At 35.7% G+C, this 121,896-nt stretch overlaps 14 protein-coding genes and 1 long non-coding RNA gene across 27 annotated transcripts; 9 read left to right on the plus strand and 6 right to left on the minus strand.

Moving 5' to 3' along the window:
- The first annotated feature begins 23,764 nt into the window (after positions 1-23,764).
- LOC113508310 (delta-sarcoglycan-like) lies at positions 23,765-31,602 on the plus strand. Of its 4 annotated transcripts, XM_026891265.1 has the most exons (7): positions 25,153-25,880; positions 26,017-26,766; positions 28,942-29,208; positions 29,437-29,626; positions 29,884-30,076; positions 30,345-30,468; positions 30,549-31,602. In XM_026891265.1, exons 3-7 carry the CDS (start codon positions 28,981-28,983, stop codon positions 30,741-30,743), a joined length of 930 nt encoding a protein of 309 aa, XP_026747066.1. In that variant the 5' UTR covers positions 25,153-25,880; positions 26,017-26,766; positions 28,942-28,980; the 3' UTR covers positions 30,744-31,602. The 4 variants fall into 4 exon arrangements, with proteins under 4 accessions (XP_026747064.1, XP_026747066.1, XP_026747065.1 ...); XM_026891263.1 differs by lacking the exons at positions 25,153-25,880; positions 26,017-26,766 and adding an exon at positions 23,765-25,108; XM_026891264.1 differs by having other exon boundaries at positions 25,153-26,766.
- A 17,403-nt stretch (positions 31,603-49,005) lies between these two features.
- Positions 49,006-50,378, plus strand: LOC113508312 (ER membrane protein complex subunit 10). Its single transcript, XM_026891268.1, has 5 exons — positions 49,006-49,191; positions 49,291-49,461; positions 49,526-49,797; positions 50,047-50,143; positions 50,216-50,378. The coding sequence occupies exons 1-5, from the start codon at positions 49,138-49,140 to the stop codon at positions 50,300-50,302; spliced, it is 681 nt and encodes a 226-aa protein (XP_026747069.1). The 5' UTR covers positions 49,006-49,137; the 3' UTR covers positions 50,303-50,378.
- Positions 50,379-51,388: 1,010 nt separating this feature from the next.
- On the minus strand, positions 51,389-53,361 carry LOC113508311 (DEAD-box helicase Dbp80). Its single transcript, XM_026891267.1, has 2 exons — positions 53,239-53,361; positions 51,389-52,920 (listed from the first exon to the last, which is right to left on the minus strand). The coding sequence occupies exon 2, from the start codon at positions 52,910-52,912 to the stop codon at positions 51,512-51,514; it is 1,401 nt and encodes a 466-aa protein (XP_026747068.1). The 5' UTR covers positions 52,913-52,920; positions 53,239-53,361; the 3' UTR covers positions 51,389-51,511.
- A 1,953-nt stretch (positions 53,362-55,314) lies between these two features.
- LOC113508313 (myo-inositol 2-dehydrogenase-like) lies at positions 55,315-60,304 on the minus strand. Its single transcript, XM_026891269.1, has 7 exons — positions 60,203-60,304; positions 58,109-58,200; positions 57,589-57,840; positions 56,778-57,085; positions 56,062-56,301; positions 55,794-55,949; positions 55,315-55,543 (listed from the first exon to the last, which is right to left on the minus strand). The coding sequence occupies exons 2-7, from the start codon at positions 58,186-58,188 to the stop codon at positions 55,404-55,406; spliced, it is 1,176 nt and encodes a 391-aa protein (XP_026747070.1). The 5' UTR covers positions 58,189-58,200; positions 60,203-60,304; the 3' UTR covers positions 55,315-55,403.
- A 3,552-nt stretch (positions 60,305-63,856) lies between these two features.
- Positions 63,857-65,777, plus strand: LOC113508315. Its single transcript, XM_026891273.1, has 2 exons — positions 63,857-65,165; positions 65,359-65,777. Exons 1-2 carry the CDS (start codon positions 64,110-64,112, stop codon positions 65,629-65,631), a joined length of 1,329 nt encoding a protein of 442 aa, XP_026747074.1. The 5' UTR covers positions 63,857-64,109; the 3' UTR covers positions 65,632-65,777.
- Positions 65,663-68,543, minus strand: LOC113508314 (coiled-coil domain-containing protein 22 homolog). 2 transcript variants are annotated; one of them, XM_026891271.1, is made up of 8 exons: positions 68,301-68,543; positions 68,037-68,208; positions 67,666-67,924; positions 67,260-67,534; positions 66,943-67,170; positions 66,654-66,793; positions 66,396-66,561; positions 65,663-66,005 (listed from the first exon to the last, which is right to left on the minus strand). In XM_026891271.1, exons 1-8 carry the CDS (start codon positions 68,348-68,350, stop codon positions 65,787-65,789), a joined length of 1,509 nt encoding a protein of 502 aa, XP_026747072.1. In that variant the 5' UTR covers positions 68,351-68,543; the 3' UTR covers positions 65,663-65,786. The 2 variants fall into 2 exon arrangements, with proteins under 2 accessions (XP_026747072.1, XP_026747073.1); XM_026891272.1 differs by lacking the exon at positions 68,301-68,543 and having other exon boundaries at positions 65,787-66,005; positions 68,042-68,129.
- A 401-nt stretch (positions 68,544-68,944) lies between these two features.
- Positions 68,945-69,964, plus strand: LOC113508319 (cytochrome b-c1 complex subunit 8). Its single transcript, XM_026891282.1, has 2 exons — positions 68,945-69,211; positions 69,795-69,964. Exons 1-2 carry the CDS (start codon positions 69,058-69,060, stop codon positions 69,887-69,889), a joined length of 249 nt encoding a protein of 82 aa, XP_026747083.1. The 5' UTR covers positions 68,945-69,057; the 3' UTR covers positions 69,890-69,964.
- A 6,278-nt stretch (positions 69,965-76,242) lies between these two features.
- On the plus strand, positions 76,243-80,571 carry LOC113508316 (UDP-N-acetylglucosamine transporter). Of its 6 annotated transcripts, XM_026891275.1 has the most exons (8): positions 76,243-76,632; positions 76,733-76,811; positions 77,079-77,268; positions 77,426-77,536; positions 77,661-77,875; positions 78,130-78,405; positions 78,602-78,958; positions 80,376-80,571. In XM_026891275.1, the coding sequence occupies exons 3-8, from the start codon at positions 77,085-77,087 to the stop codon at positions 80,415-80,417; spliced, it is 1,185 nt and encodes a 394-aa protein (XP_026747076.1). In that variant the 5' UTR covers positions 76,243-76,632; positions 76,733-76,811; positions 77,079-77,084; the 3' UTR covers positions 80,418-80,571. The 6 variants fall into 6 exon arrangements, with proteins under 6 accessions (XP_026747076.1, XP_026747078.1, XP_026747077.1 ...); XM_026891277.1 differs by lacking the exon at positions 76,733-76,811 and having other exon boundaries at positions 76,243-76,569; XM_026891276.1 differs by lacking the exon at positions 76,733-76,811 and having other exon boundaries at positions 76,243-76,564.
- LOC113508317 (39S ribosomal protein L22, mitochondrial) lies at positions 79,580-80,930 on the minus strand. The gene is made up of 3 exons (XM_026891280.1): positions 80,617-80,930; positions 80,015-80,228; positions 79,580-79,854 (listed from the first exon to the last, which is right to left on the minus strand). Exons 1-3 carry the CDS (start codon positions 80,797-80,799, stop codon positions 79,634-79,636), a joined length of 618 nt encoding a protein of 205 aa, XP_026747081.1. The 5' UTR covers positions 80,800-80,930; the 3' UTR covers positions 79,580-79,633.
- A 750-nt stretch (positions 80,931-81,680) lies between these two features.
- LOC113508318 (RNA polymerase II subunit A C-terminal domain phosphatase SSU72) lies at positions 81,681-82,978 on the plus strand. The gene has a single exon (XM_026891281.1). It carries the CDS (start codon positions 81,934-81,936, stop codon positions 82,510-82,512), a length of 579 nt encoding a protein of 192 aa, XP_026747082.1. The 5' UTR covers positions 81,681-81,933; the 3' UTR covers positions 82,513-82,978.
- Positions 82,979-83,193: 215 nt separating this feature from the next.
- On the minus strand, positions 83,194-91,607 carry LOC113508323 (ethanolamine kinase 1). The gene is made up of 7 exons (XM_026891289.1): positions 91,182-91,607; positions 90,744-90,877; positions 89,950-90,133; positions 87,861-87,949; positions 84,991-85,217; positions 84,643-84,871; positions 83,194-83,437 (listed from the first exon to the last, which is right to left on the minus strand). The coding sequence occupies exons 1-7, from the start codon at positions 91,305-91,307 to the stop codon at positions 83,371-83,373; spliced, it is 1,056 nt and encodes a 351-aa protein (XP_026747090.1). The 5' UTR covers positions 91,308-91,607; the 3' UTR covers positions 83,194-83,370.
- Positions 91,608-91,785: 178 nt separating this feature from the next.
- LOC113508325 lies at positions 91,786-92,586 on the plus strand. The gene is made up of 2 exons (XR_003402016.1): positions 91,786-92,188; positions 92,274-92,586. It is a non-coding gene; the product is annotated as an uncharacterized LOC113508325 (long non-coding RNA).
- Positions 92,587-93,664: 1,078 nt separating this feature from the next.
- On the minus strand, positions 93,665-102,769 carry LOC113508321 (97 kDa heat shock protein). 3 transcript variants are annotated; one of them, XM_026891284.1, is made up of 15 exons: positions 102,474-102,769; positions 100,912-101,152; positions 100,602-100,743; positions 100,241-100,377; positions 100,003-100,157; positions 99,667-99,869; positions 99,475-99,593; positions 99,107-99,253; positions 98,682-98,799; positions 97,977-98,305; positions 97,285-97,395; positions 96,987-97,196; positions 96,640-96,782; positions 96,358-96,526; positions 93,665-95,582 (listed from the first exon to the last, which is right to left on the minus strand). In XM_026891284.1, the coding sequence occupies exons 1-15, from the start codon at positions 102,587-102,589 to the stop codon at positions 95,427-95,429; spliced, it is 2,496 nt and encodes an 831-aa protein (XP_026747085.1). In that variant the 5' UTR covers positions 102,590-102,769; the 3' UTR covers positions 93,665-95,426. The 3 variants fall into 3 exon arrangements, with proteins under 3 accessions (XP_026747085.1, XP_026747084.1, XP_026747086.1); XM_026891283.1 differs by having other exon boundaries at positions 97,285-97,416; XM_026891285.1 differs by having other exon boundaries at positions 97,285-97,416; positions 98,055-98,305; positions 102,474-102,768.
- A 1,478-nt stretch (positions 102,770-104,247) lies between these two features.
- LOC113508324 (probable transaldolase) lies at positions 104,248-108,671 on the plus strand. The gene is made up of 7 exons (XM_026891290.1): positions 104,248-104,449; positions 105,045-105,168; positions 106,435-106,542; positions 107,145-107,276; positions 107,366-107,491; positions 107,699-107,924; positions 108,215-108,671. Exons 1-7 carry the CDS (start codon positions 104,353-104,355, stop codon positions 108,398-108,400), a joined length of 999 nt encoding a protein of 332 aa, XP_026747091.1. The 5' UTR covers positions 104,248-104,352; the 3' UTR covers positions 108,401-108,671.
- An 89-nt stretch (positions 108,672-108,760) lies between these two features.
- On the plus strand, positions 108,761-119,165 carry LOC113508322 (sodium- and chloride-dependent glycine transporter 1-like). 2 transcript variants are annotated; one of them, XM_026891288.1, is made up of 13 exons: positions 108,761-111,330; positions 112,213-112,372; positions 112,569-112,856; positions 112,933-113,086; positions 113,227-113,359; positions 113,584-113,718; positions 113,796-113,899; positions 113,987-114,224; positions 114,308-114,436; positions 114,512-114,721; positions 114,798-114,971; positions 115,147-115,317; positions 115,467-115,552. In XM_026891288.1, exons 1-12 carry the CDS (start codon positions 111,250-111,252, stop codon positions 115,279-115,281), a joined length of 1,941 nt encoding a protein of 646 aa, XP_026747089.1. In that variant the 5' UTR covers positions 108,761-111,249; the 3' UTR covers positions 115,282-115,317; positions 115,467-115,552. The 2 variants fall into 2 exon arrangements, with proteins under 2 accessions (XP_026747089.1, XP_026747087.1); XM_026891286.1 differs by lacking the exons at positions 108,761-111,330; positions 112,213-112,372; positions 112,569-112,856; ... (6 more) ...; positions 114,512-114,721; positions 114,798-114,971 and having other exon boundaries at positions 115,226-115,317; positions 115,467-119,165.
- The last annotated feature ends 2,731 nt before the right edge of the window (positions 119,166-121,896 follow it).

Genomic DNA, 121,896 nt, shown 5'->3' on the forward strand with positions numbered 1-121,896 from the left:
AGTACAAATTGTCGACAGTTGCGATGCGTGGCACTGAATACGAACCCCGCATCTCCGGCCTTATTGACACGGGAGGAATATGTTTAGGCCCCTGATTACCTATTGGCTTAGGTTTAATCATTCCCTTTACAATCCCCGAAATCAAATACGATGTATCGTGTTGATTTGTGTCGGCTCATTGGACATTCATTGATTATACTATTGACTTGTGCTCGACGCTATTATATGGTGGCTGCACTTTGACGGATCTCGCTAATTGTGTTAGTTCAGGAAAACTACTGCAGATGGCGACAGAGGCGACCCGACTATAGTAGCTGCAAACTTCGTTTGTAATTTGTAGTGTAGTGCTAGTTAATTGGCGGGGTCAAGATCATTTTGTAACTTGCTTCTTTATTATAATAAATGGAGACTTCTAACCTTAAAAAATGCTAACCATTAATGTTTTACAAATAAAGCGTACGTTTTAATTTCGTTAAAATTCAATTCTAATAATTTAAAATTTATAACAAGTTTAAGCCTACCCGATTTCAATCCACTCAACGCGATTAACAGTTTAAAATATCACGTGCTATAAAATAAAACAAGCTACAGTTATATAGTCTTCGGAATTTATGACTACCTTCGAGACAATAAGAGTCGTCGACTCACTTACATCGTGATTAAATTATCATTGCAAAGTCAGACTTGCTTCTATTCAAGTTATTTCTCGCTCATCGCTTCAGCTGGATTAGTATGAACGTTTTATTATTGTATTATTCAAAGCCATCATTATATATTAAATTATGCAGTGGAAGTTTAAGTTCATACTTTATACGAAATGATGCCAGATGGATATGAAGTTTAAATTTACAGTTGATGGTAAATAAGATAATCATGGACACTGTAATGGACGATTTTAAAAAAAATGTTCGAATTAAGTTCGAAATTGAGTGCAGCTTATGCACTCAGCTATATTGTTTACATCACAATCTATTTAAGTGAGCTGAAATTTGTATCTTGTTGGTATAAACATTATTTTTAATAAGGACTAGTGTTAAATTGCTACAGCAAACTGCTAAATTGCTTCTGTAATAAGACCAAAATGAAATATTATGTCGTTCCAATTTGAAATGTAACGAAGCCTTACGTATCCTTAGTGGTGCTGAAAATAAATTATTTTAATATTTTAGCTGGAGCAAAATAATGTTGTTAGCTGTTTTCCGGCGAGATTACGAACTAATAACATTACAAAACAAGCTCTTTGCGGGTAAATTATGCATGCACTCTCGGATCATTACCGAGGCCCCGTTGGCCTGCGTTCAAAATCTTACGATTGCTTCGTGAACCAAATCTTTCACAGCTTTTTAATATGCACTGCTATTAAACAGCAACGCTTATCGATGCACGTAATGCCCCACAGTTAGGAAATTTCATTAACAAGCCGCTGGCTATGGCGCTGATATATCTTCTTTGCTTTAAGTTAATGCAAAATCAAATAAATTCAATTCATTGTACAAATAAGGTTAATTTTTTCTTCACATTACCCCAATCAATGTATGTCACAACAACACGAAAAGTAATTGTATTGGGCCAGAGATCCCAGTAACATATCAGAAGCGATGCTCCAGGGAGCGGCCGGATTAGCGAGATCTTTTCCGAATTGAGGGTAAACATCCGAGAGATCCGATCCCCAGAGTCGACGCTAAGGTGAGCGCCTGTTTGTTACTTGAAAATCGCATTACTTCTCACTCGCTAACTATGAACGCTCTAACCCGGTACGGCTTCCACTTTCATTTAATTATAAAAATACTATTCGTAGTAGAAACAACCACTGGTGTTTTTGTGCCAATAGGTAGCAAATCTTTCATCAACTTTTTGAAATAGTCATAGCTGTACGGTTATTCCATAAGGGGTATACCTTCAATTTTAGTGCCTCATATTACACAGCTAATAGTATAACTTTAGAGTACAGAGTAAATATAATTGCACCTTCCAGCAAGTTTAGATAATCCCAACCGTGTGGCAGCAGAGTTGTAAAGTTTTGTATAGAAAGCTACTACTTTTACTAAAACAACTGTCGAAAAACCCGGTGCCAATACGTCGAAGTTTAAAACAAATAATTTGCATTGAGATCGCTTACCATTTTACTGAGAACTGCTAAGATAAAAGCCAGAGAAATCCTCGTGAGCGCTCAAATTCTTGGAGCGCAGTGGCGAACCGTCTTTGCCCGACGGGCGGTAATAAAAACGGCTTAAATAGGATTTTAACCGCGAGTTCCTCGCCTTAATTAAATTGGATTTGCGAGTGAAAGAAATATACGTGAAAAATTCGTGTCGATTATGTCAGGAGAACGAGTTTTGAAATCCCTTTTAGTAAGCGGATTATGTACGTCTCCCAGTGATTATATTTGTATTACAGTTGTTTCAATATGAGCACGTTCGTAACAAAAAGTGACTTGAGTTGAAACGAGTCAGTGTTGTGAGCAGCTTTGCTCCGGCGACAAGGTGTGTGACAGGATGTAACAGCTGTAGCGCCGCATGCCTCGGCGCCCGCGACCCCACTCATCCAAGCCGCTGTTTTCTAAGGCACTGCCACTTGCACCTACTATACTGACATTCATACAGCCCGATCTACTTTCTTTAACACCGATACATTGAATACTACAGCACATTAAACGAAACTTGTAGAAAATCGTAACACCAGCTAATATTCAACATTATATGCACTTAATCGCTTTTTCATGGGATTGTACGTGGTAGTAGAAATATTAAAACTCTGAAATAACGCCTGTAACAGCTGCAGTAACGGGGTTTTAATTATCACTTACAACGCCTTTCAGCCGCGGAAAATTACTCCCATAAACCATTTAGAACAGAGAATAGCTAAACGATTTAGGATGCCAGTTATTAGAATATGGCGGGCAGTTTTCTGGTTGACGCCTCGCGTCCGCAACTAAATTGACAAGAGTCGTTAACAAAGTTAGATTGATGTTAAAGTGGGTTATATTTATTGACGTTTTTGCTTGACTTGCGGCTAATGAAATCAACGGCGGTTCAGTATTGAATAACATTATCCCTCAATTAACATTCGAGGGTCGATTTTTAAAGCGGCTACAAAGGCAGGCCGGTGTAGGCAATAAAACGGCTCGTCCCTTATCCGTCATTCAGCCCTTGGAGATTTCTTCTGGGGGAATAATTTACGTTGATCGCCTGGAAGGGGAGCGTAACTGCCTCACTGAAACTTTAAGCTTTCACTCAGAATGGTTGCGATTCGCGGTCTCGCAACTTTAAGTAATAAATTGGTTTCGATAGAATAAGTAGCGATGTAAAATCAATCTTAAATTAGTTTAATTAGTATATTATGGGTTACAAGTTTGCAAGAAATTAGGATGAACAAAACCCTTAAGTATTTAAATATATCAGCGAACAGTTTTGTAACTTAACTAAGTTGTCCCAGGATCGTAAAATACAACTGAAACTGAATAAAGGGCAGGGGCCGCTTCTGAAATGCGATGTGATAAATTTTCTTTTCTATTATCTTCCATATTACATGCTGCTAATTGGTGCAGAGCTCCCCGCTGTGTTAACGAACCTACGTAAGTATAAACCTAGTGTTCAAAGTGCTTTTATAAATTTGTTTTCAACAGCATGTGTTCACGGCTTTTTTAAATTCTCTGCAAAGGGCGGCACTGGCGATGATGACGTCACGTGTCGATGAGTGTGAATAAAGCCTTTGACGCCTTTCGCCGCATGCATTTCAAGTCAGCCGCTTCAATTCCAGTTTAGACGGAACCTTGCCAAGAATCAGTTTGCAAATAAAAATTCAAAGCTTTTTCAACAAACAAATTATTTTATACCAACAGAGCCCGTTGCGAATAATTTCTGGGTTTAGGTATGCATGTATTTTCTTTAGCTGATTTTAAATAAGTGTTTCTAAAATAATTAGGTTCACGCGCTAGTCTTGTCTTACTTACTTCTCTAACTATTTACCTGCCCCGTGTTCGTGTCAACCCTTCCACTGTTTTTAAACTATTGTGTCCATTGGCGGGAAAGCGAAGTGGTTAACAAAAATCCATCACAAACAAGTACTTTAATATTCGAAATATTTCAAAAGAACAATCAAATCTAAACCTCCAATCTCGATTACAAGAACACAATAATAATTGATTAACCAGTAAAATATTTGCTGTTTATGTATCGTGATAGGAAGTAACTGTGGCAGTTTAAGCAAACTTCACTAACGAGCTTGAGTACTTAACATTCTGCGAGGCTCGGCCCCGAGGGACGCCTTGTTAAGAAAAAACCCGCCCCTGCGACACATCACTCGTGAAACATGACCAACGTCGAACTGCCCTGATAAGGATGAGGTTAATCTTGGACTAAATTTAATTATCATAAAAATTGTTTTTTTTTGTTAATGTTTTAAATTCGAAAAGGGGTATAGCGATATTTCATGCTTCAGGTGTTACTGTTTACTTATGTGCATGTGCATTTTCACGCGAATAATTCATACTTACCTCCGTTTTCAAAAGGTTTACTAATTTTAACCTCGTCCAACTAGTTTCGTATTGAATCGAGATTGTCTATTCGACTCAATACCCCGTTGCTGCAGTACCTTATGATTGATCCTTCGATCTTTGTACACAAAAAGTAGGAGCAACAATCCCCATTTTAGATGACATAATGTCACGGAAAGTGACGTTATGTCACTCATCTCATCTCAGTCTCAAACATTCAATTCACATGACTCAGGACCATCATTCGCGTTGGACACGCTGGGATCGAACCTGCGACACGTCGTGCACTTTGGTTTTGGTGGGGTAACGTCAACCACTCGGCTATCAGGCAAATCGATCATTACTATTCAAGAAAACCTGCAGATGCAATTTGTTATGTGTTCTACAAATACCACAATTAAACTAACATTTATATTTCCTTACTGTACAGATGTTATCAACCTATAGATACGAAGGATGTTGTTATCGTGTTCACATAAAAAGGTGTCCGGTTCGAACGGAGCTCCACTAATTCCTCTTTACGAGCTTCGATGGCCGATACGATATAGACATGCGTATGACGCGCATTTTTATCCTATTATGCCAGACAACATGGATATACTGTTCTGTTGTACTGTACCTAGTACAGGACTTTTCGAGGCTATGTTGTGCTTAGTACCAATATTTTAAAATTTATGTAGTGTCGAAATTTCACGTCTCACGATCGGTATAGTATTTGTGTGTGAAAAAGACTACTAAGATTTACTTTACAAAAATAAAGTATCTAAAAAAAACAAATTCCTTTTTTGTCTTTGCGGACAATTTTGATCAAAAAATATTTGTAATAACATTATTAAATTCCAGGCGGTCAAAAACAAGTACAGCTAGTATTTAAATAAAAATAAAAGTCTGCCAGAGCAACGAGCACAGATTTTGATTGCGAACACATAGGTAGCTCGGGTTAGTATAACGTACGTTAGCTCTCAAAACGGAGAGCTTTTATCATGTCACCATAAAGGAGAGTGCAGTGGTCGATGCAGGTTTGGCGTTAATTCTTGTTTACGGCGAATCGCTTTTAGTGGCCCTGTTCGCAATGTTCAAAGCGCGCCGACGCGACGGACGCTCCGTAGCGCGTGAGCCTCGATAGATTGAATTCACGCGTCTGCCGTCTGCTCGGGCGGGACAACACGACAAGATACTACCACGCTCACCAAAACAATCATCGAAATTAACTAGAGGCAGAACTCTGTCTCCGTCTCGTTGGTATTTATAAGGATGACCGGTTGAGCTTTTATTTTGTCTTCGCATTTAAATGCAAAAAGCGTGTGTGATACTCTTAAGTTTGGATAATTTAAGAGCAAGATGTAAAAGTCGTTAAATTATCATCATTAAAGTTTGTAATTTTAAACGTTTTGACTTTATCATAACTTTGTGTTCTATTTTTATCTTATTTTACCTTGTAATATTAAAGAACGCTGGTAAGTAGATAGAAAAACAACAGCTGAAAATATTTTTGCTTCTAATCCGTAATTTAATATTAATTTATAGTCGAAAATCACGGTCTCGCCGTCATCGAGTTGGAAAATAACGGAAGTATTTAAAAGAATAAGGCGGTGTTTTGAAGAGGTCGGAGAAACAATTAATCATTCTGCTCTTTTATGGAGCTAAAGGTTGGAGGACACGATTGTTCTGTAATACTAGGGTTGTTCTTTTGTTACCATAAAACGGAATATATCACAATCAAACAGCAGTAGACAGTATAATAGTTTCCTAAAGACCACTTGGCACCCCCGCCGCGTCGATGCCTATTATTAAATGTTATAAATGAAAGTGTCGGTATACACCGGCCGTGTTTAGATAATACCTCCAAATAATGGACGCCGCGATGCGCATTAATATTGAGGTAAATCTTATTAGGACCGCCTAAACGCCGCGATAATATCATATTGTTTTGGAACTCACCATCCGCGTTTCCTCTCTTATGCTTGGAAGGGTTCCATCCTCAGGGACCACCGAAGCCTCTGAATATTCATAGTATTATCACAAACCGACTTACAGAACTGAGCAGCGTCGTAAATACATAATACCTCTCATTTCGAGATAAGAATCATTTACGTTGTGCTTGCGTCGTACGTCTGTTTGTGTCAAACAAAGCAATATTTCATGTGAGTATAATAGGAACTCGTTCGGTTTTAAAAGGTTGGCCGGGTGTTATTGGAAATAGGTTCGCGATGTAATTGTTGTGTTGATTTCCCCCGGGACGCGGTGCTCCTCCGACGTTAAACGCTACCTGTAGTGCTGCTCACGTGCGCCCCCTAAACAATCATGCCACCAAATTATATTTACAATTATAACTTCATTCTGTAAACCTGGATTTCGACGCCCCTTGTTCAGAATATAATTTTAAATTCGACATACTGCTGCATTATTTTTTGATCTATAATATACAGCAATTATGTGTAGATCTGTATCTCAAATTGAACGATTCCCCAACATTATTCCACGTCAAAAGTATCACAAACTGTTGTTAATTCGTTCTAATATCCAGAGTAACCTTTACGCGGCTGTCACAGCGGGGTCCGATATAAAGATGATGGATATCCCCCATACAAAATGAATAAGGTTTATGTGCGGGCCCGTGTAAGTACGCTGTTGTTTACTTTGTACTAACCATTGCTTAGAACGAACACTGGTGGATGATATATTGTATATCATAAATGGTTCAGTTAATATGTTTATCGATTTTATAAGTATCATATTTTGAATGGTCGAATTTTGTTTCGTTGTTAAATGTTTAAATACAATTGTTTTATGTAAACAGATTTTTGATAAGAATAAAAATCTTGTTTTTTTAATATTTTGAACCTCAACTATGAATATAAACACTTCATAACATCAACATGCAACGTGATAGTTATAAGTAGTATTACAAACTCTCGCACAAATTGCGAATCCTTACCACGCAATAAGTAACCAGCGGCGGAGTATTGTAATCGAAAATTATTGCAATACACGGCCACTAAAACACCGAACATTTTGTGTTGACATCACTTGGCGCTCTGCCAGCCCTAAAACACGAACAAAATATCAGAGTGATAATAAACAGTATGTTAGCGCTTGGATACATAAAAGGCAATCGTTCTCTAACAAAAGATCTATGTTAAACTCGAGAAAAGATTAAAAATGGAAGGTTTGTCGGCGCGCTATCAACACTATCAATCATGCGTATAATAGGGCACGTCCCCCTAACACACGTTCTTAAATAATTTGTCAAAACTCGCTCACGCCCAAACTGCGAGCGCTCTCCACTACCTTCTTATTCGCGTTTTTCTTGTCACTTATGAGGATAATATTTCAGAAAAATACTCAACAAACAAAATCAAAGTTAATTCCAATTTACAGTATTATAACCGAGGATACAAAAAGGGTAAGCCTCGGATAAAATCAACAATTAACGTTTCGAAGCAATAGCTAACGACATTGATCGATGAAAATACCCGCCGTATCTATCAACACCTAGTAAATTGAGAAAGCAGTAAAAACGCTAAGTGAATCTTGTAACATTAATTACAGTGAGTGTAAAATTTTCAGCACATTTTATTTCCCAATATTTACCTAAACTATAAGGAATTGTGAATTGCGCTCAAACAAACACGGTCGAACGATGAATTCAATAGAACGGGTCGTGTGTGCCGTGCATAGGCAGGTGGTATAATATTTTTTCCAATTTAGAATCGGTCTGGATTCTAACTCATAGATCAAGCGCGCGCTAGCACGAAACCATTACACTTTGTTGACATCAACGAATGCCCTTTTACATATTCACCCCGAGCACACAAAGATTGAGCCGTGAAATTGAAAATGGTTTCTATGAACAAAAATTTATTCCACGCACGTCCTCGACATATCGTCACAACACGACTGAAGCTTGTTATATCTGTGGCAAAATATGTAATTAGATCGTATCATATTTTACTATCAGTTATTACTTGAAAGCTGTTTTAATGGTTGATTTGGAGTTAATGCACTTTGACACAACTACTAACATTACACGAAGGTGCTGAGAGCAATTGCTCACTAGAATAAATTGCCTTGACGTGCATCGAAAAGAGTAAAAAATCTTTAACTCACTTTGAAAGTGTTGCTGGCGCCTTATCTTGAAAATCGCGAAACTTTTAAAATGTTAACTGTACGTGGTGTGTACATTTATACTTACCGACATGTAGGTATATCTGATTTTTACTCGTGCACAATGCAACATTAACACACGTTGAATGGCTGTAGGTACGTGAATATCGCACAAAAAGCTGATTGACATAATAATCCGTCGTTCATAAACCCAATTTTAATTGTGTCGTGTCATCATTTCACTGGTGCATGCAATAATATGTCACAAAATTTGAACAGATGTGTTTATGTAAATAACAAAAGTAAACAATTTATTATTAAAAAACTAATTTCTCACTGTCGGCCCGCTATGAATGAGCTATCGCACAATCTAGTCGGTAGTCGCGGCAAAGCCGGCATTCGGCGGATTTTATAAGCGTTCCCACTTCATAATAATGAAGAGCACACTGCATTTAAAATTTCCCTGAGCGTTCATATTGCTTTTTTGACTAATTTAACATTAACATTTATACGCCCTAAAGTAGTCTCAATTTATATTCGGACCAGAGCTTTCTCTACATAGATTGTGCTGATAAGTGTTAAGAAAAAGTTTTTGGAAATAATAACTAGACTGGCTATATATCGGTTTCAGATAAAAAAAAATGGAATGATCTTATACGACACCACAAAAAATGGCAAATTTCCTAATCTACTATGAGTAATATTTAACGGTTTCCCTCGTATTTGTATTGCATGCGTCTAAGTAAGAGCTAGTTATCTTTAGTAGTTATGTGGGGCAGCGGCGGCGGCGCCCGCTCAAGCTGTTTACCCTGTAAGTATTGCGAAAAGATCGAACTTAATCCCAGCGGGCTCGAACCATCGCAGCGCTGGATGTGATAGATACTGAAAATTGCATAAAATCCATCAACACTACTACTTTGTGCCTGAGCTAAGATGCTTTTCGCCGGTTACGAAACGAACGCGGGGGAAATAGATCTACTAGTTAACATAATTTTCTATCAAAACGGTGACGACGTTTTATTAAATTTTAACATTTAATTAGTAATTCTGTAAAAAAGGCATTTTGTGTTTAAACGGGATTACAAGAGAATAAGCATGTTCTTCAGACGAGTAAACCTTCGCATCCACTGTTATTGTACGTCTGCTTCAAAGAATAAAAAGTTTAAACATTAAATCCTGTTAGACTGCAGCGTCCTTGTTTTCTTATTTCAAGTTTATTGTCTTGCTGCCAGTATTTTTAAACAGGTTCCTTGAGTGATGTTAGATATACCTTTATATTTGTTCGAAAGCAGATCAATAACGTCATATTTCAGGAATCACACTCGGAGAATAACATATTTTTGTAACCGCTTGTGCGGGAAAATAGAATCAGTATGTCAGCATTTTGCCGGAGGTCGAGGACTGCGGGCCATATGTGACCGTGTTGTGGCTTCACTTGCCTATCTAACCCCGTATCTATGAGCACGTATGTTATACAACAACATACGTATTATTATGTCTGCGCGGCTACCAAATAACTTTTATAGACTCGTTCTTATTGAAGGTGTAGCGGAGACTATAAATATTATTATAAATACAATATGTCTTGCAGATTTTGTAAGGTTATTTTTCAACTGGCTCTTTATACAAATAATGGCATTTTTCATCTATTCAAATAAAACTTGAATATTACGAAAATTTTAACTCAATAGAAACATATTCCGATTCCAAGCTACATTAACTCTGTATAACGTCGAAACAAACAATAACTGGAGAAAGACAACACCGCAGCAGGAAGGAACATAAACTTGTACTATTCCCGGCTATGAATCTGAGTACTGTAAATATAAGGCTACAATTCTGTTTAATAACATAGCTTTGATATATTCGCATAATACATCAGAAATGCAAGTTGCATTAGCAATAATTCCCTGGCCACCAAAGAGAACCATTATAACTAAAACAACGGCGAAAGCAAAGTTAGACAAAACCACATTCAGGATTAAACTACACTTTCAAATTTGGATTTCACTTACGTATCAACACGCAGGTGAGCCTTATGTATATTCGTTATGATATACTAAACAAAAAAAAACACATTTATTTATTACAAGCCCTGGTTTTTTAATCGTTTTCATTATTTACTGAATTCGGTTGAGGCTACCGATTTTCTGTAATGCTTATATTTTTGTAACTTTTAGGTAGAACTATCTACTATAAAATGAAAAATTGTTATCACATAATATAAGCATGATTTTGTATTCTATTGTGTGTTCTATTTACACGAAAAGTTTTACAAGAAAACTACACATCGGATCGGTACAATTAAGTTAGGATGATTGATATCCCTAACATCACATGGTGATACACATTATTGACACTGGCCGTGATGGATAGCGAACTGAAACTGGGTTTAAAACTTCATAAATAATATCCTTTCGGGTCACCGCTAATAAATGACCGATATTAACGACCCACGATGTATGCGTTGTTGTAAATAACATGTATTTTCTGTCAAAGTATCGCTGCGATAAAAACAATGAGAAATATTACTATGAACTTGGTTGTCGTAATGAGCGATCGAGTGGCGCCGGCCATCCATTGTGTTTTGGGCAAAGTTTGACGGACGTAATGAGTCCATTTGCATTATTTATTATAGGATTGTTCAAATATTTCTTATACTTAATTAAGATGAGAGATTAAGTGATTATCAGACAAACAATGCACTTTTCTCGATTTGCAAAAATATACTAATATAATAATAACTTTACTGAAACAGTCTAAGCCTTTCAAAGTACCTAATACAACTTTATTATTAGACCTAGATCTATTCAATTTATAATACTACATTTTATTTTGTCAATTGCTCTGACTTCATATAGAAAAAACAAACGCAAGTAATAAATATGATGGAACAATTTAATAGAGACGGGAATGTGACGCATTGTTACAATTCATTCCCACAATCCCTTACATCTGAATTCTTAATGAAACAAAAATTGCAAATGTCATACCATATCTCCGCCAGACCCATGAATACTAAAGACGCTATTGTGGATCGTCCACGTGTGCGAAATTGAGTCTGCTCGTAGCACAAATGACACTGATATGTCATAAGACTTCTCGAAAAAAATCATTACAGAATGCGACGTCGGCAGTACCTACACAGAAGTACGAAGCTACAATAAATCATGAAATCTGATTTAAAAGAATGATACACGTCGTCAGAAAACAATTGGAAAAACGTGACCGGAGCGTCGATCCTGCCGCGGGGGCGATCGCAACGCGTCGCGGCGCCCAATGCATACTAAGTAATGACGCCAGTTTCAATTTTACCTCCCCTTCTCTTCATAACATATTTTAAAGAAAGAATCCCGACTTACTCCAGAACTAGAAATTCTACTTATTTTTTGGACCGAAATTCAGACACAAACACCTCAGAGTAGGAGGGTACGTCCCTACGTTAAGGAGCACGTAGAATGCGCTACGCGAGCCGTCTACGACGCGGCTTCTTATAAATAACTTATTAGCGCCGCCAGATAGCTGGCGTGACTGTTGCTTAACCCGTGTCTCGGAACTGCTGCCAACTCGACATGATTTCACCGCACTCTCGCTCTACGTGATGTTATGAAAACAGCCTTTGGTATATTAAACATTACTGTTTAGTTTTTTAGTTCATGCCGCATATAAAATAACTAGTTTCACTTTTATAGACAATCGTGACCACTAAATAACCTTTAATTTAACAATAAAACACAAAGTAGAACTAATAAGCATAAATCGAACTATTCAATTAAAGTAGCTGCAAACCATGACGTTCCCGGTACTTAGTATTCAAACGTATGCAAATTACAGACGTGCTATGCAATAAATGCCGACACACGGATCACAATTCGACAATTGGCATTTATGTCGCAATCGCATTGTATAGGTATTTGGTGGTTACAGGGTACGCCCCTAATTACGAAATTACTCCTGTATGAACTATTTATTGCCTGGTTTCCAGGACTAAATAACGCTCAGCTATAAATTCGCATTTTCATTTTAAATTACGTCACACGCTCTGTTATTACCTAATTTGATTTAAATATTTGACAGGATGATATAAATCAACATTCTACGAATGTTTCCATTCAAGTTTGTAACGAACGGGAATTTAATAACACTTTGGAGCATCGATCTTTTGGACTACTAAGTACGAGCAAAGCGGTTGTCTCTACAATTGAGAAATAGATAGCAGCAAGAACTCAGGTAGCAGCAATGTACACTAAATTAAAGCTAGAACTTCACTACAGCTATTCAATACTATCCTTTAGCGAACAATGAGGAACAACAGTTTATAGTGTGCCTGGTTTGAAACCTAGCTGATAAATTATTGGAAATTGTAATGTTTCAAAAATTACAATTCATTTTATGAAATCAGTGTGGGATAGTCCAATTTTGTTTTTGTGAAATATCTAAATAGTCATGAGTCAAGGAATAACGCGATTCAGTTCAAAAGCAACTAAAACTAAACTCGTACAAAGTAATGATGGCAGTATGAGCTGAGCCTACATTCCTAAAACATCACACTGAGCACTGTGGCGAGTAAAACAGTGGGAATTGTTTGGGTGTTCGGCGGCGATAGAGCGGATCTTGCAAATCGCGCTCGTAGCCGCACAGCCTATCTTACGGGCCATGCAAACAGCGGCCGCCGAGCACTTAACTGAAAACCGATACATTTTAACATCTGTGATGCTCAATATATCATGATGACGAAATACGTTTTGAATACTAAAGAAATAGAAAAGATTAAATAAATTTTAATATAGATATAGTACATTAAAGTTTCAATAGTATAATTAGAAGTTAAGGAAGAATGTTGTGTAATGCATACTTTAGGCAAAGCATTGCAACTCTTATGTTTAAATAAGTACCTAGGTATATGTGTCATGAATCACAACAGAACCGCATTTCTGTTAAAAATGACTAATAAATACTGGTCTAGCTCAAACATAAAAGAATATGGTCGTTATGAATTGGCTACGGCGTAGCACTTCAGCTACGAATGCTACGACACACTATTTAATTCTTATAATAAATAATTATATCATCATACTTTTAAAAGAAATCTTATTTGTTTTGAAACTTTCAGACTAGGTCATAAAACAATAGCGTAGCCTAAGTAGAAAGGATAAGTTTTATTAATTAACAGGTAATCAATTTCATTCCATTAATATACAAACTCAGATAAATGTTTATTGGGTTGAAAATAAATGTAATGAAATATGACATCATCTCTATTAAATAAATCATTAAAACCCCACCAGTAAAATACATTTGCTTAAGTAGAAATTGCTTTGATGTAACAAGACTTCTACGCGTTTATAAAAGCCGATATAAAAATAAAGAGATCGATTCTCCATAAAATAACACCCGCATGCTTACCCAGCTCTCGATTACAAAGTTAGTTATTACGGTTATAAAACCTGTCGCTTATCGATTATAGGAACAAAGAAAAAATACACCTCTTGATAAAATCTCATATCTCTCCTTAAACTAACATACTATGCAAAAATTCACTAAAGTGACTCGAGATAAGAAGGTCCTATCAGGTTATGCAAGAAGGTTTTAGTTCGTTTTATATTCTACTAAATGTAGCCGTAGATTCTGAAAGTGTCTACGAATTGTATTATAACACTATGTAGAAAAGCTCATTCCATGTTAAATGAATGGAAGAGCGACCCTGTCCCTACTTTCTGAGAATCTGGAAAACAAATTATGGCTTACTGTCGGACATATATGCTCCTCTAACAATATAAATATTCCGAATATTTCTCAATAGTCGTATTTGTAGAATTATGCATGCCAAATAAAAAGTAAATGCAGAAACGTAAATAAAGAGATGCCAATTAAAAGTGGAAGCAACGAACAACTTTTTGAATTGATTATTTAAATTATTTGAATATTAGGTTTGAAATATTTCGCGTTACTAAGCATCAATAAGTAAATCAAGAATTTGGTTACGAAATCATAAGACGCTTATGAATTTCAAGCCATGGAGATGAAATGCAAACCGTGAAAACGACAACGTTAGAAACAACTGCATAATCAGCTTTGCGTCGATTAATACCGCGATGGCCGCGGGCCCCGGCCGAGGGCCGCGCGGGGCCCCGTCTCCTCGATATTGCCAAGACAAAGAACTAAATTATTTCCTCCATTTCTTCAAGATCTCTTTGTTTTAGATACAACACGGTTTCTTCGAGCGTCTCATTTTAAATACGTATTGACCGATTCCTTGAACGGTGAAACGTATTTCATTTTAATATTGATAGTTAGACCAATCTACCTACTTGTGTTTTTAGGTTTTATTATTTTTGTTGTATATTATTAAACAATCATGTATTAAACCTAAAGTTAAAATTGTTTTTCAATCAGTGGCTTAGTTTCTACAGTTTGTAAAACACAGAATTGTCAATTTTTTAACAATCTTGAGAAATCTTTATTTACAGTAAAATAACGTTATGTGTGTGGCTTATAAAATATTCTTACAGAAGCTGAATAAGTGAGAGTTACATAGAACACAAATAGCAAAATATCACTTGAAATAACTTTTACTTGTGCATTTCAAAGTTCATCGTAAAATGTAGATCGATTTGCCACTCGGCAAAGAGTGCCATCAACTCAAATTTAACATACAATAACAGTTGAAAATAGTCGGTCGTGTTCAACGAGTGGTAGACACCGTTGGTTCCGTGCCAAACTATGCATGCAGGGGTAATGTAATTGTTTGCCACGACGTCTAATGCACTGGTAACGACGGAGGTATCGCGGCTGCGTTCCGTTCGAGCCACCTCGAAATATTCACAAAAATATTGCACACTAATAACACGAGACATTCAGAATCTAGCTGAAAAACATCTAGAAAAATATTTAACACGATTGACATAAGTTTCAAAAGAGCACTGAACAAAGTATTTCCAAACTTACGCACAATACATCCTCGCCGCAAAACAATAAAATACCAGCGAGGCAAACAGCCAGTGGGTAACTGCAAACATCGTTGGACTCACCTAATCCATAACTCATCAAAACGTACGAGCTAATCAAACATTTGACCTCTTGTACAAACAAACACAATCGCACCAGTATCAATACGTAGCCCACCTACTGCGAGACAAGTTTTATTGCGCTTTGTTTAATGCCTACCTAGTTACAAAACGTAACAGGTCACGTTTAATAACAGTATTTATCTCTGCCATAAACTTAAATACCTTTCATAATGAAATTGCTAATATTCGTTGAAGGTTTGAGCAAACATCTAATAAAGACTGCATAAAACCAGGGCATCGCTTCCAAGTATAATTTATTTAATTTAGATACGTATACCTATTTGAACGAGCGCGACCGACAGCACGGCATTTTCATTAGGTTCGTTGCAGTAAGTAAAAACTTAATAAAGTTTTACTAAAGAATTTCTAATTAGAAATTTTAGCTCTTCACGACATAGCAATATTTCAGGCCCGTGAAGGTATTTCCAATAAAGGACTTTGCCAAGTCATAATTCTTCAAAGTTACGTGTAATGAGATGTGGATATTAAGGCATTCTTATGAGATTTAGCTTCTCTCTCACAAAGACCCGGAGGAGCCGAACACTTGAACAAGCGTACAGCGGCACACTGCATTAACTCGCACACATGTGGACGAATACAAAAATGTGTTAAATATAGTCAAAGTTGTACCTAGTTCGAATGAAAAGAGGTATGGCGCGGCAAATGGCGCATAAATTTTGCTTCGAGAATAAGCGGAGGGCATTAAGAAAATATAGATTACATGTACAGAACGCAAAAATGGCTTTGCAATGGTTACTTGAACATTAAATTTATTGCCGTGTATTCGTGAGAGGGGCTCTATTTCAATTGCTAATATAACGTATAAGTATTCGAATTTAAAATAACATGCTCTTTACGGAATCAATAGTTTGTAAATAAATTCCACTAGAAAATACATGTAGTCACCAGTAGGTACAAATTCCCGTGGTCTGTTCAACAAAACATTTCGATAGCGGTACCATCAAGGTAAGAGGATCACAGTCGCCGTAATACCTCACTGCGTTCACTATAGGGCTTGAATTTCTTATACACTACCAGACAATAAGTATTATTACAAAATAGTTGAAATAACTGTAGCAGTTGAATCAATTTATAAATGGACGATCGGTAATCCGCGGCGGCTGTAAGATACGATACTGGGAATTGAATTCGAGAAGTGTACAATTTGGAGAGGCGAAGCGAAACGTCAATAGGTAAGTAATGTAGCTCTATTGCTGGCTTTGCTAAATTTACATAATGTGGTTGCGCGTAGTGACCGATCAAAGCTACGGAGGACGCCGTTCAAGTGTGCAATCGCGTCACGAAAGTCGCCGTTTCGAAAGTGGTCACGTAAAATTTTACGTTTGAGTTCGATATCAGTGTGCGACGCCGCTTCGAACCTAATCCAATCAGAGCCAATGGCGCTGGACATGGGTGTCAATTTCGCACATCGCGCCGCCAACACCACTTCTCCTGTCATCCGCCGTGCGAACCTAATGTACGTGTATTTCATATGCATTCGGATCGCATGCAGTAAAACTTGTTTATTTATTCACGTACCTCACATGTGTGGAGATTTAAGTAGGAGAGCTGTCTCTATTTGGTATTTATGCGCTCTTGGTGATTAGCGTACACATTTTGTCTGTAAATAAAAGTAGGTAAGGCTTTATACTTGGGTATTATTTACGGGCCCTAATAACAGTCGCGGCTGACTGCCGGCAAGCTAGCCGACTAGCGACCAGGAACTACGGTGAGGCAAAACTGCCGCCTGCTAGATACACGTTAGGAATATTTAATGGTTATTTACTTACAACTTAACGTAAATTAGTCTTAAAACAAACTGTACTAAACAAAACTTTTTAAGAAACCTATTATTGGGTATGTTGGTAGGATTATCTACCAAAAAAAACTACAATATCGTTTTGGATATATACTATTACAATATATTATTATTTTGCAATATTAATTCTGATGCAACGGATTACAAACGCGTTTATATCAAGTTTGCTTGACTAGTTCCAGACCCAATCACAGCTCTTTCTGAGGTAAATAAACATTAAAAATTGTCACAATGCACACAAAAAAAAACAAAAAATATAACCGTATAGTATTTTGGGGAGATCAATACATATTTAAGCCATTATGAATGTCTAGGGTATGGTAATTGAAAAATACATTAACTCTTCTCGAAAAGAATAACTTTAATAGATATGGTAAACAAAGTGTAACGGAACCACAGGAAAACGATCTTTATCAAAAATCTGGTAAAATGAGCAACGGAGCGGAAGTAAGTGGCAGTTAAACGATTTGTCGGCGTATTAATAAAACGATTAAACGAAGCTCTCCATGGTAATCTGAGAGCGACGCGGCGCGCGGCAGATGGCCACAATTCCCAAACTTTGATGACGACGCCGCCCGCCGTCCCGCAGACGAGCACCAACCGACGATTTGTAGACTTTTGTTGCCGACTACTTACATTTAAAAGGAACAAGTTGCAAGAACCCCTTTAAATTTTCCTTAATCGAACTTAAACCGCCACTTGCCAACTAAAAGCGCACCTCAAAGACAACCCACTAAAATTGAGTCAACGTTTCATAATTTGTCTTCAGGAGGTAACTAATGATGGGCTGATGTTCATCGACGTCAATCGGTGTCCGCCGTTTGATGACTCGTCAAAATTACTTCCTGTGTTGTTAAGTGCAGGAAATTGTGACTCCTCCATCGGCACACCTACCAAATGCTAACTGCTTTTACTCTTCCGAATACAGGCCTATAATCAACTCCGTAAACGTATATGTATTTGATTGAGGGGACGTAAGCTTGTTACTGGTACTGGTGGCAAAATAACAACACAACCCGTTTTATAACGTAAGTACAAATATAAATATATTATTATAATTTTCGGGTCACATGAACCTTCTATAAAATCCTTCAATAAAACGTAATGACTTAATTTTTATCTTAACATGTAAAACTGTCCTTTTACTATGTGGAAGGATAAATCCACGCCAAAACGGTAAATGGTGCTTGAGGCAATATCTCGGCAACAGCAGCTGTGAAGTAATGGCGCCGACACTTTACGCGATGCGATTACGACCACCTAAACATTCATTACAAGTAATGTCCGTCATTTATCTGTCCTAATCACTGTGTGAGCGCTCGCCCTGTGCCTGTACCCATGCGATTATTTTTAAAATAGCTCGCATAAACAATCTAACTAAATTCCAAATCACCCCTCCTGCCACCTTGTTACACTAAAGCAAAGGAAATAATGGAAGTAAATAAAAACTAATACATTACAAAGACCCGGCTCGAGTTTGTGTTAATGTGGAGGGCACAGCTATAAGCCTAGCCGGTGAAGCCGCTAAATGTTTCACGGTTTAATCAAGCCCCTGCTATCAGGCAAGACAAATAGTTAGCTCATCTGCATCTATACGAGTCGGAGGCGCCGCAACCAACAAGGCATCGATATTTTACTTTAACTTCCTTACGAGGATAATAAATGTATCGACTCGTACCTTTCTCGTAATCAGTTTGCTTTGACTGTACGGAATATTTATTTAACAAAAATCATAGTTATCTAAAGCAGACTAGCGGAGCAAAGTCGGCTAGTGCTCAATCGGGCTAATGGCTAGAACCGCAAGCGCAGGCTCCGGGGACGGCTAACTAAATATGTAATGGTTATTCGAAGCGGTCTCGCTACACTTAGAGTCTGCTTCAAATTGACCAGATATAGTTACGTGCATACGTCAAACCGATCCTTACTTACGTGCATGCTATGATTAAATGTATGAGCAAACAAGCCCCTTGTTTCGATGTTCTCGTCATTAAGGTTATACAGAGCGTTACTAATCTAAACGCCCCCCGCCCCAAGTTCAAAAGAATTTGAGAAAGTGCGAGTGCAGTAAAACAACTTTTGAGCCTTATTTTCTCGTTCCGAAATTGCAGTGGGTTTAAGCGAGATTTCATTTGTATGGAAGCCGGTATAATCTGGAATAATACCGCAGTGGCGGCGCGGGCCTTCAAAGACGCCACTCGTCCGCGCGCCGGTTGCCGCCTGTAATGAGTTTTTTTAAATGCGCAACACATTCATGCATCATGTCGAGTTTCACTGGATTTAATGTAGTGCAAGAGTAGTTTATACAGCCATATGGTTTTAGAATAAAGTCCTTTAATAAAACGGTGAAATTCCCAGCGTGTACACTTAGTTTCATAATAATTAAGTCTAGTTTTATTAATAACATTTTATCTTTTAGAAATTTACCATAACAGTCGTCCGCTCGTCTGGTGTAGGGAATGAAATCCAGCTGAAGCCGTCTTGATTACTGCGACCCGGGTGCCGCGCGACGGTTCAGAATTGGACGGATTATGAGGAATTTAAAGGACGATGACAATTTGAATATGAACAAGAAAAGTATCCTCTAAAATTAGATTAATTTTTCCTTTTTTTGTGACTCAAAAGGTCTTGCATTCCCAACTAAATGGACGCTTTGAAACATCCACCTTGTTTGGTAGCACAAAATAGTCTGATTACACTTTCTTTGTTGTGTTGACGAATGTCAATAAAAATAAATTGCTTTGCATGTGGACCCTCATAATGTTTGTCGTTTCTTATTTAATTCAACAATTTTGAAATAGTAATCAAATACTTGTTTTGTTATACTGAACGATATAGTGTTTTTGTGTATGTTAAAGTATGTTTATTTAATTTTATCCGTACTAAGAATAAAGAGTAAAATTGTAATCCGAATAGTATAAAACTATAAGGTTACCACTATTAATATGGTATGGAGTAACGTAAGGGGTCCGAGCGCGGCGCAGTGGGCTGAGACACTGAGAGAGCGGAAGGAAAGCGGTGCTAATTACTTGCGTCGCCCGGAGCGAAGCCAGAGCTCGCATCCTCTGCGAGGGAGACACGTTGAAAGCAGGGGAAGTCTACCTCCTACAAGTTACACCGCCACGCGTGTATATCACGAAATTGTCTACTCCGTAAATATCCCAAATACTCATTTCGGCCAAAACACAACGATGTCCGCCTAACATTATTACTAATTACACGTATTATTACAATGGAAATGCTTCACCGGTACCTCTATTTATAACGTAGTACATCGCATGTGATTCCAGCTATCCTAAATTGATGTTAAATCGCTTTTTGTTTGCGCATTCAATCTCAGAGCAATTTCAGTCAGGGAAACAATCTAAAACAGTCGCTGTCTTTTACGTTTCAAGGGAAATCATTTAAAATTATTTTGTTTTAATGGTTATGTAATAGAATGTTTCACTGGTTGAGTAAAGTTGGAAGTCGTTGCCTCAATTCACCCTCAAGGAATGTTTTCTAATTCGTTGAATGCGAACTATTTAAATTGGTGGAAAGTTTGGTCTGAGTCCTTACATTTAGGTTTTCAGTGAATCATTCGGTCAATAAACCTTGGCTGATACGTCAGTTTGTGCTTCATACAGTTTGCCATACAGCCTATGAAAGCGTTGCGGCGAGACGCGAGCGCGAGGCGCGAGGCGCGAGGGAAGCCATTCATAATATTGTAATAACGGCTTCCAGCAGCAGTTATTCCGTGCTTAAACGTTTTACTGCGGTCATTATCTACCCGCTGAAAGGATATGCAGGCGATAAATTGTAGAGTGTTACCTACGCGTATCTACGTGTACTTACTTATCTGCAATCTAATCGCCATCGCGCATTTACAAAGAATGTAATTTGTAGTCTCTGATAATGTTTAGAATCAATTTATAAAACAATACGCTAGAAGGAATAATAGTAGTGCATTTTGCTTAAGAGCGCCCACTCCTATTCGCGGGGTATTTTTAAATCGTATCATATTTCCCGTATCTTTATACTAAAATAGGTATCTCAATGGCACATAAAGGGAACGCGCCTTTCCTTTAGCAATAAAGAGACCATTTAATCGAAGCTTATCTGCCCGGAAGCATTCATTAGATGATTGCACCATTACTACTGGACTCGTTCCCGAGTGACTCCACCCTGTAAGGAAGTTTATTTATTGAAGAAGATATCAAAATTGTTTTAACTGACCCGTGGCTATTCATTGTTGGATGCCAAATTTGGGAAAAATGTACTACCATCGAAGTATTTCTGGTCTTCTTAAGCTTCACAAAACTATAGAATTGAAAGAAATATTTTTGATAACAGCCTAAAATAAACAATATCACCAATCAAATTACAGTAAGAAGCTAATAAAACAAAATATTAACTAAAGACGTTCGAATCACGTAACGGTATCGGGCCTAAATCAACACGGCAGTGAAAACAGCTCCGTGTAAATGTTCTTGTAAATAGATGGTGAACAAATATGAGCGGCAGAGTGGAGAGGACACGGTGGGGTTCCGCGGAACGAGAGCGGTGCGTGGCGCCCTCTGTGAAGTGGGAGAATGTATTCTGCACATAAAAGTTTCTGATCTTTAAGGCGTTAGTAAGAGTTCGTTATTATCAAATATTGAAACATCACGTATCATTTACGAATTTGTGTAACTTATAAAACTATTTTTTTATAAGTTACACAAAGTCGTAATAAGAAATTTTGATTAAGATGTACATCAAACTAATTAAAATTAATATCGCGTTGAAGTTCTTCGGTGTATATGGTTTTTCTTTAACAATGTAAGCATTCAAATCATCATAATATCAAACGCTTTTAGTTCAAGGTTTAAGCTTAGTCATTCGCTTATTCGAAGTACAATAAAATATTCCCAAATTTATATAAAAAGAACAATACCGTAATACTCAGAATAGTCAAAACCGACCAAAATATCCAAACAACAAACAAGTAGGTCGCTATCAACTGCGATATGAGTTCAGTTTTCAGCATTAAGGGTTACTTCTGTTGTTCAAGTTCATAATTCTCACCGTACACACCTATACATCGTTTGATCGACAGTGCAGTGTTTTTTTTTATTATGTTGTATTATACATGTAAAATAACGTTTCTAGGTAATCCTCATAATGCTCTTACTATTTTGTATTATAACTCACAATTTAATTGCATACACGATGTATTTTTTTTTAAATAAAACTTAAGCTAACATAAAACTTTATTGTCATGATAGTTTTACAGTATTAAAGTGAATAACTCACCTTTGAGTTGGTGTGGTTCAGATGTATATGAAGTTTTATTTCATCTTTTGGTTTACAAATACATTTAATAAAGAAAAGATCTCCTTGCAAATCATCCATTTTAATCTCACTCTACCATTAACTCAAAATACCCGCTTCCCAGCAACTATTTCACTTAATGGAAATTAGGGTACCCGCAGTATCCATTTGAACACGGATAGTTAATAATTATTGAGCTAAAAATCAATAGACTCGGCAAAAATAGCATCAAGTAAAATCACAGCGTTATTAGGTAAGCAGTTCAAAAGTGGTGCATAGTAGAGCGAGTGGAGCGGAGTGGAGCGGAGCGGAGCGGCCACCGCGCACCGGCAGGTGGCTTAAATTACCGCATTTGTTACACGTTTACACGAAACTGTATCAATATTTCATGCGGATTTACACGAGCTATCGCGATGGTTTGCATTTTGCTATCCTTAAAATATCTACGCAGCTTTTGATAGCAAAACGAGCAATAAACACCCTCCATGTTTTAATTTATCGCAGTCAGAGCTTCACGAAACCCGACTATAGCTTTAATACGTTCTTATAGTCAACTATTATTTCAATAAGACAGCGAGCTGAATCCCTACAATGACAACTCACTCAAATGTAAACGCGAACTATTTCCATAAGAAAGGCATTGCGAAAGTTTTTCAATTTTCAAGTGACGCAGGTATGATGGAGAACTTTGGCTTCGGACGCAACCACACCGCACCGCCGCCGCACCGCCGCCGCGCCGTCACCGCACCGCCGCCGCCCGCCGCTGCCTCGCCCTCCAAACTGTTCGCTTATATTGTTTTACATGAGTGGCACTCATCGTCCTCATTCTAATATTCATATTTTTTATTGGACCAATTGATCATTTTGTACTTAAAGACTACTTCAAAACACTTTCCATTTAATTTTAAGACTAAACTATCAAGGTACTAAGCAGTGCAAAATTTATTGGATATTTAATATTTTTCTTGCTATTTCATTAATAATTCAAAGAATGCAAGAACTAACATTTTAGTGACAGAATAAACATCGATAGTGGTTTTCTAAAATATTTTTCCCTGATCTAACAGTCTCGTGGAACGCAGTTTTATTTAAATTAATAATAGCTAGTAGGTCCGGGGGCGCCGGGCGGGCGACATTATGCAGCATCACGCGGGGATCACGGGGATTGTTTCCTAAAACAGGATCGAGTGGGGAACGGGGCCTGAATTAAGCGGGTCTGAAACAAATCTTACTTGCTTCTCTCTTTTTCAAACATCTCTTTCGCAAACATTTAAAAATGTAACAGCTTTGTCATAAAACAGGAATCTATCATCATTTCAGAATTTGGAATTCAGTAAGAAAAACAACCATTCTGTTCGCTGTCAAATCAGGTATTGTCGTCCGCTTTATCATAAAAACAATCTGAGGGTCTTACTAACATCGCCCTTTTCTCTTTTACTTATCTAAAAAATGCCAGCGTGGATGTCCCTGGGGGCTGACATTTATCAGCTCAATAAAACTTCCATGAAAACATTCAGTGACATCCAATACGATTTCATCGCTGTTTCCAAAAATCCACAAGAAGAGGACATGAAATATTCCGGATTATTATTCGCTCGCTACTTTGTTATGGACACGTAAACTTTTATGTTGAACCTAAGCAGTATTTGAATTCTCTTTTATATTGGGAGGCAGACAGTGGTGTGTGACGGTCGTGATCGTAAAAAATAAATATACTTACATAAAATTTTGACTATCAAATGTGTTTACGAATTCTTTACTGTCCGAGTGTTTGCTTTGACCAGTATAAGACATGTGCATTGTATGTAGCTAAAAGTTTTACCACGATAACTTTCATAATGTATTTCAAGATAAATCAATAATTTATTGACATGCCCAAGCTACACACCGACTAATCCTAACATCTTCCAAAATTCAATAGCTATATATGAAGAACGTTAGGCCGGCGCGCTACCGGCTCGAGGAAGGTATCACAGAGATAATTACTGTTGTCAGGGTCGTGTCCGCTTTAATTATTTACGAGTTTATATGAACGCGTCAGTTAATGACACGTTAACGTTAACTAGACTTGGTAATAGGGAGAAACCCAGCTGTATCCAGAGCGTTGTCGAGTTATGTCCCGCGCGAGACAAGCGCCCGATTAAAAATGCAACACTTCAAAACGAACTGGATTCGGCAGCGGCGGCGGCGTCGCTCGCGCATGCCAGTGTTGTTATGACGCTGGAGCAGACAGCTCGCGCACACTCGGCTATACGTATAGCGCGCCTGATGCAGTTACTGTGTTGTGTGACACCTACCAACGTGCCTCTAATCATCTCAACGTCGAAAGTGAGTTCACCATTTAAAAAGTGCTTTAATAATCCAATGATATAATGTGCAGCCGTTGCAACTTTCAAGTTAAAATGTGACGCGTAAGCCAATTTACCTAGTTTACAAATTCAGGCGTTGACGTGGGATTAAGTGCGGCATTTATTTTTAAACCATTGGCATCAGATCGATCGAAACGCTACTAGCTAGTACCAACTGAAATTCATAAAACAGAAACGCGGCCAGCGAGAGACAGGAACGCTGCAAATGTCGGTATTTTATTTACGTGGAGAGTACGGCGATACCCGTTCCGCTTCTATTTTCGCACTATATCGTTTATTATGAGGGCCGACGGCGGCGGCGGCATGGGCGCACTGAGGGGCCGAGTCGAGCGCAGGCCACTCCACCGCCTGATATTATATTCTGGAGCACGCCGCCTCACCTCGCTTCGCGCCAGATATTTCGAGTGTTGCTTCCACCACCTATGAATTTACCTAGTCTCAGTCACAGTACACGCCCGGTGCAGCCGGCCGCATCGCTCAATTAATATAAACGATATTGTTTACATCGGAGACCATAGAAGTAAATATAAAAGTTCGGAATCAAGTTCATAGTACGCTTTTATGGCAATTTTTAATGGCCCAACAGCAAATGAAATAGTGAAAAAGTTAACGTTAAAATAAGGTTCATTAGCTCTGTGCTTCATGTGTTTAATTATGTGCGTAAAACACAGCTATCATACAATTTGCATACTCGATGCCAGGCGTTAACCACAGCGGTCGGCGAGACAGCGGTATGTCGGACTACGCAGCACTCGTAGTATTTATCACTGCACGATGCACAACCCCACTGGCCTGACTGTGACTTAGCGAATTAGTATTTATTGTAATTGTTGGATGTGTACTTATTAAGCTGTATCTTTCTTTCAGAACTACACATACACTTATTTGTTTTAAAAACGGATCAATGACCTTAGACCATAGACGTGATACATAGACTAAAAGTAAAGTAATATACAGTCTCAGGTAGAGTGGCCTATTGTACTGGGAAAAGCTTTCTCAACAAAGCCTGCCATTCTGATACCGACATAGTCGTAACACACTAGATGACTAGGCTAACAACCGTAGTCTGTCCATGCTGTCGAATAAATAGAATACTAAAGCAAGCATGATGAAGTAAGTATAAAAGTAATCTTTTTATTTGCTACAAAGTTGAAGCATAATAAAATCTATTAATTAAAATTTATCAGAAGCATTCCTCCTCTTATAAATTTTAATTTTGTAGGGAAAACAAGAGTTCCCCTTTAATATGTATACGTAATTTCTTTTCAATAACGCAGTCGCTCATTTCATAAATGCATTCCTTTCAGTTCATTCGATAGTAATTTTGGATTGTCTAGACAACATCACGATATTGTATATGTTGAATGTGTGTAGCAATAGTAAAACGATTGCATTCAAAACTGGAGAGCTTTTGCTCATACCAGTCAATCATAATTAGTTATTAAACACTACTGTTAGTTTCTTTTAAACATGTAAATAGGTCAGACGAGATGAGCTTGTGCGCAAAACTACTGGCGCTGTGTCTGGTGTGCCTACAATATTGGATTTAGTGCTTTTATGGTTGAAACAAAAATAGCATGCCGTATTGCAGCGTTTTAATGCGAGTACAAGATATTGGTAGGTAAAGTGCATTTTTATACATTCCTATGTGTTTTATGGTACCTTTAAACTAATCATCTGTTTTATCTATCAATAAATATAGTGTTTTTCTTTAACTTTTTTAAATAAACATTACATATCAAGACTACACATAGACCTACATTTCAAAACTTTTCTTTGTTCTTGTTACCTGCAGAAAAGCAACAACTTATTAAACACTCTCAATAATCATGAGGTTAGAAATTCTAAAGCATAGTTGCTGTTAATAGACTCTAATTAATCAGTCAAGCCTTGTATCAATATCAAAAGAAACGTTTCAATAATACACATATGAATGTCATTGCTCGCCCAATGAATAGGTACATCTTCATTGAGTAGCTGAAGAAACACATAACCTTGACTGAAAATAAATATATCACGGTAAATCAATGTCGCTTTTACGACATTTCGCTATTTACTCAACTGAGATAGTGTTTGAAATCTGTAAGATCGATTGTTTCAGATACATGACCTTCATATTTAAAATACATGACAATTTATACCAACAGTCCTTAAAATCTCGGAGATCACAAAAACTGGACAACTACTTGGCAACAACTACGAATTTTTCTAAACATCTTTCAAAATATATTCTCTAGGTATTCGTTTATTATTTGCTTCCCTATTTATTCCAAAATTCGGCTAAATATTTGTAGTTACTATTGTGCTAAAGAAATATATTTATATGTTAAATGAAATCCTATATTTTTAATCGTCTCATTAGCACGTCTAGCATGTATCGGACAGGATTTAAAAAAAACTGTATAATCATAAGTTTCGTATCATTTTGTTTTGGTATGTACCTAACTACATTAATTCTAAAGGGCCAGCTGTCCAGACCCCTAAACAAGAATTAAAATTTCACACAGTTAGTAGACAGGTACACGTTTATCCCGCACGGGAATTGACCTCGTAACCTAGCCTAGATCCAATAACTTTGCTACTGTACTAATCAAGTCGTTTAGTATTTAAACAATAATAATTTAACCAACAGTTGTAGTGCTCGTTCATTTGGCGTGCCAAAAGTATGTCATGCAAGCTTATTCGAAAATCGGATATTAAAATGTTATTATTTTTCTATAATAAAACCTTTATTAGGTACAAGCCGGTATAGTCAATTAACAAGAGATTTCTGTTAAAATGGTAATGACAACATTCGGCCTACTTAATGGATGTTTTTCGAAAAGCTCCAGTGTTATATTCATTAGTGGGTGCTCGCTGTGCGCCGTTCATTAGTGTACTACAGTGCGCTTTATATGCAACTTTTGTCTCGCTCCTACCTTGTTTTTCATTCAATTACAAGCCAACTAATTGAAAAATCACGCTGTGGAGAATGTATTGTAGATGAAGTGTGCTGCGGTGTCTACCGGCGATATATATTTCTACATCGATATTTGTACTGTATTCGTTCGGCGTGTACGATAAAACTAGCGCCTTGGGATATTTAGCTGGATTAAATTGACTAAGTATTACTGAGTACTCAGTATACACAACATTTTCATCCATGACTTACGTATTCTTCAGTTTGCTGCGTAGTTTATGAGTCTGTGCATACGTCAACAAGTTTATAATGGCACACGTCAGTTACGACATATTTAACACGTACAGTGTATTCTCGTTGCGCGCCGTTGTTATACCTAAGCACAAACTGCACATGTCTACTATCTCCGAATCTCTACAACAAAGGAGGGTGCAGGTGGCTCCGTGACCCCTTGGGCAACACTTGCATAAGTCCTGCCTGACATATCGATTTTACATGTTTTACAAACTTGGTTGTTTTACACAAAAGCCACAAATTTTACGTCTGAAAAATTGCTGAACTTGCAAAGCAAACTGTTTGAATCAAAATTTTACAGAATTTTAACAAAATTTTACCTAAAATAGTAAATTGACTTTACTATTTTAGGATTATAACAGGTGAATCGAGAGTTGCCTTTATCATATATCTACCAACCCCGAAAAATGGTTTCTGAAACGACTGCCTTAATCCTGAAGTCAAATTGGAAAACGTATACGTCTTGTCCAGTACAGAATTATAATCACTAAAATAACAAACTAGTTGCTACGAAACAAACAAACAAAATAAATAATCGATTTTGCTCTTAATTGCTCTTACAGCAACAAATTAATACTCAACGTAATCCTTTGTTTCAGAATCGTAGTGAGTTCCAATAAAATAAGGCGGCGGTCACAATGAGCGTGGAGGATAGCGGGTCGAGCGCGCGGCGCGGGTGGGGCTGCACCCCTACTGGCGAGGCGCCGGCCGGCCCTGCTGAAGGCGCCCAGGGCTGCGTACCCACCATCTTCACCAGAGGATGGAGAAGAAATGCCTTATACGGCATCTTAGTACTACTAATGCTGCTAGTGTTTTTAAATATAGCGCTCACCTTGTGGATAGTTGGCGCTTTGAAACTAAGTATGGTAAGTGTTTTTGTGTTTGGCTTTTAGATAAAAACCAGTATTTCTATTTAGAGAGAGCGGGATTAGTTTTAGTTCCTGCTGTGAACATTCTGGTGTATTTATCATTTACATAATTTTACGAACAGAAAAGTGTTTTGCCTTTAGTAACTTTTTAAGGTCCAATCTAGGTTAAGTATATTTTCCGCGTCATACTAAATATGTTTGCTTCAATTTAATGATGTGTTACAGAATGGTGTCGGGCCTATAAGGATAGTCAAGGGTGGTATCCATGTGGACGGGCAGGCCTGGGTGGTGGACAACCTGGTTGCTTCAACCATTACGTCACAGGTCGCGCAACCTATTACAGTACATTCCCATCGCAACTTCACTGTACAGGTTGCCGACCCAGACCATTTAGGTCACTCCAAGCTATTTATAAGTTAGTATTATGTGGCTACTTTCAAAGTTGCTATTTTTTTATAATGTCTTTTGATCTCTTTCTTACATAGCTAAATAAATTAGTCTATCCTTGATTATTTGAATACAAATAATAGGCTGAATTTTATTAGGTAAGTTTATAACGCAAATAAGTTTCATAAATATTTTTAAACACTAAAATCGGGACGTTACTTCATAACTTTGTATTTATCTGATAATCATTTATCATTTTGAATCTCTAACCTCTTCTATTTCCAGAGCGAGATCACCTTGAGTTCAGTGGCCGGGCACTCCACGTGCGGGACGCCCGCGGCGGGCCAGTCTTCTCCGCGGCTCCCGAGGAGGTGCGGGTGTACTCCGAAGCCCTGGCCATCGACGGACCTGGCGGTGTCACCGTCAAGAGTACGGTTCAAGTGCCTGCAGTTCGGGCTCCACCTGCTTTCGACTTGACGTAAGCTTTTTTTGGTTCAAGTAGAAAAAAGTGTATGGAGAAAGGGGTAACGGATTTTAATAATAGGCATGACCCCGAATAATGATCATACGATCAAGAAGTTCTTAATACCAAAATACAGGGACTAGAAATAATCAAATAATCTTGAAAGAACCTTAGAGTAGAGAACCTGTAGAGCTTTAGCATTTTTGTAGATGTATGCATAAAGGGAGAATTCAAAACTACTGCATGTTTGTGAAAAAAATAATTAACTTTATTCTCTACTTAGGTTGGAATCACTAACGAGGCGACTGGATTTAAGAGCTCCAGAGAACATATTTCTTGAAAGCAGAGCAGGAAATATTGACATAACTTCACATGGCAACATCAAATTGGACTCAGTTGTTGGAGCCGTAAGTTGCAATAATAGTTTCTACCATCTGTTTTATTTAATGTGATCTATTTATCATTCATGCCTATTTTCTATTTCCAGATTAAACTCAACGCTCAAAATATAGTGATCAGTAATTTAAAGGAAGCTGTTAGAACTGAAAAGGCAAATAAGAGTGGAAAAGCTAAAAATGTATACCAACTCTGTGCTTGTGCGTCAGGGAAACTGTTCCTAGCCCCGCCGGACGTGCCGTGCGTGTCGTACGACGCCGATGACAACACTGAGCTGTGCCGATGATGACGTCACTTGAAAAGCAATGCACCATAGCCAATACAAACCATAGTGCCAAATAGCAAACGTGATATTTATAGAGTTAAAGAGAGTATGTAAACTTTTTGTTATATAGTGTTATTTAGGTATTTTAGAATTCTAATGCTATTTTTATAGCTAGTTTAAAGAATTACTCAGAATTAATGGTATGAAATGTACAGGAAAAACTACCGAAATATATGCTACAGTATTATTGTAACATTTGTAACTACATTAATTTATACAGATTACAATTGTCATTGATAGGCATAAATATTTTTACATTTTGCACATTGGAATTAAAGACAACATTTAAAAAATGAATATAGCGTTTAAGTCAAAGATTTTAACGTAAGTAGGTTTAAACGAACTAATAGCACATTTAGTCAATTATAAATTCTTATGATTAGCCTTATTATATGTGTAGTTTCAAATTTTGAGGCCAAAAGAATAAAAATATTCTAGAAACGATTAACTTTTTTTAGTGCTTAGACTAGAAGAAGAAAATACGTACGCATGATTTGTTAAAATTCGAACTGAAAAGTCAAAACAAGCCATAGTAAACAGTGTCAACACATAGTAAAGGATTCTTACATATTCTTCTTCTTCGAATAAGATAAAATCTCATGTGATAGGAACAAGCATTTACACTAGTCGTTTTCCCGCCGAGATGTGGGCGCCGCGGTAACGACGATTGGAACGCATAATGTTAATGGGCCCAAAAAGGAATTGCCCTAGCCATTGAATAAAATTGTCATTCTCTAGATCAACTTCAATTTAGTTTACACATTTTAAATTACGAATGAATATTAAATAAAAGGATATTAAAACTGGTTGAATATAGTTATTTGTGTGTGTTTTTTTCTAACTTACACGGTGATAAATTTTTTATCTTTCGTAAAAACGCTTTTCTAGTTCAATTTTAAGATTTTGTTTTGTAAACCCGAAATCATTTCAGATCAACTTTAGACACCTTTTTGCTTCCAATCCTAATCATTCTGTCTGAAAAGTAAAATTCATGTTTCATGATGCTTAAAAGTTTAATAAAACATATTCTTCATACGAAACTTTTACTCTATACATTTATTACATATTAAAAGTTTTGTATTTCACTTTATGCTGTTCGCTATTGAATAACTAATTAGCTAATTTCTAATCTATACGAGTTAAAATCCCTGGCGAGTGATTAGTGTGGTCAGCGTCGCTGCGACCGCGGCGTCGCGGCGGCACCACGCCGCACCACACCGCGTCTCTCGTCCTCGGTAATTAGAGCTAGCCGGCCACCGACCACAGGCCACCCTAATTGAAACCGCAACGACAACGTTTTGTTTCTGTCGCTTTTTTCCAGCGTTAACGAGGGCCAACATTAGGATTGCATCTTTAGATTTGCTCGCTTTAATCATTCTTTTTTTATTCAATACCGGTTTAGTTGTGTTTGATGTGAGATTTAAAAAGGAAAGCTGTTTCATTAAATGTGCTGCTAAAGTTAACATGCAAGTCTTATAAGAAAACCGTTTTATGATATGCTTGTTACTAGAACATGTCGTACGTTTGTTATTCTATTTCAGTACCTGAGCAGACAGTTGAGAGAGTGTCGACGTGTAAAGATCGGTCACCCATCTCTAACCACATCAAGCACAGCTTAAGCTCCGGGATCCATTGAACTGCGCGGCGGGCATTAGCCACAAATCCAAACCATTCACCGCTAATTACAACGATACCCAATCAAGTGCGTTGCTTCCCATTATTCGACAAGTACGAAGATCCAGATATATTAGATAATTGCAAGCACTCGGCGGTAATGCGTTATCCTATTTGTATGTAAATTGTGTTTCGTGCAAATAATAACGCAACGGCCACAGTCAAAGGCGACACGAGCCGAACGAGCACTCGTTGAGACTCAATTTTATTTGTTTGCTTTATCCTCCGCGTGACATAAAGGAGCTGTGAACTGTTACGTTTATTTCACAAGACTTTTTTTAGTTACGACTCAATAAACAAAAGACAATCGAGCGCAAATATTTGTTCACATTTTGATTTTTATTTGTTTATCCAATCTTTTTTGCAATAAAAGATAACGAAACAATCGTGTATCATCAAAGAAAATACATATAGACCCAGGCGACAGCGTAAGTAAATTTTATAGCAATGTGACGGTAATTCGGTCATGTATTGGTGTTAGCATAAGCCCGCGCGCGACTATTATGTTTGTTGCGGAATGTTTCAAGTTTCCGTTTTCCCCGTTGTTTCATTTGTCGCTAAGGGCACAAGTTTCTTTACGACTCTCCGGATACCTTTTAAATGCGCTCCCTACAGCATCACGGACTGCCGTTTTATCAGATCACCTCCCATTACACACGACATGCACATATGTTTCGCAGTTTTTGTTTTCGTGCTCCTTTTTATGTGGATTATAAATGAGCATAATATGTATCAAGGATGACCTTTTAATTTAGAGCATTGTGCTGCGTTCTGTACGTTATTGTAAGCTCACGGTGATCCTCAAGCTTTCCTTTTAGCCATGTTAAATAAATATTTATGAATCCGTCTCACGAAAGTTATGATTATACTATAAAAGTAACAATTTCAACATTATAATTATAGTGATATTAAAAAATAATTTGTCTTCTTCGAAGGTTGAGATAAACACAAGGTGTGAGCTATCTTTTATTTCAGGAAACTTACAGCTCCCGCGGGCAACACGAAAATACAAGTTTAACGTGTAACACTTAAGATGAGCGTATGCATGAACATAGTTCAATGACTTCCTGGTGAAGAATAGGGACATTTTCAATGATGGTCAACAATATTTGGACGAAAAATATGATAATACAAAACATAATGATTTAATTAAGATTGTTCCTGGCCTATTTATGATTCAGTATAGTCGATGATATATCTTCAGTACACATGTATACATTTCCTATTAATAAAAATAATATACAGACGAATTGATTACCTCCTCTTTTTGAATTCGATTTGATTAGATTGATAGCTATCAATAAAAAAATGACCAAGGATCAAAGAATATGACACCAACGATTACCGAGCCATTTGAGACGAGTTCATTCACTATTCAATTTTAAAAACAAAAAAACAACATCAGATGAAAAGTAAGTATAAAGATTTGATGTTTGAGAATGACAAGTAGTGGAGTGAAGCAGAAAGTGTCCAGCGCGGAGTTGAACGACTTGTCCACATTATGTAGATGAGGGCGCAGGTGCTCGTTATGTGGCCCAGGCGTACACAGTATAAAAACTTCGGCGAACCAAACGACCCTTACACTCACTATTGTAGACGATGCCCTCTGTTGTTCTTACACAAAACTATAAGTGATTGATGCCTTCAAATCACATTTCGATTTGCTTTCTATTTCGGCATTTATAAATTATTTATTTGCTTTATTTATAGCATGAAAAAAACAGCACAAGCAACATTGGATTACTTTTGGAAGCTAATTTATGTGGACATTTGAAATTAATAGTTATCTTTTTAAATATGTATAAGATAAAATAAAAAAATTAAAAGCCCCCGACAGTAAGAACATGTAACCAGGCTCGACGGGTTTTTATTAAACATGTCGAAGAATACTCGCACATAATTCAGCTTTCATTCAAAACATACTAAATTAAAACCGCTTATATTGTTCGAGAGCTATGATGTCACAGACACATCAAACTTATGACCGGAGCTTTTTGCGTTGGGGCTTAAAAATGAATAAAAACAATGCAGATCACTATAGTTCTAAAAATAATTTTAACTTAATACATCCAGACCAGGTACATATTATCAAAAACAACATATTCTCATTCACTTGCAAAACATTAAAAGCACAAAATCGCATATTGTTTACAATGCAAGAAACAGTAGATAAATATCAAATTTGTGATAAATTGGAACATTTTGGAGTCGGTGCGCGGATGACAAATACGGCTGTTAACGCCACCTGGCCGCGATACCTGTCTGCAACCAGTATTTACGTAATACCAGATGCTAACTGAACTAGTATTATGTAAAACACAAAAGTCATACATAATATACTCTGAGATTTTATATCATTTACTGAACAGACTAGTAGGAATATGATTTTATATTGACGTATATTATTATAATTCAGCCTATATAGGAACGTGATCTTAACAGAGGTTTTGAACAGAATAAATATGGTGAAACATTTCCAAGGAAATATAAAAGTGTAATGAGGACGCACAAAATGTAATTTTAATTTTATTCTTGCCACTTTTTCCCACGGCTGGTGCCGCTAAATCATAATCACGGTGAGCGTGATAATCTCGCGGCTCGAGCCAAGAATGAAGAGGAAACGACACACGGATTATTTTTTCTCGTTATCTCCTTCATGAATCATTTTTACATGCATATTGAGCCTTTTATTACGGAGAGATGAATTTAAATCCATAAATATAAACCGGTCAAGTGCGAGCAGGACTGGCTACGCTGAGCGTTCCGTACAACGACAAAGAAATCTGTGAGCTATCTACAAATTGATTTATGTGTCACCAAAAAACCTCACCCTTTTTTTATAGCTTCATCAGAAAAAGTTCATTTGTGAATGTCAACTTTCTAGCTGTTCATGAGATACAGCCTTTAAACAGGCGGACAGACTATAACTTTTAACCCGCTACGTAATAAACACTAACAACAAATCAACTTCAACCAATTAATCATTTATGATGTCAAAATGTGTTGATATGCAGTTTTAATTCTGAAAAAAAAAGAATGGGTCGAAATAAACCCATACTGTATACTCCAACATTTAAAAGACAAAGAACGTACCATTAATAATATGTCAATCACAGCTAAACTTATTTTTTACGCCCACATAAAATCTATCCGTCTTACTTAGGGGAATAACTTAGTTAATTTTGTTTTCGAAAGAATTACCGGTACGCACAGGTGACCAAGACGAAGCTCGAAGCAGATTAAAATTCAATTAGGCTAAAACGAAATATTGGAGAATTAGATTAAGTTGGGTAGAGTTTTAAATGCGAAACAACAGTAAGTTTAATAACATGAATGTATCGTTTGGGAGCAAGTTCGACTGCGCTCTGCCGATCGACGATTTACCATCTTTCGCTTATGCAAATGTATTGCGAAGACAAGGCGCGCGACGTTTCCTCCCCGGCATTATATGGCAATCCCACTTTGTCAAGGCACCGACTTGGCTGTTATTGCGGAATGTTTCACCTGCAACACTAACGGAACGTACTGTAATAACATTTACACAGGGGAAATTCAAACGTCGAACTATTTGCGCATTTGCCCCAAAATGGAATTTCTTTGTTACAGTAACGATAAATATTATATGAATGATGTGACAAAGAACTCAAAAGGCAACGTTTTGCGCCGCCATCAAATATTAAACGTGGAAATAAAAAATGTTTTCTAAGAGAAACGCTTTACCGGCGAAATAAATGTTCAGATCAATGAAACTAAAAAGCAGCCGCTAAGAGTAAGAGGGTACTGGTAAATGTTTTAAATTAATCAAGGCAAGACTACAATCGGCTGATTTGCATTTATACGAGCTGCTCGCGCTCGCGCCCGGTCAAACCACATCGGTTCATCGGTAAACGGTTTGTCTTCAAACACTGACAAAATTCATACGTTCCTTTGTCGTACATTTATCTTCTTTGTTTTAATACGATTTAATTCTAATCCTTCATGAAACTGCAAACAAAAATTAAGAATAAATCGATTTCGAAATTCAACAATCTCAAATTTCCTTCTTTACTTACTATGAAACTTAAAGGAAGAAATTAATCTAGCGAGAGACGTTTTAAAAATTAAAATCAGATTTTTTTATTCAGACCGTCATGTTTGTTTATAATTAGCTGCAGCGAGAAGACATTTCTCGTAATTACTAATTAGGTATAACACAATAGCGTTGCTAGCTACGCAGGAGCTGAATATGTACAATAGCTAGTGTAGTGTTTCATGTAGCGATTAGATAATCTCTTAATAGCCTGCGAGGTGACATGTTTTGATTAGCAGTGATGTTAATAGGACTACGATATGATTAGTACTCGTAAAACAAATTGATATTCTTACGGTACCATAAATCCCCTTACAGAAATACCTAGTAAATGTAATAAAAATATTCGCATCGTTAGTAAATCTGAGTTTGAAACTGAGCAATGAAGTTTTATGCCTCGTTGGTAATATCGTTACGCTCGAGTTACGTCGAACACTTATTGAAACTGTTCTTAAGTGTTGTCCTTTTATGTAGCTACTCCATAAATGTTTGATAGGGCCATCTCGGGAAATCTCTGTCTCCATTCGCAGAGGGTCTGCAGTCAAATAAAACTGGAATCCCAAATATTATTCCGCGACATTTTCCCGTTCCTTCGATGTGAACTTTTATTTTTATGCTCTTACGTATTCTTATCAGAGAAGAGACACACTCCCGGAGAGCTTCTGACATACTGACTTAAATCCTTTACCCAAGAATGTAAGTTTGTCTTGGATTACAGTTTCTTCGTCTTTCTTTAATATTATTGTGGCAATTTTTGGGTTTAACATAAAAAGGGACCATGATTCGATTACTTATACAGCTTTATTGAACCTATCTGTGAGAATAAAACCTTCGTGTTAGTGTGATGGTCTCCCTAGATTTAAAAGTTTAACGTCAATCATGTAACTCCTTTTTGGTTATTTGACTTTTATATTCTCCTAGTTGTTTCCCGCGGTATCGCCCGCGTAGAACCCGATCTCGTGGTAATTTTACAGTTTTTTTCTTTTTCGCAATTGTTTCATATTTTCTAACCATTTAAACCTTCCCTGGACTGCTACGAATATTTCAACACTTAAATTAGCCAAATCGGTTCTAGAGTTTTAGCGAGACTAACGAACAGCAATTCATTTTTTTATACAAGAAGAAAAAGAAGTCTACTCATTTTTCAGGTCTCTAATTGCAATGTCTTTTGAAACTGTTCTAAATAACCATGTGTATGGCATTTAGCTCTACATATTGTTCTGTTTTCGAAACTACTAAACAACGTTTAGCGGTGTTTTCACCATTACGTATAAATAACGACGTTTTTAATTGTCACGGTTTACCTTAATTAGGCATTTGGTGAAGCCATCTTAATCCGCAAGCTATTAGAAATCTAAAACCAGTTAAAAGTTTGGATCTGCTGTCGTAAACATGCTTGTAATTACAATCCGTTCAATTTACATCTGAGACCAAATGTGGGCAAAAGGAGAATTTGGTAACAATTATAAATAAAGTAAATTTTGTTATTATTTGTGATTGCTGTGTTTGCTTTATTTATTTTTGAAAACAAATATAGTAAAGAAATAAAAAATCACCTTTCATCAATCACATCATAAATTTAATTTATAGGAGGTTTCGGAAAATCCTTAGTTACATTAGAATTTACTCAGTCATTGCAATAATATAGAATAGTACATAAATAGTGTATCTTAGTGCAATGGCCATAAAACAAGTGAAGTGTGCGAGTGACCGCGGGGTTCAGTCCACTACATCATGGAGGCGACAGGCGGCACAAATTTAATTTACTTCTTGCCAACTATTAGATAAGCTGGTAACATCCCACAACATGAAACAAAAACTGCACTACTAGTTCCATCCTCCACTTAATAATAAACATGAAAGAGTTCAATTATATAGTCAGTCAACAAAAAATGTAGCCTGTTCCGATTGTGGCAATCTGGGTCGTATTCTTCAGGTCGTACGTTTATTACGTGTGGAGTATGAAATGAGAACTGGTCGTGTGGTTCCTTCTCGTCACATATTTCAGTGGCGTTACCTACCTCGTATTAGTATGCCACGCCACAATAACCGAAGTCGAATCACAAAAGATTTCCGGAGCGCGACTAGCACAAGGGATGAAAGCCAACATTGTGTAATCAGAAGGGTCGCAATCTCACCTCACCCCCTCGCGCCGTGTCGAACACAGCTTCATCAACAAGGGCTCTTTCTACTCATTGTGACATTTCGTTTCTCAATAACAACGACATTGCTGTGGCCGACCCGCGCCCGCACAAACATATGAATAACGCTGGCTCAAGCGGCTCAACACAAACATTAAATACAAAGCCTTTCATCAAATAACATCGTCGACAATCATTTTCGAGGTAAATTTCGCTATGGAAAGTAACTTCGTACTATGACTAGAAAACATAATTCATTTTCTGAACATAGGAATGCCAAAAGTTGACACGCTATCAAAAATAACGAGCAACTCGTCCGTACGCAGGTGTAGAGACGATAAGGCTTCAACACGTGTAGGCGAAAGCGATGTAAATTACGATATTTTTATTGAAGCGAACAGGTTGACATCCTATCAAATCCATACGATTTGGTGAACCAATTTTCACACAGTAACTGTTATGTTTTCAAGTGAATGTTTGTGCAAATGGCTCGATGTGTGTAGTAGGTCGCGGCGCCGCGGTTCACTCGGCACAATATCGCGCGACGTTTATGCCGCGCCGCGCACCCCTCCGACGCGCCTCGCAATAGTTTCACGTTTGAATTTCTTGAACAAACGTTATTACTGCTCCAATAGCGGAATGTTTCGCTGAAACAATTCACAATAGCGGGAACTTCAATGTCAAAGGCTGAGGAGATTGGCTGGCGAATTTCGATGCACGAATTTAAGAGAATAAAGGTAGACAGTTCAAATCCCCTATGCTCTTGTGGCGTGTTGTATGCATAACGGCGAAAGATTAAAAAAACGAGGAAAATTTAGAATAAAGTACAATTTAGGGAACAGTATTTTACGCTATTTTCATTATAATAGTCAAACAAGTGCCTTAAAAAGTTTATACTGATAGCAATTAAACTTCCATCAAATAAATTAAAATGTTACCTCAACGAAACCTTCAGAATGTAAGCATAAGCCTCGTCGTCGGCTTTATCTAGTGAAGGCACAAACATAAACGTTCCCATATTTGTGATAGATACGTCTGTTGTCATAATACGAGGGTCAGGCCGGGTGAAGACACGACCCGTCACTCAGGAGCCGAGCGCCGAGCGCCGAGTGCCGAGCGCCGCCGCCGAGGGCCGAGGGTCAGCGTCGCGTCGCCCTATTCCCACACCTCGTTATTGTTTCATATAAACCGCACCATGATTTTATCTGTGCCGTTAATTGGGTTAAAGGACGCGATTTCCGTCGAAATTAACTGATTTAATTTTAATTTATGTTAACGAGTCTTCGTTAATATTTTCTCAGGCTTATCATGTAGTTTAGCTACCGTTTGTTTTGAAAATTAGTATAAGACAGATAGAAGTCCTGTATACCGTTACACAACCAATAATACGTGTATATACATGAGGAAGATGAGGTTTCAATTCCATAAAATCATAATAAAGTAAATTAAAAAGGGTAAGTTTCATAATAAGTACTTAGAGCTAAAGAAACGATTCTCGTACCTCGTTGCATTTCGCCGGCGGCGGTAATTAAGAATTCAAAATGCCTCTTTGTGATAGAGTTAAGTCGTTAACCCTCGACAAGGTTTTACTCACTTTATTAAATTAACTAAGTTACGTATTACCTAACGAGGAATAAGTTACGTTAGTGAGGTAACCGAGGAGTCTCTTCAAAATCTCTTTGTTACCGCTCCTGTTATCAATTCAATTTCGCCAACCAATTAATAAAGCTACGTTTTAATTCCTTCTTTAGTAGATAAAAGGCTGTAATTGAGAACAGATTTATAGGCATAACAATCCAAAGCTAATAAAACTTCACATAAATTTCCTTTAACTAAACTTTATTAAAAAAACTTTCAATTCTTATAAATAAATATCTAGCATATAGGACGGCAATGTTGTAAAACGATAACCCTCTTTCCGCCTTCAGAACCTTAAAAATCAAATCCTAATATCCATATTATGATATTGCCAATAGAGATATGGATGAGGGTAGATAAAAACAGCCGTAAGCACGTAGCTAATGCGAAAGGGGCTCATTACATTGTGTTGACACCGACAAATGCCCCTTTACATATTCTCACTGAGATCCCGAAGATTGAGCCATGAAATTGAAAACGATCCCTCTGAAGAAATTTATTCCAAGCACGAACTGCTCTCCCACTCTGGCGAGGAGATTTGCTCGTTTATTTTTATGAAATTATTAAAGATACACTTCATTTTTCTTTGTAATGATCGATTCGGAATTGTGTACAGACGTGTAGAACTCAATTGTCTTTCAACATTCTGCTGAAAGAAAACTGTACATACAATCGCTACGATTTATCTAAAAGGAAGTTGTTTAAAAAATTGTGCTGTTCTTAATTTGCCATACTCGCACAATATGGTAGTGTACATAGCTTTTAACTAAGAGCTTCAACTTGATATAGCAAAACCTTAATTCTTAGAATCAGATTTAGTTCACAGAGTACAATTATTTTTATGATAGTTGAAAGAGCTATTAAAGAACCAAAATAACATTCTCAATTGGTAGTTTTCAAAGAAACTTCATAATAATAAAAAATCTCAGAAAAGTGCTCACTAGGTACTATTTTAAGCTTTTAACTTGCATTTAAGTTTTAAGAAGAATTATGAATCGGAATTGAAAGGAAGTAAAAGTTGCGGAGAGTTAAGAAGTATTCGGAGCTGAAAATATCAAGTTTTAAATGTGTCGCAGTTTAATACCTTATTCAAATATTGTTCTTACAAAGAAAAAATACATTAAAGTATTTGTTTGTTATTTAGGGCATTATTATGAAAACAAGGAGGAACATAAAATGATGTATTATTATGGGATAAACAGGTTCACGTTCGCCGGGTTTTAACGCGGACACAACTTTTGTACTTTTTCACCCGCCACAGCTTGCCAGCCACACGTTCTCTATTACTCGAAACTCGCGCTCTCCATTATCTCCACGACCGAATTTGTTTTAAATTTTCTCACCACTTAAAAAAAAATACGCACCGGCTGTATATTTAGCACACTGGAAAAGTTTTGTAGGCAATGCACAACGTTTTCATTACAGCGACACGAAATAAGGAACTCACAATAGATACAATGCCTGAATATTTTTTAATTCCAACTTCCATAAACTACGTATCATTCGAAGGCCCATTCCTTTCCGGCATTTAGCGTCGTAATACTGACGCATAATGACCTCATCATATAAAGAAGCAAAAATATCGCGAGCGCAATTCGTCATGTCATTATGCAAGGAAAGGGCGAACTTTACGAGTATAATAACGCGAGATGTCTGACTCGGTGTGCCTCATGAATGGTGAAACGTTCTTTATTGTACCGTGTTTTATGTGAACGATTAACCTTTTAATGTTAGCCGGCCGCTCAATATGAAATCCCCTATCAAAAACCAACCCCTTCATTCTTTGCTGAAATTCTCTATATGCGCCTATAAAATTATAACAGCCATGCCCAGATTTTCAGATTACGTATAAATTGAACTTCCTAGGCACCCACAATGCGAAGCACACGTGTAGTATGAGCTCGTATTATAATTTAAGGTTTGATTTTTTTATTAAATTGAAAACAAAATTTACAAAGAGTTAGGTAAAATTCCCGAAAAATTATCAATTTATTTGTAGTTAACTCGTCTTAAAAAAAAAAACACTTTTTTCAGTTTATATTTACATAACAAATATTTAAGAAACTGCCCCGTAAGTGGTTAGTAAAACTTGTGACGGAGTTATCCCACTTCTCCCCTAGTTGGCAAGATTTTGAGATTGACAGGTGGCTTGAAAAAAAAATGTGCCCAATTTGGCACTTAAGTCAATCGTCTTCGTACTCGATATTAGTTATGACGGATGGACAGAAAGTGGAGCCTCAGTAATAATTCACTTTTTACCCTTTGGGTACGGAACCCTAAAAATAATTTATTTTTTTCCAAAGTAAAGAAGTATTTTAGCGTTTTTATGCTTTAACCAAAAAGATTATGAAAACCGCACTTATAAGACGTACTGAAACAACAGATATACCTACATACCCATAATACCCATTTCCATGTGCATAAGTGTGGAACTAAGTGTATGAATGTGTATTTGTTAATTTTGGACCTTATGTTTCAAAATATCAAAATGCAATTTACGCATACAGAAACGTTTTTTAAACGCATATTATTTTCAGTTTAAACTCAGCTAACATGGCGATTATATGGAGTAGGTACTGAAATAAATTGTCATGATATTACACTCCTGTAAATCCACAAATTGTCCTGTTTATTCCTGGGAGAGGCTAGAGCACGGCAACTTAATTTGTTTTTGATGAATACTGCTTGATCACGTTGTTCTTGTCAAATCATGCGGTTAATGAAGTTTCTTTACCCTTTCACGACTACGCTGCGGTTCCCCGTCTACCCACAGCTACCTAACTGCTTATTTTAAAAGATTGCGGTGATTTGTAATCTGTAGGTAATTTTAAATCTAACGTCGGCGCCATGGATTTCCATGTGGCTTCCTGTGATTAATGTGCCAAAATGATTTCCTTCTCATTGAGCCACCAGAAATGTAACCTTGTAAAAGACTATAAATCATCAAAAAATAACAAGCATTTTTCAAGGTTTAGTATGTGTCAAACTATCATTTGCTTTGTTGAAGTATTTCAGTTTTAATGAAATTACTGAGACTGTCGAACATGGCGGCGAGAGTTCAGCGTTCAAGTTCTCATCAAAGTGCTTTTGAGATGACACAATACGAGCAATCACGTTTTCAAGTTTTCTTACAGTTTTCACGTGAGTCTAGATACCGAATACCGATGAATCAATAGTTTCAAAAGAACCCTTTTCTTACCTTTATCCTCATTTTGTTTCTGTTGAACAAAATAAAGGGAAAGCTTTTACCAAACTATTCATTCGTCACAATAGGATTGGAAGGAAAAAAAGATAATCAAATCAAATTTACAAAAAACAAAAGAATATTTCAGTAAATACTTTTATCCTGGTAGTTTGGTTTTCCCAAGCAGATGACCTATGCAGGTTTATTTTATAGCTACAGGCAGTGTCAAAATATCTGTTCGTTATGTACATCATATAGAGAAAACTTCATTAAGCCGGACATGTTCAATTACCGGACAGAGCATAGGCTGTCAGTGATTGGGCGGAGTGCGCAGTGTACTGATACCGTGCGGTATTCACGTTAACACGTCGATGGCCAGAACAAGATAGCCTCGTTTAACGCAATGCTCAAATTACCTCTTTGAAAACTACGTTAGCACATAAAAACTTCGATCGAGTCCTTAGTGCGCTGGTTTTACAGAGTAATTAACGAAACAAATGACGGCACCGTCTTCCAGTTTAGTTCCCGCCAAGAGTTTTGAAAGCCGTTTTCTACATTAATACTTCTTGTATTGAGTCTTTGAGACGTTATTTTGGACTTTCATTCAACGAAGTAAGTGGTGAGAAGGAGGTTTATTTCAACCTTTTTAATGAAAATATGTTTGCAAAGTATTATTTATTATTCCCCAATCCCCACCCTCTCACGTAATATTTTGTCATCTACACTGGTCACCCCGACAACTTGTTTATTCATAATCGTGAATTAAGCATTCAATGGACGTCATTAACGTTCAAATCCCACTTGTTAGTCGTTCAATTTTAGTAGAACTAGCAAGAGTTAAAATATCGTCATTTGTGCATTCTGAATAGGCTGCTGGATGCGTGTGAGAAAACTTTCAGCTTTATTTCAGCAAGGGTCTAGCAATAGGAATTAATTTACAAACGTATTACTAACGTCTGTATACATAAATCCCAGTTACCAATACATATAAATAGATATAGTTAAGGTATCAAACTCAGAAGCCTCACTCTATGTTCCCGAACTGAGTTTTTCTGAGTTACGCGAAAAAACTCAAAGTGCTTATAATACTCGTCTACATTTTTGTTAGTTTTGTACAGTTTTCTGCACATTATTTTGAATAAATGACTAAAAAGCATATGGCTGGCAGATACGAAGCATCAGCTGTAAGCTACGCTCTACCATTCGTAAGAGTCACTTGACTGTAATGTAAGGTCCTATTCACACTGCTTTTTATAGCAATACCAAAGTGTGCATTTCACGTGTTTGCCACCGTTGGAGGGTACTCAGACAGAATTAACAGACTCAATTAATTCAACAACACAGCTGTACCGGCGAATACGCGATTACGTCTGAATTCTAAAGTCACGAGAAGTTGACTCTACATTATTACGTGAAATTACGTCAACGCTTGCATTACTCGTATTATAACGTGCCGCTATCTGGTAGGTAGGTACTTCTGTGTATTAAATAAAAAAGAAAAAGACTAGTAGATATTTGAATAATAGCACTTTAACTATATAAATACACCCTTATCGAAGCTCCCATGACCAATAAACTTGGAACTCATCTCTACTTATTCAGAGTTAGTATAACTTTTAAACGTAATTGCCTTGGTATGACATTCACAAGTTACTTGGGGCTTATTTGTCCCATGGGTACACGTAGAGACTGAGTAGATCACTGCCAGGTATTATAACCTTTTTACATGTGTCTTAAAGCAACTAAATAAAATTATTGAAGGACTAAATAAAACGACGTAGTCGTGGAGATTTCACACATTCACATCACGTATACCGAAAACATTCTGACTTAAATAAATATCTCCCAAATGCTTGCGCCGCACGGAAATCGAACTCGAGGCACATTGCGAAGAGTAGGTAGTCGTCCGCGATGCACCCGATTGAATATGTTTAAACCAGATTTCCTCACGACGATTTAATTCAACGTTTATCAGTGGTTCGTTAAAATAATGAAGAAAGTAGGTACCTACATGTATCTATGAGAAAGATACCTGGGTACTTTGTTTGCGTTTTGATCGAACCTGCACCTCGTTCACACCAATCCACGCATAAAACCGCAAGGCCGACTTGAAAGTAATTTTTTTTTTAATTGTATCTGTACTGTAGATACTGATCTTATCTCATACTCTTATTTAATGGTCTTTCAATAGTTATTGGGTCAAACTGAGTGACCCCGTTTTTTATATGATAACACATGAAATAACATTAACATGTAAAACGTACGTTTTCACAAAGTATCCTATGTTAGTCCGTTAATTTGGTATATTTCTACACCTACTTGCTTGCTCAATACTGATGAGCGTGAACTTTTTAATCGCTTCTATTGATCGATTTCTTTTCCGGGTTCTACTCCACACTCGCCCACTATTTAGCGGAGTAAATTATTCTTTTCATTTATAAAGTCAGTCCAAGTCCGTTTCTAGTTTCTAACAGTGCATTATAAATTAAAGCACACTTACCGCATTTTTAGTTACTGCTTCGAAGAGTTAAGAATCAATTCATCTAAAACAGTAGGTATATACCTACGTTTTAGAAATAACAGATTTAGTTGGTTGACTGAAAATATTGACAAATGTAATGCCGTGTTTGTACGAGCATGTTAAATATGTCTGTTGACGGTCACGCAAATGAGGGCTTGGTATTTATTGTATGTAAATCGGTTCCGGGCGCGAGCGCCGCGTCACAGCGGAGTCGCGTCGGGATCGGACGCGTCACCTCCACCAGAGTCCTCGTCGGATAAATAATTCTACTCACGCTTATCCACTTCAACTAGTACTAAATTACGTTTGTAGTGGCTGTCTCACCCCTCGACGGTGCAACGTACGATACGACAGAGCGACCTGTGCACTTTTTGCTTAAGTCGAGCCAGTTAGTTGACCTATCTGCAAATTGTATTAAAGTACCTACTCCAGGAATTATGCGAATGTGCTGAAAGTGAACTAAGAGTTTTTTTTGTTATTATTATTAAACCGAAAATGAGAAGTAGGTTGCTAGTAGATCTTATAGTACTTCTCTTAACGCGTTGTCAGTTAGTACAAGTCAATGTAGTAATATGGATACGGAGCTTAAACTAACATTCAATTGATATTTAAAACACTATTGTTTGAAAATTAATTAAATGACACAAAACGAAAAACGGTTTAAAATTGTTATAACTTCTTTTATAAGCTTACACACAGCTAATGACTCCTACACAGGCTGAAGTTTCCGATCTAAAAATTACTTTCCATATTTTTACCTGGCTGTAGAGCCAAGGTATTTCAATAAAGCCGAGATGATTTTAGTCATTTATCTCATTGCGGCGAAAGCTAAAGGAGATATATGTTACTAAACCCGATTACCCCCTTGGAGTTTCCCTTGTGTTCAAAGTGAATGTATTGGAGTGGAATGTTCCACGTCAGAGGTAAAAGCAAGTATTCATGTTTAATTTCATCTCGTATGAGGGCTCGTAAAAAATCTCCTGGACCCGAATTCTTGACAAAGAATTGTTTTATAGGCATTTACATTGATCTTTTTATGAGGAATATTAGAAGCATTCCTTTGTGATAACAATCAAAATCCTTGATCATAAACCTATTGGAAATAAGGAAGAATAGTTAGAAACTTACATGTAGGTAATGACATGAAATTAAGGATTAAAATGGGTCTTTATCAATTATGCCCAAAAAAAATGTCATAACCGCTATTATTTCTTGTTAAATTGTCCTATAAGTAACTTGGATCATGCATAAAGCAAAAGCCTACTTAAGTAACCTACTATCAGAAAAAAACTGCAACCAATAATTTAAAACTACAAATATTGCATGGAATTACACTGTGGAATAAATATATCAAACACCTTATCAAAACCAAATCGTGTTACTCTACGATCCCACAAGTTTATAGCAAAATAACAAGCAATTGTAATCCCGTAGGTAGGTGCGTGCCACACTGTAGGGAATTAGCAACTTAGATTGGTACGCCAACGCTAATAAGACCAACTCTTTTGTCCTGCAAGCTAACAATTTGTTCGTGCCTTCCAATACACCTGTTTGTTTAAGCGTTGCACGCTTCTTTGACGCCCTTCTGACGTCACGCTTCCCTAATGAATTTCAGTGCACATTATGTCATGGTTTATTTTAAAAAGTTTGTTTTTTACATTGCTGTATCGGATATTGTATATAAATATGTGTATTTTTTCTGGGAAACTACAAAATTACCCACTATTTTTAATTAAAAAATTTTCAAACACCAACCAGTGCAATCTTAACAAAATTGGTTCCACCAAATATCGATCAGAACAACTCTTTGTTCCGGCCAAACATAGTTTTACAAAAACTAGTTAACTATAAAATATTTTTTTACTTAATTAGGTATTTATTTAGGTTTAAACATGAGATTTGGGTAGGATCTGAACCAGTCAGGCTATCAAGGAAAAATATAAATGCGACTGATAAAGATTACAACACCCACATAATAATATTTTATTTAAATAATTAAATAAAAAAACCAAACTGATAAACATAATAATATGAAATAAAGTACAAAATGCATCTAATTCAATGGACTTAAAGTTATAGAAGATACAAATCAATCAAAGATTTTGAAAGTCTTGGAAGCCAATTTATTCAGAGAACTCCAAGAAATCGCGGAATGACGGAAATTTGAAACATGGGAATCGTAAATAGTAAGCATTTCATATCTAGGAGAAAAGTGGATGAAGCAACAAGCAATTCCAGGAGGAGCAATGTGTATCAGGCTAACTTATTGCCTATGCATATCAGAATTATTAGAAAATTACATATTAAAACAGTTGCTGGAATTTAGACCTGCAACTATGTACATAATGTAATATATCAATCTTTAAAACCCTGGTTCACATAAATACTTATTAGACCTTTGTTTAGTCCTAGCTACCGCATTAGGTTAAGTAACCTGTAATGGTAGATTAGTGTTATAATTAAATAAATAAATAAATATTGTACCTTTGGTACAGTTTGTAATTCAACTCCACATAATGTCTTAGAAAACAGGTATAAGGGCCAAACTGCTTTAGTTGCTTTTAAAATGTATTTTAAGTTTAAGTTTAAGTGTAGTTTAAGTTTAATTTTTTTAAGCTTTAAGCCTGGAGGCTGAATAAATAGGCGTATATATTTTTTTTTTCGGGGAAGCTCTCCTGTTATTTTTCTGGGGAAGGCGAAGAGGTATGTCGTATAACCCTACCTGCTTAAAAAAACCGAAGTGCATCACTCTTTCTAGTTCACTCAACACCTCGTGAGCAAGCAGAGCACAGCAAGATGATTGAAGATGATTTCTTTTTGGGAAATTCGAAACAAGTAATTTTTGCAACACCTGTGTCCTAAGAGTGAAAACTATTTTAGTTTCCAATAAAATTGAATTAGAATTTTAATCTTCACGTTTTGCACTCTTGTTTATTAAGCCTGGCAGCCCGAACATAACCTAAAATTTTCATGAAATTACAAAATGTCAAATCATTAGATCCTTATGTCAGTGAGAGATTTCAGATTTTGTTGCTATTGCTGTAACTCTGATTAAACTCTGTGAAGCTTTATAAGTAAAACAAAACTTGATAACTTTCATTTTGGAAAAGACGTTTAAGATAGGAAAGATGCGTTTACACATGATTGCAGTGTTGACTCTACTTGGAGTTGTTAATTATGCGGTAAATTAAATGATAACTTTGTAAAAACCCTTTATGTGTGGAAAATGAATTATAATTAATTACTTTTACATTTAAAAAAAACACTTTGTGTATTTACAGGCCGGTATTGATTATGACGGGTGGTTGAACATAAAGATTGAACACTCTCTAAATTGTGGACATGAAAGGTACTGTTCAAGAGGAAACATATCATTAAAAAGTATTCGAGCGGGCAGCACTTCAGTTATAGAACAAATACCATTCACTAAGCAACACATTGAGGAATTAAAGGTATGTTATCATTATGGATTAGAATTTGTGGTAAACAAGATAATAAGACTTGTATCATTTTCAGAGTATAGCTGAAGTCAATGGATTCTACACAATGAGGACTGTAGTAACATCTGCAGACAACAGCAAGGGAACAGAATTCTTCTCCTCTGTTAAAGCAGATGCCTTCTTAGAGAATGGCTTGTCTGATGTCATTAATGCTTGGGTGCTACCAAACGGTGCTGTCATAGCAGTCAGCTTCCAAGTTACAAATTCTTCACAACCCCTACTCAAAGGTGCCAGTAGCCATAAGATCAACTCCAACTTCTTCCTGCGCTACGTGGAGCAGGCTCCTGTGTAAGTAGTTATCAGATTTTGATTTTAAGATATGTTCATCATTGGCCTAGCCTTTTCCCAACTATGTTGGGGTCGGCTACCAGTCTACCAGTCTATCCATCTTATTGTCCATCTGCACGTGCAAATATCAACACTACTATAACAAGAAGTAGATAACACCAAATTCATAGATTGTAAATAATTAACAAGAATTTAAATTCGAAAATCTGTATATGATAATAAACTCAACATTTTCCATTTCTTTTCCAGACCTGATACAGCTTCTTACATCCAGAAACTTGAACGAGAGAGAGAGGCAAGGGAGAAAGGAGATGTAAAGGATAACAGATCATTTTTAGCTAAATATGTAAGTTGAGGTACATACATTCAACAATCTTATAAAACTGCAACTATATAATTTATGTTTTTTTTGTTTCAGTGGATGTATATTGTACCAATTGCTATATTTGTAATGATATCAGGAGCAACAAACCCTGAACCAGCTGGAGCTCAAGGTGGACGCTAAATAGATGAAAATATACTAATTTAAATATTTAATCAATGTGTCAGAGTAGTGATAAGTTATTTATTAATTAATAAAAGATTTCCCTTTATTTACATTGTTTAAACTCTTACTAAACACACAAAAGAACTGCCACTTTGGTGATATTTTATTTTAAATCCAATATTTGTAAGTAATTATGGCTTGTACTTGTAATTGTATTATGTAGCTTGTATGTGAAACTATGAAAGGATAGCCATCAATGAATGGATGCTAGCATGGTGTCTATGTCAATGCTCAAACCTTCCCTGTGCGGTATGAGGCCTCTGCCCAGCACATATTATTACATGGGCTGGTATTAAAATAAGTTGTAATATTGAAATTGCACTTCACATTACATAAAAATAAGAATAAGCTTCTGATTACGAGAAAAAAGGTTGTACGCAAATTCTGGGGACCTGTGCAAAACCCCAACGGAAGCTGGCGGATACGAAAAAGCGCCCATCATCAGGGGGGAAATCAAATCTCAAGACTCCGATGGCTTGGCCCCCTCGAAAGGATGGGAGAAGATCGCGGTGATGAAATAGGTGTGTCGAGGACGACCAACAGATAGACGCGACGCTCTGTTGTCCATACCAGATATCGCTGGAAAGATACAGTCGAAGCGGACCTTCAAGCGCTTCATGCCGATGACTAGCGAGAAGCCAAAGATCGGGTCAAGGGGCGCTCTCTCGTATCAGAGTGCAAGACACATTTTGCGTCGCTAAGCTAACAAAGTAGGTAAAATACACTAAAAAATGGCAAGGCAACAGAACCAGTGACAAAAAAATAGCGACATGTACCATCATGACTAAGATTTAGGTTCGATTTAACGAAATTGAGTAGTACTTTATTAAAACTTAAAATATTTCGAGGCATTAAATCCATTTTATTATAAAATAGGATTCGTAACAGCAATTGGGCAAGCTGATTTTTTGTTATACTTAATTTGTAAGGTGTAGTCCACTCTCTCCAACCATATTATCATTTGTCGTTTTTAACCTATAGTTTAAACTTGAAGGTTCATTTAATTACAGAAGTAGGCAGGATACAATGAAAGGAAAACCAGAGTATTACAAAAATTATTTATTTAATACCAAAGTATGTGTAACTTCAACAATGTAAGACTTATAAGTAGGTAAGATAGTTTTAAGCAAAACATTTCTATAACAAGCACTTGCACAAATATTGGATTTAAGCCCCAATTTTTTCGATTTCTTCTGCATCTTCTATATCAAGTAATTGTATTTTCTTTCCAAAGTGAGACTCAATCTCTTTACAAATGTCCATCGTTTGTGGTGAGTCTATCAAGTTAATGGCAATACCAGCTTTACCAAAACGCCCAGTGCGCCCAATTCTGTGAAGATATGTCTCACAGTCTGCTTTCTTCTCCATGTCCATAGGCATATCAAAGTTCACCACAAGTGTCACCTGTTCAACATCTATTCCTCGGGATAACACATTAGTGGTTATAAGTACCTTTTCTAAGCCAGCTCTGAATCTGTCAAGTACTGCTATTCTTTGATCAACTGTTAGCTCACCAGAGAGAACAGCTACAGAATGTCCATCTTTAGACATTTTCTCTGACAACCAGGCAGCAGTTTTTCTTGTATGACAAAAGATAATTGCTTGACCAATTGTTATCACGCCATAGATGTTGCAGATAGCTCTGTATTTCTCATCTGCACTCTTACACTTAACATAGTACTGCTTAATGTTATCTAGAGACTCTTCTTCTCGTAACAGCCGTATTATAATAGGGTTGGGAATGATCATTTCAGCAAAATCCATAACAGCTGTGTCATATGTAGCAGAGAAGAACATCATTTGACAAGTAGAAGGCAGGCATTTGTGAATACGGATGCACTGATCTTGGTGTCCTTGCCTGTCAATCATTACATCAGCCTCATCTAGTACAAATACCTTAATTTTGCTCATGTCAAACATACCAAATTTCACACCCCAATCTAACATTTTTCCAGGAGTTCCAATAATGATGTGATCCTGGATCTTAGTTCCTCGTGGCACTTCCTCGCCTCTGACTGCATATTTTAGCTTGATATCAGGACAAAACTTGGCCATTTTAGCAGCAACTTCTCCAGTCTGAATAGCTAACTCATAAGTGGGACTCAAACATAGAACTTGTGGGTAGTTTTTACTAGAGTCCACTCTACTTAGCATGGCCAACACAAAGGCTGCTGTTTTACCAGTTCCTGACTGGGATTGAGCAATCATATTCTGAGGAGGATCTGCAAGAAGGGTTGGTAATGCAGTCTCTTGAATTTTGGAAGGGGCATTGAAACCCATGGCATAAACTCCTTTAAGTAGATTAGGCTTTAGATGTAAAGCTTCAAAAGTCTTGACTGAATACAACGGTGAATTAGGATCTTTTCTTTGGATTTCTATGTCCAATTTGGATTCAACTAAACCTTGCCTTATGATTTTCATTAAAAGGGAGGTGTCTGCTGGGTTTGCGGCATCGGGTGATTCATCAACATCTTCTGTCTGGCTCAAAGGTTTTTTATTTAGACCTAATCCAGCTATTTTATTAGAAACTTCCAGTTCCTCAGCCTTTTGACCCCATTGATTAGCCATTTTGATTTCTGAAATAATAAAGAACAGAGTTATCATTATATTTACACAATATCATTTTGACTACCACATACATCACATATGCCAAGAGAAACAAAGTTTTTTTTCGTTAACAATGCGTAATGAAATAATAATGATTGAGAGAAACTACACGAAACAAGTATAGACACGAATCTTGCAGTCATATTTATTGAAAGTTTTCCGGTCTTTGTTGCAGATGAAGTAAAAAACATTTTTGTCAAACGAAAGTTAACAATTAACCTTAAAGGAATAAAACAATTGTGCATATGTTGCAAACTAATAAACAGTTGCATAAAACAGGTGCTTACTTGTTACTTATTTACTTGCAGGAGTTTACAGCGACAAACGACTTTAATACAAAAAAGAACACCAATGCAATGCTGGGATTCGCCGCCGCGGAATTTGCTTGTTGATACGTCATGCGTCAAAATGTTGTCACCTTGTCACTGTCATTTTAAAACGAAAGCGAAGATTTTTTTATTTCTGGCAATAATTGTCCGAAACAATGTGTGTTTTTTACTTACTACAAATAAAAAAAAAGATTTTACAGTTTTATAGTCAAACCATAGAATTTAATAGATCTGTGAGCCAAACAGACAGAGAATGAAATCATCACAGAGTACATTCTGATATACTGTAAAAAATCATCATGACACTGGGTTATAGACAACAACAAGCGCTATGATCGTCGTTTCTATTATTTTAACTGATTTTAGCTGAGTGCTTCATATATACAACTTTATTTTTGTAAGCTAGGTAAATCCTCTAGGGCACTCACCAGTTCGGTGGAGGAACCTGTAGCCTCAGATTCTCACACTGATACTCACTGAAGACTAAGCAGTTTAGTCGTCGTCTGCTTCACTAAATAAACGATGTGTCCACCCATGACTGACAACTTAACTTTTTGACTGGACAGAAAAAAGCGCTCCAAAATGTTTAGTAAATTAAAATTACATAAACTACTACTTTTTAACATCTAGGCTAGTAAGGGGCTGATGGATTTAATGGTTTAAAGCAAACTTGGAATCAAATTTTAACAATTGTTTTTGTATTTTATGACCTTAAACTAACACTTGCTGACTACTTTTTGATTATGCTATCTCATGAATATATTTTTCTTATATGCAATAAAATATCCCATTCCACGGTTTTAGCCGTAGTATATGCGTCTTGAGTGGTTTACCGCTTTTGTCGATGTTTGGACTTCAGTAACATCGATATTGTGTTGGCAGAGAATTGTTGGATTTTAAGGATTTGGAACTCCCCAAAACATAAATCCAAGGTAGATTCCATAGTTACGGAAAACTTAAATTTTAGAAGATTTTTCTAAAGAGTTAGTGGCCTTTCTCAAGTGCTTTTACTAACATCTGTCATAATACACTCCTTTCTACCCTTAGCCACCATAATTGCAGCACTTCTCAATAACTGCATTAATGAACTCATAAATGCATTTAGGGTACCTAAAATAGATACCCTGCTACAGGTTTGATAGAATTTTCAAATTGTGTCAACTATCCTATTAGCAGGCTCTCTCTATACTTTATTGCTTTTTGACGTCACCCACTGCCTCCACTAATTTATTACAATACTTCGACTATCTGTATGATAACCGCTGCCACGACCTTCTTCCACAAAAAATCTTGTGTCCTTCTCACAGATTTGCTTTTGTTAAATCTTGTTTCCCCATCCAATCTGTCTTACTGCAAACCCCTTCTCCCCGAAATCAAGATGTGAAGAACTGTTATTGCATTCAAAATAATTGTTCTCACACGTCGCGCGCACAGTCGTTGCAACAGCCTCACCTCCCCTATTACCTATTGTAGTATTCGTATGTTTATGCGTTATATTTAGTGTATTCTTTATAATTATTTCATACAATATTGTGTATGTTTTAATATAATCTATACTAATATATAAACCTGAAGAGTTTGTTTGTTTGTTTGTTTGTTTGTTTGAACGCGCTAAGCTCAGGAACTACTGGTCCAAATTGAAAAAATATTTTTGTGTTGAATATACTATTCATCGCGGAAGGCTTTAGGCTACAAACCATCATGCTGTGACTAATAGGAGCGAAGATACAATGGAAAATGTGAAAAAATCAGGGCAGGTATAAATCATAACTTATATCTTCTACCCACAGGGACGAAGTCGCGGGCAACAGCTAGTTTGATATAAACGTATTAGCACGCAATACCATATGGTTGACTGGTAGGGAACGCCTCTGGCATATAAGTCCGCCTTTGAACATTTTTATGTATAAGAAGATCAAATAAATATGCATTCCATTCTGACAAACTTCTCTCGTGTCCCAAACTCAGCAAAGCTGTTAGATATCTTGTGCTTCTAGTTAGTAAAGTAATTTAAAAAATGACTATTTTATTTAATTAAAAAGGTTTATTTTCATTTAAAACAACACAACAAATATATAAATCTCATTACATAAAACATTTTTGCGATATGTATGAAACACAGTCTAAGAATAGTTGGTGGGGATTCCATCACGGCTCCAGTCAAGTTCCACAGATTGACCGGTACGGGCACTCTTCTCAGCCGCAGTCGCGATCTTGCTAATAGCGAGAGTCTGGTAATCGGTCACATCCATTGGGCAGCCACCTGTTAATAAAAAAATCATATTAAGAATTGACATACGTTTGATGTTTATTTTCATAACTGGGTTCTGGAACAAGATACCTATTAACAAAAGCTTTTTAACAAAACTTGGTGGGATTTTTACTGCGCAAGAATATTATTCGATCGATTATCATATCCCACGTGAGCCAGGTTTATCTCCAATCTTGAAATCTTTAGTCAGGTAATCTTAAAATTTTATGTCAAAAATACTTAATGTCATTTTGATACTCACTAATAACTACATCCAAGAAGTGTTCCAATTCGTTGCGGTAGCCGAGCTTGTAACGAGATGGGAATGAGTAGAAGATGGGGGAATGGTTGACGCCTTCCTGGCCGATCAAAATGTCGGTTGAGTGGAACGGTCTCTCATTTTCCACCTTGATCATTCCTGGAAATAAATTGTACTGTTTAGTTTAAAATAAATCAATATTACACATATATGCAAATAATAAATCCTAAACGGACGCAGTGAGAAATAAGAAGCACTTATATTTCTTTACCTTTGTTTCCAAAAACTTCTAATCTTTGGTCGTAACCGTTCGGTGAGAAACGGCTGTTATCACCGAGAACGATGGTGCCTGATGGGTAAGTTAGCATAAAGCCAATAGTGTCGAAGTCATCGATAGCTTTAATTTCCGGGATCAGAGCAGTAGCGCTGGCTTGGACGCGGATCGGAAGCTCTCCCAACACCCAGCAGGCCATGTCGAAGTCATGCACTAAACAGTCATGGAACACACCACCTGCCACGAAACATTAACCAATTACAAAAAAATATTTCAAAAATTGGACCAAATGCTATCGTATTCGAAAGACTACTAAATCCTGCAGAAAACAGCTATACAGATATAACGTAATTAAGGATAACAAAAAGATTTCAACGATACCCCATCCTCAGTCTGTTTAGGAATAAAAAAATACAAACAATGTATAAACTCTTTTCAATCCATCAATAAAGTTTGGGGATTATTAATGGCTTAATTGACGACTAAGCTGAATTGATAACGCTAGATAGTTCCAATACTTCCAATCAATAAAGCACGTATTGTCTCTGACTTGCAAAAAATGTTCCAACAGTGATCTAATCGTAATTATCTCTTTGATATGAGTCTTAAATTTACATACGTAGATATTTGAATAGAATTTGGGAATACATATTTGAATAACATTACTACAAAATATACTTTATAGCGTCATGTTTTAATAACAAATACCATACCTGAAGTCTTGAGGTAGTCAATGGAAGGTAGCGGGGAGTCCCTTGAGGTTACTTTAAGAATCTGCACATGTCCGATCTCTCCTTTTCTAACCCTGTCCTTAAGAGCCCTGTAGGAGGGATCGAATCGGCGGTTGAAGGCCGAGAAGAGGACGCGGTTTTTGGATTTAGCAGCTTCGTAGCATTTCTTTGTTTCTTCAATGTTCTCAGCAATGGGCTTCTCACAGAAGACATCCTTGTTGTTAGCAATGGAGTTGACGACAATATCGTGGTGAGTCCAGGTTGGGGAGCCGATGAACACCACGTTGACTCTGTAATCATTACCAACTTATTAATACTTATCCGAGAACCAAAAAAAAGCCGACGGCAAGCGTTTTGCATTTTTTTATATAAAGTCATTCCTAACTTTCTAACGCACAACTTTGCCGCTAAAAAACCTTTGAAAAGTTAAATATTTCATAGATATGTTGACTGTTGACAGAAGACTTACACGTGAAAATAGCAGAATGTAATGATTGATGACTAAGAACTCAAAATAGACTTATCACGAATCATTAATGCTATTATAGATATCTATCAAATCCAATAATATATCAGAGGTGCGTAGTTAATCCGACTTATTGCTTTTGCTGACTGTACAATCGGCGACAAAAGTCCATGACCATTTTTGTATTTGCAAAGCTCTTAAATACAGTATAAAAAAGTATGGCAACAGCGGCTGCTAACCAATTTTGTTAAGTTTTTTGCCAACTGTACAAATATATTGAAACTTATACAAGACATAAACTACTCCAACTTTATAAATAGAACTTACTCTTTGTCAGTGTAGACGCGGTTGGCCTCTTTAGAGGGGATCAGAACGACCTTGTCGCTCAAGTTCCAGTACTTCTTTAGGTCTGCGAACCTCTCAGGACGGTCGTCAACGATGTACTTTAGGGTGACACGGTTGTTGTTAATAATGTTCGACAAGTGAATGGAGCCGGCGCGACCAAGCCCGAAGATAGCACCGACCAGAGGCTTAAACGGACGCTTAGACGCATGGTTTAAAGTAAAGTTGTTCACGTATCTGAAACAAAAATGTTTAGGTATATGACCATAGCGACTTACATAACGATGTTTAAAAAAAATGTTGATAAATAAGGCTATTATCTGGTTTGTTTGTCACGTTAACAAAACATATGGTACAATAACAGTCAATGTTAATAACAATACCCGACACGAGTATTGAACACACTGCCTTAAGCCTCAAGAGAACTATGGCCCAAGTACCGACAATTAAGTAGCTGGTAAAGTACTAACATTAGTATTTCAAATTAAAACTAAATATAACTTACTCGGTATGCAAGTAGTCCTCCTCGGGGTAAGTCTGAGCTAGTTTGTAAGGAGATGGTCCGCTGTACTTGAAGGTAGCCATTTTAATTGGAATCTGTATCAACAGAAAGCAAACTAAATTCCATAGTTCTTAATGTGGACGCGGACGTTACTGTAGATCGATTTCGAAATTTTGTTGAAAAAAGTATCCCTTTTTCAACAAAATTTCGAATTTTATTTCCCTTTTTGGTTTATGTGTAATCAATTGTGGAAATAAGACTAGAAAAAATAAAGACATTTTTAGATAACACCAAAGTTTGTCTTAAGCGAGAATCGAACCAACGACACGACACACAATGGCGCAGCGTAACGACATTCTAAATAGGTATCTAACACGTAGCAATCTCTCAAACAAATAATTACTACATATAAAACAATTAATTTTAATTAATTGCTTCGTTAATTTTTTTTTTTGTATGTTTATTGCAGATATCACGTTTGATAGGTGCGTATCATCGCAATAAAATAAAACAGATATAAAATCTTAATTGATAGAGGCTTGTCGAATGGAAAATTCAATAAGCTGATAAAAACACACCCAGTGACCCGATGTTTACACACTTAAACGTATTTTTAATAGGCAGATTAGGTAGATATCTACATATCTCATTTATTGCAACAATACTATATATCTGGAGGCTATTAAAGACCTAGTATACCTATACCTAAACCCCTGGTTTTAACTGCTGTTTTAATAGTTATTTATTTTTTAATCAGCGCAAATAGATAATAGGTACAAAATATTGTCGTTGGCATCTATGTAACTTTTTAAATTCAAGCATTTTAATTTGAAAACTTACAACTATTAGGTACTACTATGTTATGTATTCCCATTATATTTATTATTTATTAAATTAGTAACAAAGAAATACATGATTACATTAAATTATTATCCGGAATAACCAGACCGTCAGTAAATTTTACTGGAATTTTAAAGAATTCTTATTGAAATTGTTAACGTGACTTCGCGTACGTCTCATAACTTTCATAAGTTGGCATCGTTTACAGCGTCCTTCAGCGTCTAGCGTCAATTTCTCGCATATCCAACCTAAACGAAGGCCTCAGTTGATCCCACGTTAGCGCCGACACATTAGTGAAAAGTATTTATTTATGAAGGACAACCAACAGCTACAGTAACATGAATAAGTGATAAAACTAAAGTAGCATAAGCATGAATAGAAATTGAATGAAATTGAATTTAGAGAGAGACATACAGAGAACTGAACAGAGATTTATCCAACATTTGTGAACACGCAATATTACAAGATGCAACTTCTAGAAAACAAACTATTTATTTGAGGAAAAAAAACTTAAGGTTCTTCTTAAGGAAGTAATTTTAGTGACAAAGGGATCACACCAGAACTCTTCGCATAGTTTATTAAAATCATTACTTACTCGCACAATGTAAGAGTTCTAAAGATGATTGTGGGAGAGACCCAGATTTATTTAAATACGGAAAATTAAAAAAATACAAGTGAATTGACACACTTGGTTCTTGTTAAACTCGGTGTCACAGTCACTCGTTAAAACTAAAGCTACCAAGTTTTGAACAAATAAAGATTTTTTATTTGATTTGAGTATTGTTTACACCTCGTTTATGTAAGTTGGTATACTATTATGTTAACCTTACTATTGCGTATTGAGTGGGGCACATTTATTATCTACGAATAATCTAAAAAACGAGGTACTCGTTCTTAAATATTTTTTTATGGGGAATATACTTTAATACACGCGGGATTTAACAAGACAATTTAAAATAAAAAGTAGGCACCACATTATATTTCAATCAATTACATTATTGTAGTATAACAAGTTGTATTAAAGAAAATTACATGTGACGAAAATGAATGTTTTGAAACTCAAAAGCAACTGAAGGATTGATAATATCTCTCTTCGCGAATACACAAAAAATACATCTACTTATTATTTATAATTATAGAAAAAATAATGACATGATTTGAATTCTAATTAAGTTGATCTGATCACTATATTCATCTGGTTGAAGAATTCAAAGATTTTTTTATCTAAAAAAAAATTATAAACAAATAAAACCTTACCCAAAGTTCTAAGGCCTTCGAAATATATTTTTTGGAATTTTAGATCTTGCTACCACGCCGGCTCACTTGCGACTGATGGTGCCACCACAGGAGCCTACATTTTATAGGTCTAAATCTAAGAGATTAGTGAGACCATCTTTATCAAAATATAAATAAAAAAGCCTTGATCTTCACTGGACAACAGACAATCTTTACGTATCTCAGTACAAGGTCCGTTATTAAAGAGATACTTACTGAAAAAATCCGGCAAGAGCGAGTCGGACTCGCACTGTGGGTTCCGTACCACCATAAAATATTTAGATTTTTTTTATAAAGATTTAGATATTTTTGCTTTTTATGCGACAAGCGCCAAGTTTATGTGTCAACAGCAAAATAGGATTGTAGGTGCCAAACTATAGGGAACATGATATGAACTTCAAATTGTGTTGCTTTACCGTTTTTTAGGATATTGATGGTCTGACACATCGCAAGACAGAACGACAGACTAGTAGGTAATCTGATTATGGTTCCTACTTACTTTCTTTTTCAGATTCGGAACCCTAAAAATTACTTTTAATCACAAATGTTATCAAATACGTACTTAGTTTTATTAATATTGTTCACAAACAATTTACGCACAAACATTACGTTCAGCAAAACAATCAGTAATACATTCTAAACTAGCTTTGCGACGTGAATGATCGAAATATACCTATTATTCTATTTTTATCTAAGCGTCGATTAGTTAGATGGAAGGAAGGGGTGCTCGTTACTCGGTTCTTATTTTGTTGAGAAAGCTCAGCTAGGGCTTACAGGCTAGGTAGAGAAGCGACGCTGAGCGTCAGCGAGCGATCCCGTGGCTCTGGCTGTCGGTGTGAATCCGACATATCCCCTCGCCCTCGGCATGGGTTGAAGTCATTAGCGTTTCACTCAGGCAAAAGAAATGTCGAAACACCTGTTAGTGGTAGACTCATAATATATTGTAGACATAAGCCGCCTGGACAACTTGGGCACCGATTCCGCTATTTCATCCTCATTATCATCATCAGCCCATATTCGTCCATAGGCCTCCTCAATTGCACACTATCGAGATCTATCTTCAGCTGCTCGCATCCAGCTTCCTCCGGCCATCCTGCGCAGATCATCACTCCAACGTGCCTGGGGACGTCCTACACTACGTTTGCCGAGCCGCGGTCTCCACTCGAGAACTCGTTTTTGCCAGGCGCCAGCAACTTCAGCTTGCTGATCCGGTGGGCTACAGCCGTTACCTTGGTTCTCTGAATAATTTCTGATTCTATCCCACAAAGAAACACCGAGCATAACCCTTTCCGTAGCTCGCTGAGCGACCTTCAATTTGTGGACTAGCCGTTCTGTAATTGTCCACGTTTTAGCTCCGTATGTCATGACACTCATGACGGGTATGACGCACTGATTGAAGACTTTTGTTTTTAGGCACTGTGGGATCGAAGATGTAAATTGTACTGTACTGTAATCGGTTCCGGTAGTTAATGTTTGTTGAACATGACTTTGGTTTTAGGTATCTAAGTTCAACCGAAAGCAGTAAGCAGGTAATTCAGCATTTGTTTTAGATCTAGCAGCGTTTCTGCCACTATGATAATGTCGTCGGCCAAACGCAAGTTCGCAAGTTCGGAGTCCGCTACTTACAAATTCAATACGGGTCGGAGCACTCATTGGCAATACAATGAATTTCCAATTATTGTGTGGAAAAATGTTTAGTGGAATACGAATAGTATCAAATTCAATTCACTCATCGACCATTGCAAATAGCGGAATCGGAGCCCAAGTTTTCCAGACGACCCATGTCTAATATGTCTATGAGCCTACCACTAACACGTGATTCAACTTTTCTCGCTTCTCTACCTAGAGATGGTGATTTACAGAACTGGAGCAAAAATCAAATATTATTTATAGTTGAAAAGGCTGCTTAATCAAAGACAAAAAAAACTTACTAAAGTATTATTTCTGTTTTATAAGATCATTTTGAGTACTTTAATCTGCGATTCTTTATCGACTTTCGTTGCTGACGGTACCTAGTATTTGATAGTAGTTTGTGATATTCCATAAAAGACTTAAAGTAATTACGACCACCAGTTGTCAATTTAATATCCAAATACCTAGTCACTGCTAGATACTGATAATACGGAGATACCGCGATAACATTGGATATAGACTTAATTTCACAAAGTCTTATTCTTTTAAATATGATGTTCAATAGTAGGTATTATCAGACACGTATAGTACGACTCGGAATTGTTACCTGTGTATTCATTATTTGTTTTTATTATTAAAATTCCAGTTGATCAAAATTTTGATTATGTCATGAATCTAGGCTCACTTGCTCCACTGCGTAAATAGAACATAATCTCCGCATATTACTGGCCCACTCAGCAATTTCTGCAAATCTCAGTTCAAATAGAGCTTCAATTGAGATTTATTATACCAACTTCATATAAATATAGCACGATGGCACCTAAAGTAGGATAGGCACTAGTACTACGTTATCACGCTAAGTCAAGGCCATCATCTCCTCCATCATAGGTTTGACAAAGCTAGATTCAACACTGCAAATTGGCCGTGAATTTTCAGCACCGCGAAGAAAGTTTTAATTTTTTTTTTAAAGAACTTTCGATCTTTCTGAAAAGTTAGGTAACGTTCTTGATAGACCTCATTAATGAGTCGTTAAATGATCCATGAAGTGTTAGAAAGTATGGAAAATTAACGCAAAATTCGTAACAACTCCCTCAGGTGTGTACTAAGAACGGCGAACTCAGTGGTTGATGGAATCATGAAATAAATCAAGCCTATGGCACTCCTCTCTTTCCAATTTCCTAAGATTAATAAATTCCAAGTGGAATAACGCATTCTATTCTCTATAATAACGCAGACTAGATATTTCTGTATGTTAAAGGGTCGCTCTAATTATGCCTGTCATACTAAATTAACTTAAACAGTATTCTTGTTGTGGCTCAGTCGCACGTGCGCTTTATAGCTCTTCTCCCAGCTCGTATCCGAGGATAAAGTCAAAGAGAACGTCGAGCGCGCGCTGACTGTAGAAAACATTAAAGTATTGGGTGGGTACCTGCTAGACCACGATTGAAACCTTGCTTAGACGACTACCGACGATATAACGACCGAACACTACCAGGACAATCATCGTGCGTGGTTTGCGGTTGTGCTTTTCGGACAACCGATGTAGAAACATATTTTATAAAATCGAAAATCGTGGGGAGTAGACATTTAAGCCAGAGGGAATTATGTGGGTGTTGTATATGTATTTAAAAACGCTTCAAGGGAATATTGTTATTAACTCATACTCAATATTATCAACTCAAAGCAGACCAAAAAGTAAATATTATTTATTATGTACCTAGTCTTAGCCGCAACAAACATGAACCAACAAATTTTCATCGAAATCTATAATGCCGTTATAGACACTTCTCGTAACTCTGGGTGGATAATATATGCTACCTAACTAAATGAGTAAGTAAAAACTTGATCTACTATTTAAGAGTTGCATATAACTTTTAACAACAATTAAATATTTCTTGAGTGCTATAAATTGTAAAATACGTATTTATTGGAAAATTCCTGATTTCAGACTTATCAAGCATTACCTACTATTTAATTTATCAGGCTTATTTTATACGTCACACTGGTAGTGATAATTTCTCATTTTACCACAGAATAAGTAGATTTTCTAACCAAAAAAAATATTATTAATTTTAAATCACACAGAATTTGTTATCTCTGGTAGATTGTTTCTACTGTCTACTGTCTACTGTCAAGTCCATCTGTCAGACCGGCAAAGTACTTGTTTAGTAAATGCAACCGAGGTTAGAAGCAGTAGGTACTTCTTAACCTTAATTTATTAAACTATTGCTCATTAACTGATATTGCAATTTGCAATATGTTACGGAACAGTCGCAAAGTATTACTTCAAAATAGTGTTCGCCCAATTATTTATCATAAGAAGACGTTTCTTACACAAGAGTACAAATGTACAGAAGCCTGGAAAAAGATGAATTCCTCACCTGTATTTAATAAAATCAACATAAATGATTTCTACAATGTAGTCGACCAGAATTATACTTCGAAAGGTGTCATAAGTGCAATTGATGTTGACATATTTGCTAACGCTATCAAAGATTCTAGTCATCTGGAGGAGTTGAAGGACATGCTTCATAAACTGCGCTTATCGGCAGAAACAGGCAACATGTTAGAATCAACACGACAAGCTACTGTAAGAAATTACATGGAATTTGGAGATATTAATGAACTAGTGGAAATATTAAAAAATCCTTTGAACTTTGGTGTCTTTCTTGACTACTACAGTGCGAACATATTGTTGGACAATCTAATTACAACGGCCAACTATGAACAGGCAGCAAGAGTCGCTGCTTTAATGATGTTACAAGAAGAGTATGATAATGACATCACATGTACTCTATGCCAGTATGCCTGTCTTAAATACATCACTAACTATGTCCCTCCAGAACCTGTTCCTGCACCTCCAGAACAAAAAAATAAAAAAGTTGAAGAAATAAAGATCAGAATAAAATTCCTTCGTAACCCATATTTTGATGACCACTTTGATATTCAAGATACATTTACACTATCTGGTAAAACATTGGCATGGATCTCTGAGAGGGTAAAAGACAATTTAAGCAACAACTTACAAATCATTGGATGGCTTATCTACAGGAAATTTGATAAATTATCTGCTTTCTGTGAAACTATAAGTAAAGAAAAGTCATTTAAAGTGTATGCTGAAGTCCTGAAGCTATTACAGAGAGAAACCGGTATTGTTGATGCTGAGTCTAAACCAGTATTAGAAAATTGTTTTGCAATCTTAAACAAAGTTCAACAAACCCCTTCAGATGTGTCATTAGAAGAATCACTAAAAAATGCCATTGAAAATGCTATTAACAAATCTCATAAAAATGATGTTTCAAATCAAGAACAGGTAATTTTAATATTCTGTATTAGATGACTAATATCAAACCTATACACAGCTAAACCCTCAATAGAAATCATCAAATAAACATTACAGTTACCGTCTATAAACTCACATTACATTACAACGACACAATATTTGTCACAAAATGTATTCCTGTCTATGGCATCCAAAATCTTACAATTTTTTCAATTTCTTTCAGCTCTACTCATCATGGTCAAAAATAAGAGAGGAAAAACTTGCAGAACAAGCCCAAAGACTGGACAGAGCCCGCCGCCTTCAGCTGGTACAAGAGAAACAAAAAGAATTGGAGACTGAAGAGCAGAAACTATGGTTCTTTGAAAATGAAGACAAAATAGACCTTCAAATAGAGGAGAAAGAAAAACTTGTTGATAAGTCCACACTCAAGAAAAAAGTTACTAAAACTACTGATGAAAATTATATTCCACCTGAGATTCGCCCAAAGAAGAAATGAGGTTTACGAAGTGCTAAATAAATAGAAATTAGAAACTTTAAGTTACTTTAATATGGTACAGAGTAAATAAAGACTCATACATTTTAATACACTGTCATACATGGATAAATATAATAAAGAAATGAGATAAGCTTAGTTATAAAGGATATATATTTTTAATTTTCCTCCTGTATTTTAGTGAGATCAGCTTGTATTTTTCGAAGAGTGTCCTCAGTCCTTTTTGCTGTTTCAGTCTTAATGTTTTCTTCCAAGTCAACAATATCTCTAGCTAATGTTCCTGTGTCATTGACAAGGGAAACTATAGTGTTGCACTCGGAATGTAGAAGAGCTAGTAATTTATATGCTTTCTTGGCTTGGTCATCTTTTTTGGCATCCTGAAAAGAGGAGTTATAAAATAGATAAAAAACTTAAAAATAAAAGCATTGCCTTTGCTGTTTACAAGAAATATTATTCCAACCTAATACTAAACATGCACCACCAAGACTTACATTCACGGCGACAATGAAAAAGAAGTGTCTTATAAAAATTTTTTGGTGGTAAAAATATTCCAAAATAAAATCGAATAATAGGTAGCGTCCATCGCTTCATAATTATTTTCACAACCTATCGGAAAGGCGCGTCATCGGAGTCATAGAACAGTTCGGAGATTTACTTCCCGACATAAGACGCCCACGTACCGTATTACCAGCGTTAGGCGAGTGTGCAGCGCGATCGCATATGTTTATTCGTACGATTAGCCTTTCTTATAATTATCAAGAACTTACTCTGAAAAGAGTTTCATCAGCAATAGAGAAACATCTATCAAGTTGACCTTCCAGTGTGTTAATCTCTTTCTGTAACTGTCTGGTGTCATCCAAGATCTTCTTTATCTCCATATTTTGTTTATCCACATTACTAATTATCTCTAATATACGTTTTGTGTAAATTGATCTAAAAGGTAACATATTAACAATTTTATAATCACCAAATGTAATAAACATGCACTCTGAACATTTTTAAAAGATACATAATATTAATCAAACCTTTTGTTTCCACCTCTCAGTTTTCCATAATTCTCCTTTAATTGGTTGGCCAATACTTCTTTCTTTTCATATTCATCTTTTAAAGCTTTAGCATTCTCCTTTAGATTGCCTAATATCTTTCTACATCTGCTTCTTTCAGGCTGGAACAAAGTCATTACAGGAGTGTAAACTTAAAATGTATGAATTTCCAAGTACTTACATCATTTTGCCTAAGGTTTCTCCATGGATGTCTATAACAGCACCAAAAGTAGTTTAATATGTCAAATTGTATAGACTAAGAGACACATACCTCTAATAAATCCATAGTACTTGCTATTTTATCAATTTCAACCATAAGGGACAAGTTCCTTGAAGTTAATTCTTCACTCTGTCTGTGCAAAGAGCTGATATTTCTCTGAACTCTCTCTATCAGTCCGTCTGATACATTGTCTGCCTCAATATCAGTTATTCCAATGCTGCTTAGAATATTTTGTACATTTTTGAGATCTGCATCAGCTCTTTCACAAGATTTTTGCACCTGTAAAATGGGTAATTTTCGTAAAACCATGGCACAATTTTATATATATTTAGTAGTGTTCAATTGCATATTTACTAGTATTGAATTACCTGTGAAAATTCAACTTCCATGACATTCTTTTCACTCTCAAGTGAGTCCAACTTCTGTCTCAAAACAATAGCTAGTTCTTTTAACTCTTTAAGACTCTTCTTATTTTCTGGCCTTGTCTCAGGCTTGTGAACAACAACTTCCTGCTCAATATTTTGTGCAGGCTCTGTGGCTGCTGGCTGTATTATATTTGTCTGGCTTATTTCTTTTATCTTTAGCAGCTTTTCTATTATTTGTTCATCAGTTAGACATGTCACACTAGATGTTGGAGTCTTGTCTAAAAGTATGAGTTTATTAAGTTTCATGATATCAACTACGAAATTTATAAGATAATAGAAAATGAATAATAAAGTTACTATACTGATCAATATAATTAATGTCTTGTTTTTAACATAATATTAGTTTTACCTGAATAGCAATAGTCCCCAATATTTGTTGTATTGGGCTTACAACAAGGAGGTATCCACATAGATTTCAATTCTTCACCAATTTTGTTACTGATATCTTGCTTCAGTGCAGATTTTTGGTTAGCTAATGGTAGGGTTGTATTTAACTGTTTACCTTCATTTGGTAATCTTTCTATTAAAAACATAAACACTTGTCTCAACTCGCACTCGTTGTGATATAAAAAAGTCTGATAACCAACATCATTCTTATAACCCAAATCCTGAAAAATGTAACAAGCTTTCCATTAGAAGACTTTAAGAGTAACAAATATTAATAATTATATTAATTATCAAGAAAAATAATAAATCAAATGTTCATAATAAAAAGTATACCTTACAAATAGAAGCTATTTGAGAAGCAACTTCTATTCTTTGAGATATCCCAGATGGTAAGTTTTTAGTCACTTTTACAGACGGGTTTATGGTACTGAGGCAAGTTGATGCAGCCTCTATTATTATGTGGACTGGCAGTTCAGTAATGTTCTTAGTCTCATCATCAATGTTTCTGAAAAATAATTTAGAAATTGGTTTAAGTCAATGCTTCTCTATTGTACACATACACAAAGATTGAAGAGAATTAATAAATAACAGACTTACATATTCAGTTGGCGAAGAAAATGTAAAATAATTGAATCCACTTCTTCCATAATTAAACTTAATTTAAAATTGTAACTTTTGGACAACACTACAGTAAATTCTAAGATAAATGACGTCCTACAGAATACTTTTATACAACTATTTATTTTGTTATTTCGCGAATAACGACCTACTGTAATCAATTTATTTTTAACACCACTTTACAAAGTTCACAGTTGTCTGTCAGTGTCATACACCGACAGTCAACCATACATTCATAGAGTATAGTAAGTATATGGTCGTGGATCACCTATAGTTCATGGATCACCTATAGTTTTGGTGTTATCGGTATGCTCAAAACTAGTAGTGAATACTAATGAGATGACTATTGGTAGATATTCACATTTGAAGCCTCTGCTTCTATTGACTATTTAAACAGAATTCAAATCAAGTCGTTTATAGACCTTAAATAAAGAATCACATTTATAGCCACACTACTAAAAATCGTTGGGGAAACATTTTATTTTATCATTTCCACCAATTGGCCCCATTAGATTCTCGTCAAAACTACAGCGTTACATATTGTGATTTCTAAACAGTTTATTTATTGGTTTTTAAACGATAATAAAAAAAACATATGGGCTGAAATGATAATTGTCAGTGTCACTGTCATTATCAGTCAGTTGACAACATATTCGCGAGGTTCAGGCTCGCCTGACACTGGAAACATTATTGGTTATATAATTCATTAATCAGTGTCAAATTCTAAATCTTCAAAATGGGAAAGCATTTTGGAGAGCTTGCTAAAATTCGAGGGCTAATTACCTACAAGTTGTCACCTCATGAACAACGTGCGTACGCGGGAGCCATTTCAGGTGGATTACCCAACATTTTCCGCAGGTTCCGCGAGAGTGTATTCAAATGGGCCCCTCGTAAGTCTCTTATGAATATTATTATACTTAAACGTAGGTTAAGTTGATTATGTTCATTTAAACATCCTAAATTAAAATACAGAATTATGCAACATTTATCTGTAGATTTTAATGTAAGAAACCTTGGTTAATATGCTATGTTACATGTTTTTCTAACTTGCTACATCAAATCATTTAAATGTAATGCATAGTCTGCTCCATGTCATTAGGTCTTGATTATTTTCAACTATCTGAAATCAACTCTATGTCATGACATGAAAAAATACAACTCATTATAATAATATATATAGTACTCATAATTTGTCAATTAATAACTATAATTACTTTTGTGGTCCGCTGAACCAATCAAAGCCTGCATTCAAGTAAACTGCCAAGATTTTATGTTTTAGTTTAATTCCTAAAATGTAAAGTATTTCTATAAAAAAACAATTATTGACTGTCAAGACCTTTAACTGTATATAATAAATCTCTGCAGGTTATAAAATGAGCAGAGAATGTATACTTAATGATACTATTATATGTAATAAGAATATATCTGAATAATTAAAACCTGGGTACTAAAAATGTATTTTTACCGTTCCAGCTTTCATCATTGGTTACCTGGTATATGAGGGAGTTGAGAGAGAACACCACCGCCTAGCTCGCAAGAATCCCGCAGATTTTGAAAATGATCAATAAATAACTGTTGTAATTAAATTATCAATTATAATTATTTATGTATTAGAAGAATAATTAAAACCGATCCCTTGACAAGGTGTTTTGTATATAAATATTTAATCTTATTGTCACATATTACTGCAAGATTCACATTTATTCAGGATTCCAGATGTGTGAGACTAGCCTAAGGATTATCTGCAATTAATGAAAGTCTATGGGGTTTAGGAACTGAAACAAATAATATGAAAACTAGCCTTTAATTTACAAGACTGATGTGCTTTTCCATCCATCCATGACAACCATTACCAAGCAAAGGTTCAAGGTGATAAATAATCTTTTGATTTGACACCAGCAATAGTGGTTAACTAATTTTGGCTACTTGTTAATAGTCTATTGGCTGCTTCAATGGAATCGTCTAGTTACAAACAAATTAAAGACGTCTAAGAGTATCATACTTTGATAAGAGACGCTAAAGAAGTATAAGTTTTAGTCATTCCCTATCGCTAGGCCCAAACTAGCGGGAATGCTTTCGCTGACAACCGCAAAGAGGCATTTACCCCAATTCAGTAGTAGGTATACAGGCAATTAGGGAGTAGAATCAGTATAACTGTTGACTTTCGCGTAGCGTAAATATTTGTTGTTTGGTCTGCTTAATGATTTTATTTTGTTTTAAATAATAAAGGACATTAATGTGAACTTTTTGCTCGGCGTCTGTTCGTGTTGGGGTCTGAAAGTTCTTTTTTTTTTTTTTTTTTTTTTGTTTATGGCAATCTGCTGTTCTTTACAACAATTTCTGCCAGTGTCGTGTAGTGATAGCACATGGGTAAATTGTAATTATTGACTGGGACAGTTTCCTTTAATATTTTGTTTCTTTTTTACCTGAAACAACACAAATATAGGTGTTAGTAAATATTAATACTTATCATACAGATTATGTACAAACATATAATATATAATACTACATATAAAATAATTACAATCTTATTTTGTTAATTATTATAAATTTAATAAAGGCACATATAATTTGGGGATTGGGAAAGAAGGAAAGGAGATGACGGACATTAACTGGGTGTTGGATTTTTAAGTTACTTATGACCTGATCCATATTAAAGGAATTGTTGCAGGGGCAGTTGAGGAAAATGTGGTCTAGGGAGCCCTCCTCTAGACCACATCCACAAAGGGGATTGTCACGGACACGAATTTTGTGAAGGAAGATTGGAGTACAGCAATGACCAATGCGGATACGGCATATTACTGACGTAACCCACTTTGGGACCTTTTTGAATTTATAGAACCAAGGTTTGGAGGGGATAGAGGGTTGGATTGCTGCGAGTGCTCCGCCCTTGGTCTTACTGGTCTCTGACCAGTAAGATTGCCAGGCTTTGAAGAGGTCTATTTTAGCCTTATGGATCAGGTCATAAGTTTCTACTCTGTAATGGGACTTGTCGGCTAAGCTACTGGAGATAGCCGCTTTAGCGGCTGTATCCGCGCACTCATTGCCTGCGATGCCCATATGGCCTGGTATCCATACAAGTATTACCTCTATATCCTTACTGGAAAGAAAATGCAAAAGGATTTTAATTTCTATAATGATTGGACTTCGGAGGTTATCTTTTAAAGAATTTTTGACAATTGCTTCCAGGGCACTTCTGGAATCGGAGAAAATGACCGCTTTTGTAATATTACTATGCGAAGAGATGTATGAACATGCCTCTAGGATGCCAATACACTCTCCAGTGAACACTGATGTCTCTGGAGGGCATTGGAATTGGAGAAAAGTTTGTTGGTTCGAAATGTAGACGGCAACCCCAGTTTTGCCGTCTGGGCTAAATTTAGATGCGTCTGTAAAGAATCGAAAATGCTCCGGCCACTTATCATTTACAAACTGGGAAAAGTACTGATTCGCCTGAACAGTCTCTTTATTGAGACCAATACTGGGGATGAAATTGGGGACAAAATGTACGACGTTGTATGGGGAGGCAAAGACGGGTAATTTACAACACTGGCGAATCGGGGCAGACTCTCCGACCATACTTAATTTACGAAATGAGTTTAATACTAAAGGGGGGACTTTATGTTTCCAATATGGACTTTGTCTAAACAAGATATCCAAGGTGGATAGTCGCGGCAATAACTTGTGGTTAGAATTAAAGAAGACCTTATACATAAATTTGTCAGCAAGGTATTGCCTGCGAAGGAGAAGGGGAGGGTCGCCACTCTCAACCTGCAGCGCGTTAATCGGTGTAGATCTCATACAACCCAATACAATGCGGAGGGATTTGGACTGGACGATGTCTAACCTAGCCAGTGCAACTTTGCTGCACGGCTCCATCCAAAAGCTAGCATAATCCAACAGACTCCTTATTGTGGCATTGTAAATGAGTTTTAATGTGAACGGATGAGCACCCCACCAAACGCCTGCGAGAGCACGCAACAAATTTAGCTTCTTCTCACATTTGTCAACGACATAGCCAATATGGGAGACACCAGATAATTTTGAGTCCAGGATGACACCCAGGAATTTCACGCGACCCACTAAGTTAATAGGGGAGCCTTCAATTTCCAGGTGAACATCCGGAATAACTCTTTTCCGAGTAAAGATAACTGCGGAGCTCTTAGAGGCAGACAAAGTGAGACCGTGAGAAACTAGCCAGTGGTTTAGGGAGTCGAGAGATACTTGCATGGACGCCGAAGCCTGATCAATCGATGCCTTCGGCAGATAAAGACAGAGATCGTCCGCATACTGCAAGATCCGACAGTCACTGTTGAGGGATCTATGGAGGTCAGAGGTGTATATACTGTAAAGTAGGGGGCTAAGGACCGAACCTTGAGGGAGACCTTTCCAAAGGGTTCTAGATTCAGAATCTACACCAGGGATGTGAAGCTTGACGTAGCGTTCGGAAAATAAGTTACAGATGCAGTGTCGCATCTTAGCCGGGATGCTCATCTGTCGTAATTTACTAATGAGCACGGAAAGAAGAACATTGTCATATGCAGCTGAAATGTCAAGGAAGACCGCTAAAACGGACTCGTTTTTTGAAAAAGCGATACGCGTATCCGTGACAAGGACGCCAATGTCATCCATGGTGCTGACACCTTTTCGGAAACCAAATTGTGACTCTGCTAAAAGATTGCGGTTCTCCACAAACCACTCCAATCGATTTTTAATAAGATGTTCTAGGATTTTACCAATGACGGGTGAGAGAGCAATCGGACGGAAATTATTAATATTGTCGGGGGTTTTTCCTGGCTTTAGGATCGGGATGATTAGCTGGGTTTTCCAGCTTTCTGGGATATGGGAGAGTGTGAAACAGGAGTTGATTAGGGATAGGAGGTACTGGCGACAACGATCACCAGACCTCTTGTAAAAGGAATAGGGAAAGCCATCAATCCCCGGGGCCGAGTCACGGACGTGGTTGAGCACTGACTCTAACTCACGTAACGAAAATGGCAGGTCCAAGGGGTCATAGGAGATGGAGGAAGAGACGAGGGCCGAAGGACATTCCTCGTTAAGAGGAACATAGGGAGGGGCTAGCTTACAGAGGAAGGGGGTCGCGAGGTCAAGAGGAATTATGGAAGGACTTTGGGATGAACAGCCTCGGCTGTATCCCTTAAACTTTTTCCAAATGACTGAGGATGGGGATGAAGGAGACAAGGAAGCGCAGAAATTCTTCCAACCCTCGTATTTCTTCTTTTTGAAGAGGCGCCTGGATCTAGCAAGGATCCGTTTATATTCCATCAGGTTGGTCACCGTCATAGACCCGACGTATCTGGACTCGGCTTCCTTCCGGGCTTTAACCATGGCTGAACACTCACGGTCCCACCAAGGCGGAGATGAAAGCTTCCCAGAAGCCGAGTTCTTAAGCGGGATGCTACGTTCGGCAGCCAACGAGATAGCACCAGAAAATTGCTCTATACAGGCGTCGAGATTGTCTGGAGTAACTTCCGGCATAGAAAGGACTAGGGAATCTAGGTATCGGGAATACAAGTCCCAGTTAGCACCTGGAAGCTTGAATCTTAGGAGGGGAGGATTGTCTCGACTGGGTAGTGATCTATTAATAAGGGTGGTGCGGATGGGGTAGTGATCACTACCATGGGTGTGGTTAATACGGTGCCAATCCAATTGACCCGTCAGGCTGTTCGAGCAGATAGCGAGGTCCACGCAACTTCTATTTTGGCCAGGTCTGGGAAGGCGGGTTTCCAACCCACCGTTGACGACACAGAGCCCGACCTCATCGATTAAATCGACAAGGTCCAACCCCGGGCCATCACAGTAGTCGGATCCCCAGAGGAGGTGGTGACAGTTAAAATCACCCAGGATTATGGTAGGGGTTTGGACGGAACAAATATTTTTAATATATTGGAAACATGTGGGATTAGGGGAGGGGATATATATAGAAATAAAATTAATGCCGAGTAGGTTTACACCCACGACACCAACTTCATCGCCATGGGGAGGAAGAGAAAGAGGGGAGAAGGAGAGGGAATTATTCACAAGTATAGCGGCTCCGCCATAACCATCAGGACGGTCATCACGGAGCACGCTATACCTGGGGATATTAAAATGGAGACGTGGGGTTAGCCACGTCTCTGCAATTGCAAAGATTGCAGGATTATACCAGTTTATTAGGTGAGTGACCTCATGTCTTTTCGGGAGGACACTCCTGGCGTTCCACTGGAGGAGATGGAATGTGACGGTGGGAGAAGAGGTTTACAATGTTTTTGGCAACGTGGTCTGGTAAGGGATAGGAAGAAAGAATAGTTGTGAGCAACATCACTATCTGCTCGACAGCAGAAACGTTTTCGGGAGGGGTAAGGTTGTTAGGAAGTCCACAACCGTTGGCGGGTTGGGGAAGGGTAAAACTGTTTAGGATGTTTTGGTGAGCCTGTCGGTCGTAGCCCGGGGAAAGTGGGGCATGGGATTTCGGCGGAAGGAATACAGTTTTCCTGTATGATGTGGTGGTAGGTTGGCGAGGGTGGAAAGGACGAGCTGCTTGGGATGGGTGGAGAGAGTGTGGGGCGGAGGGAGCTGATGCTACCACATCAGCAAAGGACTTTCGGGCCGGGGGGAATAACTTTGCTGCCTCAGAGTAGGACAGATTTTTTTGAGACATGCAGGTTTTTATGTTCCTCTGCCTTTGGTGCTCTGGACATTGCCGGCTGGTGGCCAGATGGGACCCTTCGCAAAATATGCAAATAGGCTCCTCTGATGTACACCCTTCCCCAAAGTGATCTCCACCACAGCGGAAGCACCGTGGCTTAGACCTACATTGGGTCTTGGTGTGCCCAAACCTACAACATCCAAAGCATTGAATGGTGGGATAGTTGTATAGCTCTACAAGGAGGGAGTTATGACAGCAAAAAACACGTTCAGGGAGAACCCTACCGTCAAAAGTTATGACCACTGAAGAAGTGGGCAGCCATTCCGATTTGCCATCATTGGTAACTTTCCTATTCAGCCGTCTAATTTTTAGAATCTGACCACTGCCTGAAGGCGATTTTAAATTGTCTGAGCATTCTAAGTCAGACCAGTCTGCTGGAACACCTTTTACTACACCCATACGTGTTATATTAAAAGTAGGGATCAGCATGGAGTATCCTTTGTCCTTCAAGAAAGAGCTTTCTAGGAAGGCATTAGCGTCCTTGGGGGCTTTGAACTCTACTGAGATACGGTTTCTACCTATTTTTTTAATTCCATCTTCAGTAATGTTTTTAACCTTATTTTTCAACAGCAACTGTCCAAACCTCACTGGGTGCATGGTCGAACCCGCCTTAGGGTCTACGTCCGCATACGACACGAATACAATGTATGGGGCAACGTCAGTGTCTGTGTATTTAGACCTAGCTATAAGGGATGGTGCAGAGATCCTGTCGCGTTTTGACGAAGGCGTTATGGTGTCGTCGTTACACTGGTCCTTTCCTTTATCATCTATCGGTCTTTTGCGCTTCGGTAGGGAAGTTTGAGTCTCCATAGCCTCAAAAGACGCCAAAGGAGCTGTTACCACGGGAGTATACTCAAACAATTCTCGTGATTGGGGATTGGGGTCGGGTTGGGGGTTGGTTTCATGTGGGGGTTGATCATTGGGATCTGGCGGGCGGCCCGGGGGCCGGTCGTCAGCGTCCATGATCGCGCGGCGGCTGCCGCATAAAACAAGGTAGTACCGTGTACTTACCGGTAAATTTGACGCTCACAAACACAAAACACAAAGGACACACACAGATAAGTAAAACACACCCAAAATAAAATCGGAAAAACGAAATTCTACTGCCCAAAAGCTTAGAAAAAGAAACTCCACATGTGTTAATCAACAAACACAAACCGGAAGTCCCTGAAAGTTCTTCTTCCTCACCTTTAAGGGACGAGGCTAGAATACTTTACTTTATCGCATTACTATAATGGGCATAAGATTGCGGGTAGACTAGTAATTATATGTAAGTTTTTAAAATATTTGTATAAATCATCGGGGGGATATAAAATAAAATAAGATAAAAAAAATCTAGACCTTCATTGAAAGAAAAAAGCAGTGTTCTCCTTGTAGATATTTAAAAATATTGCAAGGCACAAATATATTTTTTCAGCCACTCAACATTTTTTTAGAAAATGTCATTGTCAAAATAAATTTCAACAGTTCATTGGCTTACTTTGCCGACGTCAACAAAATTTGACGGCCGCGGTCTGCGAGCGAAGATTTTAATGTAGTGTAAATAATAAAATAATTTTATTTCGCTAATTATTTCATATTCAAGGGAAACCCACAAAATCGGTAATCATTTCCTCATGGTCATAATTTTAGTGTCATTTATTTTATCTAGTGTACGATTGCAAACTTGATTATTAATGCTTTAATAATTTTATTTACCCAGAAAACTTCTACTAACTAAAACAAAAAGCATGATGTGGTGATCTTGCCAATGATAAAATTAATTAAAACTTTATGGTGTTGTAAGTACATGACATCATTACAATAATATGCATATAAACTACATTCATAGAATCTTTTCTCTCATTTAATATATTTACTTTACGACTAGTACCCACGCATGCACTATATATTCCACGTATTAATATTTATCTTTTATCGAATAACAAATCTGTGTAGTGATATCAATACTACAAAATCAAAATTACTATCAACCATTTAGCTTATCTTAAATACAATATGTAAGTTATATTTTTTCATAATTACAATTTCCGTTTTTACCTACTAAGGTTCCTATGAAGTCAACTGACACAACTGATGAGCTTGCAGTGAATACTGAGCACGTAGCAAGTGAGGGGGTGGAACTGGACGATCTGCAGGATCACACACCTGTCACAACGCAATTAAACAAAAACGAAGACAATATGGATGGTGATTCTAAGAAAGCACAGTACATGCACAATAGAAGAGTTAATTTTGGTAAACCTTCCATTTTTTAAATGAACATAAATTTATTTATATTACTTTCAAAGTTAAACATCATAATTTCATTTATCTTCTTGGTAGGCCAAAAGAAAGGAAGACAATATATATGTTTTTTAAACATATTGTTAGTTATTATTCATATTCATTTCAGGTTACATAAAATATGTCAGCTTACTGATATTAACAATACAAAATGCAGCATTAGGTCTAAGTATGCGGTATGCTCGGACAAGAGATGTGGAAATGTTTTCTTCTGCAGCTGGTAAGAATTTTTAATACTTTAATAAATCTACTACATAATACCAATATTTCACATATAATCGTCATTTAATACGGTATGTATAAAATACAGTGAAACAAATTAATTTAATTGTGTTTTATTGCAGCTGTTTTAATGGCGGAAGTATTTAAACTAATTATATGTGTGTGCCTTGTGATGCAAGAGTCTGGGGGTGTACATAAAGGAGCGCAGTCTATTTACAATATAGTTATATTAAATGTTAGAGACACATTACGTGTTTGTGTGCCCTCCGTCCTATACATAGTGCAGAACAACTTGTTGTATTTATCAGCATCGAATTTAGATGCCGCCACTTATCAGGTAATTTTTAAATAATAAGAGACTACTAAGTTAAAAAAAACATGCTTCTAACATGATGTGAGGCCACATTTCGAAAAGGTAATTAAATATTTGAGAATTTTTAAACTAAGTCAATTGTATGATTCTTGTTTTGATAGTAGGCTAACACCTGTGTAAGTAAGAGTTCTAAATGAATTAAAATAATATTAATTAGGTATTTGCCAAACTCATCAAATACGTTTATGTATCCTCTTTACATCAATTTTAAATTTCAGGTAACATATCAGTTAAAAATATTGACTACCGCATTCTTTGCCGTACTTGTATTAAAACGGTCACTCAAGAAATGGCAGTGGTTGGCATTAGCGATCCTGGCTGGAGGTGTAGCTCTTGTACAGCTGTCTTCAAGTGAAAAGGCGCATTCTACCAAGCCCTCGCACTTACCGGAACAGTCTAAATTATTAGGATTTGGTGCTGCATTAGCTGCCTGCTTTATATCCGGTTTCGCTGGAATATACTTTGAAAAAGTACTTAAAGAATCTGACATATCTGTAAGTGCATTTTGTTAATAAAAATACCTACTCATTGTATGCATTGTTGTCGTGGTATCCAATAGCTCTTATTATCTTTCCTATGATTAACATAATAAATGTACAGAACCATTTTAGTTGGACAAAGGTGTAGCTCAGGGCCATTTAGTCTTTGTTTGACTATTCTATATTTTTAAATATGACTTGTTTGTTTCAGGTGTGGATGAGAAATGTGCAATTGAGTTTACTTTCATTGCCATTTGGAACTATAACATATCTTATAAATGAGGGAACCAAAAATAACTTATTGAAAGGCTTTGATGGATTTGTTTGGTATTTAGTCATATTACAAGCAGCAGGAGGATTAATTGTTGCCGTTGTTGTCAAATATGCTGACAACATACTGAAGGGTTTTGCAACATCGGTTGCCATTATCATATCCTGTATAGCTTCTATATACCTATTTGATTTCAACTTGACTGTACAGTTTGCTCTTGGCACAATGTTTGTCATATTTTCAATATTCCTGTATGGTTACGTGCCCAAGAAACCAGAGCCCAGGACTTCATTAAATGTATGATCATTTTCATTACTTAATTTATGTGCTACAAATAACTTTATTCAGTGCAGCCATACTTTATGACCATAATAACTGCTTTAAACAATATATTTTCTTAAAAAAAGTAGCATTATCACCTTGTGTGAGAGTTTAAATCACTACAAATTAAAATTTAATAAGTAGTACTGTGATAGTACTAAGAAGAAAAGTATTTAAATAATTATAATTTTTTATAGCTTATTAGTATGATGATTTGCCTATTTTAAGTAAACAAAATAGGTAAGTATTTCATTGAGTAGCTGTATAATCTGAGAACCTTACTTTTTTAAGGTTGCTAATATCAAACTTTAAAATCATTGTTAATTATGATCAATGTAGTGTAACTAGTTGATATCATTTTGTTTTAATTTCATTTTAATTAAATGTTAAGTAATCATCACAGGACTTCCATACTTAAAATAGATTATTGTATTTCTTGTATGCTCAAAGAATTTCTTTTAATGAATTATTTTCTTAAATATTTACTTCAAAAGCATTAACTTTGTAACTAAGTATTATCAAATGTCAGGAGTCAGTAAAATATAAAGTTTTGTTATGGTAAGTAATTACATAATAATAAAATAAGAGAAAAAAATATCAGATTCTAAGCTATTTTATATTTCTAAAACTTGTTAATAAATTATATACAAATCAATATGAATTTATGATCTTTCTCTTCCTCATTTGTTCCAGCCAATTGTTCAGTTGTTGTTGAGGTGTCTGAGGGTTCACTTTATAATAATCTGCAGGGGGCTTTCCCTCTTCCAATCTTACAAAATAATGACTGAACTGATATCTTACTTCTCCCATGCGCCCTCTAGCATGCCTTCGAATGCCCTTTATCACCATTCCTTGGCCAGAAAATGATTCCGCTGTAAAAGGATTTAATTTTTATACATTTGTTTCCAAAACCGCTTTGTTTATATTCATGATTTCAGGTGGTTTGGGAAAGCTGTTTACTTATAGGGAAGCGGTAATGTTTTTTTTTTTTGCAATTTTAATGTGAGGTAAAATTCCACATGCTCTACTTACCAACCCACAAATTGCTTCTGAATTCAACATTGTGTTCTTTTACAGCAAGTTCTTGAGCTTCTAATATAGCTTCTTTAACAAATATAGCTCCTTTTTTATTTACAAAGCTCAGCTGTTTTACAGCTTCATCAACAGTCATCCCTCTGACCAAACAGGCAATATACCAAAGTTTTTCAGGGCTGTACTTAATATTGGTCTTCTGGTGACATACAAACTGAAAAAAAACATTGAAATAAATTTTTATTACAACATTCTTTTATTTTCTTTATAATCAAAACTCATTTATAACCCACAAAGAGCGCAAAAATCATTTAGGTATGTCTGTTCATATTAGTATCTAATAGTATTATTCTTCTTTCAGGAACAAGAGAAATGTAGTGAAGAGAAATCTTTAAAAAAATAAGAAAACCACTTTTTTTCAAACTATGATGACTTGAAGACTGTGCAAAGATCTTTTTTTCATTTTATGCTTAGTAGTATTTTTATACTTCTATTGTAGATATAATACAATACAAAATATGGAAAAGTTGTGATTAAACATTGATATTACCAGCAAATGTGTTCCTGAATTTATGTGTAGACTACATTTCAACATAACTTACAGCAGGTCTGGGTTCCTCTTCTGGTGATTGTGGAGGGTATACTTTCTTGTTGTGAAGCAAAAATCTCTTAGGCAGGTCTGATTTAGACCATGCTAAAGCTGTTATACCGGTGTGCAGGCTATTGACATGAACTTGATTGGAGTTTAAACCAGCGGCACATAGTCTCTTAAATAATTGGTTCATTTTAAAATATAGGTATAGTCTCTGTTTTGATAATATTGATGTGTAGCTCACACAATGTAATAACCTAACTAACGACAAGAAGTTGACATCTGGAATCTAGTGAAAAGATCTATCAAATTTTCATTTATATACTCTGCGATAGCCGCAGAGTATAAAAATGAAAACTTGTCTGCGGCCTTATATCTATGATATTTAGAATATAATTACAAATTCTACGCTATTAATTATATGTCTGTGTCTGCGGCAGACCGTATCGACAGGTTGTTATACTCAAATTATAATAATATAAGTATCTATGATAAATATGAACAGTAATTATGAAATGATGGCAGTGCAAGGCAGTACACGTTACTGATTATTTTTTATGCTCGAGTGTTTTTCAGTCGATTTCATAAATTGAAATATCTTTGTTTTTTTGATATTAGGAACTTAAAATAATAGGGCAATGGCCCTCGAACCCCAGACCATTGTTAGTTTATGAAAACTGAAAGTTTGTGAACGGCATGCTCTCAACTGTAAAGAATGATGGACGATATGATGCCTGATGGAGAGTGGGTTACAAATAGTTACAATGGCTTTGGCAGGTACAAAGGTATACATCTAATAATACAGTGCGTTTTTTTGTTACCTTCAGAACTTTATCAAAATCCCTTTTTCTTAGAATTTTATTTATTTATAATAATGTCAATTATAGAAAAAAATGCATGAATCAGGCATTTAATAATTAAAACTGCATTTCACGAAGTTTTGTTATATTATGTAGAATAAAATCTGTGAAAAAGATCAACTTTGAGTTTATAAAGGATAGGAGTTTACTGAGTATATGACTGAAATCAATCTATGGTTAATTTTGCACTTGAGTTGGCAATTTTATTATAATTTGTCTATGGTTTCTGTCACTTGTGGTTTTCGTCGTCTTTCGTGAGCGTAAACATAAATCACGACATTTTTGCACTATTTAGGAAAATTGGCTTTTAAACTAAATTGAAATTGAAGCTTTTAGTCGTGATGTTATGTGACTGCAGACGAAGATGTCACAAACTTCGTTTGCAACGATTTTAAAACTTTAGCTGGAAGCAATGTTTTATTTATTTTCTAACTTTATTTAGAAACGAATATAAAGTATATTTTAAAATGTGTGATTTATACATAGCGGTAGTTTGTTCTTCGAACATGAACCGAAGCATGGAAGCTCACGCTTTTCTTGCAAAGAAAGGTTTTAAAGTTAAGTCTTATGGCACAGGCGAAAAGGTTAAGTTACCAGGTGCTTCTGCCGATCGACCTAATTGTTACGAATTTGGAGTCCCCTACGATGACATATATAATGATTTAATGGAAAAGGACAAGGTATACTATACACAAAATGGTATATTACATATGCTAGATAGAAACAGAAGAATTAAACCAAGCCCGGAGAAGTTCCAGGTGTCAACAGAAAGATTTGACGTCATAATAACTTGTGAAGAACGAGTATACGATCAAGTTGTTGAATGGTTTGGTTCCAAGAGGTCAGTTTATAATCAGCCAGTACATGTGGTAAACATGGATATCCAAGATAACCATGAAGAAGCTACTATTGGTGCATTTTTAATAAGTGACATGGTCACTAAGATGGCTCAAAGTGATGATCTTGATAATGATATTGATGAACTGTTGCATGAGTTTGAAGGAAAGTGTCACCGGCCAATTTTAAATTGTATAATGTTCTATTAATATATTTATTAATTAACATTAGAAAGCCAAACAGAAAAGAAAACTATGCTTCCAATATCACAATAATCTTATTATTATTCAACTGGCAGAATATGTAATGTTACGAACAGTGTTTTTTTTACTGTTAAGGCAAAATAAGTGATGACCAAATAATTTTTGTGTAATAAATCAAATTTGACCTGGTGAAATAGCTCTATTATGTTCACATTACCATACTCTTATAGTGAACTTATACAAGTTGAAACACCTGGTTTTCCAAATGCTGTTTAAAATATTTTATTGATGACTGTAATTTTACTGTTACCAATTCAATGGATTTGACAGATGGATAACTAACAGTGGTGTTAACAAGCATTTGAGAAACCAGAAGTCAGATTTCGATGAAAAAATGTCAATAATCTCTAATGAATTAATTCTGTATGCAGGACAATGTTTGGATTTTCATAAAAAAATATTCAAATATTTATTATATTGTTTTATTTACATTATTTAACCACCAAACAAGTAAAGTATATTGTTAATTTCATTTTAACAAACTTTTTATTCATTATTTATTTTATGCTAAGTTCATGACACAATAGTTTTGTTCTTTATTATTTAGCATAAATTATTTTTTAAATATGTAAAATACTTATTCCTCGATTTACACAATATACAATTTTTTATTATTACCTATTAATATTTGGAATGTTATCATAATATTAGCAACATGATAAGTCGCTTAGCGACACGAACAAAAATAATATTTTTACAAGGTACTTCAATAAGTTGTACTTGACTTAACAATAGTTCATCAATCTTAAATAAATTCTACTGTGTATTTTGGTATGGTGTTGTACATGTAGAATAAAAATAAGATTAGCTCAGTTGCTTGAAGATGTTGTCCTTTAATTCGAAATATCTGTCCAATCTTATTTCAGCATACCTGAAAGAGTCAAATCGATTGGTGGTAAGCATGGCGGTAATGCAATACAAAGCATGACCTCAATAGAGGTATTTACAATGTTCACTTTTTAATTTATGTAAAAAGTAGAAATTTATTTGCTTTCACTAACAGTCAGTTGCCTTGCCTCACAAGAAATTAAATTCAGGTTTAACTAAGGTTATAAGGAACTCGGCTGACAGTTTTCACGACTCGACTCATAACAATAAGGAACTCAAGTCTATAAGAGCTCTTGAACTCGCGCTCAAGTCCTTTTTACGTGCGAGTCGCGCTCGAGTTCTTTTCTGCTTGGAATCTTTATTTTTTAAGCAGCCAATAAAAGGCTAGTGGTTCCTGAGATTAGCGCGTTCAAACAAATAAACACTACAGCTTTATTATATCGGCATAGAACTATAGATATAAATTATAACTAATTCGCTTTCAGCATTTCGCAGAACAGTTTGAAGAAGACAAACTCTTTTTAAGACTCGAATTCTTTTTAAAGTTCGAGGTCAATTTTGGCCCTCGAGTCTTCATGACAGGACTGAAGCTCGACTGCACTCAAGACTCACACAAGAGTTCAGTTAGTTCACTAATTCCTATAAAATTCAGCCGCGCCTATCGAATTAAGGCTAAAAGACTCAAGTCCCTTACAAGGTGTATAATTTCTGGGTATTAATCGATCTTTTCCGCCTTAATCGATTCAGTAGATTTTGATTGATCGCAACAACGAGCAGTGTAACAATATTTGTGGCATTAGCAATAAGTCTTTGCAGGACCTTATAACGTCAATCGGGTCGGGTTTAAGTTAAGATTAAGTCTTCAGCCAAGTTGAAATCTATTCACTAAACTACTACTACCATTACTAATATTTTACTTTTTTAACTATCTATTCTTTTTCTATGTTCTATCTTCAAAGCTAGGGCCCAATTCCGCTGCCGGTACATAGCCGATGAATGAATGATAATATAATCCAATTTCCTTGGGGTTCTGTACCCTATACGTTTATATAGAACGATCGTATAGTATTTATTCAGGCTATAATGTTATATTACGGGAACACAAAAAAAAATACTCACTTCAAAATACCAGTTTGAAAAAACATACATTTCGCTAATATGCATACATACATCTTCCTAAAGTTAAAGGACCTACCGCGTCATATCCGGTTAGTTTATAAAATGGTATTAAAGTAACTGTCAAATTACCTCCCAAAATCAAAATCTATATTCGAATGTTCATATTGAACAAGCGCCCATATTCCCCAAAGAAAATGTGAAAGAATTGTCGTTTGATTCACTTCTGTATAAAGTTGTCTCAAATGATTTTCACACGGATGAGCAGTGTTCGTGTAAGTAGCAAGGTAAACTTTGAGCCACTGCATCTGAAAATCTTCGTCAGGGTATCTACGATAATCCACATCATCTATAGAGAGACCTGAAACAATAAAAATGAATGAGGACAACATTACTCATTTGTAGTAGAAAAGGTAATAAATATTCTGGGATTTTATGGGAGAGGTTTACTTGTGATTCAAAATAACGGTAATGACTTACCAGCAAATTCATTAAAGTGATTCGCTATATCGAAAGCCTGGTAACAGTAAGCTGCGTATTCGTAATCGATAAAAGATATAGTCCTTTCATCTTCATTGTAAATAACATTTCCAAGAAGTAAATCATTGTGAGCAAATACTATGGGGCTCTTGGATTTTGTCAAGTGCGACTTAAGCAGGTCGTACTCCTTTTTCAGGCTATTTTTCGAATTAAACTTGTTCTGAAATCTACAAAAAAGAATAGATTATAGTCGTATTATTTTACAATGCCATTGCTCATCGTCCAAAATTATCGCTTCTTATTGCTGTTGAAATTGATTTTTGTTTTTATAAACCGACAAGACGGCGAAAAATATGGTATTTCGATTCAATCGCGTTTTTAAACAAACCGTTTTGAGAGCGATATCGCTACAGCGTTTGTGTACTAGCATAGATATAATATATTTATATTATTATATTCACACACTCCTAAGTAAACAGTTAAATGAATGAATGATTACAGGAACTAAGTAGCATATAAAGTTATTTATTGGACCTATGCACGGTCTAGTTATACCTGCATGGAATAATTGCGTAAACGTGTTCATTAAATCAAACAACAGAACGTGCGTGAACGAATGTGACGTCGACACTATACAAACGTAAATTTTTCCTAGAAGTCGTTTAGCATAACAAACAATTTAAAAGACTACATTTTATTTTCTAAGATTATTTCTAGTCTCCTGTCGCATTTAACGGCGTTACCACGACCAGTACAATGGAGTACATACGACCTTTAAGCAGTGGCAATTCTCAGGTGTTGACATCATCTTTGTATGGAGCAGTAATACATTAATTATACTAATACATTGTTACTATTGACGTGGTCGTTTAAAATCTTCTGCGTATGTTGTGCTTTATCTAGGAGTAGGTAACTACATGCTTAGCCGTAGTATCGTAATTATCTTCATATCTTTATTGTTGTCGGTTATTCACATGAGCAACACTATTTAAATTATAAAGTACCTATTGTTTTTAGGGTTCCGTGCCTTAAAAGAAAGAAGGAAAGTTTCTTCATTAGGTACTTTCAGTGCCGTATTATCCATAAGCCATAGGCCAGTGCCTAGGGGCCCAGAAGTCCCGATTAAAAAATCGAAAGAAAAAACGGGGATTGTAAAAATTCCAAAATTGCGTTGCTGTTGTATGAAAAAGGGGGGCCCGAAACGAACTGTGCCTAGGGGCCCTGAGATGGTTAATCCGGCCCTGGGTACTTTGTGGTCCGTCTGTCTGTCCCTCAAAACTTTTTGCTCAGGAAACTGCACTCCTGAATTCTTATAAAATACTAGCGGTCGCCCGCGGCTCTGCCCGCGTGGATATCGGTTACCGCTGCAAAAAGCCTAAAACGTAAAACGGGGTGAATGGAAAATGGTATTTTTAGGGGGTTTTGCATGAATATTTTCTGACACAAAAAAAATGCTTAAACACAATTATTTAATGAAATGCTTGAGAATTTTCGTATAATCTTTATATTTTGTCTTGTTAAACGTCCAAATTTTAGTAAAAACTCTGGTTCTATCCACCCCAAAACAGCCTCTATTCACCCCGTTTTACCGTACCCAGGAAAGACACGGTCAGCAAAAAAAATGATTCCCAGGTCAATTCACAGACACCGACACTAACATCGACGGAGCAGTCACTATCCGCAGGATGAACAGATTTTCTTTCTGTGGATGTTAGTTGTTAAGTCCCGTAGTGCAACCATTGGTAACGCCTACTTCGCAACGGGCGTACGCAAAATCGTAATATTTTAATTTCGCTATAACTTCAGAACCAAACGTTCAATTTAATTATTCAAAGACCGAATATTACCTTCATTAACTGTACTTAGTGATGAAATAATTTATTTTGATAAGGATTAATAGAATGAGTAAAATAAACGCAACCGCGTCTATTTTACTACACTTGGACTACATACAAATGTAGTCCAAAAAAAAATTCAATAAAAAATGGTTATTGTGTCACACTCGACATAGATAGGTATAGTGTGTCGCAGACTTTTTTGTAGATATTTATAAGATCTACAATTACTTAGAACATTTTATGGTTCTATCTTTAATAGTTTAGGCAGGGTACGCAAAACAAGTATCTTTTTTGGTTGATTTTTTACCCCTTGTGTCCGAAAAACACTAATATCTTACAGAACCCTATTTTTGTTCAAAATTAAATATAGCCTATATTACTCGTGGATAATGTAGCTTTCGAATGGCGAAATAATTTTTAAATCGGTCCAGTAGTTTATGAGCCTATTCATTACATATTCATTACAATCAAACAAACAAAGTTTTCCTCTTTATAATATTAGTGTAGATTAAAATTTACTAGTAATATATGTTAGGTAGCACAAGTATATAGTCAGAGAGCTGACGAAAAACATTAAGTAGAACGTTCTCAGTACATTTGATGCTACCAAATACTACGTAACCCTCAGTGTGCGAGTTCGAATTGCACTTGCCAGTTATTTATCATCTGACCTATCAACTCGGCCATGAAAAAGTTAAATTAGATAATAAGATAAAACAAACAAAAAACATAAAACGAACCTTGATATAAGAGATTCTTTCAATGTTGTGCCTATATGGTATCTAGCCAGCATTAGTGCAGAAAAAAGGCTACAATAATCATAATGAACCACTGTATGATTAAATTTTACTATAAAAGGGGCCGTAAAAACATAAAAAAGACGTACGAAAGATAAACTAGACACAAAAGACAAGAAGGTAAAAGTTTGGGACCTATATTGGTTAAAATGGCAAATAGGTAAGGTATCAAATTATATAATTATATATTACATATTAAGTACATACAGTTATTTAAAAAAGGAAGATTGCGTACCTGGTTTGTTTCTCCTCTGAACTGTATGGATCTGGTAACAAGTCTAGAAATTGTTCAATTTTGCTCCAAACAAATGGTTCTTTTGGCACCTTTAATAAAAAAAAAAACTAGGTAAGTTAAAATATTGACATAAATGGTTTAGTATGTATTAGTAGCTCTCTGAATAGTATCAAACATGAACAAACAGATTAATATCCAACATTAACATCACACAATATTCGACCCTTGCATAGAGATGCTCGAACTCTACTAAATAATGTTAAAGATAAGTATACAATTATTTTCTAGGCAAGATCCTATTGTACTCAAGCATTCCTACTAGGTACACATATATTCTATTGAATCATATTGAATACGCTATGAAGGCTAAATTGATTTTAGTTGATAGTTTTAACCTTCGCAAGTATCACGAGCAAGCAGAGTTATATTAGATTTTATTTACAAATTTATAAATAATAGCCGATGGTACCTAATTCAATACGATATTATTTTTGAGAATAACGCTAAGCAATTTTTTACAGTAATTTTTTGGTCTTCGGGCAGCATATAGAGACAATTATGAAACTACCTAGGTGAAGAAAATTATTGTTAATAGTATGCTTTAAAACTCAAGATATTTTTTAAACCAGTCTATGGTTATATGAATATTAGTACCAAAGGTGAGTATGGCTGTAAGAACAAGAGGACTTCAACTGACAAGCAAGTGGGTATAGGTGTATATTTGTTTACGTACCTATTGATATCCTGAATGTTGCTAAAGGTCCTAAAATTATACAAATGAAAATTAAGGTAAGCAGACCGGATCAAAAGATAGGGAGAGACCCGTGCCCTGAAAATAAAGTCGGAAGAAACAATGCCGTTGCTAAGTTTATCGTTTGAGGCCCTTGGCAAATATGAGGGAATCCTTTTCCAATAACCTAAGGCAATTATACATTTAGTAGATACTTTAATATAAGATACCTCTTGCTACCCTATTGTTAAGCCTCTGGAAAGAAGAGTAACAAAACTATTTTTGTTACCTTTATAAAAGTCTAGGTATTTTATCATTGGATAGACTTTAATGGAATGTGGAAAATAATGGTAATTTTGTATGGAAATCCATAGGTTAGTATATCATTATTTTTAGATCCTGTTTGGTTTAAACGAAGTAACATAGTTATTGCTAGTGATAAAAGTAATTTTATAGATAACTAAGCTGGTTTAAACTTGTTTATGGTTAACTTCAAACAATCATAATTATCTTTCTCGTGCTACCTATAAATTATCTTGTCGTCTAGATGCTACGTTTGAAAAGATAAATGATAAATAAACATACTCGTATTTCATCAAATTGTTAATTATACTTACAACAATACACCATTTGCTGTGTAACTGCGACCTACGCTTATTAAAATATCATAATTTTATATTTTGCATTGAATTATAGTCGTAGTTTTGATAAATATGTATTTTTAATTCTTATAAGCTATGCGAGTTAAAAAATACTTTTATAACATTTACCTACATACATGTTGCTCTTAATAGAAGACGAAAATTGGCGGTGTTAACATTGCGGGGCCCCCATTCTGCTGTTAACAATGGCCGCTGTATGAATAGAAATTGGATTAAATAGGCACTAAATGTCAAATTTAATTCAATTTCCATTCATTCACCGGCCATTGTAAATAGCGTGAATTCCGGCTGGTTCCCGGTAGCCCGGTACGATAGAGAAGTTCGGTTCGGCAAAAGAGAGACATTAATGTAGAATTATTCATCGAAGCATATAGACATAAACATATTTTTACTTGTTTACAGTGGTATTTAAATGACACTTATGGATATCGTTGTCTTGTAGCGTCACTAGCTAATAAAGTTACAATGTAAATTAAGTAAGTCGGTAACTAAACCGCAGGTACTCCGCAGAATAATAGCGATGATAAAAACATGGTTTTTCGTTTAACGTAATTTCATGATTTATAACTCCAAGGTATACCTACTGAAAACATGCAGTTGGGGCAGAAAGACGATTCTCTGAAAATGCTAGGCAGAAAAACAGTAATAAATTGAAATAAAAAATAAAAATAAAATAAATAAAAAGGAAAATACATACATCTTTTCCTAATTCAACTCTGTGCATTTTTGCCATCTGTGTTGCTACAAGGGGCCAAATTGTTTCGTGAATTACTGATGAAGTGTCTAAAGTTTTCCCAGGGTAGTATTGATAAGCAAGTCCGTTTTCAAATATGGCATAAATCTGAGGTGCCATGCCAAGAACATTTAGTCTTTTGATGTTCCTAAAAACAAAATAAAATAACTTATAAAAAAAAACGTAACTCTTCACTACACTTATAGCTCAAGTCGCTCCTTCCGCTTCAACTGGCTCTTAGTTTTGTGTTGCAAGAACTTGGCTCTAGAGATCTAAAACCAGCATACTTTATTTTGTTAAACACAGTACCAGAAATTCTGCGGTTTTATAATTTGCAGTCTTATATCTAATTATCAAATTAGGGAACTATGGCAAGTCGCATGGATTTTAGAGCCCAGAAGCAAGTCATCAACTAATCGTGGTGCGGGCGTATCAAGAGGCAATTTTTTCAAACCCGGATGCTCCAGTGCCCACAAAACCAGGACAAAATCCAGACCAATGGATAATCTGACTATGTAACACACCTAACATGAAAAGTGTAAAACTTTTCTGTTAGCAAACCCAATAGATACAAGACAAAAAGATAGATATGTGACCAAAATATAAATGACCAAACCCAACAGATATGTGATAGAAAGATATGTGGTCCAAAGTGAATTTTATAGAGAAGGATGTATGTATTGATTTTTTTATGTAGCAATTTATTTTTACTTTTTTAACTGTAAAATAAGTATAATATAAAAAAATTAGAACCTTACCTGATTTCAGCAGTCCGATCAATAAACAAGTCAGTTTTATTGCCATAGATGCGTACAAGGAGGATACCTTTGTTATCAAAGGTGTCCCCATACTGACAAGAGACTAACTTATTTGTTATTCCATCTGTTAAGGTCTAAAACATTAATTGCAATGTTAATAATGGATTTCAAAACAAGTCAGAACCATTAATAATTATTAATATATCTTACAAAAGTGGCTATAATGGTTAAACAATGTTATGAACAAAATAAACATAGTAACAATATGTTTTAAGGTATGGAACATAAACTACAAATAATATAAATTTATATGTACATCAAATGTTTGTTTTACATTATAGTATGTGATATAAAATGTCAGTAATTTTCTAATAAAAATATACTAGAAAACACAAGAAAATAAAAAGAAAACTTATTAGTTTTTTTATAAATATTCACCTTTAGTTTTACATTTTCTTGAATCCAATTGGGCCTTATGTGTCCAAGTAATTTTAAAACCCCCGTATACAGGTCATTTTCATCAATTTTAATCGGCACAAATAAATCGCTTTTAGTCGCTGACATATTTACTATTTAATAAAGATTTCACCATATAATAATTCAAGATTTCTAGCAAATATTCAAAGTATTGTTATTATCTGACCCATAAAAACACAAACACTTATTATGAGTCTAGCTATTGAATCATTCACCCACACTGAGCTCGTTAGATTATTGTGTCCATCAGATAAATAAAATAAAATGAAATTGCCTCTGATAGCATACGACTGCTTCGTTTATAGTGCCTACTGTGCTACTAAACTAAAACACTGATTATACGTATATCATTGATGTACTCTTACTTTTTATTTGACACTGACTGATTTTACACAGCTGATTTTGACAACGTACCAAAGATATTCTAGAGTTTCTCGGCTAAAAGTTCCTATTGTAATCCTGTTAAAGTTACATTAAATATGCTAAATCTTATTTTAGAATAAAATTGTTAATCCAATTGAAATTTATTTATTGGCCTTTATATATAGGAGAACTGGGGCCCTGAAGACTGACTAAACGATGCCTCCGTAATAGCTGCTTCCCATTTTTACGTTTCGTCTAAAATAACCAACGCCAATACTTACTGACCTACTCTACCTTTAAAGCCATTTGAATTAAACTCTTTTGGTTTGATTAATAATCTGAAGTAAAAATAATAATTGACAAGACGTTTTCCTTTAAAAAGAAAGTTACAATCTGCTCGAATCTAAGATTATTAGCGAATTTGTAAAAGCGCAAAATGGGCGGCGATCTTGGTCTTGAAGCATTTGGTAATCTAGCCCAAATTCGCGGCATATTGTATTACAAATTATCGCCCAACGAGCAAAAACCTTTTGCAACCGCATTTAGATATGGAATTATTAATTTTATACCAAGAACTACGGCAACAATGTACACTTGGCTACCAAGTAGGTGCAAAAAACCGTGCAAAACGATAATTTAAATTTTGGCCATCGCTTAAGTAGTGTCTTCATGATCTATACTTTGTTCCAGTTTTTTTAATTGGATGGTTAACACAGCGGACGCTGGATGAAGTTCATCGTAAATCTAAAAGAAAAAATGTGAGAGACTTCTTGAACGAAAAGGAGGAGCCGCGTTGTCCCGTTATATAATTCAACGTAAACGTTTCCGTTACTAATTAGATTTTTAAATCTTGTTTTAACACGTAGTGAAAATTCTGTGTAATTGATAGACACAATTTGGCTGATTTTCGGTACTACCTGTTAGTGCTCCTACTTGATAATTAGAGACACCGTATAGGTCTTTTTTTGTACTCTGTCCTAAATTATAGTCCTGAAAGATATAACAACGTTCATTTTATTTGTTACACGGTGCCGTAGGGTAAATCTTTGCTTTAGGATTCTAGAGATCACCTGGGTCATAGGTAAAGATATGTTTTAAAGATAAAGCCATTATCCATTTTTTAAACTAAAATTTAAGCCGTCAGTATTGGCGCTGGCCGCTATTTTTTCCTCTCTGATGAACTCGTTACGCGACATCGTTATATTTAATTTGCTGCGTGCTCTATTACATCTTTTGCTTTAGATCTACGACGAGCGGCTATGAGGCTACGCCTTTTCTCTAGTTGTTTCATTGCGACCTCGTTCTTAGGCTAATGCCGATATTCTTCGACAGTGCATACTTTTCCAGCGTAATTGAACCCCAATTTAACTGGTTTGTTTGTTAAGAAATAACCAAACAAATATTGTTAACTTGGAAAATGCATGCTTTGGCAAAATGTGTTCATAAAGAGCACCTACTTAACATTTTAGTTTAGTCTAGGAATGACTGATTCGCGAAATAACCATATGGGTCTATATGGATCAATAAAATTCTTGAAATTTACAATTCTTAAAGACCGATTCTTCAAACCTTTCAATTCTATGAATGCGTACGAATTACCTAAATAAAATACTATGTAAGGGTTGGCAATGCATTGATCACAGCAACTTCGTAGAAATATTCGATTTCTTTTAATTTGATACCATAACCTTTTATTACTATAGGTATTCTATGACTTTTTGTTCTTGTTTTTTTTTAAAGAATCCAAATAAATGTTTACTTTTGCGTTACAAAATGTATTAGGTGAAATTATACAAGTTATATATTTGGACATGATAAAAGTTATTTTTTGAAACTAGTTGAAATGTAATAATTATGATTTGCCAAACCTTACATAGCATTTGATTTACGATATTCGCACACATTCATAGAGATCAGTCACTTGAAGAATTGGTCATTTATAGAATCGGTTAATAATAGACCATGTATTCGTTTCGCGAATCAGTCATCCCCACACTAAACCAACATTTTAAAGCATGGTTATATCGCAAAATTGAAGGGTATAATATATTGTCTAGGGATACGGAAAAAGAAAACAAAAATTGTTAAATTATCCATTTACTAAGCTTTAATGCACAAATAACATAGTTATGGTTGAACCATTTATTTGCAAATGTACAACACATAGGCCACAACAACCTATAAGTATAGCTGCAGGTGACATGACATGAATAAATCGAAGGAAATAAGTACTTTGCGAAATACAGGAGTCTACAACAATTCGATAAATGCATTTCACACAAACTTCACAAGGTGTTTCAATACCTATAATACAATTACTTAGGCAAGGGGTCTGGGTGAAAGAAGTTAGTAAAACAAACCCCATACACCTTATCTAAAAAAGCATATTATTAGTTACAATTTAATCAAATCGTAGATTGCTCTCAGACCCTAAATTAACAATGAGAGTACCTATTACTTTTCTTGTTGGATTATTATTATTGAAATAGTCATGTTGTAGGAATGGGTGGTCTGTATCTTGCTTAGTTCTACGAGTATAAAGTAGCAGCAAAGCATACACAGGTGGTGCAGTGTGCAGCTTCATAGGATACCATTCGTGGGACAAGCTTTCATGAGAGGTATAAGGAGATCAGTACTTAATTTCATAACTTTCTTTTAAGTAAATTTGTCTGAATGTACCCAGGTATAGTGCGAAGCTGAACAAAATTACGATGTCAAGTTTATTTTTGCTTGCACAGTTTAGTAATCATTCAGAAATGTAATAGAAAATTTGTCGGCACTGCTGAATTTAGTGCAATGTGAGTTCAATCACATTATTATGTAAGGATTGTGTTTGAATCACACCCAAGACCCTCGAAAGAAATTAGGATTAGGACCACGCCAACTATAACTCCAAGTTCTTAAACCGTGAGTACTGTCCTGTTTGTAGTTCGCCAAATCACTACATCTTTCAGAGTCCCTGATGCAAGTAACGCGTACAAATGTTATAATAGCATAAAGCACAATCACACTTTTGTACACCAAATTTTATGAGATCCTGCAGAAAACGTAGGTAAAAAACATGACTACGTATAGAAACTTCATGTTGTGTGAGAGGAAAACTAGTATATTTAAATGAAGCATTATTTCATTCTCTGTTGTTTTAAATACCCAAACAATTACACAAAATCCTTAAAATTAATCTATTGTAGAGCACAAAGATGAATAAAAACGAGAAACAGTAATATTCACAGGAGTATCTATTGTAGCCAAAATGTAATGTTATGAATATACATGGTATGATGACAGCTGCAGAAACTGAACTATATAAATTTCATATTTATGTGTTGCTCACAATTTATTGGCTAAATAATATCTACTCACTAAATTCAATTTTATCACATTACATAAAATTAAATTGCAGTTACCGCACAAAAATGCATAAGTTGGTTTACCAAATGTAAACAAATATAGCGTACGTTAATACTATTATTAATTGGGTTATTATCCGCCTAGAATTTGAAATGCGTAATTAAGTTTTTTGCGTGTAGGAAATCGACCATCTATAACAAAAAACGTAGCAGTATAAAATAACGTCAGAATTACCACCTATTCCATCATTCGAATAAAAATAAATATTTACTATAATTTAACCGTGCGTTCCCCCAGGGCGGACACAGCGGTTATATCATAAAACTAAACAATAACTCTGCCTGCGGCAAAATGCCATCATTATATAAATATTACACATACAATATCCCTGCTCTTCTCATACAAAGTAAACGTAGCGTTATACGTAAGTCCAGTGAAATTATTTAGTATTATGATTCAATATTATATGTGCAGGTAGTTATTGTATCATATTCATTCGACATCCATTTGTTCTTGTGTCTGTTGGGCGTCACTGGGCGCCGAGCCAGAATCGGGCTGTCCATCGCCTGCGGTGGGGTTGGCTGGCGGCGGGGTCTTTTCTTTAGGTTTTGGTTTGTTTAAAATTGGATTCACTGTATTCTCGAATGTCTGAAATGATGAAAGTATTTTATTTAGTTCAAACTATTATAAAAAGCTTTGACCGAAGAGTCAGAGAGCGGAAGTCCGCGAGCAGAAGTAAAGCATGTTTCTGATTTTGCTTGGCATACATAGGTTGTCCTTTCTTAGAATGTAATACTCTAGGATTTTAATATCTTTTTCAAGGGTTTTTAGGGTCCTTTTTCAACCACCAGATCAGTTTTAACGATACGACCTTAAGAGATAATAAAACATAGATATTAAATATACATGTCAAATTTATAAACAACTAAAAATATTCCACATGTTTTTGACCGAATAAACTCTAAGATGCCTACAAAAAGATTAACTAATTTGTTCCGTATTCTCTCTAGCTTTTACACTGGAGGCCTATCGACGCTCTTTTAACGGTAAATAAATAAGAAAATTTACAACTGGAAAGAATGATCATTGCCTCTTTTCATTCATGGAGTAACTTCATGAAGGTGGTCCAACATGAAGGGGCCTTGTTGGGAACTTTACTTCTAAATCGTGATCTACCAGAGGCATCATTATCTTATTTACTATAGAGTTTCTAGTATATGTCCCCCATAAGGTTGATGAATGAAATGACTTGTGCTGTTGTGTGTGTGGTTTTTAATTCAAGAAGGTAAAAAAGTGCTTTGTTGTTTTTCTTGTAGATCAACCTTATTATTGATTCAGAATATATGAAAAAAGTCTGGAAATTCGAAAATAACCTTGTCTATTATACATAGTAAGTAAATGTTGTTCGTTATGTCCATGTTACCTGTCGCTCCTGGCGAATTTGATGAGTGGTGTGTGGTGGCTGCTGGTGGCGCGGCGTGTGGGCGAGTGCCTGGCGAGCGCTCTCGAGCCAGTTTAAGGCGTTCTTGGCGGCCTCCGCTACTTTTTGGACGTCGGTATCAGCCAAGTGAGCATACTTAATGTCGCCCGCTCTATAAATAATACGCAACGGTTATACAATTTACACATTTTTAAGAGTTATCGAGACATTTAAACGCTGAATTACCTACTCGAAGTTAGTCATAATAAAAACAATAGTACATACTTGTATAAGTCAACAGCCTTGTTGGCTAATTGAATTGCCCGCGCAAAGTCATCTAAAGCGCCCGGGCGTAGCTCAAACTCCAAACGACGTTGCTTGATGGGTTCACCTTCTGTTCGCAACTCCGTCAGTTTATCGCTGTACACCTGAAATACAAATATTAATTTTATTTTATAAGTTTATCCAAATAAGAAAAGAAACCGCCAAACACTTTGTTGTCGAAGACAGCGCGCTTATGACTAACTAAATTTAACACATACATACACATACACATAATACCATAACATGTTTATATGCATTCTGTATGGGCCAAAACATAATAGAATTGAAAATTAAATATGTTTGCTAACCTGTCTGTGTTGATCTTCACCCTCTTCGTACAGCCATTGTTCGAGGGCGTCCAACTGGTTGACGAGGCGGTTGCGTTGCTCTTCCGATATGAAGTCATGCAGAGTCTCGCCCTCAGAGAGCTTGCCGCGCAATTCATATACGTACTCCTCTAAAGCATTGCGAGCATCAGCTCGTTCCTTCTCCTGTCTGTCTTGGGCTTGCATTTTACCCTAGAAATATTTTTAGGATTCAAATATGAAAATATGGACTTCATGGATTTAATTACGAACTATTGTAGAGATTAGAGATAAAACTTACCTCTTGTTCCAAATACGCATTAAGCTCGTGTTTCGGGAATCCATGTGTCTGAGCATCAATGGGAAGTTCAATAGTTTTAATAAGAACTTTCTTCTTATCCTTGGACTTGTCCTTTTTATCGTCCGCATTCTCCTGAAAATAAGTGAACAAGTTCAAATCTTATAAATATAAATCACTTCCCCACTACCATCACTGCCTAGCCAATTGCTTATTGTTAGAATTAATAAAGATTCTGTTTAAGCGTATTTCCAAGCAGTGAGGTGACCCATTTGCATTTATTTCATATTTATAATTAAATATGAATTACTTTATTTATATATACATATAATAAAAACTTTATTAAGCTTCATAACTTCTTCATAAGTCCAGTGATTCTGCAGAACGAAAAATTAAATAATAAAAAAAGAACAACTCCAAGCTTGACAAAAACATGCGTGGACACAGATAACTTTAAAAGAACAAAAACAAGAAGAAATCTCATGAGGCAAGTGTTTCAAGACCTCATCAAACAAGAAATTAGTGCAAATGGACCTCGGAACCGAGGGTGGGGACGAAACAAGATAGTGTGATGTCTGCTGCCAGAAGTTTACAAATCAGAGGAGTTAGATGATTGATCAATGTTATGAGGCATTATGAAGAGAAGGCGGGCAACAAACAACACTGGGCTCGACACACGCGCTACCGACACGTACCCCGCTGAACCACTGTCCTACTTTCTGTGTCCACGACTGTTTTTGTTGAGGCTCCCCCTTCATTTCGTCGTCTCTCACCTCTTGGTTTTCGGGACCATTTTGTTGATCTTGGGAAGCGCCATTAGTATCCATAGCTGATTCTTGTCCCTGAGGATTGTCATTCGCATTCTCCATCTCTATATTTTCAGCTTGGGCAGCATCTTGCTTCTTTTCAACGAGAGAAGCAGAGGCGACAGTTATAATGCCATGAATGTTTACTCTGACTTTCAATTTAACTTTTTGTGACTCTCCCTCAGCTGTCGGTTGGACATCTCTAATATGCCACTGGCCTGGAATTTGTGAATTAGTAAATGAATTTGGCAACATATTTATAATTATACTAGCTGACCCAGCAAACGTTGTTTTGCCGAATATTTTTTTTTCTAGTTGTATATATGTATTTTTAATGCTTCATTATAAAAAAACTAAAAACAAAAAATTCGTCCAAAAAATAAAAAAATAAATTTTAGTGTGGGCAACCCTTATCACTTAGGGGTATGAAAAATAGATGTTGTTTTATTCTCAGTCCTACCCAAAATGTATACAAAATTTCATAAGAATCGGTCGAACCGTTTCGGAGGAGTACGGTAACTAACATCGTGACACGGGAATTTTATATATTAGATAAGACTGCTGTAGCCGTTGTAGACTATTAAATAAACATACCAATGAAAGTGTCTGGGTAAGGCACTTGATCGGAGTAGTATGCACTAACAGAGAAGGGTTCTTTTCTGTAGAATGTCAACATCTTTGAAAACGGAGCAGCATGGAAAGCGGGGAACACCTGAAATTAAATAAAATATTGTTTAAATGTATTGCTTTTCATGTACCATGTTGCAGCATAAACTTGTTTGTGTATAAATTAAGCAAAAAGGTTTTAAAGTGAAAGAATGGTACCAATGAATGTTGTAACCATACACACACACACATACATTCATTATAACTTCAATTCCTATTTGTACGAACAAATAGTCACTGTAATTCTATAATAACAAAAGCATCTATTGTTACTATAGCAACAGCCATCAGTCAGCAGCAATCAATAAGACGTCGCAGGCCAGCTATACTTGAGTATAAATAAGCGTACTAACCTCCATGTCTCCATCTTCGCCCTTAGTAGCGTCCCAGGCGAGGCGCACGGCGTAGGGCTGTACGTCGGCCACGCTGAACTCCCGCACTCGCACGGCCGGGCTCAACATCGCGCATTGCAGAGCACATCCGCGAGACACCGCTTCATCCTGAAAAAATTACATAAACCATGAAACATAAAAAGATTTCAATAAAAATAGTGAATACAAAATCTTTAATCAAAAATCTTTAATTGTCAAAATTTATTTTATTAAAACAAGTTAACCTAATCAATAATTATTACTTATAAGGCCTGTGTACTTGCTGAATAAAAGTACAACTTAAACAGGTTAGCTATATTATTATTTCTAAATTATAAAATTTGCCTTACCTGGTTTAAAGTGGTTGATGCAGCCTTGTTGAAGACTTGTTCAATCAAGTTCTTAACTGCAGGGATTCTGGTTGACCCTCCTACAATCTCCACAGAATGAATATCTTCAGGCCTAAGCTCTGAAAATTTATATGTTAAGGTTTAATAACAGTAATAAAGAATTGTATGAATTAATAATGTATGTACACTTACTGGCATTGTGCAAGATAGCCCTCATGGTTCTTTCAATTCGAGTGAAGGTCTCGGCACAGATTTGTTCCATCTGTGAGCGCTGGAGTTCACTAGAAACATCCCTCTCTTCCATGAAGCACTCAATATGAATGGGCAGGCGAGTGCTATTCGCTGACATTTGCTTCTTCAATTTCTCAACTTCCTGAAGTAGCCGAAGGAAAGCCCTGAAATAAAACATTTGTAATATTGTAAATTTATTGAAAGTCAAGAAACTTATCTTTTTCCTTCAAATTAACTATAGGAAAATCACAATTTTTTTTTTAAAGTTATGTTGACATTCGTTTTTATAAAATTAACCTTTGGTTTTTCTTGGCATCCAATTTTAGTCTACTGAAAATGTCCTGACAGAAATACTCAGCCAGGGCCATATCAATGTCCCTTCCACCACACTGAGGATCTGTAGAAGTAGCCAGAACTCGGAGTTTTCCCTTGTTAAAGGCACATGCAGATACCTAATAAAACAGAAACAGGTTTTATATGAGTAAAACTACCATAAAATTTTAATTAAAACAAGCCATTCATTAAAACTACTTACCTGCAGAGAACTGTGTCCAAAGTCAACAAACACTACATTTTTAGGTTTTTCTTCAGGAGCAGGTAAATCCTGCTTGTAGATACCATAAGCCAATGCAGTGGCTGTAGTTTCATTCATTAGGCGCAGTACATTTAGGCCTGCAAACATAAGTATACTTATAACATTTTATCAAGTAAAACCTTTTACTTAAAATAATATAAATTTGTAACAAAGTAGAGTTATATCTTACAGAAATATTCAAAGTGATTGATTGATCACATTTGAGAGGTTAAAAAATAATACCATGAAAATATATTACAAACACTAATGAAAAATATTTATTAGTAAAAATATAAAATGGTTATTCATAGCTATTTCTTACCAGCGATACTGGCAGCATCCAGTAGAGCATTTCTCTCAGCATTTGTAAAGTAACCAGGGACAGATATGACGCAATCATTAATTGGTGTCTGTAATGCTATGGTTGCACTCTCTTTCAATTTTGTAAACAGCATAGCTGTTAGCTGTCAAATGGAATAAAATATTTGAGCACACAATATGTCAGTATCAATGATTTACACCCAGACAAAAGAAAAATTAATTAGCTATTATAATAATGTTTAAAACACAATACCACATTTACACACTGTTAGAAACAAAACAAGGTTAAAAGACAAAAAGTACAAAATTACCTGTTCTGGGCTGAACACATTGTCCTCCCCCAGATAGTTGACTCTAATTCCAATACCACCGTCAGGTCTTTGTTCAACCTTGAATGGGAAGTGTTTCAACTCTTTTTGAACATAGGGATCAGAAAATTTTCTACCTAACAGCCTCTTGAAACCAAACACGGTGTTCTTCATATTTGTGACCATTTGGTTCTTTGCAGCTACACCCAAAATACGATTTTTTTGTGAAAATGCGACGCATGATCTGTAAATATGTTAAAACAATAATCATACAGATTTAGATTTTCAACTAAAACTTGAAATAGATAAATTAATTGATCAAGTATTAAATAAATCCAGTTTCACTTATTTTACATAATGCAATTAAAAAAAAACAGTCAGATTCACTCAAAATTGAAGAAGTTTCCCTTACACATTTGCAAATAAAAAGTAAATAAGATGGTATAGAATTATGGATATATTTTATAAACATCTATGCACAATTGAGATACACATTGAATTTATTATTTTTTTGTAACCACTAGTCAGGAGTCATGTACAACAGTGTATTATTGATACACATTAGTGTATTCTAACCACATATGTATGATAATGGTAACTGATAATATGAAAGCAGATAGGTAATTATTTGTCATGCTGTTTTACCAAATACAAAATTGAAATCCATAAACTCTTCACTTCCATTAAACAGGACTTTGACATCCTAAGGATGTTTTCCATTAGAATTATATTAAAATAAATTAGAGTTATTTTTGTTTTCAGTAACATCAATAATGGGCTAATCAACGGCAAGTATGTCATAGTAAAGGAACCTAATTTTGCACTATCATTGACTACACAACTGTGTAACTTGTGTAACCATTGAACAAATTTCTTAAGATTTGCAAGGTTAAGTTTAATATTATAATCAAATTGATAATAAGAATAAAATTATAACCACAAATTATACAATAACATTAGCAAAAATGTAATATATAATAGCTTCTAGAGTTATGACAACAGAACTAAAAAGTCTAACAAGACAAATTTGTAACAATATTCAGTGATAGCATCTATTCACTCATTAAATGATAAAATTAATTGATTTCAATATGAATAATAAATAGCAACACAAATGGTATAAGACAAATATTACAGGTAAAAATTAAAGAGGTTTCTCATTAAAATTTGCTTTGTACAAAGTAGAATATTACAGGAAACAGGAAAAATAATTACAGTAATGAAGACCTAGCTTGTTAAACCAAAAGCAATGTGTGTCTAACCTACAATGAAACATCATAATTTGCAATGACATAGAAAACGATGGGGTAGCGATAAAAGATCAGTTTTCTCACATACAAAGCATTTATTTCATAATCTTCATTTACTAACTGTGAAAATGTATTATTATTACATATTAAAGGCCCCTTACGCAAATCTTACCACATAGGGATTGATCATGACAAGCAGATAATCAAATCAGATGTTCTAAGGTTTTAATGATTCGTCAATGAGGACAGCATGATGAAAGAAAAAAAATCAAATGCACGTACTTTATATTAAAAATGACAATAATTAGTACTTACGGAGTCCCGCGAAGACTGTAATCGTTAGCTATTGTTTCTATACCGCCCGCTTTTGCCACAGCGATATAACATGATTCATTTCCGAAATCAATACCAATGACGGACATAGCGGCCATCGTTAACTAAAATTTGTCTCAATTTATAATAAGAATCGTTAAATCTTGCTTATCTTCCGAATCACACGACAGAGAAACACGTTGCTGAAGTCGACAATTGATCAATCTATTGAACAAACGCCGGTTTATTGCCGCATAGTAGTTCCTACATTCGTGCTTGTGCCCGAATTTTCTAGAAGTGTGGCCAATAGTGTTGTCCTAACAAAAAAACATTTTTATTTAGTCGATAATGTTATTGAACATTAAACCATCCATGAACCACTTTTATACATAAAAGAAGCAAGGTAATAAACTACTATTAGGACGATTAAAGTTTTTTTTGTGTTGGTGTTTTAATTTAAACGATCGTTATTTATTTGTCTTTACAGTTCAGGTTTATTCTGTTATTTAAATCTGATTTATAATTATTACCTTTTGCTGTGCCCGACAGGGTCCACGATTGTTACCTATCATAAAATGTTTACCAAGTTGTGGAATGTTTAAGCCTACATTGTGGAATGCAATAAAGAATTGAGTATTGAGTATTTATCTTATCGTTCATAGATTTCGTTGCAAATTATTTTAACATTATTTCTTCCAATGCACTAAGTTTATGTTGCCATTGAAAAAACTAAATTGTGAACAAACTAATAACTAAATTGACCGACAATCATGAAAGCTCTATCATGCTGATTCTGTAGAATTATATCACAACTAGATGTGGCAGGAGTTAGTATACTTGCAATTTTTAAAAGCCTAGTCAAGTTTGTAGAAAATTCGAATTCCCAGAAATTCCCAGCGAATTCACCTCAGAATCTCAGATGTTGGTTGACGCTCTTGGCACTATACATCTTACCGGTCTTTGACGATGAGTACGTTAATTTTGCGCCAGACCTCTTTGCCAAAAGAGAGCAGCGTCATCAGTATCCTCTATAATAACATCTCAATGCATCCATACGTCCACTTGAAGGAAGTACTCCCTGAACCCTGAGGTTACATACATACCTCGCATAACCAAAACGCGTAACCCCTACATTTCAGAGAGATGTATTACATCATTACAAAATTCCTTAGGTAGCAAAGTCCATTTGCGGTGAACAGTGTGCGAACTCAAAACACAGGGGCTCAGTTCGGTCTGAGCCCACTGGAACATACCAAATAACTTTAATATTACTGTCATATCCCGGCTATTAAGCACGTTCATTGTAACTGCGGAAGACCGAATACTTTTCAGTATCTTAATCAGACTACCAAAACGTTTCCGTTTCAGAGAAGAACTTCAGGTTTATAGAAACCGAGAGGTGAATGCCCTAGGATTTCATAACCCTACTTCGTTTTACACGCCTTTCAAGCGCTCTAAATTCCATTAATGCTATAAATTACATTCCATCCTTTAGGTTGTTTGTAAGCCAGATTTTTTTATGATATTTTTTTTTAACAATTTACCATATGGTACTAGTCAACATTTGTACTGTGTATACATTCAAAATCATTATTTCTAAAAACTAGTAAAAACAGTCAGATCTGATGACATTCATTGTTTGCAGTCGAGCATTATTTCTAATTTCTCAGATGTTCGTCTTGGAATTTTCGTTCTTAAACTTGTTCCTTCACCTACTCACTTCACTACTGCATGACTATTCTAGTTACTTTATAACTTTATGTAGACAAGGTCACCTTCAGCCACTTGACGTCTACTTTCAATCGTATTTATCACGCTCTACTTACAAGCGTCGAGTGATTGTAATTACACTTTTACGTGAAACCTGAGTTCAATAATCAGTATGAGTGGTGAACCTCAAGCGAAACGCACCAAAATGAGCGTCCTCGATCAATTAAAACAATACTCCACGGTGGTGGCCGATACCGGCGACTTTGAAGGTTAGAAATTGTTTAAGTTGTCCTTAAGCAAGGTTATTGAAGCTATATAGGGTATCATAACACAGATGTGATGAAATCCATGACATAGATATCATGTAATTAATTACATTCGGTGAATAATTATTGCTGTTGCTAGGGGAAATTAATAAGACTTAGTTATCGTGTTCTGCTCAGCACTAACCATCATGCTTTACCAACAACGGTGCTAGGTTTTGTACAAACGTTAAAACTTTAAATAATGAATAAAATACATAGAAAAATAAAATTTTAGATAGGTATATGTACTATTAAATATAAGGCTATTACTGCTTCCTCTCTCTTAAGATATTTCTGTGCCCGACGGGGTTCATAATGGTTCTGTACTATTATTTTTAAGACTTTCGTGTACATTATGGGACGTAATAAATTATTGAGTATTGAGTAAAATCATTGCAGTAAAGGTATCATGACGAATAACATAGTACCCTACAAGTTTGAACCCAAACAAACATACTGGCTTCTTAAATTGTAATACTACTGCACAACAAAAGCATTTAAAAAATATTGGAAACTATTAAAATAATAACATTTTCTTTGTTGTTTCATGTTATTTTAGCTATGAAGGAGTACAAGCCAACAGATGCAACTACAAATCCCAGCTTAATATTGTCAGCAGCTGCTATGGAACAGTATCAACACATTCTTGACAAAGCAATCAAATATGCCAAAGAAGCCGGCAGGTAATTATCAGATTATTTAATTATGGTAACAATGTTACCGTATTATTAGATATTCAGAAAACAAATTTAAAGTCAGCCAGACAGATTTCCAAAAAATGTTGGATATTTTTTTTTTCTCGTTAGCTAAAATACATATAAAAAAAAAACCTTAGTACACCTATATTATGTATAAATGCTGTGTAGTGTGTGTATAATAGGCATGCATATGAGACACTATGTTATAAAATTTCTAATTTGTTAAAAATGTATGTTATGCTGTTGGTATAGCTAATAAATAAATAAATAAATAAATAAAATTGTGGTATATACAGTCATTTAAAGCTGGCAAGTGTTTAGTTTTACTAGCAAATGATGTATAGCCCTAAACTTAAGTGCCTATTAAATTCCTTACTTTTTAATGATATAGGTTATGACATAAAAAATACAGATTAATATTATTAGATGTAGTCAAATACTCAATAAGTAAAAATCTGATAAATTATTTTATTCCTTTACCTTCTGGTTTGTTATGAATAATGGTTTAAAAAAAATGCATATTAGGACTTACATAAAAAAAATCCGATTATTAATAATTCTTAATAAGCATTAAATTTTTTGTTAAATATATATTCATATTAAAAATGTGTAACTTAAATATGTATAAGGTATGGTTACTTTGCCTACTTGATGGCTTATCTTTAAGTACTAATATAATAAGGCTGATGAGTTATCTCATTGCACCTAAAATGAACACATTAATAAAAATAATTAAATTTTTGTGAACCTGTCCACGTATCTATTAAGAGTTGTAATTTACATATTAATCTGGTTTCATATTAATATCCTTCAATTACAAGTAACCCAGGAATATAATACCATTTTGAAATCCATACAAAATACGCAAAATTCTAAGCTCATGCCTAATTAGCATAGTCCTGCTTGAAAGGTCATCATATGCTTCAGTCTTTGATTATTGTTTGTTTGGTTGTGATTCGAAAAGCTTTTTATATTTCTGTTAACTTAAGACTTAGCTTAGATTTAAAAAATCCTGCCTCTTCGTCTGAGTGATCACCGCGATCAACAACTAGCAACTAATGAAACCATTCATCTTACTAAATAAGAATGTATGAGTATTTAACAATAAAGATATGAATAAAAAGAAACAAGTAATGAACAAAACATATTCCTATTATTAAGTCCAATTTAAGAATATCAAAAAGGCAAACTAGGTTTATTTAAAACATTATTATTCCTGCAAATATTTCATGCTTGTGTTTCTTATTTCAGTACTGTGGAGGAGCAAGTTGCTGAGACACTTGATATGCTCAGTGTTTTGTTTGGTTGTGAAATATTGAAGATCATTCCCGGTAGAGTCTCCGTTGAAGTTGATGCAAGGTAATTATCAATTAACGTCTTAATTAACCAAATGTGTATTCTCTCTAGAATGTGCCATTTCACACATAAGATGGACTCATGAATGTTTTCCACTGTATTTCTTGTGTAGAGATATAGATTCTTAATTTTGCATATACTGAACATTAAAGCACGTAAATTATTTAAAATGCAAAACAACAAGCAACTTAATTCAAAGTTTCAATGTAATTACTTTTTTCTATTATGATTATTTGTACTTGTGAAATCTTATAATAAATCTTAACTGATGGCCTATCAAGGTTTTTAATTCCTTATATTGATAAGATAAAAAAATATTTATTTCTTGCTGTGCATTAATTTGTATCAAAATCTATTTGGAATGTCATAAACATTCTTAATTAACGTATTTGTTGTGAAACTGGATTCAGATCAAGTAATATACTATTGTATAATTCTTATTTCACTTGATATCTAATCAAGCTTGTTAGTGAAACAACATTGAACCTTGTAATTAATTAGGTATGTAGTTAGTATTTATGCCACACAGTAGTATTGTACATAGATTACACATACTTGAAACATTTGCATATTCACGAATTACGTCATTTTCATTATGATTTCAGATTGTCCTTCGATAAAGATGCAAGCATTGCAAAGGCTATCAAACTGATTAACATATTTGCCGAGTATGGTATCAAAAAGGAACGCATTCTTATTAAGTTGGCATCTACTTGGGAAGGAATCCAGGCAGCTAAGTGAGTGCTTATTGTATATTGCCTTCTTACTACAATATGATGTTTTTCAGTTGGAACTATTGTATTTACAACAATATTTTATTTTACAGGGAACTTGAGAAGAAACATGGCATTCATTGTAACTTGACCCTTCTGTTTTCCATGTACCAGGCTATTGCTTGTGCTGAAGCTAATGTTACTTTAATTTCGCCTTTCGTCGGAAGAATATTGGACTGGTAAGCAGTTTTAAGTTTTAACCGAGAGATTTATTAAACAATAATTGAATAATTGAATTAAGTATCGCTAGTATATACAATGTGCAAAAAGGCTAGTTGTGAATTATACAGTAAGGTACAAAGTATTGTCGTGTTCCTGCTGTGTGTTGCAAAACTTGCAAATTACCCCTTAATCACTAAAAATAAGCATATTTTGTAATGTTTTAGGTATGTTGAGCATACAAAGAAGACTTACGAAGCTAAGGAAGACCCTGGCGTTTTATCGGTAACCCGCGTCTACAACTACTACAAAAAGTTTGGATACAAAACCCAAGTAATGGGCGCGTCTTTCCGCAACACAGGCGAGATCCGCGAGTTAGCTGGATGCGACCTCCTCACTATCAGCCCCAAACTCCTGCAGGAGCTGGCTGCCAGTGAACAACCCTTGAAGAGAGTAAGTTTATTTTTTTTTAATTGTGTATTCTTTATTTAAATATGAGGGGGATCTTATAATAATTTGATTAGTTTAGCTGATTTTGCTGATGAAGTTGTCCAAGCTAATTAGTCTGTAGTTACTTATTATTTGTTTACTTTCGTTAGCAGCTCGTTTTTGTAAGAACAACGTTTTTGTCGTCCTTTTTCCTTTTAAATATTAATGCTTATGATTAATGATTACACCAGCCAAATGCAGGGCGATAGTTTTAAAATTTGTTTACATTTCTATATTTTTAATTATTTAAACAGGTTCTGGACCCTAAACTGGCTGCTCAGTTGGACATGGAGAAGGTCTCTCTAAATGAGGCTCAGTTCCGTTGGCATCTAAATGAAGATCAGATGGCCACCGACAAATTGTCAGATGGCATCAGGAAATTTGCAGCTGACACCAGAAAATTGGAGACTCTGATCAAGGCTCTCCTGGCTAAGAAGTGAAGTTCTCTTCCTATGGGTGATTAATTTGGGTTATAGTGGCACAATTTAGACTTAAGCGAAATTTTATTATAAGAAGTAAACAACAACAAAATTAAAATCTTTTTACCATGGTTTTCACTTGTTTATATGTCTACACATGTTGTTTTATATTGTTTTTTTTTAATAGATTTACGTTTTTGTATAATGTAATTGGGACCAATGACTGTTGATACATTCCTGTACAAAACTTATATTGAAGGGTAAAAGAATATTAAAAATATTTTCAAAAAAATAATGTGTTTTTTGCTTTTAATATCTAAGGTATTCGAGAACTAATTGTTATTAAGTGTAACTAATAAATATTGTATACTCGTACGCTTGATAAAAAAATAAGAAGCAGCGTGGGCAATTGTTTTAAAACCGTTGTTCTATAAAATGCACCAAAGAAAATCTAGACATAGAAAGAACAAATTGGGATCATTGGTGTTTGGGTACCGCGTGTTCGTAACTCCAATCCTCGTAATACGCAGCAAACTTGACATAATGATTCCTACACTACTCTAGTATAAAAACTATATAAATGAAAATTGCGAAGGAGAACTTATCATGAGTGGAATCAGTACCAAATTGTAATGATCGTGAGTATTCCGCCCCGTATTAAATTTACAATTACTGTGTAGAAAAATGCTTACTAGAATACGAACAGTGTTGTTTTAATCTTATTTTCATTCAATCATCGGCCATTACAAATAGCGGAATTGGGGTTACTTAGATATTTCTTTCGAGCATTAATTCGAACGCAATAAATAATTATGAATTAAGAGCACACGTAACATTAATATGGTAGTTATCTATCATGTCAGTGTATAAGTATTTGTTAATAATGCTATCTAAACTTAAACCGAAGCCCGGTTTTATCTACACTTTAATCAATCTCAGGCAGCGTGACACACGTGCATCGATCGTTCTATAAACGAATTCATCCTCAATGAATGTTTAAGTATGTATGTAGGATCCTACCTTATTTACTAAACAGTAATTCTTAAAGCTCTTTATAACAACCTTCCATTTTACCATTCGCATTAATTTAGTAAATCGTTCTAGATCGCCATCCACTTAAATCAAGAGGTACGCCTACGCTATCGGGAATTTCGCTCTCTTTTACTTATGCAATATCATCAGGGCAAAGAGAGACAGATTCGCATTATAATGGAATATAAACTCAATGCTCGATGATATTAATTCTATAAATATGCAAATCTTGATCATTGTTTTGATTATCTCTTGCACGCATGAACTTTCGCGATTGCTTCGAAGGGAAATTAAAGGTGCACACAGGCGGATATAAGCATCGCTACGTTTACGTTTATCTGTTTCCCCATATCCTACTAGTCAAGTCTGGTATAAAAATCGACATGTGTATGTAAAATAGCTGATTTATTCACTCTATGAAATAAAACTTTACATAATAGAGAGCGGCTTAGATATTAAAAAAAACAAATACTTAGCTTTTTTCTCTGAGTCTGTTCCGACTTGCAAGAGGCTAGTCATGATTCGATAAGTTTTCCAGTTGCTTTTGGGCAAGAAATATCTAATATATTAGAAACGAATAAGATGAACTAATAAATGATAAGAGTATGTATAAATTAATTATCATAATAGATACGAATGTGGACTATTTTGCCGTAAATATTTTTACTATCTTTAAAGATCTAAAACGACATTATTCCTATGGATATACATATTACTTAAAACAATTAGTTAAACGGTAGGTATGTATTGGTAGACACCTGAAACAATACTGCCAATACACGCTTTAGACGAGTGATATCTATGGATCCGGAAAAAGTAAGGATATGGGCATTCATACCGCGCTGTATCTAAGGATGATATGAGTAATGCAACGGCCCAGTTTCTGCTTTAATAGACCATCAAAGCATACATCAATACAAGTTCTTAAAACGATTGCAATAATAATTCTATAACGAAGAGCTTGTACCTGCACTGACCTAACCTAATGTCGTACGGCGTCAATACCACGTTTTGGGTAACAATGACATGCTACGAGAAATGCTACGTGCAACGCTGACGTTTATTTCCCAAGTATGATATTATTTTAACAATGTAATTATCTACAATTTAATCTTGTCTTGTCCTTTAGTATTCGATGTTTTAAGTACATATTACATAAATTTAGTGTAAATTAATTAATCTTGGTAGGTATCGGTACCAAGCTTTTACTTCTACTTTACTTACCGGTACCTATATTTCAAACGATGTTAAAAAATATAATCATAATTGATAATTATTATTTTTAGAACGCAATTTAAGCCAAACCGGTGCGTGGGTATCACACGGTAGGTGTACTATGTCACATAGAGAGGCAGGATACAAGGGTTTCGAAATAGCTTACACATTCGTGAAAAAATCTCATAACGAAAGACCTATGCTATGTTCTCTAGTGAGCTTCGAGAAAATTTCCATAATATGATGTAGTAGTGAAGAAAATTTTCACAACGGGGTGAAGAAGGGTGCGGGGGAAGCGGAGGCGGAGGCTTGATATTGACCTAGATGTTCATTCAGAGTTCGGTCGATGCGAAACTTGACATCTGCGCGTTCCTGCGTTTTGTATTTTTCGATTTAATGTACACTGAACTCGCTTGCTGTGTGATTTATTTCGTTAAACTACTTAGTTTAATGTCTACTTTGATTCATTAGTATTTTCGTGATACATGTCGTTTAGTTCTAGCGAGTGTGATGTTATGTGCGATACTCGGTGTACCTTGTGTCATTGACGCGGTGGTGGCTGCTAGTATAATGCTTTATCACTTGTTTCTGTTTAAATAACTTAAATACTACTTTAATTTAAGATGTCTAAGTCACCAAACGCCATGGAAACTCAAATCCCCGCTGTGACTAAGAATTCAGCAATGGATAAAACCGATGTCGATGTGAGTACCTTACAGGATTTTCCTACCCTGATTTTAAGTTAAAAGTAATCCAATAATGTGTGAAGAACATAATTTCTATGCGGAATTTCCTTAATTATAACCGTGTTAAGTAGGTTTTTAGGTCCTATTGAAATATAGGTCACATGCTACATGGAATATATAGGTACATACTTATATCACGTAACAATGACGGTGTTGAACGGAGACGACAAAACTAAGCTTAGTGCCAGCTGATTTGTTCACGTTATGATATGTTCTTTCAAATTGCTGCAGGACTTCACTATTTTAAGTCATGAATCTAAAAACCCCTATACAGATTTATCAATATATGAAAATGAAATATCATAAAGTTAAAGGTCATTTTCAGGAATAGCAATTATACATACTTATTCTTAATTTTCGACGTAGATCAGTCATAAGCAATTTCTGCGGATTCTAAATGACTGATATGATCATACTATAAAATAGGTATTTAGGTAAACGACGCTTAGGCGGAAATTGCAATTTGATTCATGACATGGAAATGACAAATCTCTTCTGACGTATCTTAAATATTCAACATAAATATAATGAATTACACGAGTTACCACTCATGTAATTCAAAGTGACTAGTTAAATATATCACTATGTAGAGTCGATTTTCTCAGCGCAACGTTACTAATTAACGTACTAATTAACTTGGTGTACCTAGCCAATTAGCTATAACATGAATAGGTGGACATCATGGTCATTCTTTCATGATGCCTAATTAATATATTTTAAATCTCGATTTTAACGCAAACTTGACTGATTTGTTTTAGAATTGACATTGTATCAATGTTTCGATTTATTTTTTTTATTTATTACTAGTCACGGAATAAATTAATGTTGTATTGTTATTAGTGCAAAGAGGAGTTGAATCAGGAGCCAGCTGGAGAAGACGCAGAACCAGCGCGTGGAAATTGGACTGGACGATTCGACTTCTTACTGTCACTGCTGGGCTATAGCGTGGGCTTGGGCAATGTCTGGCGATTCCCTTACCTATGCTATAACAACGGGGGAGGTACAAAATACAGCTTTTTTATTTATAAAATGCGTTGGTTCCACGGACAACCAACGTCGATGCATTGACCTTTTTATGCCTGCTGCCCAACTGGGGCCAAATGACACTGGTGTATTTAATAATTTAACTTTAGAAAGTGACTTCTACATATCTGGATTTCTTTAAAAAATGGTGTAATAATATTCTTTTGTTATAGGGGCATTTCTTATTCCATTTACTGTGATGCTCATAATCGCCGGCTTGCCTCTAATGTTCATGGAGCTGTCGTTCGGTCAGTACGCAGCCCTGGGGCCTGTAGCCGTGTACAACAAGTTTTGCCCTCTCTTCCAAGGCCTTGGTTATGGCATGGTGATAGTATCCAGTATTGTAATGCTGTATTACAATCTTATCATCGCTTGGACGATTTACTACATGGCAGTGTCATTCATGAGCATCTTCTATCAATTGCCCTGGCAAAACTGCGACGCGGAATGGAGCACTGAACGTAAGTGTCTAAAACCTCAACATGAAATATCATAAGATTAAGGTAACAATATTAGTAATGTTTCTTTTGTTTTTAGATTGTTATTCCTATGAGGAGGCAGACAGTTGTGAAGCCATTAACGGAACATATTATCTGCGACAATGTTTCAATCAATCTTACGCATCAATACAGAAAATTATTGCTTTAGCTGACGGAGCACTTCGGCGACCACCTGCTGAAGAGTATTTCACGTGAGTGCCTATTTCTATTTTCTTCCAGATGGAATTTAATTAAGTTTTATAGGAAAGTACATATTATTTTCACGTCCAATACAAGAACTTTCGAAGATATCAATAATTGTATCAGAATGAGTGTATTTTTTTTTTTGTAGAAATCAAGTACTGGGACTATCATCAGGTATTGAAGAAATAGGCCAAATTCGTCTGGGCATGGCTCTTTGCTTGTTAGCAGCTTGGCTGATTGTCTTTCTTTGCTTGTGTAAAGGTGTTCAGTCTTCGGGCAAGGTAAGAAAAGAATCGTCTTTTATAATGTTTATCAAGTTTTAAGAACCCACCCATTTTGTGAGTTTTGTATTTAATAACTAGGAGTAAGTTTACTGTGTGACAAACAATGAATTGTTTGACCCTCTTTGACTTTAAAGCAGTTAATTTTAAACTTGACACAAAAGTAATAGATGTGCGGAATACCGTTATGACAAAAATAAACCCTCCGTATTCAATTATTACAGGTCGTGTACTTCACCGCTCTTTTTCCATATGTGGTGTTGGTTATACTGTTTTTCCGAGGAGTAACATTGCCAGGAGCGTCGACAGGGATTCTTTTCTATCTAACACCAGACTTCAGTCAACTTGCTAACGCACAGGTACCTATACTTTGGCACAGATATTAGCTTGCACTGTTTCGCACAACATGTGTTATGCCTTGTACAATGTATTGCAGGTATGGGGTGACGCTGCTGTCCAGATATTCTTTGCGCTGAGTCCGGCATGGGGAGGTCTTATAACTCTTTCTTCTTATAACAAATTTTCTAACAACTGCTACATGTAAGTATAATAGTAACATCATTCCCTAATTTATCCTGTAGAGACCTACAACGTATTTGCACTCATTATTTATTCTTTAATTTGCAGAGATTCATTAATTGTTGCCGTATCCAACATAGCAACATCCTTTTTTGCTGGTCTGGTAATATTTTCGGTGATTGGGTTTCTGGCACACGAATTGAACGTCGAAGTCGACCGAGTCGTCGATCAAGGAGCTGGACTAGCTTTTATCGTGTACCCTGAAGTTGTCACCCGACTACCTGTTTCTCCCCTTTGGTCTATATTGTTCTTCGTCATGTTGTTAACTCTCGGTCTTGACTCACAGGTATGAATATTACTCATATTTTTACGAGATAATTTTGATTAGCCGTATGGTAAAACAATAATAAATGTTATTTCACATTGCAGTTTGCTCTCATGGAAACGGTTACAACAGCTATATTAGACAAATTTCCCAATTTCCGTCAAAAGAAAGTTTGGGTTGTGCTAACAGTTGCTGTATTTGGCTATCTAGGTGGACTTATCTTCACAACAAATGTAAGTTATTGGTACACACTTTAGTTTGAACTTTCCTTTTCTTCCAAGCATTTTCTAATTATTTATTTTCAACAGAGTGGAATGTATTGGCTCCAATTGATGGATAAATATGCTGCGAATTGGTCTGTCTTGATCATAGCGATCGGCGAGTGTATTCTAATAGCATGGATCTATGGTGCAGAGAAGTTTTGCGGAGACATCCAACGAATGATCGGACGTCAGTCTAAGCTGTGGGTTTTCTTTTGGAGTGCGATGTGGCGTCTAATTACACCTGCGGCTTTAGTGGTATGTATTCCGATTGTAAATATTTTTACAGCTTAACTGCATAAGATTTAACCATTTTTGTTTTCTTTGATAATAGTTTATCCTTGTGTTCAACTGGATTGAATACAAACCAGCTTCGTATGGCTACTACGTTTATCCAATGTGGGCTGATGCCGTGGGATGGACACTTGGCGTTCTGCCAGTTGTCGTGGTGGTTATAATGGCTATCGATCAGATTTGTAGTGGACCTGATGATCTCACCATAATGGAGGTAAAAAAAACTAGCTCATAAATCCAGGTACAAATAAGTAAAGTATTCAGCGTAAATTAAAAAGCCACAGAAGTATTTTAAATAAGTAACATTCTAATGTGTACCTATAGTAATCAGTTTTTTACAAACTTGCAATCTGCGATCGTGCAAGATAATAATCACTGTTACGCTGCAGAAAGCACGAGTGCTGTCTCGGCCAACAGAGGAGTGGGGGCCGTCAGCGTCAGCGGTGTTCCGGCACGAGTCGGAGCTGTCGCCACCGGTGCTGCTGCTGCACGGCCGCCCCGTGCTTCGCGAGCGTGGTGCTTGACCCCCACATACCCATCCGCTTATTGCTATGCGAAAGGTAAAAACCTGTTGTTACTAAGCGTGGCGAAATGTAAAGTGATAAAAAGGACTTTATTCTTCGACTTTCTTTTTTTCTAGTTACGTTATTTAAGGCTCTCTTTAACCTGACTTCTTAAAATACAGAAGTGCCTATTTAAACATTTTCAGACATCGCAAGACGGCGGAGATTCAACATCTATTACAAGTGGTATAGAAAACGAAATTAAAAAACCAGGCGCCATACTGAAAACCAAAAGAAACTCTATTAAGCGAAAAGTTCAAAACTTAAGTCACGAATCAGATGATACAGTCATAGAACCTCTGCTGCAGAAGGATAAGGAAAAAAATGACACCTCAAACCAAAGTGCCAAATATAATTTGTTGTCAAAAACTAAGACTGATTCCAATAATGACCGTGGAGGCGATAAAGATAAACTGATACAGGATGACAAATCATCAACAGTTAATGTGAGTAACGTTGACGACATAACTTTACCTATTAACATGACAGACGCTACTACGTCAAAGTATACTACTACAGGGCCCCTGCATAATCACATGAATACAAATATGTTTAGTAGTCATGATTCTGGAAAAGGATTTGTGGCACCTAAAACACAAATTCTTGTTGAAATCGATGGAAGTAAGCAAGGCGGGTATAGCCCCAGTCCACTTATTTTTACAACAGCAAAAATACACACAGATGGTAAAACAAAGCACATGGAACCAGTTCAAGTTACGCCCGTTCCTATATTATCTACCATTGAAGTAAGCGTGCTTAAAAGTGGAAGTACTAAAGGTGAATCTTCGGGGCTCGTTAATTCTAACATAAGTGCAGTATATTCTACTATTCCTAAGAACAACATAAAAACCACAGAAAAAGATAACAAAACATCGATTAAGGCATCAGAAAACACACCGATTCCACCATATATTGTTGGTACAAAAGTTTTAATATCGGGTGATAAAACAGTCGTTACTAGTTCTGAACTGAACAAAAATACAGTATCGTCTTTAGCGTCTAAGGATCTAACAACCAATCAATCAAAAATGAACAGCGGTACTTCAAAAAAAGATAATACAATTGATAATAAAACTGTTGGCGAAAAAAATTCGACTAAAGTGCCAGTGACACTTCAAACCACTAAAGCAACTATAATAGATGAAACAAAAAAAACTGTTGCAACAAGCGAACCTACAAAATTAGTAGGGTCAGTCAACTCGAAACCCATAAATAATACCAGTAAAAGTGGTGGAGTTGTAAATCAAGTTGTAAATGCAGCACAAACTAAAACTGATGACTTCAAAAATTCAGAGAAGAAAACTGAATCTCATAATAGTCCAACAGTATTTGGCTCTATCAAAACACAAAAACCTGAAAGTATTAATAAGATTACCGATAAATCTTCATTAAATTCTACTATTTCTACTAACAATAGACAATTACAGCGTCAAAACATAGTGTTAGATTCTGACGACCCAAATTCTAAGATAGAACCGCATATGAACTTATCTGCTACAAAAAACAGTAAAACAGGTTCTCAAAACTCTGAGGAAACACAAAAATCAAGTTCTGGTCCAAAACAAGCTAAATCTGCAGGTAATGATTCTTTTAATTCCAGTGATAAAACAGTCTTGCCAAAAATAAGTGCCAAGAATGCTCCAGCTACTAGTGTGTCTGCTGTACCTATCAGTACTGCCTCAAATGTTAACAGAACAGTGGCCCCAAAATCTCACCCGGCCCCTGTTCAAAAATCATCTCCTCCTGTATCTACCAATGCAGCAGCCAATCAAACTTCAACTCCCATAATAAGCACTGCATCTGTAAAAAATCCACCAAGTTCTGATAGTAAACCACTTGCAGCTAATAAATCATCAACTCCAATAACAACAACTGTAAGTAAGTTACCTTCTTCAATAGGTAGCAGTACCACAGCTAAAAAATCTCCAGTAAACACGACTACGACTGTAGTTGATAATAAAACTGTTACCACCACAGCTTCTGCTGTTTCTTCTAACAAGACGAAAACTACAGATACTAACAAAAACACTTCCTCGGGTACAGCAGTTGCTAAAAAAATACCTACATCGAACCCTACTTCATCTGCAATACCTATTACACCTACCACATCATCGAATCAAATTAATTCAAAGTCTACTGTTTTAACTGCGACTTCAATGGAACCAACAAAAAATTCAATAAATAATGTTGATGAATTGGGAACCGCGGTTAAATCAGGAGTTCCAAACCTTAATTCTACGACAAGATCACCAGCAACAAGTACCGCGAATGCCAAATCTGCTCCAGCAACTAATACAAAGACGAAAGTTTCAACTAACCCTTCAATTCAACCAAACGCAGCAACAGCGATCAAGTCACCTACAGCAATAAAATCACCCACATCAGTTACAGCAAAACCTGTAACGCAACCTAAAAGTGTAAGTAAATTAGATAATGCTAAAGAGAATTTATCAAGTAGTAGTGGAAAATCATCAACATCTAAAATAAATACAACAGTTACGCCGGGAATAACAAATGTCACACCATCAACTACAACAACTGCAATCGATTCCTCTGTTTCAACATCGAAGGCAGCTTCGAGCAATAAGAAAACTGACTCAAAATCCAATGAACTAAGTAACGGTAGCAAGATTTTTAAAGCTTAACAATAATTACGGTTTGAGTTTTAGGAGATAAACAAGTCGCTCAATCCATAGATGTAATAATTAATTAATTATGTGACGAACTTATTACAGAATATATGAGGTGGGGGAAAAATATCGTATTTTGTATTAGGTTTGTTCAAACTTGTATAGTACTCTAATACCGACCTTTTTGTTAAGTCGTTTTTTTACTCCAATTTTATAAGTTGTGTTATGTTTCTTACACCACTTTTAAGATATGGTAATCTTAAACAAGTCATACACACTCTGAACGGGCTTTAGAGTGAAGTTTTTTAAGGGCTTAAAATGCTCATTGAACGGTACAACTAAAGATATTTTGATTCAATGTTATGCAAAATACGAAAACTTTTTCCCCAACTTTATATTACGATACTTTGACAATCTAAGCATTGGAATATTTAAGTGTTCTAGGTTGCACAGTATGCACACGTCACTTATTTCTAATGACATAGAAAATTCCTTACTTGTCGCTCAGTGTAGTGTACTAGTATGTTAAACATAGATGTAAATACCTATCATAGTAAACTTTTTGAACTGAATGGTCAATGTGTTAATAATTTCTGTACGTATGAAATCATACTACTTAATAAAACATTTTAGAAACTAGTTAAAGATGCGTGTTGGAGTAGTGCATTTTAGGAAAGATAAAATAATTGTGTCACAAGTTGTTTGCTCATAAAGTAAATGAAAGGAATTGAAAAATATAAAAAATGTATCTTGTATTTTGTATAGTTAATGGTTATTTTAATCCTTAATATTTCTACCAGCATTATTTCAAGTGCCCATTTAAATGCTTTTACGTAAAAAATGCAAAGCAATAATATGTAATAGTATGTCAAAACATGGAATGTAATACGTTGACGGATATATGGATGGTAGGCTAGTGGTGCTAAGAAAGACATAATATTTTTCATAGACAATATTATTGTTATATTTTCGATACCATTTAGAGATGATTACCAAGTTTCATCTCAAAGCGTCAATTTAAAACAATATTTAATTGATGTGAATCAGTTACTGACTCAGAGCTCGAACATATAAAACGTATGTACCTACTAATTTACAGGTGTGAGGTAAACTTATTTATCAATGACGAGAGAATAAATTAAAAACGCAGGGTAGAAACTGATAATATGAGAATTATTTATTAATTAACAAACTACATTTCAATAATATACAATTTGTCACTTTGTAATAATTTTGTAGAAATATAAATGTTAATCTTATGTGGAAATGTTTAAATAATTATTCATTAATTGTATTAACTGCAAAAATTTCATTGCGTCATAAAAATAGAAATAATGATATGACCGGGATTGGAGAGAGTGCTGTATAATCATGAATTGAAACGAATTATAAAGAAGGAAAATGGTTGATGGTGAATTTTTGACTGTTATGTTTTCGTGTCTATTTATAACATAAGCTATTTAACGTTATTTATAAAAAAACTCTTACTAGTACTTTGTCACAAAATGTTAGTGTCCCTACTATAAATTAATGCAATAATTAAGGATAACAAAACTGAAATGCATATTCACGCTGGCGGCCGTTTATGATCGAATATTTGTACCTATATTACCGTTTATATATTATGTGTTCATCTATCTGTATGTATCGAGCACAATTTTAACGGTCCTTTAAAGTAATACACAAAATGTAGAAACGTCCAATTTACAATGGATTCCGTCTGCCTGTAGGTGTACTATATATTTGCACAAATGTATTTTTCCTTATTAGTTATCCGATTTTTTTTTACCGTGATAGCATAGATACCGTAACAGTTGTGTAGATATTATGTTTCTTACTGTTTTAGTTCAGTTTTTCCTTGGGCGAATGTTTCAATGTGTTACAAATTAAAATATCGGAGGTATGAATTGTTGCAAACTGAAAGTGCCAAACTTTGAATAACGTTAATAACTAGAGATGAAGTCAAAATGTAAAATTTGAGATGAAATAATTTGGTGGAATATTCGCTTAACGGTTTAAGTTTGTAATCAGATTCCTCCCCTAGACAAGTGACGATGACGTACCAGTGTATGGCAGGGATAGTCACGTCACTTTGCTAGGGAAAAACTTGAATTACCTAAAACACAAACTAATCGCACATTATAATTACGAGTATTTATCAATAATAAAATGATTGACGCTGTGTTATATTACATTATACTATTTAATATTATATTGTTACCCTCAACTTTTATTATTTTTGACGTTAAATACTTGGTCCTAAAATTTATATAAATTGGTTCGAAAGAAAGCTGTATAAATTATCGCAACTATCAGCAATCCATTTCTTTTGTGAGGATTGGTTACGACTGTAGTCTTTTTACATTCCTTTTAAAGTTTATATAATTATGTCAATTTTATCATCATGTCCTACTAACTATAGCTTTTTACTAAACATCCATTACCAAATTAGCAATTGTGGTTAAATCTAAATGTAAAGTAACTGCCAAAGAATTGAATAGTGATTAAAATTGTGTTTTAAGCCATATTACTTATTGTAAACCCCTTTTAACTTCGATGTCCTTAAATTGCTAAGGAAAATTTATTGCAATAAATTGTACTTCTAAACGTAGACACCTTATAACGAATTAATGTTACGACAGATACGTATTATTGCACCCTGTATAACAAATCTTGTAATTAGTAGAGTTAGGAAACAATTATTTTGTTAAATAATCACTTAGATGACTTTTATCTCGTTCATAATGTCACCTTCGACCTGTAAATTGCAAGTAGTAACTTAATTAATTTAATTTGATTTTGCATGTGTAATGTTTATTGGAGATAAAATATTGTATTCGAAATTTACTTATTAGGTTATTAGACATCAATGAGTAATGGTTCGTTAGTAGATATGCTTAAAAGATATTAAAGGTTATTTGCACTGTTGATGAGTATTTAAATTCAATTATTAAAGAACGATTGTGTAAGTAGGTACCTTAACTAAACTGTAGATATCAAGTTAGTAGTTTAGATTTGTCGTTTAGATACTTTACTCAAATTGTAGGATTATTAGTGTTTAAGAAATTATAATATTTAAGTTAAGTTGTTATAATTTTTTAGAAGACTTTATTTTGATAACTATCATGTTTTATCCCGTAGGTACTGAATTTATAAATGAACTTACATGAAATTTATATGATTATTGGAAATGTAGTCCACCTATTTGTTTTCGAATAGGTACCTACCCGTTTAGTTGTCCAAACATACATAATAGGATTGTTCGTTAGATTCACGAGTAGGGCAGCGCCGGCGCCAGTGCGCCAGGCGCGCTCGGGGCCCGCGCTCGCAAGGCGGGAGGGTAGCTCGGGAGCGAGCACCGCTGTACCCAACACGATGGCACGCGCGGTCACCACCCATACCGACGCACCGGTACAGGGCAATATGGATATTGTGTATTTCCAAAATACGTACGTATGTATCTACGTGACAATTAAACGCCTAAATTGATTAGCATATTGTTGTTGAACTTGATGTATTTTAGAGAATTATTGATCAAATCGATGTTATATAGATGTTTATTGTAAATATTAGCTTTAATTGAAGCCAAAGATGTATGGAATGGTCTAGAGTGTTATAGAAGGCTGTATTTTTGGGTGATATTTTAGAAGGATGGCATCATATCTTTCATACCATATTTAAAATAACATGATATACCTAATAACAGATATGCGATGAGAATGGTCATAGAAATGGTAATGATGTGATAAATGCAAAAGGATTTTAGTTTTAGTGTTGTTGTGCTATTAATAAAATATGTTCAAATGTGGTTATTTGCTGTTTTATTTCAGCTTCAGGGCTGAATTGTATCCTTTGTGGTAGGGCCCTTGTTCATAACAGAGACTTTGTAATTATTGAATGATGAAATTCTAAAAGTCTAATTTTCTGAAAATATTTGATGCCACCT

Source organism: Trichoplusia ni, chromosome 2, assembly GCF_003590095.1.
Source record: "Trichoplusia ni isolate ovarian cell line Hi5 chromosome 2, tn1, whole genome shotgun sequence".
NCBI lineage: Eukaryota > Metazoa > Arthropoda > Insecta > Lepidoptera > Noctuidae > Trichoplusia > Trichoplusia ni.

Excerpts from the sequence above, each read along its gene's own strand:
- LOC113508310 (XM_026891263.1), top strand. The coding sequence starts at position 28,981 with ATGAGCGTGGAGGATAGCGGGTCGAGCGCGCGGCGCGGGTGGGGCTGC. Across the intron at positions 29,209-29,436 it reads GCGCTTTGAAACTAAGTATG|AATGGTGTCGGGCCTATAAG; the intron begins GTAAGTGTTTTT and ends GATGTGTTACAG. Across the intron at positions 30,469-30,548 it reads TGGACTCAGTTGTTGGAGCC|ATTAAACTCAACGCTCAAAA; the intron begins GTAAGTTGCAAT and ends TTCTATTTCCAG.
- LOC113508312 (XM_026891268.1), top strand. The coding sequence starts at position 49,138 with ATGCGTTTACACATGATTGCAGTGTTGACTCTACTTGGAGTTGTTAAT. Across the intron at positions 49,462-49,525 it reads AACACATTGAGGAATTAAAG|AGTATAGCTGAAGTCAATGG; the intron begins GTATGTTATCAT and ends TATCATTTTCAG. Across the intron at positions 50,144-50,215 it reads GATCATTTTTAGCTAAATAT|TGGATGTATATTGTACCAAT; the intron begins GTAAGTTGAGGT and ends TTTTTGTTTCAG.
- LOC113508311 (XM_026891267.1), bottom strand. The coding sequence starts at position 52,912 with ATGGCTAATCAATGGGGTCAAAAGGCTGAGGAACTGGAAGTTTCTAAT.
- LOC113508313 (XM_026891269.1), bottom strand. The coding sequence starts at position 58,188 with ATGGCTACCTTCAAGTACAGCGGACCATCTCCTTACAAACTAGCTCAG. Across the intron at positions 57,841-58,108 it reads GAGGACTACTTGCATACCGA|ATACGTGAACAACTTTACTT; the intron begins GTAAGTTATATT and ends TTTTTGTTTCAG. Across the intron at positions 56,302-56,777 it reads TGACTACCTCAAGACTTCAG|GTGGTGTGTTCCATGACTGT; the intron begins GTATGGTATTTG and ends GTTTCGTGGCAG.
- LOC113508315 (XM_026891273.1), top strand. The coding sequence starts at position 64,110 with ATGTTACGGAACAGTCGCAAAGTATTACTTCAAAATAGTGTTCGCCCA. Across the intron at positions 65,166-65,358 it reads ATGTTTCAAATCAAGAACAG|CTCTACTCATCATGGTCAAA; the intron begins GTAATTTTAATA and ends AATTTCTTTCAG.
- LOC113508314 (XM_026891271.1), bottom strand. The coding sequence starts at position 68,350 with ATGGAAGAAGTGGATTCAATTATTTTACATTTTCTTCGCCAACTGAAT. Across the intron at positions 68,209-68,300 it reads TTTCTTCGCCAACTGAATAT|AAACATTGATGATGAGACTA; the intron begins GTAAGTCTGTTA and ends ATTATTTTTCAG. Across the intron at positions 66,006-66,395 it reads CTGATGAAACTCTTTTCAGA|GATGCCAAAAAAGATGACCA; the intron begins GTAAGTTCTTGA and ends TCCTCTTTTCAG.
- LOC113508319 (XM_026891282.1), top strand. The coding sequence starts at position 69,058 with ATGGGAAAGCATTTTGGAGAGCTTGCTAAAATTCGAGGGCTAATTACC. Across the intron at positions 69,212-69,794 it reads TGTATTCAAATGGGCCCCTC|CTTTCATCATTGGTTACCTG; the intron begins GTAAGTCTCTTA and ends TTACCGTTCCAG.
- LOC113508316 (XM_026891275.1), top strand. The coding sequence starts at position 77,085 with ATGAAGTCAACTGACACAACTGATGAGCTTGCAGTGAATACTGAGCAC. Across the intron at positions 77,269-77,425 it reads CAATAGAAGAGTTAATTTTG|GTTACATAAAATATGTCAGC; the intron begins GTAAACCTTCCA and ends TATTCATTTCAG. Across the intron at positions 78,406-78,601 it reads TTAAAGAATCTGACATATCT|GTGTGGATGAGAAATGTGCA; the intron begins GTAAGTGCATTT and ends TGTTTGTTTCAG.
- LOC113508317 (XM_026891280.1), bottom strand. The coding sequence starts at position 80,799 with ATGAACCAATTATTTAAGAGACTATGTGCCGCTGGTTTAAACTCCAAT. Across the intron at positions 80,229-80,616 it reads AAGAGGAACCCAGACCTGCT|TTTGTATGTCACCAGAAGAC; the intron begins GTAAGTTATGTT and ends GTTTTTTTTCAG. Across the intron at positions 79,855-80,014 it reads CAGAAGCAATTTGTGGGTTG|CGGAATCATTTTCTGGCCAA; the intron begins GTAAGTAGAGCA and ends ATCCTTTTACAG.
- LOC113508318 (XM_026891281.1), top strand. The coding sequence starts at position 81,934 with ATGTGTGATTTATACATAGCGGTAGTTTGTTCTTCGAACATGAACCGA.
- LOC113508323 (XM_026891289.1), bottom strand. The coding sequence starts at position 91,307 with ATGTCAGCGACTAAAAGCGATTTATTTGTGCCGATTAAAATTGATGAA. Across the intron at positions 90,878-91,181 it reads AAGAAAATGTAAAACTAAAG|ACCTTAACAGATGGAATAAC; the intron begins GTGAATATTTAT and ends TTAATGTTTTAG. Across the intron at positions 87,950-89,949 it reads GAGTTGAATTAGGAAAAGAT|GTGCCAAAAGAACCATTTGT; the intron begins GTATGTATTTTC and ends TTTTTATTAAAG.
- LOC113508321 (XM_026891283.1), bottom strand. The coding sequence starts at position 102,589 with ATGGCCGCTATGTCCGTCATTGGTATTGATTTCGGAAATGAATCATGT. Across the intron at positions 100,158-100,240 it reads TTGGACACAGTTCTCTGCAG|GTATCTGCATGTGCCTTTAA; the intron begins GTAAGTAGTTTT and ends CTGTTTTATTAG. Across the intron at positions 98,800-99,106 it reads GCGAAGATGGAGACATGGAG|GTGTTCCCCGCTTTCCATGC; the intron begins GTTAGTACGCTT and ends ATTTAATTTCAG.
- LOC113508324 (XM_026891290.1), top strand. The coding sequence starts at position 104,353 with ATGAGTGGTGAACCTCAAGCGAAACGCACCAAAATGAGCGTCCTCGAT. Across the intron at positions 107,277-107,365 it reads GAAGGAATCCAGGCAGCTAA|GGAACTTGAGAAGAAACATG; the intron begins GTGAGTGCTTAT and ends TTTATTTTACAG. Across the intron at positions 107,925-108,214 it reads GTGAACAACCCTTGAAGAGA|GTTCTGGACCCTAAACTGGC; the intron begins GTAAGTTTATTT and ends TTATTTAAACAG.